Below are 144,179 nucleotides of genomic sequence, written 5' to 3' on the forward strand. Positions count from 1 at the left end.
CCAATTGCAGTCTCTACAGAAACAGTGTTTCAGAAAGGCTCAATCAAAAGTAAGGTTCAACTCTGTTAGTTGAATGCACAGAACAGAAAGTAGTTTCATACAATGCTTCTGTGTAGTTTATATTTGAACATATTCTTTTTTCACTATTACCCACTTAGCGCTACGAATGTCCAGTTGCATTTTCTACAGACAGAGTGTTTCAAAACTGCTCAATCAAAATATGGTTTAACTCTGTTAGCTGAATGCTCAGATCAGAAAGAAGTTTCACAGAATGCTTCTGTGTAGTTTATATTTGAATATATTCCTTTTTCCACTATTACTTTCTTAGCGCTCCAAATGTCCAGTTGCATTTTCTACAGAAAGAGTGTTCAGATCTGCTCAATCAAAAGTATGGTTTAACTCTGTTAGCTGAATGCACAGATCAGAAAGAAGTTTCACAGAATGATTCTGTGTAGTTTATATTTGGAGACATTCCTTTTTCCACTATTACCCTCTTAGCGCTCCGAATCTCCACTTGCATTTTCTACAGAAAAAGTGTTTCAGAACGGCTCAATCAAAACTAAGGTTCAACTCTTTTAGTTGAACAAACAGAACAGAAAGAAGTTTCACACAATTCTTCCGTGTAGTTTTTATTTGTAGACATTCTTTTTCCCAATATAGGCCTCTTAGCGCTCAGAATGTCCAATTGCAGTTTCTACAGAAAGAGTGTTTCAGAACGGCTCAATCAAAAGTAAGGTTCAACTGTGTTAGTTGAATTCACAGAACAGAAAGTAGTTTCATACAATGCTTCTGTGTAGTTTATATTTGAACATATTCTTTTTTCCACTATTACCCACTTAGCGCTACGAATGTCCAGTTGCATTTTCTACAGACAGAGTGTTTCAAAACTGCTCAATCAAAAGTATGGTTTAACTCTGTTAGCTGAATGCTCAGATCAGAAAGAAGTTTCACAGAATGCTTCTTTGTAGTTTATATTTGAATATATTCCTTTTTCCACTACTACGCTCTTAGCGCTCCAAATGTCCAGTTGCATTTTCTACAGAAAGAGTGTTCAGATCTGCTCAATCAAAAGTATGGTTTAACTCTGTTAGCTGAATGCACAGATCAGAAAGAAGTTTCACCGAATGATTCTGTGTAGTTGATATTTGAAGACATTCCTTTTTCCATTATTACCCTCTTAGCGCTCCGAATCTCCACTTGCATTTTCTACAAAAAGAGTGTTTCATAACTGCTCAATCAAAAATATGTTTTATCTCTGTTAACTGAATTTACAGATCAGAAATAAGTTTCACAGAATGCATCTGTGTAGTTTTTATTTGAAGATATTCTTTTTCCCAATGTAGGCCTCTTAGCGCTTAGCATGTCCAATTGCAGTTTCTACAGAAAGAGTGTTTCAGAACGGCTCAATCAAAAGTAAGGTTCAACTCTGTTAGTTGAATGCACAGAACAGAAAGAATTTTCACAGAATGCTACTGTGTAGTTTATATTTGAATATATTCCTTTCTCCACTATTACCCTCTTAGCGCTCCGAATGTCCGCTTGCATTTTCTACAGAAAGAGTGTTCAGAACTGCGCAATCAAAAGTATGGTTTAACTCTGTTAGCTTAATGAACATATCAGAAATAAGTTTCACACAATGCTTCTGTGTAGTTTTTATTTGAAGATATTATTTTTCCCAATATAGGCCTCTTAGCGCTCAGAATGTCCAATTGCAGTTTCTACAGAAAGAGTGTTTCAGAAAGGCTCAATCAAATGTAAGGTTCAACTCTGTTAGTTGAATGCACAGAACAGAAAGAAGTTTCATACAATGCTTCTGTGTAGTTTATATTTGAACATATTCTTTTTTCCACTATTACTCACTTAGTTTTACGAATGTCCAGTTGCATTTTCTACAGACAGAGTGTTTCAAAACTGCTCAATCAAAAGTATGGTTTAACTCGGTTAGCTGAATGCTCAGATTAGAAAGAAGTTTCACAGAATGCTTCTGTGTAGTTTATATTTGAATATATTCCTTTTTCGACTACTATGCTCTTAGCGCTCCAAATGTCCAGTTGCATTTTCTACAGAAAGAGTGTTCAGATCTGCTCAATCAAAAGTATGGTTTAACTCTTTTAGCTGAATGCACAGATCAGAAAGAACATTCACCGAATGATTCTGTGTAGTTTATATTTGAAGCCATTCCTTTTTCCACTATTACCTTCTTAGCGCTCCGAATCTCCACTTGCATTTTCTACAAAAAGAGTGTTTCATAACTGCTCAATCAAAAATATGTTTTATCTCTGTTAACTGAATTTGCAGATCAGAAATAAGTTTCACAGAATGCATCCGTGTAGTTTTTATTTGAAGATATTCTTTTTCCCAATGTAGGCCTCTTAGCGCTTAGCATGTCCAATTGCAGTTTCTACAGAAAGAGTGTTCAGAACGGCTCAATCAAAAGTAAGGTTCAACTCTGTTAGTTGAATGCACAGAACAGAAAGAATTTTCACAGAATTCTACTATGTAGTTTATATTTGAATATATTCCTTTTTCCACTATTACCCTCTTAGCGCTCCGAATGTCCACTTGCATTTTCTACAGAAAGAGTGTTCAGAACTGCGCAATCAAAAGTATGGTTTAACTCTGTTAGCTTAATGAAGATATCAGAAATAAGTTTCACACAATGCTTCTGTGTAGTTTATATTTGAACATATTCTTTTTTCCACTATTACCCACTTAGCGCTACGAATGTCCAGTTGCATTTTCTACAGACAGAGTGTTTCAAAACTGCTCAATCAAATTATGGTTTAAATCTGTTAGCTGAATGCTCAGATCAGAAAGAAGTTTCACAGAATGCTTCTGTGTAGTTTATATTTGAATATATTCCTTTTTCCACTACTACTCTCTTAGCGCTCCAAATGTCCAGTTGCATTTTCTACAGAAAGAGTGTTCAGATCTGCTCAATCAAAAGTATGGTTTAACTCTGTTAGCTGAATGCACAGATCAGAAAGAAGTTTCACAGAAAGATTCTGTGTAGTTTATATTTGGAGACATTCCTTTTTCCACTATTACCCTCTTAGCGCTCCGAATCTCCACTTGCATTTTCTACAGAAAGAGTGTTTCAGAACGGCTCAATCAAAACTAAGGTTCAACTCTTTTAGTTGAACAAACAGAACAGAAAGAAGTTTCACACAATTCTTCCGTGTAGTTTTTATTTGTAGACATTTTTTTCCCAATATAGGCCTCTTAGCGGTCAGAATGTCCAATTGCAGTTTCTACAGAAAGAGTGTTTCAGAACGGCTCAATCAAAAGTAAGGTTCAACTCTGTTAGTTGAATGCACAGAACAGAAAGAAGTTTCATACAATGCTTCTGTGTAGTTTATATTTGAACATATTCTTTTTTCCACTATTACCCACTTAGCGCTACGAATGTCCAGTTGCATTTTCTACAGACAGAGTGTTTCAAAACTGCTCAATCAAAAGTAAGGTTTAACTCTGTTAGCTGAATGCTCAGATCAGAAAGAAGTTTCACAGAATGCTTCTTTGTAGTTTATATTTGAATATATTCCTTTTTCCACTACTACTCTCTTAGCGCTCCAAATGTCCAGTTGCATTTTCCACAGAAATAGTGTTCAGATCTGCTCAATCAAAAGTATGGTTTAACTCTGTTAGCTGAATGCACAGATCAGAAAGAAGTTTCACCGAATGATTCTGTGTAGTTTATATTTGAAGACATTCCTTTTTCCACTATTACCCTCTTAGCGCTCCGAATCTCCACTTGCATTTTCTACAAAAAGAGTGTTTCATAACTGCTCAATCAAAAATATGTTTTATCTCTGTTAACTGAATTTACAGATCAGAAATAAGTTTCACAGAATGCATCTGTGTAGTTTTTATTTGAAGATATTCTTTTTCCCAATGTAGGCCTCTTAGCGCTTAGCATGTCCAATTGCAGATTCTACAGAAAGAGTGTTTCAGAACGGCTCAATCAAAAGTAAGGTACAACTCTGTTAGTTGAATGCACAGAACAGAAAGAATTTTCCCAGAATGCTACTGTGTAGTTTATATTTGAATATATTCGTTTCTCCACTATTACCCTCTTAGCGCTCCGAATGTCCACTTGCATTTTCTACAGAAAGAGTGTTCAGAACTGCGCAATCAAAAGTATGGTTTAACTCTGTTAGCTTAATGAACATATCAGAAATAAGTTTCACACAATGCTTCTGTGTAGTTTTTATTTGAAGATATTATTTTTCCCAATAGAGGCCTCTTAGCGCTCAGAATGTCCAATTGCAGTTTCTACAGAAAGAGTGTTTCAGAAAGGCTCAATCAAAAGTAAGGTTCAACTCTGTTAGTTGAATGCACAGAACAGAAAGTAGTTTCATACAATGCTTCTGTGTAGTTTATATTTGAACATATTCTTTTTTCCACTATTACCCACTTAGCGCTACGAATGTCCAGTTGCATTTTCTACAGACAGAGTGTTTCAAAACTGCTCAATCAAAAGTATGCTTTAAATCTGTTAGCTGTATGCTCAGATCAGAAAGAAGTTTCACAGAATGCTTCTGTGTAGTTTATATTTGAATATATTCCTTTTTCCACTATTACTTACTTAGCGCTCCAAATGTCCAGTTGCATTTTCTACAGAAAGAGTGTTCAGATCTGCTCAATCAAAAGTATGGTTTAACTCTGTTAGCTGAATGCACAGATCAGAAAGAAGTTTAACAGAATGATTCTGTGTGGTTTATATTTGGAGACATTCCTTTTTCCACTATTACCCTCTTAGCGCTCCGAATCTCCACTTGCATTTTCTACAGAAAGAGTGTTTCAGAACGGCTCAATCAAAACTAAGGTTCAACTCTTTTAGTTGAACAAACAGAACAGAAAGAAGTTTCACACAATTCTTCCGTGTAGTTTTTATTTGTAGACATTCTTTTTCCCAATATAGGCCTCTTAGCGCTCAGAATGTCCAATTGCAGTTTCTACAGAAAGAGTGTTTCAGAACGGCTCAATCAATAGTAAGGTTCAACTCTGTTAGTTGAATTCACAGAACAGAAAGTAGTTTCATACAATGCTTCTGTGTAGTTTATATTTGAACATATTCTTTTTTCCACTATTTCCCACTTAGCGCTACGAATGTCCAGTTGCATTTTCTACAGACAGAGTGTTTCAAAACTGTTCAATCAAAAGTATGGTTTAACTCTGTTAGCTGAATGCTCAGATCAGAAAGAAGTTTCACAGAATGCTTCTGTGTAGTTTATATTTGAATATATTCCTTTTTCCACTACTACGCTCTTAGCGCTCAAATGTCCAGTTGCATTTTCTACAGAAAGAGTGTTCAGATCTGCTCAATCAAAAGTATGGTTTAACTCTGTTAGCTGAATGCACAGATCAGAAAGATGTTTCACCGAATGATTCTTTGTAGTTTATATTTGAAGACATTCCTTTTTCCACTATTACCCTCTTAGCGCTCCGAATCTCCACTTGCATTTTCTACAAAAAGAGTGTTTCATAACTGCTCAATCAAAAATATGTTTTATCTCTGTTAACTGAATTTACAGATCAGAAATAAGTTTCACAGAATGCATCTGTGTAGTTTTTATTTGAAGATATTCTTTTTCCCAATGTAGGCCTCTTAGCGCTTAGCATGTCCAATTGCAGTTTCTACAGAAAGAGTGTTTCAGAACGGCTCAATCAAAAGTAAGGTTCAACTCTGTTAGTTGAATGCACAGAACAGAAAGAATTTTCCCAGAATGCTACTGTGTAGTTTATATTTGAATATATTCGTTTCTCCACTATTACCCTCTTAGCGCTCCGAATGTCCACTTGCATTTTCTACAGAAAGAGTGTTCAGAACTGCGCAATCAAAAGTATGGTTTAACTCTGTTAGCTTAATGAAGATATCAGAAATAAGTTTCACACAATGCTTCTGTGTAGTTTATATTTGAACATATTCTTTTTTCCACTATTACCCACTTAGCGCTACGAATGTCCAGTTGCATTTTCTACAGACAGAGTGTTTCAAAACTGCTCAATCAAATTATGGTTTAAATCTGTTAGCTGAATGCTCAGATCAGAAAGAAGTTTCACAGAATGCTTCTGTGTAGTTTATATTTGAATATATTCCTTTTTCCACTACTACTCTCTTAGCGCTCCAAATGTCCAGTTGCATTTTCTACAGAAAGAGTGTTCAGATCTGCTCAATCAAAAGTATGGTTTAACTCTGTTAGCTGAATGCACAGATCAGAAAGAAGTTTCACAGAAAGATTCTGTGTAGTTTATATTTGGAGACATTCCTTTTTCCACTATTACCCTCTTAGCGCTCCGAATCTCCACTTGCATTTTCTACAGAAAGAGTGTTTCAGAACGGCTCAATCAAAACTAAGGTTCAACTCTTTTAGTTGAACAAACAGAACAGAAAGAAGTTTCACACAATTCTTCCGTGTAGTTTTTATTTGTAGACATTTTTTTCCCAATATAGGCCTCTTAGCGGTCAGAATGTCCAATTGCAGTTTCTACAGAAAGAGTGTTTCAGAACGGCTCAATCAAAAGTAAGGTTCAACTCTGTTAGTTGAATGCACAGAACAGAAAGAAGTTTCATACAATGCTTCTGTGTAGTTTATATTTGAACATATTCTTTTTTCCACTATTACCCACTTAGCGCTACGAATGTCCAGTTGCATTTTCTACAGACAGAGTGTTTCAAAACTGCTCAATCAAAAGTAAGGTTTAACTCTGTTAGCTGAATGCTCAGATCAGAAAGAAGTTTCACAGAATGCTTCTTTGTAGTTTATATTTGAATATATTCCTTTTTCCACTACTACTCTCTTAGCGCTCCAAATGTCCAGTTGCATTTTCCACAGAAATAGTGTTCAGATCTGCTCAATCAAAAGTATGGTTTAACTCTGTTAGCTGAATGCACAGATCAGAAAGAAGTTTCACCGAATGATTCTGTGTAGTTTATATTTGAAGACATTCCTTTTTCCACTATTACCCTCTTAGCGCTCCGAATCTCCACTTGCATTTTCTACAAAAAGAGTGTTTCATAACTGCTCAATCAAAAATATGTTTTATCTCTGTTAACTGAATTTACAGATCAGAAATAAGTTTCACAGAATGCATCTGTGTAGTTTTTATTTGAAGATATTCTTTTTCCCAATGTAGGCCTCTTAGCGCTTAGCATGTCCAATTGCAGATTCTACAGAAAGAGTGTTTCAGAACGGCTCAATCAAAAGTAAGGTACAACTCTGTTAGTTGAATGCACAGAACAGAAAGAATTTTCCCAGAATGCTACTGTGTAGTTTATATTTGAATATATTCGTTTCTCCACTATTACCCTCTTAGCGCTCCGAATGTCCACTTGCATTTTCTACAGAAAGAGTGTTCAGAACTGCGCAATCAAAAGTATGGTTTAACTCTGTTAGCTTAATGAACATATCAGAAATAAGTTTCACACAATGCTTCTGTGTAGTTTTTATTTGAAGATATTATTTTTCCCAATAGAGGCCTCTTAGCGCTCAGAATGTCCAATTGCAGTTTCTACAGAAAGAGTGTTTCAGAAAGGCTCAATCAAAAGTAAGGTTCAACTCTGTTAGTTGAATGCACAGAACAGAAAGTAGTTTCATACAATGCTTCTGTGTAGTTTATATTTGAACATATTCTTTTTTCCACTATTACCCACTTAGCGCTACGAATGTCCAGTTGCATTTTCTACAGACAGAGTGTTTCAAAACTGCTCAATCAAAAGTATGGTTTAAATCTGTTAGCTGTATGCTCAGATCAGAAAGAAGTTTCACAGAATGCTTCTGTGTAGTTTATATTTGAATATATTCCTTTTTCCACTATTACTTACTTAGCGCTCCAAATGTCCAGTTGCATTTTCTACAGAAAGAGTGTTCAGATCTGCTCAATCAAAAGTATGGTTTAACTCTGTTAGCTGAATGCACAGATCAGAAAGAAGTTTAACAGAATGATTCTGTGTGGTTTATATTTGGAGACATTCCTTTTTCCACTATTACCCTCTTAGCGCTCCGAATCTCCACTTGCATTTTCTACAGAAAGAGTGTTTCAGAACGGCTCAATCAAAACTAAGGTTCAACTCTTTTAGTTGAACAAACAGAACAGAAAGAAGTTTCACACAATTCTTCCGTGTAGTTTTTATTTGTAGACATTCTTTTTCCCAATATAGGCCTCTTAGCGCTCAGAATGTCCAATTGCAGTTTCTACAGAAAGAGTGTTTCAGAACGGCTCAATCAATAGTAAGGTTCAACTCTGTTAGTTGAATTCACAGAACAGAAAGTAGTTTCATACAATGCTTCTGTGTAGTTTATATTTGAACATATTCTTTTTTCCACTATTTCCCACTTAGCGCTACGAATGTCCAGTTGCATTTTCTACAGACAGAGTGTTTCAAAACTGTTCAATCAAAAGTATGGTTTAACTCTGTTAGCTGAATGCTCAGATCAGAAAGAAGTTTCACAGAATGCTTCTGTGTAGTTTATATTTGAATATATTCCTTTTTCCACTACTACGCTCTTAGCGCTCAAATGTCCAGTTGCATTTTCTACAGAAAGAGTGTTCAGATCTGCTCAATCAAAAGTATGGTTTAACTCTGTTAGCTGAATGCACAGATCAGAAAGATGTTTCACCGAATGATTCTGTGTAGTTTATATTTGAAGACATTCCTTTTTCCACTATTACCCTCTTAGCGCTCCGAATCTCCACTTGCATTTTCTACAAAAAGAGTGTTTCATAACTGCTCAATCAAAAATATGTTTTATCTCTGTTAACTGAATTTACAGATCAGAAATAAGTTTCTCAGAATGCATCTGTGTAGTTTTTATTTGAAGATATTCTTTTTCCCAAAGTAGGCCTCTTAGCGCTTAGCATGTCCAATTGCAGTTTCTACAGAAAGAGTGTTTCAGAACGGCTCAATCAAAAGTAAGGTTCAACTCTGTTAGTTGAATGCACAGAACAGAAAGAATTTTCCCAGAATGCTACTGTGTAGTTTATATTTGAATATATTCGTTTCTCCACTATTACCCACTTAGCGCTCCGAATGTCCACTTGCATTTTCTACAGAAAGAGTGTTCAGAACTGCGCAATCAAAAGTATGGTTTAACTCTGTTAGCTTAATGAAGATATCAGAAATAAGTTTCACACAATGCTTCTGTGTAGTTTATATTTGAACATACTCCTTTTTCCACTATTAACCACTTAGCGCTACGAATGTCCAGTTGCATTTTCTACAGACAGAGTGTTTCAAAACTGCTCAATCAAATTATGGTTTAAATCTGTTAGCTGAATGCTCAGATCAGAAAGAAGTTTCACAGAATGCTTCTGTGTAGTTTATATTTGAATATATTCCTTTTTCCACTACTACTCTCTTAGCGCTCCAAATGTCCAGTTGCATTTTCTACAGAAAGAGTGTTCAGATCTGATCAATCAAAAGTATGGTTTAACTCTGTTAGCTGAATGCACAGATCAGAAAGAAGTTTCACAGAATGATTCTGTGTAGTTTATATTTGGAGACATTCCTTTTTCCACTATTACCCTCTTAGCGCTCCGAATCTCCACTTGCATTTTCTACAGAAAGAGTGTTTCAGAACGGCTCAATCAAAACTAAGGTTCAACTCTTTTAGTTGAACAAACAGAACAGAAAGAAGTTTCACACAATTCTTCCGTGTAGTTTTTATTTGTAGACATTTTTTTCCCAATATAGGCCTCTTAGCGGTCAGAATGTCCAATTGCAGTTTCTACAGAAAGAGTGTTTCAGAACGGCTCAATCAAAAGTAAGGTTCAACTCTGTTAGTTGAATGCACAGAACAGAAAGAAGTTTCATACAATGCTTCTGTGTAGTTTATATTTGAACATATTCTTTTTTCCACTATTACCCACTTAGCGCTACGAATGTCCAGTTGCATTTTCTACAGACAGAGTGTTTCAAAACTGCTCAATCAAAAGTAAGGTTTAACTCTGTTAGCTGAATGCTCAGATCAGAAAAAGTTTCACAGAATGCTTCTTTGTAGTTTATATTTGAATATATTCCTTTTTCCACTACTACTCTCTTAGCGCTCCAAATGTCCAGTTGCATTTTCCACAGAAATAGTGTTCAGATCTGCTCAATCAAAAGTATGGTTTAACTCTGTTAGCTGAATGCACAGATCAGAAAGAAGTTTCACCGAATGATTCTGTGTAGTTTATATTTGAAGACATTCCTTTTTCCACTATTACACTCTTAGCGCTCAGAATCTCCACTAGCATTTTCTACAAAAAGAGTGTTTCATAACTGCTCAATCAAAAATATGTTTTATCTCTGTTAACTGAATTTACAGATCAGAAATAAGTTTCACAGAATGCATCTGTGTAGTTTTTATTTGAAGATATTCTTTTTCCCAATATAGGCCTCTTAGCGCTTAGCATGTCCAATTGCAGATTCTACAGAAAGAGTGTTTCAGAACGGCTCAATCAAAAGTAAGGTTCAACTCTGTTAGTTGAATGCACAGAACAGAAAGAATTTTCCCAGAATGCTACTGTGTAGTTTATATTTGAATATATTCGTTTCTCCACTATTACCCTCTTAGCACTCCGAATGTCCACTTGCATTTTCTACAGAAAGAGTGTTCAGAACTGCGCAATCAAAAGTATGGTTTAACTCTGTTAGCTTAATGAACATATCAGAAATAAGTTTCACACAATGCTTCTGTGTAGTTTTTATTTGAAGATATTATTTTTCCCAATAGAGGCCTCTTAGCGCTCAGAATGTCCAATTGCAGTTTCTACAGAAAGAGTGTTTCAGAAAGGCTCAATCAAAAGTAAGGTTCAACTCTGTTAGTTGAATGCACAGAACAGAAAGTAGTTTCATACAATGCTTCTGTGTAGTTTATATTTGAACATATTCTTTTTTCCACTATTACCCACTTAGCGCTACGAATGTCCAGTTGCATTTTCTACAGACAGAGTGTTTCAAAACTGCTCAATCAAAAGTATGGTTTAAATCTGTTAGCTGTATGCTCAGATCAGAAAGAAGTTTCACAGAATGCTTCTGTGTAGTTTATATTTGAATATATTCCTTTTTCCACTATTACTTTCTTAGCGCTCCAAATGTCCAGTTGCATTTTCTACAGAAAGAGTGTTCAGATCTGCTCAATCAAAAGTATGGTTTAACTCTGTTAGCTGAATGCACAGATCAGAAAGAAGTTTAACAGAATGATTCTGTGTGGTTTATATTTGGAGACATTCCTTTTTCCACTATTACCCTCTTAGCGCTCCGAATCTCCACTTGCATTTTCTACAGAAAGAGTGTTTCAGAACGGCTCAATCAAAACTAAGGTTCAACTCTTTTAGTTGAACAAACAGAACAGAAAGAAGTTTCACAAAATTCTTCCGTGTAGTTTTTATTTGTAGACATTCTTTTTCCCAATATAGGCCTCTTAGCGCTCAGAATGTCCAATTGCAGTTTCTACAGAAAGAGTGTTTCAGAACGGCTCAATCAATAGTAAGGTTCAACTCTGTTAGTTGAATTCACAGAACAGAAAGTAGTTTCATACAATGCTTCTGTGTAGTTTATATTTGAACATATTCTTTTTTCCACTATTTCCCACTTAGCGCTACGAATGTCCAGTTGCATTTTCTACAGACAGAGTGTTTCAAAACTGCTCAATCAAAAGTAAGGTTTATCTCTGTTAGCTGAATGCTCAGATCAGAAAGAAGTTTCACAGAATGCTTCTTTGTAGTTTATATTTGAATATATTCCTTTTTCCACTACTACTCTCTTAGCGCTCCAAATGTCCAGTTGCATTTTCCACAGAAATAGTGTTCAGATCTGCTCAATCAAAAGTATGGTTTAACTCTGTTAGCTGTATGCACAGATCAGAAAGAAGTTTCACCGAATGATTCTGTGTAGTTTATATTTGAAGACATTCCTTTTTCCACTATTACCCTCTTAGCGCTCCGAATCTCCACTTGCATTTTCTACAAAAAGAGTGTTTCATAACTGCTCAATCAAAAATATGTTTTATCTCTGTTAACTGAATTTACAGATCAGAAATAAGTTTCACAGAATGCATCTGTGTAGTTTTTATTTGAAGATATTCTTTTTCCCAATGTAGGCCTCTTAGCGCTTAGCATGTCCAATTGCAGATTCTACAGAAAGAGTGTTTCAGAACGGCTCAATCAAAAGTAAGGTTCAACTCTGTTAGTTGAATGCACAGAACAGAAAGAATTTTCCCAGAATGCTACTGTGTAGTTTATATTTGAATATATTCGTTTCTTCACTATTACCCTCTTAGCGCTCCGAATGTCCACTTGCATTTTCTACAGAAAGAGTGTTCAGAACTGCGCAATCAAAAGTATGGTTTAACTCTGTTAGCTTAATGAACATATCAGAAATAAGTTTCACACAATGCTTCTGTGTAGTTTTTATTTGAAGATATTATTTTTCCCAATAGAGGCCTCTTAGCGCTCAGAATGTCCAATTGCAGTTTCTACAGAAAGAGTGTTTCAGAAAGGCTCAATCAAAAGTAAGGTTCAACTCTGTTAGTTGAATGCACAGAACAGAAAGTAGTTTCATACAATGCTTCTGTGTAGTTTATATTTGAACATATTCTTTTTTCCACTATTACCCACTTAGCGCTACGAATGTCCAGTTGCATTTTCTACAGACAGAGTGTTTCAAAACTGCTCAATCAAAAGTATGCTTTAAATCTGTTAGCTGTATGCTCAGATCAGAAAGAAGTTTCACAGAATGCTTCTGTGTAGTTTATATTTGAATATATTCCTTTTTCCACTATTACTTTCTTAGCGCTCCAAATGTCCAGTTGCATTTTCTACAGAAAGAGTGTTCAGATCTGCTCAATCAAAAGTATGGTTTAACTCTGTTAGCTGAATGCACAGATCAGAAAGAAGTTTAACAGAATGATTCTGTGTGGTTTATATTTGGAGACATTCCTTTTTCCACTATTACCCTCTTAGCGCTCCGAATGTCCACTTGCATTTTCTACAGAAAGAGTGTTTCAGAACGGCTCAATCAAAACTAAGGTTCAACTCTTTTAGTTGAACAAACAGAACAGAAAGAAGTTTCACACAATTCTTCCGTGTAGTTTTTATTTGTAGACATTCTTTTTCCCAATATAGGCCTCTTAGCGCTCAGAATGTCCAATTGCAGTTTCTACAGAAAGAGTGTTTCAGAACGGCTCAATCAATAGTAAGGTTCAACTCTGTTAGTTGAATTCACAGAACAGAAAGTAGTTTCATACAATGCTTCTGTGTAGTTTATATTTGAACATATTCTTTTTTCCACTATTTCCCACTTAGCGCTACGAATGTCCAGTTGCATTTTCTACAGACAGAGTGTTTCAAAACTGCTCAATCAAAAGTATGGTTTAACTCTGTTAGCTGAATGCTCAGATCAGAAAGAAGTTTCACAGAATGCTTCTGTGTAGTTTATATTTGAATATATTCCTTTTTCCACTACTATGCTCTTAGCGCTCAAATGTCCAGTTGCATTTTCTACAGAAAGAGTGTTCAGATCTGCTCAATCAAAAGTATGGTTTAACTCTGTTAGCTGAATGCACAGATCAGAAAGATGTTTCACCGAATGATTCTGTGTAGTTTATATTTGAAGACATTCCTTTTTCCACTATTACCCTCTTAGCGCTCCGAATCTCCACTTGCATTTTCTACAAAAAGAGTGTTTCATAACTGCTCAATCAAAAATATGTTTTATCTCTGTTAACTGAATTTACAGATCACAAATAAGTTTCACAGAATGCATCTGTGTAGTTTTTATTTGAAGATATTCTTTTTCCCAATGTAGGCCTCTTAGCGCTTAGCATGTCCAATTGCAGTTTCTACAGAAAGAGTGTTTCAGAACGGCTCAATCAAAAGTAAGGTTCAACTCTGTTAGTTGAATGCAAAGAACAGAAAGAATTTTCCCAGAATGCTACTGTGTAGTTTATATTTGAATATATTCGTTTCTCCACTATTACCCTCTTAGCGCTCCGAATGTCCACTTGCATTTTCTACAGAAAGAGTGTTCAGAACTGCGCAATCAAAAGTATGGTTTAACTCTGTTAGCTTAATGAACATATCAGAAATAAGTTTCACACAATGCTTCTGTGTAGTTTTTATTTGAAGATATTATTTTTCCCAATAGAGGCCTCTTAGCGCTCAGAATGTCCAATTGCAGTTTCTACAGAAAGAGTGTTTCAGAAAGGCTCAATCAAAAGTAAGGTTCAACTCTGTTAGTTGAATGCACAGAACAGAAAGTAGTTTCATACAATGCTTCTGTGTAGTTTATATTTGAACATATTCTTTTTTCCACTATTACCCACTTAGCGCTACGAATGTCCAGTTGCATTTTCTACAGACAGAGTGTTTCAAAACTGCTCAATCAAAAGTATGGTTTAAATCTGTTAGCTGAATGCCCAGATCAGAAAGAAGTTTCACAGAATGCTTCTGTGTAGTTTATATTTGAATATATTCCTTTTTCCACTACTACTCTCTTAGCGCTCCAAATGTCCAGTTGCATTTTCTACAGAAAGAGTGTTCAGATCTGCTCAATCAAAAGTATGGTTTAACACTGTTAGCTGAATGCACAGATCAGAAAGAAGTTTCACAGAATTATTCTGTGTAGTTTATATTTGGAGACATTCCTTTTTCCACTATTACCCTCTTAGCGCTCCGAATCTCCACTTGCATTTTCTACAGAAAGAGTGTTTCAGAACGGCTCCATCAAAACTAAGGTTCAACTCTTTTAGTTGAAAAAACAGAACAGAAAGAAGTTTCACACAATTCTTCCGTGTAGTTTTTATTTGTAGACATTCTTTTTCCCAATATAGGCCTCCTAGCGCTCAGAATGTCCAATTGCAGTTTCTACAGAAAGAGTGTTTCAGAACGGCTCAATCAAAAGTAAGGTTCAACTCTGTTAGTTGAATGCACAGAACAGAAAGAAGTTTCATACAATGCTTCTGTGTAGTTTATATTTGAACATATTCTTTTTTCCACTATTACCCACTTAGCGCTACGAATGTCCAGTTGCATTTTCTACAGACAGAGTGTTTCAAAACTGCTCAATCAAAAGTATGGTTTAACTCTGTTAGCTGAATGCTCAGATCAGAAAGAAGTTTCACAGAATGCTTCTGTGTAGTTTATATTTGAATATATTCCTTTTTCCACTACTACTCTCTTAGCGCTCCAAATGTCCAGTTGCATTTTCTACAGAAATAGTGTTCAGATCTGCTCAATCAAAAGTATGGTTTAACTCTGTTAGCTGAATGCACAGATCAGAAAGAAGTTTCACCGAATGATTCTGTATAGTTTATATTTGAAGACATTCCTTTTTCCACTATTACCCTCTTAGCGCTCCGAATCTCCACTTGCATTTTCTACAAAAAGAGTGTTTCATAACTGCTCAATCAAAAATATGTTTTATCTCTGTTAACTGAATTTACAGATCAGAAATAAGTTTCTCAGAATGCATCTGTGTAGTTTTTATTTGAAGATATTTTTTTTCCCTATGTAGGCGTCTTAGCGCTTAGCATGTCCAATTGCAGTTTCTACAGAAAGAGTGTTTCAGAACGGCTCAATCAAAAGTAAGGTTCAACTCTGTTAGTTGAATGCACAGAACAGAAAGAATTTTCCCAGAATGCTACTGTGTAGTTTATATTTGAATATATTCGTTTCTCCACTATTACCCTCTTAGCGCTCCGAATGTCCACTTGCATTTTCTACAGAAAGAGTGTTCAGAACTGCGCAATCAAAAGTATGGTTTAACTCTGTTAGCTTAATGAACATATCAGAAATAAGTTTCACACAATGCTTCTGTGTAGTTTTTATTTGAAGATATTATTTTTCTGAATAGAGGCCTCTTAGCGCTCAGAATGTCCAATTGCAGTTTCTACAGAAAGAGTGTTTCAGAACGGCTCAATCAAAAGTAAGGTTCAACTCTGTTAGTTGAATGCACAGAACAGAAAGAATTTTCCCAGAATGCTACTGTTTAGTTTATATTTGAATATATTCGTTTCTCCACTATTACCCTCTTAGCGCTCCGAATGTCCACTTGCATTTTCTACAGAAAGAGTGTTCAGAACTGCACAATCAAAAGTATGGTTTAACTCTGTTAGCTTAATGAACATATCAGAAATAAGTTTCACACAATGCTTCTGTGTAGTTTATATTTGAACATATTCTTTTTTCCACTATTACCCACTTAGCGCTACGAATGTCCAGTTGCATTTTCTACAGACAGAGTGTTTCAAAACTGCTCAATCAAAAGTATGGTTTAACTCTGTTAGCTGAATGCTCAGATCAGAAAGAAGTTTCACAGAATGCTTCTGTGTAGTTTATATTTGAATATATTCCTTTTTCCACTACTACTCTCTTAGCGCTCCAAATGTCCAGTTGCATTTTCTACAGAAAGAGTGTACAGATCTGCTCAATCAAAAGTATGGTTTAACTCTGTTAGCTGAATGCACAGATCAGAAAGAAGTTTCACAGAATGATTCTGTGTAGTTTATATTTGGAGACATTCCTTTTTCCACTATTACCCTCTTAGCGCTCCGAATCTCCACTTGCATTTTCTACAGAAAGAGTGTTTCAGAATGGCTCAATCAAAACTAAGGTTCAACTCTTTTAGTTGAACAAACAGAACAGAAAGAAGTTTCACACAATTCTTCTGTGTAGTTTTTATTTGTAGACATTTTTTTCCCAATATAGGCCTCTTAGCGGTCAGAATGTCCAATTGCAGTTTCTACAGAAAGAGTGTTTCAGAACGGCTCAATCAAAACTAAGGTTCAACTCTGTTAGTTGAATGCACAGAACAGAAAGAAGTTTCATACAATGCTTCTGTGTAGTTTATATTTGAACATATTCTTTTTTCCACTATTACCCACTTAGCGCTACGAATGTCCAGTTTCATTTTCTACAGACAGAGTGTTTCAAAACTGCTCAATCAAAAGTATGGTTTAACTCTGTTAGCTGAATGCTCAGATCAGAAAGAAGTTTCACAGAATGCTTCTTTGTAGTTTATATTTGAAAATATTCCTTTTTCCACTACTACTCTCTTAGCGCTCCAAATGTCCAGTTGCATTTTCTACAGAAATTGTGTTCAGATCTGCTCAATCAAAAGTATGGTTTAACTCTGTTAGCTGAATGCACAGATCAGAAAGAAGTTTCACCGAATGATTCTGTGTAGTTTATATTTGAAGACATTCCTTTTTCCACTATTACCCTCTTAGCGCTCCGAATCTCCACTTGCATTTTCTACAAAAAGAGTGTTTCATAAATGCTCAATCAAAAATATGTTTTATCTCTGTTAACTGAATTTACAGATCAGAAATAAGTTTCACAGAATGCATCTGTGTAGTTTTTATTTGAAGATATTCTTTTTCCCAATGTAGGCCTCTTAGCGCTCAGCATGTCCAATTGCAGATTCTACAGAAAGAGTGTTTCAGAACGGCTCAATCAAAAGTAAGGTTCAACTCTGTTAGTTGAATGCACAGAACAGAAAGAATTTTCCCAGAATGCTACTGTGTAGTTTATATTTGAATATATTCGTTTCTCCACTATTACCCTCTTAGCGCTCCGAATGTCAACTTGCATTTTCTACAGAAAGAGTGTTCAGAACTGCGCAATCAAAAGTATGGTTTAACTCTGTTAGCTTAACGAACATATCAGAAATAAGTTTCACACAATGCTTCTGTGTAGTTTTTATTTGAAGATATTATTTTTCCCAATAGAGGCCTCTTAGCGCTCAGAATGTCCAATTGCAGTTTCTACACAAAGAGTGTTTCAGAAAGGCTCAATCAAAAGTAAGGTTCAACTCTGTTAGTTGAATGCACAGAACAGAAAGTAGTTTCATACAATGCTTCTGTGTAGTTTATATTTGAACATATTCTTTTTTCCACTATTACCCACTTAGCGCTACGAATGTCCAGTTGCATTTTCTACAGACAGAGTGTTTCAAAACTGCTCAATCAAAAGTATGGTTTAAATCTGTTAGCTGAATGCTCAGATCAGAAAGAAGTTTCACAGAATGCTTCTGTGTAGTTTATATTTTTATATATTCCTTTTTCCACTATTACTTTCTTAGCGCTCCAAATGTCCAGTTGCATTTTCTACAGAAAGAGTGTTCAGATCTGCTCAATCAAAAGTATGGTTTAACTCTGTTAGCTGAATGCACAGATCAGAAAGAAGTTTCACAGAATGATTCTGTGTAGTTTATATATGGAGACATTCCTTTTTCCACTATTACCCTCTTAGCGCTCCGAATCTCCACTTGCATTTCCTACAGAAAAAGTGTTTCAGAACGGCTCAATCAAAACTAAGGTTCAACACTTTTAGTTGAACAAACAGAACAGAAAGAAGTTTCACAAAATTCTTCCGTGTAGTTTTTATTTGTAGACATTCTTTTTCCCAATATAGGCCTCTTAGCGCTCAGAATGTCCAATTGCAGTTTCTACAGAAAGAGTGTTTCAGAACGGCTCAATCAAAAGTAAGGTTCAACTCTGTTAGTTGAATTCACAGAACAGAAAGTAGTTTCATACAGTGCTTCTGTGTAGTTTATATTTGAACATATTCTTTTTTCCACTATTACCCACTTAGCGCTACGAATGTCCAGTTGCATTTTCTACAGACAGAGTGTTTCAAAACTGCTCATCAAAAGTATGGTTTAACTCTGTTAGCTGAATGCTCAGATCAGAAAGAAATTTCACAGAATGCTTCTGTGTAGTTTATATTTGAATATATTCCTTTTTCCACTACTACGCTCTTAACGCTCAAATGTCCAGTTGCATTTTCTACAGAAAGAGTGTTCAGATCTGCTCAATCAAAAGTATGGTTTAACTCTGTTAGCTGAATGCACAGATCAGAAATATGTTTCACCGAATGATTCTGTGTAGTTTATATTTGAAGACATTCCTTTTTCCACTATTACCCTCTTAGCGCTCCGAATCTCCACTTGCATTTTCTACAAAAAGAGTGTTTCATAACTGCTCAATCAAAAATATGTTTTATCTCTGTTAACTGAATTTACAGATCAGAAATAAGTTTCACAGAATGCATCTGTGTAGTTTTTATTTGAAGATATTCTTTTTCCCAATGTAGGCCTCTTAGCGCTTAGCATGTCCAATTGCAGTTTCTACAGAAAGAGTGTTTCAGAACGGCTCAATCAAAAGTAAGGTTCAACTCTGTTAGTTGAATGCACAGAACAGAAAGAATTTTCCCAGAATGCTACTGTGTAGTTTATATTTGAATATATTCGTTTCTCCACTATTACCCTCTTAGCGCTCCGAATGTCCACTTGCATTTTCTACAGAAAGAGTGTTCAGAACTGCGCAATCAAAAGTATGGTTTAACTCTGTTAGCTTAATGAACATATCAGAAATAAGTTTCACACAATGCTTCTGTGTAGTTTTTATTTGAAGATATTATTTTTCCCAATAGAGGCCTCTTAGCGCTCAGAATGTCCAATTGCAGTTTCTACAGAAAGAGTGTTTCAGAAAGGCTCAATCAAAAGTAAGGTTCAACTCTGTTAGTTGAATGCACAGAACAGAAAGTAGTTTCATACAATGCTTCTGTGTAGTTTATATTTGAACATATTCTTTTTTCCACTATTACCCACTTAGCGCTACGAATGTCCAGTTGCATTTTCTACAGAAAGAGTGTTCAGATCTGCTCAATCAAAAGTATGGTTTAACTCTGTTAGCTGAATGCACAGATCAGAAAGAAGTTTCACAGAATGATTCTGTGTAGTTTATATTTGGAGACATTCCTTTTTCCACTATTACCCTCTTAGCGCTCCGAATCTCCACTTGCATTTTCTACAGAAAGAGTGTTTCAGAACGGCTCAATCAAAACTAAGGTTCAACTCTTTTTGTTGAACAAACAGAACAGGAAGAAGTTTCACACAATTCTTCCGTGTAGTTTTTATTTGTAGACATTCTTTTTCCCAATATAGGCCTCTTAGCGCTCAGAATGTCGAATTGCACTTTCTACAGAAAGAGTGTTTCAGAAAGGCTCAATCAAAAGTAAGGTTCAACTCTGTTAGTTGAATGCACAGAACAGAAAGAAATTTCATACAATGCTTCTGTGTAGTTTATATTTGAACATATTCTTTTTTCCACTGTTACCCACTTGGCGCTACGAATGTCCAGTTGCATTTCCTACAGACAGAGTGTTTCAAAGCTGCTCAATCAAAAGTATGGTTTAATTCTGTTAGCTGAATGCTCAGATCAGAAAGAAGTTTCACAGAATGCTTCTGTGTAGTTTATATTTGAATATATTCCTTTTTCCACTACTACGCTCTTAGTGCTCCAAATGTCCAGTTGCATTTTCTACAGAAAGAGTGTTCAGATCGGCTCAATCAAAAGTATGGTTTAACTCTGTTAGCTGAATGCACAGATCAGAAAGATGTTTCACCGAATGATTCTGTGTAGTTTATATTTGAAGACATTCCTTTTTCCACTATTACCCTCTTAGCGCTCCGAATCTCCACTTGCATTTTCTACAAAAAGAGTGTTTCATAACTGCTCAATCAAAAATATGTTTTATCTCTGTTAACTGAATTTACAGATCAGAAATAAGTTTCACAGAATGCACCTGTGTAGTTTTTATTTGAAGATATTCTTTTTCCCTATGTAGGCCTCTTAGCGCTTAGCATGTCCAATTGCAGTTTCTACAGAAAGAGTGTTTCAGAACGGCTCAATCAAAAGTAAGGTTCAACTCTGTTAGTTGAATGCACAGAACAGAAAGAATTTTCACAGAATGCTACTGTGTAGTTTATATTTGAATATATTCGTTTCTCCACTATTACCCTCTTAGCGCTCCGAACGTCCACTTGCATTTTCTACAGAAAGAGTGTTCAGAACTTCGCAATCAAAAGTATGGTTTAACTCTGTTAGCTTAATGAACATATCAGAAATAAGTTTCACACAATGCTTCTGTGTAGTTTTTATTTGAAGATATTATTTTTCCCAATAGAGGCCTCTTAGCGCTCAGAATGTCCAATTGCAGTTTCTACAGAAAGAGTGTTTCAGAAAGGCTCAATCAAAAGTAAGGTTCAACTCTGTTAGTTGAATGCACAGAACAGAAAGAAGTTTCATACAATGCTTCTGTGTAGTTTATATTTGAACATATTCTTTTTTCCACTATTACCCACTTAGCGCTACGAATGTCCAGTTGCATTTTCTACAGACAGAGTGTTTCAAAACTGCTCAATCAAAAGTATGGTTTAACTCTGTTAGCTGAATGCACAGATCAGAAAGGAGTTTCACAGAATGCTTCTGTGTAGTTTATATTTGAATATATTCCTTTTTCCACTACTACTCTCTTAGCGCTCCAAATGTCCAGTTGCATTTTCTACAGAAAGAGTGTTCAGATCTGCTCAATCAAAAGTATGGTTTAACTCTGTTAGCTGAATGCACAGATCAGAAAGATGTTTCACAGAATGATTCTGTGTAGTTTATATTTGGAGACATTCCTTTTTCCACTATTACCCTCTTAGCGCTCCGAATCTCCACTTGCATTTTCTACAGAAAGAGTGTTTCAGAACGGCTCAATCAAAACTAAGGTTCAACTCTTTTAGTTGAACAAGCAGAACAGAAAGAAGTTTCACACAATTCTTCTGTGTAGTTTTTATTGGTAGACATTCATTTTCCCAATATAGGCCTCTTAGCGCTCAGAATGTCCAATTGCAATTTCTACAGAAAGAGTGTTTCAGAACGGCTCAATCAAAAGTAAGGTTCAACTCTGTTAGTTGAATGCACAGAACAGAAAGAAGTTTCATACAATGCTTCTGTGTAGTTTATATTTGAACATATTCTTTTTTCCACTATTACCCACTTAGCGCTACGAATGTCCAGTTGCATTTTCTACAGACAGAGTGTTTCAAAACTGCTCAATCAAAAGTATGGTTTAACTCTGTTAGCTGAATGCTCAGATCAGAAAGAAGTTTCACAGAATGCTTCTGTGTAGTTTATATTTGAATATATTCCTTTTTCCACTACTACGCTCTTAGCGCTCCAAATGTCCAGTTGCATTTTCTACAGAAAGAGTGTTCAGATCTGCTCAATCAAAAGTATGGTTTAACTCTGTTAGCTGAATGCACAGATCAGAAAGAAGTTTCACCGAATGATTCTGTGTAGTTTATATTTGAAGACATTCCTTTTTCCACTATTACCCTCTTAGCGCTCCGAATCTCCACTTGCATTTTCTACAAAAAGAGTGTTTCATAACTGCTCAATCAAAAATATGTTTTATCTCTGTTAACTGAATTTACAGATCAGAAATAAGTTTCACAGAATGCATCTGTGTAGTTTTTATTTGAAGATATTCTTTTTCCCAATGTAGGCCTCTTAGCGCTTAGCATGTCCAATTGCAGTTTCTACAGAAAGAGTGTTTCAGAACGGCTCAATCTAAAGTAAGGTTCAACTCTGTTAGTTGAATGCACAGAACAGAAAGTATTTTCACAGAATGCTACTGTGTAGTTTATATTTGAATATATTCCTTTCTCCACTATTACCCTCTTAGCGCTCCGAATGTCCACTTGCATTTTCTACAGAAAGTGTGTTCAGAACTGCGCAATCAAAAGTATGGTTTAACTCTGTTAGCTTAATGAACATATCAGAAATAAGTTTCACACAATGCTTCTGTGTAGTTTTTATTTGAAGATATTATTTTTCCCAATATAGGCATCTTAGCGCTCAGAATGTCCTATTGCAGTTTCTACAGAAAGAGTGTTTCAGAAAGGCTCAATCAAAAGTAAGGTTCAACTCTGTTAGTTGAATGCACAGAACAGAAAGAAATTTCATACAATGCTTCTGTGTAGTTTATATTTGAACATATTCTTTTTTCCACTATTACCCACTTGGCGCTACGAATGTCCAGTTGCATTTCCTACAGACAGAGTGTTTCAAAACTGCTCAATCAAAAGTATGGTTTAACTCTGTTAGCTGAATGCTCAGATCAGAAAGAAGTTTCACAGAATGCTTCCGTGTAGTTTATATTTGAATATATTCCTTTTTCCACTACTACTCTCTTAGCGCTCCAAATGTCCAGTTGCATTTTCTACAGAAAGAGTGTTCAGATCTGCTCAATCAAAAGTATGGTTTAACTCTGTTAGCTGAATGCACAGATCAGAAAGAAGTTTCACAGAATGATTCTGTGTAGTTTATATTTGGAGACATTCCTTTTTCCACTATTACCCTCTTAGCCCTCCGAATCTCCACTTGCATTTTCTACAGAAAAAGTGTTTCAGAACGGCTCAATCAAAACTAAGGTTCAACTCTTTTAGTTGAACAAACAGAACAGAAAGAAGTTTCACACAATTCTTCCGTGTAGTTTTTATTTGTAGACATTCTTTTTCCCAATATAGGCCTCTTAGCGCTCAGAATGTCCAATTGCAGTTTCTACAGAGAGAGTGTTTCAGAACGGCTCAATCAAAAGTAAGGTTCAACTCTGTTAGTTGAATTCACAGAACAGAAAGAAGTTTCATACAATGCTTCTGTGTAGTTTATATTTGAACATATTCTTTTTTCCACTATTACCCACTTAGCGCTACGAATGTCCAGTTGCATTTTCTACAGATAGAGTGTTTCAAAACTGCTCAATCAAAAGTATGGTTTAACTCTGTTAGCTGAATGCTCAGATCAGAAAGAAGTTTCACAGAATGCTTCTGTGTAGTTTATATTTGAATATATTCCTTTTTCCACTACTACGCTCTTAGCGCTCCAAATGTCCAGTTGCATTTTCTACAGAAAGAGTGTTCAGATCGGCTCAATCGAAAGTATGGTTTAACTCTGTTAGCTGAATGCACAGATCAGAAAGATGTTTCACCGAATGATTCTGTGTAGTTTATATTTGAAGACATTCCTTTTTCCACTATTACCCTCTTAGCGCTCCGAATCTCCACTTGCATTTTCTACAAAAAGAGTGTTTCATAACTGCTCAATCAAAAATATGTTTTATCTCTGTTAACTGAATTTACAGATCAGAAATAAGTTTCACAGAATGCATCTGTGTAGTTTTTATTTGAAGATATTCTTTTTCCCAATGTAGGCCTCTTAGCGCTTAGCATGTCCAATTGCAGTTTCTACAGAAAGAGTGTTTCAGAACGGCTCAATCAAAAGTAAGGTTCAACTCTGTTAGTTGAATGCACAGAACAGAAAGAATTTTCACAGAATGCTACTGTGTAGTTTATATTTGAATATATTCGTTTCTCCACTATTACCCTCTTAGCGCTCCGAACGTCCACTTGCATTTTCTACAGAAAGAGTGTTCAGAACTGCGCAATCAAAAGTATGGTTTAACTCTGTTAGCTTAATGAACATATCAGAAATAAGTTTCACACAATGCTTCTGTGTAGTTTTTATTTGAAGATATTATTTTTCCCAATAGAGGCCTCTTAGCGCTCAGAATGTCCAATTGCAGTTTCTACAGAAAGAGTGTTTCAGAAAGGCTCAATCAAAAGTAAGGTTCAACTCTGTTAGTTGAATGCACAGAACAGAAAGTAGTTTCATACAATGCTTCTGTGTAGTTTATATTTGAACATATTCTTTTTTCCACTATTACCCACTTAGCGCTACGAATGTCCAGTTGCATTTTCTTCAGACAGAGTGTTTCAAAACTGCTCAATCAAAAGTATGGTTTAAATCTGTTAGCTGAATGCTCAGATCAGAAAGAAGTTTCACAGAATGCTTCTGTGTAGTTTATATTTGAATATATTCCTTTTTCCACTACTACTCTCTTAGCGCTCCAAATGTCCAGTTGCATTTTCTACAGAAAGAGTGTTCAGATCGGCTCAATCAAAAGTATGGTTTAACTCTGTTAGCTGAATGCACAGATCAGAAAGATGTTTCACCGAATGATTCTGTGTAGTTTATATTTGAAGACATTCCTATTTCCACTATTACCCTCTTAGCGCTCCGAATCTCCACTTGCATTTTCTACAAAAAGAGTGTTTCATAACTGCTCAATCAAAAATATGTTTTATCTCTGTTAACTGAATTTACAGATCAGAAATAAGTTTCACAGAATGCATCTGTGTAGTTTTTATTTGAAGATATTCTTTTTCCCAATGTAGGCCTCTTAGCGCTTAGCATGTCCAATTGCAGTTTCTACAGAAAGAGTGTTTCAGAACGGCTCAATCAAAAGTAAGGTTCAACTCTGTTAGTTGAATGCACAGAACAGAAAGAATTTTCCCAGAATGCTACTGTGTAGTTTATATTTGAATATATTCGTTTCTCCACTATTACCCTCTTAGCGCTCCGAACGTCCACTTGCATTTTCTACAGAAAGAGTGTTCAGAACTGCGCAATCAAAAGTATGGTTTAACTCTCTTAGCTTAATGAACATATCAGAAATAAGTTTCACACAATGCTTCTGTGTAGTTTTTATTTGAAGATATTATTTTTCCCAATAGAGGCCTCTTAGCGCTCAGAATGTCCAATTGCAGTTTCTACAGAAAGAGTGTTTCAGAAAGGCTCAATCAAAAGTAAGGTTCAACTCTGTTAGTTGAATGCACAGAACAGAAAGTAGTTTCATACAATGCTTCTGTGTAGTTTATATTTGAACATATTCTTTTTTCCACTATTACCCACTTAGCGCTACGAATGTCCAGTTGCATTTTCTTCAGACAGAGTGTTTCAAAACTGCTCAATCAAAAGTATGGTTTAAATCTGTTAGCTGAATGCTCAGATCAGAAAGAAGTTTCACAGAATGCTTCTGTGTAGTTTATATTTGAATATATTCCTTTTTCCACTACTTCTCTCTTAGCGCTCCAAATGTCCAGTTGCATTTTCTACAGAAAGAGTGTTCAGATCTGCTCAATCAAAAGTATGGTTTAACTCTGTTAGCTGAATGCACAGATCAGAAAGAAGTTTCACCGAATGATTCTGTGTAGTTTATATTGGGAGACATTCCTTTTTCCACTATTACCCTCTTAGCGCTCCGAATCTCCACTTGCATTTTCTACAGAAAGGGTGTTTCAGAACGGCTCAATCAAAACTAAGGTTCAACTCTTTTAGTTGAACAAACAGAACAGAAAGAAGTTTCACACAATTCTTCTGTGTAGTTTTTATTTGTAGACATTCTTTTTCCCAATATAGGCCTCTTAGCGCTCAGAATGTCCAATTGCAGTTTCTACAGAAAGAGTGTTTCAGAACGGCTCAATCAAAAGTAAGGTTCAACTCTGTTAGTTGAATGCACAGAACAGAAAGAAGTTTCATACAATGCTTCTGTGTAGTTTATATTTGAACATATTCTTTTTTCCACTATTACCCACTTAGCGCTACGAATGTCCAGTTGCATTTTCTACAGACAGAGTGTTTCAAAACTGCTCAATAAAAAGTATGGTTTAACTCTGTTAGCTGAATGCTCAGATCAGAAAGAAGTTTCACAGAATGCTTCTGTGTAGTTTATATTTGAATATATTCCTTTTTCCACTACTACACTCTTAGCGCTCCAAATGTCCAGTTGCATTTTCTACAGAAAGAGTGTTCAGATCTGCTCAATCAAAAGTATGGTTTAACTCTGTTAGCTGAATGCACAGATCAGAAAGATGTTTCACCGAATGATTCTGTGTAGTTTATATTTGAAGACATTCCTTTTTCCACTATTACCCCCTTAGCGCTCCGAATCTCCACTTGCATTTTCTACAAAAAGAGTGTTTCATAACTGCTCAATCAAAAATATGTTTTATCTCTGTTAACTGAATTTACAGATCAGAAATAAGTTTCACAGAATGCATCTGTGTAGTTTTTATTTGAAGATATTCTTTTTCCCAATGTAGGCCTCTTAGCGCTTAGCATGTCCAATTGCAGTTTCAACAGAAAGAGTGTTTCAGAACGGCTCAATCAAAAGTAAGGTTCAACTCTGTTAGTTGAATGCACAGAACAGAAAGAATTTTCCCAGAATGCTACTGTGTAGTTTATATTTGAATATATTCGTTTCTCCACTATTACCCTCTTAGCGCTCCGAACGTCCACTTGCATTTTCTACAGAAAGAGTGTTCAGAACTGCGCAATCAAAAGTATGGTTTAACTCTGTTAGATTAATGAACATATCAGAAATAAGTTTCACACAATGCTTCTGTGTAGTTTTTATTTGAAGATATTATTTTTCCCAATAGAGGCCTCTTAGCGCTCAGAATGTCCAATTGCAGTTTCTACAGAAAGAGTGTTTCAGAAAGGCTCAATCAAAAGTAAGGTTCAACTCTGTTAGTTGAATGCACAGAACAGAAAGTAGTTTCATACAATGCTTCTGTGTAGTTTATATTTGAACATATTCTTTTTTCCACTATTACCCACTTAGCGCTACGAATGTCCAGTTGCATTTTCTACAGACAGAGTGTTTCAAAACTGCTCAATCAAAAGTATGGTTTAAATCTGTTAGCTGAATGCTCAGATCAGAAAGAAGTTTCACAGAATGCTTCTGTGTAGTTTATATTTGAATATATTCCTTTTTCCACTACTACTCTCTTAGCGCTCCAAATGTCCAGTTGCATTTTCTACAGAAAGAGTGTTCAGATCTGCTCAATCAAAAGTATGGTTTAACTCTGTTAGCTGAATGCACAGATCAGAAAGAAGTTTCACAGAATGATTCTGTGTAGTTTATATTTGGAGACATTCCTTTTTCCACTATTACCCTCTTAGCGCTCCGAATCTCCACTTGCATTTTCTACAGAAAGAGTGTTTCAGAACGGCTCAATCAAAACTAAGGTTCAACTCTTTTAGTTGAACAAACAGAACAGAAAGAAGTTTCACACAATTCTTCTGTGTAGTTTTTATTTGTAGACATTCTTTTTCCCAATATAGGCCTCTTAGCGCTCAGAATGTCCAATTGCAGTTTCTACAGAAAGAGTGTTTCAGAACGGCTCAATCAAAAGTAAGGTTCAACTCTGTTAGTTGAATGCACAGAACAGAAAGAAGTTTCATACAATGCTTCTGTGTAGTTTATATTTGAACATATTCTTTTTTCCACTATTACCCACTTAGCGCTACGAATGTCCAGTTGCATTTTCTACAGACAGAGTGTTTCAAAACTGCTCAATCAAAAGTATGGTTTAACTCTGTTAGCTGAATGCTCAGATCAGAAAGAAGTTTCACAGAATGCTTCTGTGTAGTTTATATTTGAATATATTCCTTTTTCCACTACTACTCTCTTAGCACTCCAAATGTCCAGTTGCATTTTCTACAGAAAGAGTGTTCAGATCTGCTCAATCAAAAGTATGGTTTAACTCTGTTAGCTGAATGCACAGATCAGAAAGAAGTTTCACATAATGATTCTGTGTAGTTTATATTTGGAGACATTCCTTTTTCCACTATTACTCTCTTAGCCCTCCGAATCTCCACTTGCATTTTCTACAGAAAAAGTGTTTCAGAACGGCTCAATCAAAACTAAGGTTCAACTCTTTTAGTTGAACAAACAGAACAGAAAGAAGTTTCACACAATTCTTCTGTGTAGTTTTTATTTGTAGACATTCTTTTTCCCAATATAGGCCTCTTAGCGCTCAGAATGTCCAATTGCAGTTTCTACAGAAAGAGTCTTTCAGAACGGCTCAATCAAAAGTAAGGTTCAACTCTGTTAGTTGAATGCACAGAACAGAAAGAAGTTTCATACAATGCTTCTGTGTAGTTTATATTTGAACATATTCTTTTTTCCACTATTACCCACTTAGCGCTACGAATGTCCAGTTGCATTTTCTACAGACAGAGTGTTTCAAAACTGCTCAATAAAAAGTATGGTTTAACTCTGTTAGCTGAATGCTCAGATCAGAAAGGAGTTTCACAGAATGCTTCTGTGTAGTTTATATTTTAATATATTCCTTTTTCCACTACTACTCTCTTAGCGCTCCAAATGTCCAGTTGCATTTTCTTCAGAAAGAGTGTTCAGATCTGCTCAATCAAAAGTATGGTTTAACTCTGTTAGCTGAATGCACAGATCAGAAAGAAGTTTCACAGAATGATTCTGTGTAGTTTATATTTGGAGACATTCCTTTTTCCACTATTACCCTCTTAGCCCTCCGAATCTCCACTTGCATTTTCTACAGAAAAAGTGTTTCAGAACGGCTCAATCAAAACTAAGGTTCAACTCTTTTAGTTGAACAAACAGAACAGAAAGAAGTTTCACACAATTCTTCCGTGTAGTTTTTATTTGTAGACATTCTTTTTCCCAATATAGGCCTCTTAGCGCTCAGAATGTCCAATTGCAGTTTCTACAGAGAGAGTGTTTCAGAACGGCTCAATCAAAAGTAAGGTTCAACTCTGTTAGTTGAATGCACAGAACAGAAAGAAGTTTCATACAATGCTTCTGTGTAGTTTATATTTGAACATATTCTTTTTTCCACTATTACCCACTTAGCGCTACGAATGTCCAGTTGCATTTTCTACAGACAGAGTGTTTCAAAACTGCTCAATCAAAAGTATGGTTTAACTCTGTTAGCTGAATGCTCAGATCAGAAAGAAGTTTCACAGAATGCTTCTGTGTAGTTTATATTTGAATATATTCCTTTTTCCACTACTACGCTCTTAGCGCTCCAAATGTCCAGTTGCATTTTCTACAGAAAGAGTGTTCAGATCGGCTCAATCAAAAGTATGGTTTAACTCTGTTAGCTGAATGCACAGATCAGAAAGATGTTTCACCGAATGATTCTGTGTAGTTTATATTTGAAGACATTCCTTTTTCCACTATTACCCTCTTAGCGCTCCGAATCTCCACTTGCATTTTCTACAAAAAGAGTGTTTCATAACTGCTCAATCAAAAATATGTTTTATCTCTGTTAACTGAATTTACAGATCAGAAATAAGTTTCACAGAATGCATCTGTGTAGTTTTTATTTGAAGATATTCTTTTTCCCAATGTAGGCCTCTTAGCGCTTAGCATGTCCAATTGCAGTTTCTACAGAAAGAGTGTTTCAGAACGGCTCAATCAAAAGTAAGGTTCAACTCTGTTAGTTGAATGCACAGAACAGAAAGAATTTTCCCAGAATGCTACTGTGTAGTTTATATTTGAATATATTCGTTTCTCCACTATTACCCTCTTAGCGCTCCGAACGTCCACTTGCATTTTCTACAGAAAGAGTGTTCAGAACTGCGCAATCAAAAGTATGGTTTAACTCTGTTAGCTTAATGAACATATCAGAAATAAGTTTCACACAATGCTTCTGTGTAGTTTTTATTTGAAGATATTATTTTTCCCAATAGAGGCCTCTTAGCGCTCAGAATGTCCAATTGCAGTTTCTACAGAAAGAGTGTTTCAGAAAGGCTCAATCGAAAGTAAGGTTCAACTCTGTTAGTTGAATGCACAGAACAGAAAGTAGTTTCATACAATGCTTCTGTGTAGTTTATATTTGAACATATTCTTTTTTCCACTATTACCCACTTAGCGCTACGAATGTCCAGTTGCATTTTCTTCAGACAGAGTGTTTCAAAACTGCTCAATCAAAAGTATGGTTTAAATCTGTTAGCTGAATGCTCAGATCAGAAAGAAGTTTCACAGAATGCTTCTGTGTAGTTTATATTTGAATATATTCCTTTTTCCACTACTACTCTCTTAGCGCTCCAAATGTCCAGTTGCATTTTCTACAGAAAGAGTGTTCAGATCTGCTCAATCAAAAGTATGGTTTAACTCTGTTAGCTGAATGCACAGATCAGAAAGAAGTTTCACAGAATGATTCTGTGTAGTTTATATTTGGAGACATTCCTTTTTCCACTATTACCCTCTTAGCGCTCCGAATCTCCACTTGCATTTTCTACAGAAAGAGTGTTTCAGAACGGCTCAATCAAAACTAAGGTTCAACTCTTTTAGTTGAACAAACAGAACAGAAAGAAGTTTCACACAATTCTTCTGTGTAGTTTTTATTTGTAGACATTCTTTTTCCCAATATAGGCCTCTTAGCGCTCAGAATGTCCAATTGCAGTTTCTACAGAAAGAGTGTTTCAGAACGGCTCAATCAAAAGTAAGGTTCAACTCTGTTAGTTGAATGCACAGAACAGAAAGAAGTTTCATACAATGCTTCTGTGTAGTTTATATTTGAACATATTCTTTTTTCCACTATTACCCACTTAGCGCTACGAATGTCCAGTTGCATTTTCTACAGACAGAGTGTTTCAAAACTGCTCAATAAAAAGTATGGTTTAACTCTGTTAGCTGAATGCTCAGATCAGAAAGAAGTTTCACAGAATGCTTCTGTGTAGTTTATATTTGAATATATTCCTTTTTCCACTACTACTCTCTTAGCGCTCCAAATGTCCAGTTGCATTTTCTACAGAAATAGTGTTCAGATCTGCTCAATCAAAAGTATGGTTTAACTCTGTTAGCTGAATGCACAGATCAGAAAGAAGTTTCACAGAATGCTTCCGTGTAGTTTATATTTGAATATATTCCTTTTTCCACTACTACTCTCTTAGCGCTCCAAATGTCCAGTTGCATTTTCTACAGAAAAAGTGTTCAGATCTGCTCAATCAAAAGTATGGTTTAACTCTGTTAGCTGAATGCACAGATCAGAAAGAAGTTTCACAGAATGATTCTGTGTAGTTTATATTTGGAGACATTCCTTTTTCCACTATTACCCTCTTAGCCCTCCGAATCTCCACTTGCATTTTCTACAGAAAAAGTGTTTCAGAACGGCTCAATCAAAACTAAGGTTCAACTCTTTTAGTTGAACAAACAGAACAGAAAGAAGTTTCACACAATTCTTCCGTGTAGTTTTTATTTGTGGACATTCTTTTTCCCAATATAGGCCTCTTAGCGCTCAGAATGTCCAATTGCAGTTTCTACAGAGAGAGTGTTTCAGAACGGCTCAATCAAAAGTAAGGTTCAACTCTGTTAGTTGAATTCACAGAACAGAAAGTAGTTTCATACAATGCATCTGTGTAGTTTATATTTGAACATATTCTTTTTTCCACTATTACCCACTTAGCGCTACGAATGTCCAGTTGCATTTTCTACAGACAGAGTGTTTCAAAACTGCTCAATCAAAAGTATGGTTTAACTCTGTTAGCTGAATGCTCAGATCAGAAAGAAGTTTCACAGAATGCTTCTGTGTAGTTTATATTTGAATATATTCCTTTTTCCACTACTACGCTCTTAGCGCTCCAAATGTCCAGTTGCATTTTCTACAGAAAGAGTGTTCAGATCTGCTCAATCAAAAGTATGGTTTAACTCTGTTAGCTGAATGCACAGATCAGAAAGATGTTTCACCGAATGATTCTGTGTAGTTTATATTTGAAGACATTCCTTTTTCCACTATTACCCTCTTAGCGCTCCGAATCTCCACTTGCATTTTCTACAAAAAGAGTGTTTCATAACTGCTCAATCAAAAATATGTTTTATCTCTGTTAACTGAATTTACAGATCAGAAATAAGTTTCACAGAATGCATCTGTGTAGTTTTTATTTGAAGATATTCTTTTTCCCAATGTAGGCCTCTTAGCGCTTAGCATGTCCAATTGCAGTTTCTACAGAAAGAGTGTTTCAGAACGGCTCAATCAAAAGTAAGGTTCAACTCTGTTAGTTGAATGCACAGAACAGAAAGAATTTTCCCAGAATGCTACTGTGTAGTTTATATTTGAATATATTCGTTTCTCCACTATTACCCTCTTAGCGCTCCGAACGTCCACTTGCATTTTCTACAGAAAGAGTGTTCAGAACTGCGCAATCAAAAGTATGGTTTAACTCTGTTAGCTTAATGAACATATCAGAAATAAGTTTCACACAATGCTTCTGTGTAGTTTTTATTTGAAGATATTATTTTTCCCAATAGAGGCCTCTTAGCGCTCAGAATGTCCAATTGCAGTTTCTACAGAAAGAGTGTTTCAGAAAGGCTCAATCAAAAGTAAGGTTCAACTCTGTTAGTTGAATGCACAGAACAGAAAGAAGTTTCATACAATGCTTCTGTGTAGTTTATATTTGAACATATTCTTTTTTCCACTATTACCCACTTGACGCTACGAATGTCCAGTTGCATTTCCTACAGACAGAGTGTTTCAAAACTGCTCAATCAAAAGTATGGTTTAACTCTCTTAGCTGAATGCTCAGATCAGAAAGAAGTTTCACAGAATGCTTCCGTGTAGTTTATATTTGAATATATTCCTTTTTCCACTACTACTCTCTTAGCGCTCCAAATGTCCAGTTGCATTTTCTACAGAAAGAGTGTTCAGATCTGCTCAATCAAAAGTATGGTTTAACTCTGTTAGCTGAATGCACAGATCAGAAAGAAGTTTCACATAATGATTCTGTGTAGTTTATATTTGGAGACATTCCTTTTTCCACTATTACCCTCTTAGCCCTCCGAATCTCCACTTGCATTTTCTACAGAAAAAGTGTTTCAGAACGGCTCAATCAAAACTAAGGTTCAACTCTTTTAGTTGAACAAACAGAACAGAAAGAAGTTTCACACAATTCTTCTGTGTAGTTTTTATTTGTAGACATTCTTTTTCCCAATATAGGCCTCTTAGCGCTCAGAATGTCCAATTGCAGTTTCTACAGAAAGAGTGTTTCAGAACGGCTCAATCAAAAGTAAGGTTCAACTCTGTTAGTTGAATGCACAGAACAGAAAGAAGTTTCATACAATGCTTCTGTGTAGTTTATATTTGAACATATTCTTTTTTCCACTATTACCCACTTAGCGCTACGAATGTCCAGTTGCATTTTCTACAGACAGAGTGTTTCAAAACTGCTCAATGAAAAGTATGGTTTAACTCTGTTAGCTGAATGCTCAGATCAGAAAGGAGTTTCACAGAATGCTTCTGTGTAGTTTATATTTGAATATATTCCTTTTTCCACTACTACTCTCTTAGCGCTCCAAATGTCCAGTTGCATTTTCTACAGAAATAGTGTTCAGATCTGCTCAATCAAAAGTATGGTTTAACTCTGTTAGCTGAATGCACAGATCAGAAAGAAGTTTCACAGAATGCTTCCGTGTAGTTTATATTTGAATATATTCCTTTTTCCACTACTACTCTCTTAGCGCTCCAAATGTCCAGTTGCATTTTCTTCAGAAAGAGTGTTCAGATCTGCTCAATCAAAAGTATGGTTTAACTCTGTTAGCTGAATGCACAGATCAGAAAGAAGTTTCACAGAATGATTCTGTGTAGTTTATATTTGGAGACATTCCTTTTTCCACTATTACCCTCTTAGCCCTCCGAATCTCCACTTGCATTTTCTACAGAAAAAGTGTTTCAGAACGGCTCAATCAAAACTAAGGTTCAACTCTTTTAGTTGAACAAACAGAACAGAAAGAAGTTTCACACAATTCTTCCGTGTAGTTTTTATTTGTAGACATTCTTTTTCCCAATATAGGCCTCTTAGCGCTCAGAATGTCCAATTGCAGTTTCTACAGAGAGAGTGTTTCAGAACGGCTCAATCAAAAGTAAGGTTCAACTCTGTTAGTTGAATTCACAGAACAGAAAGAAGTTTCATACAATGCTTCTGTGTAGTTTATATTTGAACATATTCTTTTTTCCACTATTACCCACTTAGCGGTACGAATGTCCAGTTGCATTTTCTACAGACAGAGTGTTTCAAAACTGCTCAATCAAAAGTATGGTTTAACTCTGTTAGCTGAATGCTCAGATCAGAAAGAAGTTTCACAGAATGCTTCTGTGTAGTTTATATTTGAATATATTCCTTTTTCCACTACTACGCTCTTAGCGCTCCAAATGTCCAGTTGCATTTTCTACAGAAAGAGTGTTCAGATCGGCTCAATCAAAAGTATGGTTTAACTCTGTTAGCTGAATGCACAGATCAGAAAGATGTTTCACCGAATGATTCTGTGTAGTTTATATTTGAAGACATTCCTTTTTCCACTATTACCCTCTTAGCGCTCCGAATCTCCACTTGCATTTTCTACAAAAAGAGTGTTTCATAACTGCTCAATCAAAAATATGTTTTATCTCTGTTAACTGAATTTACAGATCAGAAATAAGTTTCACAGAATGCATCTGTGTAGTTTTTATTTGAAGATATTCTTTTTCCCAATGTAGGCCTCTTAGCGCTTAGCATGTCCAATTGCAGTTTCTACAGAAAGAGTGTTTCAGAACGGCTCAATCAAAAGTAAGGTTCAACTCTGTTAGTTGAATGCACAGAACAGAAAGAATTTTCCCAGAATGCTACTGTGTAGTTTATATTTGAATATATTCGTTTCTCCACTATTACCGTCTTAGCGCTCCGAACGTCCACTTGCATTTTCTACAGAAAGAGTGTTCAGAACTGCGCAATCAAAAGTATGGTTTAACTCTGTTAGCTTAATGAACATATCAGAAATAAGTTTCACACAATGCTTCTGTGTAGTTTTTATTTGAAGATATTATTTTTCCCAATAGAGGCCTCTTAGCGCTCAGAATGTCCAATTGCAGTTTCTACAGAAAGAGTGTTTCAGAAAGGCTCAATCGAAAGTAAGGTTCAACTCTGTTAGTTGAATGCACAGAACAGAAAGTAGTTTCATACAATGCTTCTGTGTAGTTTATATTTGAACATATTCTTTTTTCCACTATTACCCACTTAGCGCTACGAATGTCCAGTTGCATTTTCTTCAGACAGAGTGTTTCAAAACTGCTCAATCAAAAGTATGGTTTAAATCTGTTAGCTGAATGCTCAGATCAGAAAGAAGTTTCACAGAATGCTTCTGTGTAGTTTATATTTGAATATATTCCTTTTTCCACTACTACTCTCTTAGCGCTCCAAATGTCCAGTTGCATTTTCTACAGAAAGAGTGTTCAGATCTGCTCAATCAAAAGTATGGTTTAACTCTGTTAGCTGAATGCACAGATCAGAAAGAAGTTTCACAGAATGATTCTGTGTAGTTTATATTTGGAGACATTCCTTTTTCCACTATTACCCTCTTAGCGCTCCGAATCTCCACTTGCATTTTCTACAGAAAGAGTGTTTCAGAACGGCTCAATCAAAACTAAGGTTCAACTCTTTTAGTTGAACAAACAGAACAGAAAGAAGTTTCACACAATTCTTCTGTGTAGTTTTTATTTGTAGACATTCTTTTTCCCAATATAGGCCTCTTAGCGCTCAGAATGTCCAATTGCAGTTTCTACAGAAAGAGTGTTTCAGAACGGCTCAATCAAAAGTAAGGTTCAACTCTGTTAGTTGAATGCACAGAACAGAAAGAAGTTTCATACAATGCTTCTGTGTAGTTTATATTTGAACATATTCTTTTTTCCACTATTACCCACTTAGCGCTACGAATGTCCAGTTGCATTTTCTACAGACAGAGTGTTTCAAAACTGCTCAATAAAAAGTATGGTTTAACTCTGTTAGCTGAATGCTCAGATCAGAAAGAAGTTTCACAGAATGCTTCTGTGTAGTTTATATTTGAATATATTCCTTTTTCCACTACTACTCTCTTAGCGCTCCAAATGTCCAGTTGCATTTTCTACAGAAATAGTGTTCAGATCTGCTCAATCAAAAGTATGGTTTAACTCTGTTAGCTGAATGCACAGATCAGAAAGAAGTTTCACAGAATGCTTCCGTGTAGTTTATATTTGAATATATTCCTTTTTCCACTACTACTCTCTTAGCGCTCCAAATGTCCAGTTGCATTTTCTACAGAAAAAGTGTTCAGATCTGCTCAATCAAAAGTATGGTTTAACTCTGTTAGCTGAATGCACAGATCAGAAAGAAGTTTCACAGAATGATTCTGTGTAGTTTATATTTGGAGACATTCCTTTTTCCACTATTACCCTCTTAGCCCTCCGAATCTCCACTTGCATTTTCTACAGAAAAAGTGTTTCAGAACGGCTCAATCAAAACTAAGGTTCAACTCTTTTAGTTGAACAAACAGAACAGAAAGAAGTTTCACACAATTCTTCCGTGTAGTTTTTATTTGTAGACATTCTTTTTCCCAATATAGGCCTCTTAGCGCTCAGAATGTCCAATTGCAGTTTCTACAGAGAGAGTGTTTCAGAACGGCTCAATCAAAAGTAAGGTTCAACTCTGTTAGTTGAATTCACAGAACAGAAAGTAGTTTCATACAATGCATCTGTGTAGTTTATATTTGAACATATTCTTTTTTCCACTATTACCCACTTAGCGCTACGAATGTCCAGTTGCATTTTCTACAGACAGAGTGTTTCAAAACTGCTCAATCAAAAGTATGGTTTAACTCTGTTAGCTGAATGCTCAGATCAGAAAGAAGTTTCACAGAATGCTTCTGTGTAGTTTATATTTGAATATATTCCTTTTTCCACTACTACGCTCTTAGCGCTCCAAATGTCCAGTTGCATTTTCTACAGAAAGAGTGTTCAGATCTGCTCAATCAAAAGTATGGTTTAACTCTGTTAGCTGAATGCACAGATCAGAAAGATGTTTCACCGAATGATTCTGTGTAGTTTATATTTGAAGACATTCCTTTTTCCACTATTACCCTCTTAGCGCTCCGAATCTCCACTTGCATTTTCTACAAAAAGAGTGTTTCATAACTGCTCAATCAAAAATATGTTTTATCTCTGTTAACTGAATTTACAGATCAGAAATAAGTTTCACAGAATGCATCTGTGTAGTTTTTATTTGAAGATATTCTTTTTCCCAATGTAGGCCTCTTAGCGCTTAGCATGTCCAATTGCAGTTTCTACAGAAAGAGTGTTTCAGAACGGCTCAATCAAAAGTAAGGTTCAACTCTGTTAGTTGAATGCACAGAACAGAAAGAATTTTCCCAGAATGCTACTGTGTAGTTTATATTTGAATATATTCGTTTCTCCACTATTACCCTCTTAGCGCTCCGAACGTCCACTTGCATTTTCTACAGAAAGAGTGTTCAGAACTGCGCAATCAAAAGTATGGTTTAACTCTGTTAGCTTAATGAACATATCAGAAATAAGTTTCACACAATGCTTCTGTGTAGTTTTTATTTGAAGATATTATTTTTCCCAATAGAGGCCTCTTAGCGCTCAGAATGTCCAATTGCAGTTTCTACAGAAAGAGTGTTTCAGAAAGGCTCAATCAAAAGTAAGGTTCAACTCTGTTAGTTGAATGCACAGAACAGAAAGAAGTTTCATACAATGCTTCTGTGTAGTTTATATTTGAACATATTCTTTTTTCCACTATTACCCACTTGACGCTACGAATGTCCAGTTGCATTTCCTACAGACAGAGTGTTTCAAAACTGCTCAATCAAAAGTATGGTTTAACTCTGTTAGCTGAATGCTCAGATCAGAAAGAAGTTTCACAGAATGCTTCCGTGTAGTTTATATTTGAATATATTCCTTTTTCCACTACTACTCTCTTAGCGCTCCAAATGTCCAGTTGCATTTTCTACAGAAAGAGTGTTCAGATCTGCTCAATCAAAAGTATGGTTTAACTCTGTTAGCTGAATGCACAGATCAGAAAGAAGTTTCACATAATGATTCTGTGTAGTTTATATTTGGAGACATTCCTTTTTCCACTATTACCCTCTTAGCCCTCCGAATCTCCACTTGCATTTTCTACAGAAAAAGTGTTTCAGAACGGCTCAATCAAAACTAAGGTTCAACTCTTTTAGTTGAACAAACAGAACAGAAAGAAGTTTCACACAATTCTTCTGTGTAGTTTTTATTTGTAGACATTCTTTTTCCCAATATAGGCCTCTTAGCGCTCAGAATGTCCAATTGCAGTTTCTACAGAAAGAGTGTTTCAGAACGGCTCAATCAAAAGTAAGGTTCAACTCTGTTAGTTGAATGCACAGAACAGAAAGAAGTTTCATACAATGCTTCTGTGTAGTTTATATTTGAACATATTCTTTTTTCCACTATTACCCACTTAGCGCTACGAATGTCCAGTTGCATTTTCTACAGACAGAGTGTTTCAAAACTGCTCAATGAAAAGTATGGTTTAACTCTGTTAGCTGAATGCTCAGATCAGAAAGGAGTTTCACAGAATGCTTCTGTGTAGTTTATATTTGAATATATTCCTTTTTCCACTACTACTCTCTTAGCGCTCCAAATGTCCAGTTGCATTTTCTACAGAAATAGTGTTCAGATCTGCTCAATCAAAAGTATGGTTTAACTCTGTTAGCTGAATGCACAGATCAGAAAGAAGTTTCACAGAATGCTTCCGTGTAGTTTATATTTGAATATATTCCTTTTTCCACTACTACTCTCTTAGCGCTCCAAATGTCCAGTTGCATTTTCTTCAGAAAGAGTGTTCAGATCTGCTCAATCAAAAGTATGGTTTAACTCTGTTAGCTGAATGCACAGATCAGAAAGAAGTTTCACAGAATGATTCTGTGTAGTTTATATTTGGAGACATTCCTTTTTCCACTATTACCCTCTTAGCCCTCCGAATCTCCACTTGCATTTTCTACAGAAAAAGTGTTTCAGAACGGCTCAATCAAAACTAAGGTTCAACTCTTTTAGTTGAACAAACAGAACAGAAAGAAGTTTCACACAATTCTTCCGTGTAGTTTTTATTTGTAGACATTCTTTTTCCCAATATAGGCCTCTTAGCGCTCAGAATGTCCAATTGCAGTTTCTACAGAGAGAGTGTTTCAGAACGGCTCAATCAAAAGTAAGGTTCAACTCTGTTAGTTGAATTCACAGAACAGAAAGAAGTTTCATACAATGCTTCTGTGTAGTTTATATTTGAACATATTCTTTTTTCCACTATTACCCACTTAGCGGTACGAATGTCCAGTTGCATTTTCTACAGACAGAGTGTTTCAAAACTGCTCAATCAAAAGTATGGTTTAACTCTGTTAGCTGAATGCTCAGATCAGAAAGAAGTTTCACAGAATGCTTCTGTGTAGTTTATATTTGAATATATTCCTTTTTCCACTACTACGCTCTTAGCGCTCCAAATGTCCAGTTGCATTTTCTACAGAAAGAGTGTTCAGATCGGCTCAATCAAAAGTATGGTTTAACTCTGTTAGCTGAATGCACAGATCAGAAAGATGTTTCACCGAATGATTCTGTGTAGTTTATATTTGAAGACATTCCTTTTTCCACTATTACCCTCTTAGCGCTCCGAATCTCCACTTGCATTTTCTACAAAAAGAGTGTTTCATAACTGCTCAATCAAAAATATGTTTTATCTCTGTTAACTGAATTTACAGATCAGAAATAAGTTTCACAGAATGCATCTGTGTAGTTTTTATTTGAAGATATTGTTTTTCCCAATGTAGGCCTCTTAGCGCTTAGCATGTCCAATTGCAGTTTCTACAGAAAGAGTGTTTCAGAACGGCTCAATCAAAAGTAAGGTTCAACTCTGTTAGTTGAATGCACAGAACAGAAAGAATTTTCCCAGAATGCTACTGTGTAGTTTATATTTGAATATATTCGTTTCTCCACTATTACCCTCTTAGCGCTCCGAACGTCCACTTGCATTTTCTACAGAAAGAGTGTTCAGAACTGCGCAATCAAAAGTATGGTTTAACTCTGTTAGCTTAATGAACATATCAGAAATAAGTTTCACACAATGCTTCTGTGTAGTTTTTATTTGAAGATATTATTTTTCCCAATAGAGGCCTCTTAGCGCTCAGAATGTCCAATTGCAGTTTCTACAGAAAGAGTGTTTCAGAAAGGCTCAATCAAAAGTAAGGTTCAACACTGTTAGTGGAATGCACAGAACAGAAAGTAGTTTCATACAATGCTTCTGTGTAGTTTATATTTGAACATATTCTTTTTTCCACTATTACCCACTTAGCGCTACGAATGTCCAGTTGCATTTTCTACAGACAGAGTGTTTCAAAACTGCTCAATCAAAATATGGTTTAAATCTCTTAGCTGAATGCTCAGATCAGAAAGAAGTTTCACAGAATGCTTCTGTGTAGTTTATATTTGAATATATTCCTTTTTCCACTACTACTCTCTTAGCGCTCCAAATGTCCAGTTGCATTTTCTACAGAAAGAGTGTTCAGATCTGCTCAATCAAAAGTATGGTTTAACTCTGTTAGCTGAATGCACAGATCAGAAAGAATTTTCACAGAATGATTCTGTGTAGTTTATATTTGGAGACATTCCTTTTTCCACTATTACCCTCTTAGCGCTCCGAATCTCCACTTGCATTTTCTACAGAAAGAGTGTTTCAGAACGGCTCAATCAAAACTAAGGTTCAACTCTTTTAGTTGAACAAACAGAACAGAAAGAAGTTTCACACAATTCTTCTGTGTAGTTTTTATTTGTAGACATTCTTTTTCCCAATATAGGCCTCTTAGCGCTCAGAATGTCCAATTGCAGTTTCTACAGAAAGAGTGTTTCAGAACGGCTCAATCAAAAGTAAGGTTCAACTCTGTTAGTTGAATGCACAGAACAGAAAGAAGTTTCATACAATGCTTCTGTGTAGTTTATATTTGAACATATTCTTTTTTCCACTATTACCCACTTAGCGCTACGAATGTCCAGTTGCATTTTCTACAGACAGAGTGTTTCAAAACTGCTCAATCAAAAGTATGGTTTAACTCTGTTAGCTGAATGCTCAGATCAGAAAGAAGTTTCACAGAATGCTTCTGTGTAGTTTATATTTGAATATATTCCTTTTTCCACTACTACTCTCTTAGCGCTCCAAATGTCCAGTTGCATTTTCTACAGAAATAGTGTTCAGATCTCCTCAATCAAAAGTATGGTTTAACTCTGTTAGCTGAATGCACAGATCAGAAAGAAGTTTCACCGAATGATTCTGTGTAGTTTATATTTGAAGACATTCCTTTTTCCACTATTACCCTCTTAGCGCTCCGAATCTCCACTTGCATTTTCTACAAAAAGAGTGTTTCATAATTGCTCAATCAAAAATATGTTTTATCTCTGTTAACTGAATTTACAGATCAGAAATAAGTTTCACAGAATGCATCTGTGTAGTTTTTATTTGAAGATATTCTTTTTCCCAATGTAGGCCTCTTAGCGCTTAGCATGTCCAATTGCAGTTTCTACAGAAAGAGTGTTTCAGAACGGCTCAATCAAAAGTAAGGTTCAACTCTGTTAGTTGAATGCACAGAACAGAAAGAATTTTCACAGAATGCTACTGTGTAGTTAATATTTGAATATATTCGTTTCTCCACTATTACCCTCTTAGCGCTCCGAATGTCCACTTGCATTTTCTACAGAAAGAGTGTTCAGAACTGCGCAATCAAAAGTATGGTTTAACTCTGTTAGCTTAATGAACATATCAGAAATAAGTTTCACACAATGCTTCTGTGTAGTTTTTATTTGAAGATATTATTTTTCCCAATAGAGGCCTCTTAGCGCTCAGAATGTCCAATTGCAGTTTCTACAGAAAGAGTGTTTCAGAAAGGCTCAATCAAAAGTAAGGTTCAGCTGTGTTAGTTGAATGCACAGAACAGAAAGAAGTTTCATACAATGCTTCTGTGTAGTTTATATTTGAACATATTCTTTTTTCCACTATTACCCACTTGGCGCTACGAATGTCCAGTTGCATTTCCTACAGACAGAGTGTTTCAAAACTGCTCAATCAAAAGTATGGTTTAACTCTGTTAGCTGAATCCTAAGATCAGAAAGAAGTTTCACAGAATGCTTCTGTGTAGTTTATATTTGAATATATTCCTTTTTCCACTACTACTCTCTTAGCACTCCAAATGTCCAGTTGCATTTTCTACAGAAAGAGTGTTCAGATCTGCTCAATCAAAAGTATGGTTTAACTCTGTTAGCTGAATGCACAGATCAGAAAGAAGTTTCACATAATGATTCTTTGTAGTTTATATTTGGAGACATTCCTTTTTCCACTATTACCCTCTTAGCCCTCCGAATCTCCACTTGCATTTTCTACAGAAAAAGTGTTTCAGAACGGCTCAATCAAAACTAAGGTTCAACTCTTTTAGTTGAACAAACAGAACAGAAAGAAGTTTCACACAATTCTTCTGTGTAGTTTTTATTTGTAGACATTCTTTTTCCCAATATAGGCCTCTTAGTGCTCAGAATGTCCAATTGCAGTTTCTACAGAGAGAGTGTTTCAGAACGGTTCAATCAAAAGTAAGGTTCAACTCTGTTAGTTGAATGCACAGAACAGAAAGAGATTTCATACAATGCTTCTGTGTAGTTTATATTTGAACATATTCTTTTTTCCACTATTACCCACTTGGCACTACGAATGTCCAGTTGCATTTTCTACAGACAGAGTGTTTCAAAACTGCTCAATCAAAAGTATGGTTTAACTCTGTTAGCTGAATGCTCAGATCAGAAAGAAGTTTCACAGAATGCTTCTGTGTAGTTTATATTTGAATATATTCCTTTTTCCACTACTACGCTCTTAGCGCTCCAAATGTCCAGTTGCATTTTCTACACAAAGAGTGTTCAGATCTGCTCAATCAAAAGTATGGTTTAACTCTGTTAGCTGAATGCACAGATCAGAAAGAAGTTTCACCGAATGATTCTGTGTAGTTTATATTTGAAGACATTCCTTTTTCCACTATTACCCTCTTAGCGCTCCGAATCTCCACTTGCATTTTCTACAAAAAGAGTGTTTCATAACTGCTCAATCAAAAATATGTTTTATCTCTGTGAACTGAATTTACAGATCAGAAATAAGTTTCACAGAATGCATCTGTGTAGTTTTTATTTGAAGATATTCTTTTTCCCAATGTAGGCCTCTTAGCGCTTAGCATGTCCAATTGCAGTTTCTACAGAAAGAGTGTTTCAGAACGGCTCAATTAAAAGTAAGGTTCAACTCTGTTAGTTGAATGCACAGAACAGAAAGAATTTTCACAGAATGCTACTGTGTAGTTTATATTTGAATATATTCCTTTTTCCACTATTACCCTCTTAGCGCTCCGAATGTCCACTTGCATTTTCTACAGAAAGAGTGTTCAGAACTGCGCAATCAAAAGTATGGTTTAACTCTGTTAGCTTAATGAACATATCAGAAATAAGTTTCACACAATGCTTCTGTGTAGTTTTTATTTGAAGATATTCTTTTTCCCAATAGAGGCCTCTTAGCGCTCAGAATGTCCAATTGCAGTTTCTACAGAAAGAGTGTTTCAGAAAGGCTCAATCAAAAGTAAGGTTCAACTCTGTTAGTTGAATGCACAGAACAGAAAGTAGTTTCATACAATGCTTCTGTGTAGTTTATATTTGAACATATTCTTTTTTCCACTATTACCCACTTAGCGCTACGAATGTCCAGTTGCATTTTCTACAGACAGAGTGTTTCAAAACTGCTCAATCAAAAGTATGGTTTAACTCTGTTAGCTGAATGCTCAGATCAGAAAGAAGTTTCACAGAATGCTTCTGTGTAGTTTATATTTGAATATATTCCTTTTTCCACTACTACTCTCTTAGCGCTCCAAATGTCCAGTTGCATTTTCTACAGAAAGAGTGTTCAGATCTGCTCAATAAAAAGTAAGGTTTAACTCTGTTAGCTGAATGCACAGATCAGAAAGAAGTTTCACAGAATGATTCTGTGTAGTTTATATTTGGAGACATTCCTTTTTCCACTATTACCCTCTTAGCGCTCCGAATCTCCACTTGCATTTTCTACAGAAAGAGTGTTTCAGAACGGCTCAATCAAAACTAAGGTTCAACTCTTTTAGTTGAACAAACAGAACAGAAAGAAGTTTCACACAATTCTTCTGTGTAGTTTTTATTTGTAGACATTCTTTTTCCCAATATAGGCCTCTTAGCGCTCAGAATGTCCAATTGCAGTTTCTACAGAAAGAGTGTTTCAGAACGGCTCAATCAAAAGTAAGGTTCAACTCTGTTAGTTGAATGTACAGAACAGAAAGAAATTTCATACAATGCTTCTGTGTAGTTTATATTTGAATATATTCTTTTTTCCACTATTACCCACTTAGCGCTACGAATGTCCAGTTGCATTTTCTACAGACAGAGTGTTTCAAAACTGCTCAATCAAAAGTATGGTTTAACTCTGTTAGCTGAATGCTCAGATCAGAAAGAAGTTTCACAGAATGCTTCTGTGTAGTTTATATTTGAATATATTCCTTTTTCCACTACTACGCTCTTAGCGCTCCAAATGTCCAGTTGCATTTTCTACAGAAAGAGTGTTCAGATCTGCTCATTCAAAAGTATGGTTTAACTCTGTTAGCTGAATGCACAGATCAGAAAGAAGTTTCACCGAATGATTCTGTGTAGTTTATATTTGAAGACATTCCTTTTTCCATTATTACCCCCTTAGCGCTCCGAATCTCCACTTGCATTTTCTACAAAAAGAGTGTTTCATAACTGCTCAATCAAAAATATGTTTTATCTCTGTTAACTGAATTTACAGATCAGAAATAAGTTTCACAGAATGCATCTGTGTAGTTTTTATTTGAAGATATTCTTTTTCCCAATGTAGGCCTCTTAGCGCTTAGCATGTCCAATTGCAGTTTCTACAGAAAGAGTGTTTCAGAACGGCTCAATTAAAAGTAAGGTTCAACTCTGTTAGTTGAATGCACAGAACAGAAAGAATTTTCACAGAATGCTACTTTGTAGTTTATATTTGAATATATTCCTTTTTCCACTATTACCCTCTTAGCGCTCCGAATGTCCACTTGCATTTTCTACAGAAAGAGTGTTCAGAACTGCTCAATCAAAAGTATGGTTTAACTCTGTTAGCTTAATGAACATATCAGAAATAAGTTTCACACAATGCTTCTGTGTAGTTTTTATTTGAAGATATTCTTTTTCCCAATAGAGGCCTCTTAGCGCTCAGAATGTCCAATTGCAGTTTCTACAGAAAGAGTGTTTCAGAAAGGCTCAATCAAAAGTAATGTTCAACTCTGTTAGTTGAATGCACAGAACAGAAAGAAGTTTCTACAATGCTTCTGTGTAGTTTATATTTGAACATATTCTTTTTTCCACTATTACCCACTTAGCGCTACGAATGTCCAGTTGCATTTTCTACAGACAGAGTGTTTCAAAACTGCTCAATCAAAAGTATGGTTTAACTCTGTTAGCTGAATGCTCAGATCAGAAAGAAGTTTCACAGAATGCTTCTGTGTAGTTTATATTTGAATATATTCCTTTTTCCACTACTACTCTCTTAGCGCTCCAAATGTCCAGTTGCATTTTCTGCAGAAAGAGTGTTCAGATCTGCTCAATCAAAAGTATGTTTTAACTCTGTTAGCTGAATGCACAGATCAGAAAGAAGTTTCACAGAATGATTCTGTGTAGTTTATATTTGGAGACATTACTTTTTCCACTATTACCCTCTTAGCGCTCCGAATCTCCACTTGCATTTTCTACAGAAAGAGTGTTTCAGAACGGCTCAATCAAAACTAAGGTTCGACTCTTTTAGTTGAACAAACAGAACAGAAAGAAGTTTAACACAATTCTTCTGTGTAGTTTTTATTTGTAGACATTCTTTTTCCCAATATAGGCCTCTTAGCGCTCAGAATGTCCAATTGCAGTTTCTACAGAAAGAGTGTTTCAGAACGGCTCAATCAAAAGTAAGGTTCAACTCTGTTAGTTGAATGTACAGAACAGAAAGTAATTTCATACAATGCTTCTGTGTAGTTTATATTTGAACATATTCTTTTTTCCACTATTACCCACTTAGCGCTACGAATGTCCAGTTGCATTTTCTACAGACAGAGTGTTTCAAAACTGCTCAATCAAAAGTATGGTTTAACACTGTTAGCTGAATGCTCAGATCAGAAAGAAGTTTCACAGAATGCTTCTGTGTAGTTTATATCTGAATATATTCCTTTTTCCACTACTACGCTCTTAGCGCTCCAAATGTCCAGTTGCATTTTCTACAGAAAGAGTGTTCAGATCTGCTCAATCAAAAGTATGGTTTAACTCTGTTAGCTGAATGCACAGATCAGAAAGAAGTTTCACCGAATGATTCTGTGTAGTTTATATTTGAAGACATTCCTTTTTCCATTATTACGCCCTTAGCGCTCCGAATCTCCACTTGCATTTTCTACAAAAAGAGTGTTTCATAACTGCTCAATCAAAAATATGTTTTATCTCTGTTAACTGAATTTACAGATCAGAAATAAGTTTCACAGAATGCATCTGTGTAGTTTTTATTTGAAGATATTCTTTTTTCCAATGTAGGCCTCTTAGCGCTTAGCATGTCCAATTGCAGTTTCTACAGAAAGAGTGTTTCAGAACGGCTCAATCAAAAGTAAGGTTCAACTCTGTTAGTTGAATGCACAGAACAGAAAGAATTTTCACAGAACGCTACTGTGTAGTTTATATTTGAATATATTCCTTTTTCCACTATTACCCTCTTAGCGCTCCGAATGTCCACTTGAATTTTCTACAGAAAGAGTGTTCAGAACTGCGCAATCAAGAGTATGGTTTAACTCTGTTAGCTTAATGAACATATCAGAAATAAGTTTCACACAATGCTTCTGTGTAGTTTTTATTTGTAGACATTCTTTTTCCCAATATAGGCCTCTTAGCGCTCAGAATGTCCAATTGCAGTTTCTACAGAAAGAGTGTTTCAGAACGGCTCAATCAAAAGTAAGGTTCAACTCTGTTAGTTGAATGCACAGAACAGAAAGAAGTTTCATACAATGCTTCTGTGTAGTTTATATTTGAACATATTCTTTTTTCCACTATTACCCACTTAGCGCTACGAATGTCCAGTTGCATTTTCTACAGACAGAGTGTTTCAAAACTGCTCAATCAAAAGTATGGTTTAACTCTGTTAGCTGAATGCTCAGATCAGAAAGAAGTTTCACAGAATGCTTCTGTGTAGTTTATATTTGAATATATTCCTTTTTCCACTACTACGCTCTTAGCGCTCCAAATGTCCAGTTGCATTTTCTACAGAAAGAGTGTTCAGATCTGCTCAATCAAAAGTATGGTTTAACTCTGTTAGCTGAATACACAGATCAGAAAGAAGTTTCACCGAATGATTCTGTGTAGTTTATATTTGAAGACATTCCTTTTTCCACTATTACCCTCTTAGCGCTCCGAATCTCCACTTGCATTTTCTACAAAAAGAGTGTTTCATAACTGCTCAATCAAAAATATGTTTTATCTCTGTTAACTGAATTTACAGATCAGAAATAAGTTTCACAGAATGCATCTGTGTAGTTTTTATTTGAAGATATTCTTTTTCCCAATGAAGGCCTCTTAGCGCTTAGCATGTCCAATTGCAGTTTCTAGAGAAAGAGTGTTTCAGAACGGCTCAATCAAAAGTAAGGTTCAACTCTGTTAGTTGAATGCACAGAACAGAAAGTATTTTCACAGAATGCTACTGTGTAGTTTATATTTGAATATATTCCTTTCTCCACTATTACCCTCTTAGCGCTCCGAATGTCCACTTGCATTTTCTACAGAATGTGTGTTCAGAACTGCGCAATCAAAAGTATGGTTTAACTCTGTTAGCTTAATGAACATATCAGAAATAAGTTTCACACAATGCTTCTGTGTAGTTTTTATTTGAAGATATTATTTTTCCCAATATAGGCCTCTTAGCGCTCAGAATGTCCTATTGCAGTTTCTACAGAAAGAGTGTTTCAGAAAGGCTCAATCAAAAGTAAGGTTCAACTCTGTTAGTTGAATGCACAGAACAGAAAGAAATTTCATACAATGCTTCTGTGTAGTTTATATTTGAACATATTCTTTTTTCCACTATTACCCACTTGGCGCTACGAATGTCCAGTTGCATTTTCTACAGACAGAGTGTTTCAAAACTGCTCAATCAAAAGTGTGGTTTAACTCTGTTAGCTGAATGCTCAGATCAGAAAGAAGTTTCACAGAATGCTTCTGTGTAGTTTATATTTGAATATATTCCTTTTTCCACTACTACTCTCTTAGCGCTCCAAATGTCCAGTTGCATTTTCTACAGAAAGAGTGTTCAGATCTGCTCAATCAAAAGTATGGTTTAACTCTGTTAGCTGAATGCACAGATCAGAAAAAAGTTTCACAGAATGATTCTGTGTAGTTTATATTTGGAGACATTCCTTTTTCCACTATTACCCTCTTAGCCCTCCGAATCTCCACTTGCATTTTCTACAGAAAATGTGTTGCAGAACGGCTCAATCAAAACTAAGGTTCAACTCTTTTAGTTGAACAAACAGAACAGAAAGAAGTTTCACCCAATTCTTCCATGTAGTTTTTATTTGTAGACATTCTTTTTCCCAATATAGGCCTCTTAGCGCTCAGAATGTCCAATTGCAGTTTCTACAGAAAGAGTGTTTCAGAACGGCTCAATCAAAAGTAAGGTTCAACTCTGTTAGTTGAATGCACAGAACAGAAAGAAGTTTCATACAATGCTTCTGTGTAGTTTATATTTGAACATATTCTTTTTTCCACTATTACCCACTTAGCGCTACGAATGTCCAGTTGCATTTTCTACAGACAGAGTGTTTCAAAACTGCTCAATCAAAAGTATGGTTTAACTCTGTTAGCTGAATGCTCAGATCAGAAAGAAGTTTCACAGAATGCTTCTGTGTAGTTTATATTTGAATATATTCCTTTTTCCACTACTACGCTCTTAGCGCTCCAAATGTCCAGTTGCATTTTCTACAGAAAGAGTGTTCAGATCGGCTCAATCAAAAGTATGGTTTAACTCTGTTAGCTGAATGCACAGATCAGAAAGAAGTTTCACCGAATGATTCTGTGTAGTTTATATTTGAAGACATTCCTTTTTCCACTATTACCCTCTTAGCGCTCCGAATCTCCACTTGCATTTTCTACAAAAAGAGTGTTTCATAACTGCTCAATCAAAAATATGTTTTATCTCTGTTAACTGAATTTACAGATCAGAAATAAGTTTCACAGAATGCATCTGTGTAGTTTTTATTTGAAGATATTCTTTTTCCCAATGTAGGCCTCTTAGCGCTTAGCATGTCCAATTGCAGTTTCTACAGAAAGAGTGTTTCAGAACGGCTCAATTAAAAGTAAGGTTCAACTCTGTTAGTTGAATGCACAGAACAGAAAGAATTTTCACAGAATGCTACTGTGTAGTTTATATTTGAATATATTCCTTTTTCCACTATTACCCTCTTATCGCTCCGAATGTCCACTTGCATTTTCTACAGAAAGAGTGTTCAGAACTGCGCAATCAAAAGTATGGTTAACTCTGTTAGCTTAATGAACATATCAGAAATAAGTTTCACACAATGCTTCTGTGTAGTTTTTATTTGAAGATATTCTTTTTCCCAATAGATGCCTCTTAGCGCTCAGAATGTCCAATTGAAGTTTCTACAGAAAGAGTGTTTCAGAAAGGCTCAATCAAAAGTAAGGTTCAACTCTGTTAGTTGAATGCACAGAACAGAAAGAAGTTTCATACAATGCTTCTGTGTAGTTTTTATTTGAACATATTTTTTTTCCACTATAACCCACTTAGCGCTACGAATGTCCAGTTGCATTTTCTACAGACAGAGTGTTTCAAAACTGCTCAATCAAAAGTATGGTTTATCTCTGTTAGCTGAATGCTCATATCAGAAAGAAGTTTCACAGAATGCTTCTGTGTAGTTTATATTTGAATATATTCCTTTTTCCACTACTACACTCTTAGCGCTCCAAATGTCCAGTTGCATTTTCTACAGAAAGAGTGTTCAGATCTGCTCAATCAAAAGTATGGTTTAACTCTGTTAGCTGAATGCACAGATCAGAAAGAAGTTTCACAGAATGATTCTGTGTAGTTTATATTTGGAGACATTCCTTTTTCCACTATTACCCTCTTAGCGCTCCGAATCTCCACTTGCATTCTCTACAGAAAGAGTGTTTCAGAACGGCTCAATCAAAACTAAGGTTCAACTCTTTTAGTTGAATGCACAGAACAGAAAGAAGTTTCATACAATGCTTCTGTGTAGTTTATATTTGAACATATTCTTTTTTCCACTATTACCCACTTAGCGCTACGAATGTCCAGTTGCATTTTCTACAGACAGATTGTTTCAAAACTGCTCAATCGAAAGTATGGTTTAACTCTGTTAGCTGAATGCTCAGATCAGAAAGAAGTTTCACAGAATGCTTCTGTGTAGTTTATATTTGAATATATTCCTTTTTCCACTACTACGCTCTTAGCGCTCCAAATGTCCAGTTGCATTTTCTACAGAAAGAGTGTTCAGATCTGCTCAATCAAAAGTATGGTTTAACTCTGTTAGCTGAATACACAGATCAGAAAGAAGTTTCACCGAATGATTCTGTGTAGTTTATATTTGAAGACATTCCTTTTTCCACTATTACCCTCTTAGCGCTCCGAATCTCCACTTGCATTTTCTACAAAAAGAGTGTTTCATAACTGCTCAATCAAAAATATGTTTTATCTCTGTTAACTGAATTTACAGATCAGAAATAAGTTTCACAGAATGCATCTGTGTAGTTTTTATTTGAAGATATTCTTTTTCCCAATGAAGGCCTCTTAGCGCTTAGCATGTCCAATTGCAGTTTCTACAGAAAGAGTGTTTCAGAACGGCTCAATCAAAAGTAAGGTTCAACTCTGTTAGTTGAATGCACAGAACAGAAAGTATTTTCACAGAATGCTACTGTGTAGTTTATATTTGAATATATTCCTTTCTCCACTATTACCCTCTTAGCGCTCCGAATGTCCACTTGCATTTTCTACAGAAAGTGTGTTCAGAACTGCGCAATCAAAAGTATGGTTTAACTCTGTTAGCTTAATGAACATATCAGAAATAAGTTTCACACAATGCTTCTGTGTAGTTTTTATTTGAAGATATTATTTTTCCCAATATAGGCCTCTTAGCGCTCAGAATGTCCAATTGCAGTTTCTACAGAAAGAGTGTTTCAGAACGGCTCAATCAAAAGTAAGGTTCAACTCTGTTAGTTGAATGCACAGAACAGAAAGAAGTTTCATACAATGCTTCTGTGTAGTTTATATATGAACATATTCTTTTTTCCACTATTACCCACTTAGCGCTACGAAAGTCCAGTTGCATTTTCTACAGACAGAGTGTTTCAAAACTGCTCAATCAAAAGTATGGTTTAACTCTGTTAGCTGAATGCTCAGATCAGAAAGAAGTTTCACAGAATGCTTCTGTGTAGTTTATATTTGAATATATTCCTTTTTCCACTACTACGCTCTTAGCGCTCCAAATGTCCAGTTGCATTTTCTACAGAAAGAGTGTTCAGATCGGCTCAATCAAAAGTATGGTTTAACTCTGTTAGCTGAATGCACAGATCAGAAAGAAGTTTCACCGAATGATTCTGTGTAGTTTATATTTGAAGTCATTCCTTTTTCCACTATTACCCTCTTAGCGCTCCGAATCTCCACTTGCATTTTCTACAAAAAGAGTGTTTCATAACTGCTCAGTCAAAAATATGTTTTATCTCTGTTAACTGAATTTACAGATCAGAAATAAGTTTCACAGAATGCATCTGCGTAGTTTTTATTTGAAGATATTCTTTTTCCCAATGTGGGCCTCTTAGCGATTAGCATGTCCAATTGCAGTTTCTACAGAAAGAGTGTTTCAGAACGGCTCAATCAAAAGTAAGGTTCAACTCTGTTAGTTGAATGCACAGAACAGAATGTATTTTCACAGAATGCTACTGTGTAGTTTATATTTGAATACATTCCTTTCTCCACTATTACCCTCTTAGCGCTCCGAATGTCCACTTGCATTTTCTACAGAAAGAGTGTTCAGAACTGCGCAATCAAAAGTATGGTTAACTCTGTTAGCTTAATGAACATATCAGAAATAAGTTTCACACCATGCTTCTGTGTAGTTTTTATTTGAAGATATTCTTTTTCCCAATAGATGCCTCTTAGCGCTCAGAATGTCCAATTGAAGTTTCTACAGAAAGAGTGTTTCAGAAAGGCTCAATCAAAAGTAAGGTTCAACTCTGTTAGTTGAATGCACAGAACAGAAAGAAGTTTCATACAATGCTTCTGTGTAGTTTTTATTTGAACATATTTTTTTTCCACTATTACCCACTTAGCGCTACGAATGTCCAGTTGCATTTTCTACAGACAGAGTGTTTCAAAACTGCTCAATCAAAAGTATGGTTTATCTCTGTTAGCTGAATGCTCAGATCAGAAAGAAGTTTCACAGAATGCTTCTGTGTAGTTTATATTTGAATATATTCCTTTTTCCACTACTACTCTCTTAGCGCTCCAAATGTCCAGTTGCATTTTCTACAGAAAGAGTGTTCAGATCTGCTCAATCAAAAGTATGGTTTAACTCTGTTAGCTGAATGCACAGATCAGAAAGAAGTTTCACAGAATGATTCTGTGTAGTTTATATTTGGAGACATTCCTTTTTCCACTATTACCCTCTTAGCGCTCCGAATCTCCACTTGCATTCTCTACAGAAAGAGTGTTTCAGAACGGCTCAATCAAAACTAAGGTTCAACTCTTTTAGTTGAACAAACAGAACAGAAAGAAGTTTCACAGAATTCTTCTGTGTAGTTTTTATTTGTAGACATTCTTTTTCCCAATATAGGCCTCTTAGCGCTCAGAATGTCCAATTGCAGTTTCTACAGAAAGAGTGTTTCAGAACGGCTCAATCAAAAGTAAGGTTCAACTCTGTTAGTTGAATGCACAGAACAGAAAGAAGTTTCATACAATGCTTCTGTGTAGTTTATATTTGAACATATTCTTTTTTCCACTATTACCCACTTAGCGCTACGAATGTCCAGTTGAATTTTCTACAGACAGAGTGTTTCAAAACTGCTCAATCAAAAGTATGGTTTAACTCTCTTAGCTGAATGCTCAGATCAGAAAGAATTTTCACAGAATGCTTCTGTGTAGTTTATATTTGAATATATTCCTTTTTCCACTACTACGCTGTTAGCGCTCCTAATGTCCAGTTGCATTTTCTACAGAAAGAGTGTTCAGATCTGCTCAATCAAAAGTATGTTTTAACTCTGTTAGCTGAATGCACAGATCAGAAAGAAGTTTCACCGAATGATTCTGTGTAGTTTATATATGAAGACATTCCTTTTTCCACTATTACCCTCTTAGCGCTCCGAATCTCCACTTGCATTTTCTACAAAAAGAGTGTTTCATAACTGCTCAATCAATCAAAAATATGTTTTATCTCTGTTAACTGAATTTACAGATCAGAAATAAGTTTCACAGAATGCATCTGTGTAGTTTTTATTTGAAGATATTCTTTTTCCCAATGTAGGCCTCTTAGCGCTTAGCATGTCCAATTGCAGTTTCTACAGAAAGAGTGTTTCAGAACGGCTCAATCAAAAGTAAGGTTCAACTCTGTTAGTTGAATGCACAGAACAGAAAGAATTTTCACAGAATGCTACTGTGTAGTTTATATTTGAATATATTCCTTTTTCCACTATTACCCTCTTAGCGCTCCGAATGTCCACTTGCATTTTCTACAGAAAGAGTGTTCAGAACTGCGCAATCAAAAGTATGGTTTAACACTGTTAGCTTAATGAACATATCAGAAATAAGTTTCACACAATGATTCTGTGTAGTTTTTATTTGAAGATATTATTTTTCCCAATAGAGGCCTCTTAGCGCTCAGAATGTCCAATTGCAGTTTCTACAGAAAGAGTGTTTCAGAAAGGCTCAATCAAAAGTAAGGTTCAACTCTGTTAGTTGAATGCACAGAACAGAAAGAAGTTTCATACAATGCTTCTGTGTAGTTTATATTTGAACATACTCTTTTTTCCACTATTACCCACTTAGCGCTACGAATGTCCAGTTGCATTTTCTACAGACAGAGTGTTTCAAAACTGCTCAATCAAAAGTATGGTTTAACTCTGTTAGCTGAATGCTCAGATCAGAAAGAAGTTTCACAGAATGCTTCTGTGTAGTTTATATTTGAATATATTCCTTTTTCCACTACTACTCTCTTAGCGCTCCAAATGTCCAGTTGCATTTTCTACAGAAAGAGTGTTCAGATCTGCTCAATCAAAAGTATGGTTTAACTCTGTTAGCTGAAAGCACACATCAGAAAGAAGTTTCACAGAATGATTCTGTGTAGTTTATATTTGGAGACATTCCTTTTTCCACTATTACCCTCTTAGCGCTCCGAATCTCCACTTGCATTTTCTACAGAAAGAGTGTTTCAGAACGGCTCAATCAAAACTAAGGTTCAACTCTTTTAGTTGAACAAACAGAACAGAAAGAAGTTTCACACAATTCTTCTGTGTAGTTTTTATTTGTAGACATTCATTTTCCCAATATAGGCCTCTTAGCGCTCAGAATGTCCAATTGCAGTTTCTACAGAAAGAGTGTTTCAGAACGGCTCAATCAAAAGTAAGGTTCAACTCTGTTAGTTGAATGCACAGAACAGAAAGAAGTTTCATACAATGCTTCTGTGTAGTTTATATTTGAACATATTCTTTTTTCCACTATTACCCACTTAGCGCTACGAATGTCCAGTTGCATTTTCTACAGACAGAGTGTTTCAAAACTGCTCAATCAAAAGTATGGTTTAACTCTGTTAGCTGAATGCTCAGATCAGAAAGAAGTTTCACAGAATGCTTCTGTGTAGTTTATATTTGAATATATTCCTTTTTCCACTACTACTCTCTTAGCGCTCCAAATGTCCAGTTGCATTTTCTACAGAAAGAGTGTTCAGATCTGCTCAATCAAAAGTATGGTTTAACTCTGTTAGCTGAATGCACAGATCAGAAAGAAGTTTCACCGAATGATTCTGTGTAGTTTTTATTTGAAGACATTCCTTTTTCCACTATTACCCTCTTAGCGCTCAGAATCTCCACTTGCATTTTCTACAAGAAGAGTGTTTCATAACTGCTCAATCAAAAATATGTTTTATCTCTGTTAACTGAATTTACAGATCAGAAATAAGTTTCACAGAATGCATCTGTGTAGTTTTTATTTGAAGATATTCTTTTTCCCAATGTAGGCCTCTTAGCGCTTAGCATGTCCAATTGCAGTTTCTACAGAAAGAGTGTTTCAGAACGGCTCAATCAAAAATAAGGTTCAAATCTGTTAGTTGAATGCACAGAACAGAAAGAATTTTCCCAGAATGCTACTGTGTAATTTATATTTGAATATATTCCTTTTTCCACTATTACCCTCCTAGCGCTCCGAATGTCCACTTGCATTTTCTACAGAAAGAGTGTTCAGAACTGCGCATTCAAAAGTACGGTTTAACTCTGTTAGCTTAATGAACATATCAGAAATAAGTTTCACAAAATGCTTCTGTGTAGTTTTTATTTGAAGATATTATTTTTCCCAATAGAGGCCTCTTAGCGCTCAGAATGTCCAATTGCAGTTTCTACAGAAAGAGTGTTTCAGAAAGGCTCAATCAAAAGTAAGGTTCAACTCTGTTAGTTGAATGCACAGAACAGAAAGAAGTTTCATACAATGCTTCTGTGTAGTTTATATTTGAACATATTCTTTTTTCCACTATTACCCACTTAGCGCTACGAATGTCCAGTTGCATTTTCTACAGACAGAGTGTTTCAAAACTGCTCAATCAAAAGTATGGTTTAACTCTGTTAGCTGAATGCTCAGATCAGAAAGAAGTTTCACAGAATGCTTCTGTGTAGTTTATATTTGAATATATTCCTTTTTCCACTACTACTCTCTTAGCGCTCCAAATGTCCAGTTGCATTTTCTACAGAAAGAGTGTTCAGATCTGCTCAGTCAAAAGTATGGTTTAACTCTGTTAGCTGAATGCACAGATCAGAAAGAAGTTTCACAGAATGATTCTGTGTAGTTTATATTTGGAGACATTCCTTTTTCCACTATTACCCTCTTAGCGCTCCGAATCTCCACTTGCATTTTCTACAGAAAGAGTGTTTCAGAACGGCTCAATCAAAACTAAGGTTCAACTCATTTAGTTGAACAAACAAAACAGAAAGAAGTTTCACACAATTCTTCTGTGTAGTTTTTATTTGTAGCCATTCTTTTTCCCAATATAGGCCTCTTAGCACTCAGAATGTCCACTTGCATTTTCTACAAAAAGAGTGTTTCATAACTGCTCAATCAAAAATATGTTTTATCTCTGTTAACTGAATTTACAGATCAGAAATAAGTTTCACAGAATGCATCTGTGTAGTTTTTATTTGAAGATATTTTTTTTCCCAATGTAGGCCTCTTAGCGCTTAGCATGTCCAATTGCATTTTCTACAGAAAGAGTGTTTCAGAACGGCTCAATCAAAAGTAAGGTTCAACTCTGTTAGTTGAATGCACAAAACAGAAAGAATTTTCACAGAATGCTACTGTGTAGTTTATATTTGAATATATTCCTTTTTCCACTATTACCCTCTTAGCGCTCCGAATGTCCACTTGCATTTTCTACAGAAAGAGTGTTCAGAACTGCGCAATCAAAAGTATGGTTTAACTCTGTTAGCTTAATGAACATATCAGAAATAAGTTTCACACAATGATTCTGTGTAGTTTTTATTTGAAGATATTATTTTTCCCAATAGAGGCCTCTTAGCGCTCAGAATGTCCAATTGCAGTTTCTACAGAAAGAGTGTTTCAGAAAGGCTCAATCAAAAGTAAGGTTCAACTCTGTTAGTTGAATGCACAGAACAGAAAGAAGTTTCATACAATGCTTCTGTGTAGTTTATATTTGAACATACTCTTTTTTCCACTATTACCCACTTAGCGCTACGAATGTCCAGTTGCATTTTCTACAGACAGAGTGTTTCAAAACTGCTCAATCAAAAGTATGGTTTAACTCTGTTAGCTGAATGCTCAGATCAGAAAGAAGTTTCACAGAATGCTTCTGTGTAGTTTATATTTGAATATATTCCTTTTTCCACTACTACTCTCTTAGCGCTCCAAATGTCCAGTTGCATTTTCTACAGAAAGAGTGTTCAGATCTGCTCAATCAAAAGTATGGTTTAACTCTGTTAGCTGAAAGCACAGATCAGAAAGAAGTTTCACAGAATGATTCTGTGTAGTTTATATTTGGAGACATTCCTTTTTCCACTATTACCCTCTTAGCGCTCCGAATCTCCACTTGCATTTTCTACAGAAAGAGTGTTTCAGAACGGCTCAATCAAAACTAAGGTTCAACTCTTTTAGTTGAACAAACAGAACAGAAAGAAGTTTCACACAATTCTTCTGTGTAGTTTTTATTTGTAGACATTCATTTTCCCAATATAGGCCTCTTAGCGCTCAGAATGTCCAATTGCAGTTTCTACAGAAAGAGTGTTTCAGAACGGCTCAATCAAAAGTAAGGTTCAACTCTGTTAGTTGAATGCACAGAACAGAAAGAAGTTTCATACAATGCTTCTGTGTAGTTTATATTTGAACATATTCTTTTTTCCACTATTACCCACTTAGCGCTACGAATGTCCAGTTGCATTTTCTACAGACAGAGTGTTTCAAAACTGCTCAATCAAAAGTATGGTTTAACTCTGTTAGCTGAATGCTCAGATCAGAAAGAAGTTTCACAGAATGCTTCTGTGTAGTTTATATTTGAATATATTCCTTTTTCCACTACTACGCTCTTAGCGCTCCAAATGTCCAGTTGCATTTTCTACAGAAAGAGTGTTCAGATCTGCTCAATCAAGAGTATGGTTTAACTCTGTTAGCTGAATGCACAGATCAGAAAGAAGTTTCACCGAATGATTCTGTGTAGTTTATATTTGAAGACATTCCTTTTTCCACTATTACCCTCTTAGTGCTCCGAATCTCCACTTGCATTTTCTACAAAAAGAGTGTTTCATAACTGCTCAATCAAAAATATGTTTTATCTCTGTTAACTGAATTTACAGATCAGAAATAAGTTTCACAGAATGCATCTGTGTAGTTTTTATTTGAAGATATTATTTTTCCCAATGTAGGCCTCTTAGCGCTTAGCATGTCCAGTTGCAGTTTCTACAGAAAGAGTGTTTCAGAACGGCTCAATCAAAAGTAAGGTTCAACTCTGTTAGTTGAATGCACAGAACAGAAAGAATTTTCACAGAATGCTACTGTGTAGTTTATATTTGAATATATTCCTTTTTCCACTATTACCCTCTTAGCGCTCCGAATCTCCACTTGCATTTTCTACAGAAAGAGTGTTTCAGAACGGCTCAATCAAAACTAAGGTTCAACTCTTTTAGTTGAACAAACAGAACAGAAAGAAGTTTCACACAATTCTTCTGTGTAGTTTTTATTTGTAGACATTCTTTTTCCCAATATAGGCCTCTTAGCGCTCAGAATGTCCAATTGCAGTTTCTACAGAAAGAGTGTTTCAGAACGGCTCAATCAAAAGTAAGGTTCAACTCTGTTAGTTGAATGCACAGAACAGAAAGAAGTTTCATACAATGCTTCTGTGTAGTTTATATTTGAACATATTCTTTTTTCCACTATTACCCACTTAGCGCTACGAATGTCCAGTTGCATTTTCTACAGACAGAGTGTTTCAAAACTGCTCAATCAAAAGTATGGTTTAACTCTGTTAGCTGAATGCTCAGATCAGAAATAAGTTTCACAGAATGCTTCTGTGTAGTTTATATTTGAATATATTCCTTTTTCCACTACTATGCTCTTAGCGCTCCAAATGTCCAGTTGCATTTTCTACAGAAAGAGTGTTCAGATCTGCTCAATCAAAAGTATGGTTTAACTCTGTTAGCTGAATGCACAGATCAGAATGAAGTTTCACCGAATGATTCTGTGTAGTTTATATTTGAAGACATTCATTTTTCCACTATTACCCTCTTAGCGCTCCGAATCTCCACTTGCATTTTCTACAAAAAGAGTGTTTCATAACTGCTCAATCAAAAATATGTTTTATCTCTGTTAACTGAATTTACAGATCAGAAATAAGTTTCACAGAATGCATCTGTGTAGTTTTTATTTGAAGATATTCTTTTTCCCAATGTAGGCCTCTTAGCGCTTAGCATGTCCAATTGCAGTTTCTACAGAAAGAGTGTTTCAGAACGGCTCAATCAAAAGTAAGGTTCAACTCTGTTAGGTGAATGCACAGAACAGAAAGAATTTTCACAGAATGCTACTGTGTAGTTTATATTTGAATATATTCCTTTTTCCACTATTACCCTCTTAGCGCTCCGAATGTCCACTTGCATTTTCTACAGAAAGAGTGTTCAGAACTGCGCAATCAAAAGTATGGTTTAACTCTGTTAGCTTAATGAACATATCAGAAATAAGTTTCACACAATGCTTCTGTGTAGTTTTTATTTGAAGATATTATTTTTCCCAATAGAGGCCTCTTAGCGCTCAGAATGTCCAATTGCAGTTTCTACAGAAAGAGTGTTTCAGAAAGGCTCAATCAAAAGTAAGGTTCAACTCTGTTAGTTGAATGCACAGAACAGAAAGAAGTTTCATACAATGCTTCTGTGTAGTTTATATTTGAACATATTCTTTTTTCCACTATTACCTACTTAGCGCTACGAATGTCCAGTTGCATTTTCTACAGACAGAGTGTTTCAAAACTGCTCAATCAAAAGTATGGTTTAACTCTGTTAGCTGAATGCTCAGATCAGAAAGAAGTTTCACAGAATGCTTCTGTGTAGTTTATATTTGAATATATTCCTTTTTCCACTACTACGCTCTTAGCGCTCCAAATGTCCAGTTGCATTTTCTACAGAAAGAGTGTTCAGATCTGCTCAATCAAAAGTATGGTTTAACTCTGTTAGCTGAATGCACAGATCAGAAAGAAGTTTCACCAAATGATTCTGTGTAGTTTATATTTGAAGACATTCCTTTTTCCACCATTAACCTCTTAGCGCTCCGAATCTCCACTTGCATTTTCTACAAAAAGAGTGTTTCATAACTGCTCAATCAAAAATATGTTTTATCTCTGTTAACTGAATTTACAGATCAGAATTAAGTTTCACAGAATGCATCTGTGTAGTTTTTATTTGAAGATATTCCTTTTTCCCAATGTAGGCCTCTTAGCGCTTATCATGTCCAATTGCAGTTTCTACAGAAAGAGTGTTTCAGAACGGCTCAATCAAAAGTAAGGTTCAACTCTGTTAGTTGAATGCACAGAACAGAAAGAATTTTCACAGAATGCTACTGTGTAGTTTATATTTGAATATATTCCTTTTTCCACTATTACCCTCTTAGCGCTCCGAATGTCCACTTGCATTTTCTACAGAAAGAGTGTTCAGAACTGCGCAATCAAAAGTATGGTCTAACTCTGTTAGCTTAATGAACATATCAGAAATAAGTTTCACACAATGCTTCTGTGTAGTTTTTATTTGAAGATATTATTTTTCCCAATAGAGGCCTCTTAGCGCTCAGAATGTCCAATTGCAGTTTCTACAGAAAGAGTGTTTCAGAAAGGCTCAATCAAAAGTAAGGTTCAACTCCGTTAGTTGAATGCACAGAACAGAAAGAAGTTTCATACAATGCTTCTGTGTAGTTTATATTTGAACATATTCTTTTTTCCACTATTACCCACTTAGCGCTACGAATGTCCAGTTGCATTTTCTACAGACAGAGTGTTTCAAAACTGCTCAATCAAAAGTATGGTTTAACTGTGTTAGCTGAATGCTCAGATCAGAAAGAAGTTTCACAGAATGCTTCTGTGTAGTTTATATTTGAATATATTCCTTTTTCCACTACTACTCTCTTAGCGCTCCAAATGTCCAGTTGCATTTTCTACAGAAAGAGTGTTCAGATCTGCTCAATCAAAAGTATGGTTTAACTCTGTTAGCTGAATGCACAGATCAGAAAGAAGTTTCACAGAATGATTCTGTGTAGTTTATTTTTGGAGACATTCCTTTTTCCACTATTACCCTCTTAGCGCTCCGAATCTCCACTTGCATTTTCTACAGAAGGAGTGTTTCAGAACGGCTCAATCAAAACTAAGGTTCAACTCTTTTAGTTGAACAAACAGAACAGAAAGAAGTTTCACACAATTCTTCTGTGTAGTTTTTATTTGTAGACATTCTTTTTCCCAATATAGGCCTCTTAGCGCTCAGAATGTCCAATTGCAGTTTCTACAGAAAGAGTGTTTCAGAACGGCTCAATCAAAAGTAAGGTTCAACTCTGTTAGTTGAATGCACAGAACAGAAAGAAGTTTCATACAATGCTTCTGTGTAGTTTATAATTGAACATATTCTTTTTTCCACTATTACCCACTTAGCGCTACGAATGTCCAGTTGCATTTTCTACAGACAGAGTGTTTCAAAACTGCTCAATCAAAAGTATGGTTTAACTCTGTTAGCTGAATGCTCAGATCAGAAAGAAGTTTCACAGAATGCTTCTGTGTAGTTTATATTTGAATATATTCCTTTTTCCACTACTACGCTCTTAGCGCTCCAAATGTCCAGTTGCATTTTCTACAGAAAGAGTGTTCAGATCTGCTCAATCAAAAGTATGGTTTAACTCTGTTAGCTGAATGCACAGATCAGAAAGATGTTTCACCGAATGATTCTGTGTAGTTTATATTTGAAGACATTCCTTTTTCCACTATTAACCTCTTAGCGCTCCGAAACTCCACTTGCATTTTCTACAAAAAGAGTGTTTCATAACTGCTCAATCAAAAATATGTTTTATCTCTGTTAACTGAATTTACAGATCAGAAATAAGTTTCACAGAATGCATCTGAGTAGTTTTTATTTGAAGATATTCTTTTTCCCAATGTAGGCCTCTTAGCGCTTAGCATGTCCAATTGCAGTTTCTACAGAAAGAGTGTTTCAGAACGGCTCAATCAAAAGTAAGGTTCAACTCTGTTAGTTGAATGCACAGAACAGAAAGAATTTTCACAGAATGCTACTGTGTAGTTTATATTTGAATATATTCCTTTTTCCACTATTACCCTCTTAGCGCTCCGAATGTCCACTTGCATTTTCCACAGAAAGAGTGTTCAGAACTGCGCAATCAAAAGTATGGTTTAACTCTGTTAGCTTAATGAACATATCAGAAATAAGTTTCACACAATGCTTCTGTGTAGTTTTTATTTGAAGATATTATTTTTCCCAATAGAGGCCTCTTAGCGCTCAGAATGTCCAATTGCAGTTTCTACAGAAAGAGTGTTTCAGAAAGGCTCAATCAAAAGTAAGGTTCAACTCTGTTAGTTGAATGCACAGAACAGAAAGTAGTTTCATACAATGCTTCTGTGTAGTTTATATTTGAACATATTCTTTTTTCCACTATTACCCACTTAGCGCTACGAATGTCCAGTTGCATTTTCTACAGACAGAGTGTTTCAAAACTGCTCAATCAAAAGTATGGTTTAACTCTGTTAGCTGAATGCTCAGATCAGAAAGAAGTTTCACAGAATGCTTCTGTGTAGTTTATATTTGAATATATTCCTTTTTCCACTACTACTCTCTTAGCGCTCCAAATGTCCAGTTGCATTTTCTACAGAAAGAGTGTTCAGATCTGCTCAATCAAAAGTATGGTTTAACTCTGTTAGCTGAATGCACAGATCAGAAAGAAGTTTCACAGAAAGATTCTGTGTAGTTTATATTTGGAGACATTCCTTTTTCCACTATTACCCTCTTAGCGCTCCGAATCTCCACTTGCATTTTCTACAGAAAGAGTGTTTCAGAACGGCTCAATCAAAACTAAGGTTCAACTCTTTTAGTTGAACAAACAGAACAGAAAGAAGTTTCACACAATTCTTCTGTGTAGTTTTTATTTGTAGACATTCTTTTTCCCAATATAGGCCTCTTAGCGCTCAGAATGTCCACTTGCATTTTCTACAAAAAGAGTGTTTCATAACTGCTCAATCAAAAATATGTTTTATCTCTGTTAACTGAATTTACAGATCAGAAATAAGTTTCACAGAATGCTTCTGTGTAGTTTTTATTTGAAGATATTCTTTTTCCCAATGTAGGCCTTTTAGCGCTTAGCATGTCCAATTGCAGTTTCTATAGAAAGAGTGTTTCAGAACGGCTCAATCAAAAGTAAGGTTCAACTCTGTTAGTTGAATGCACAGAACAGAAAGAATTTTCACAGAATGCTACTGTGTAGTTTATATTTGAATATATTCCTTTTTCCACTATTACCCTCTTAGCGCTCCGAATGTCCACTTGCATTTTCTACAGAAAGAGTGTTCAGAACTGCGCAATCAAAAGTATGGTTTAACTCTGTTAGCTTACTGAACATATCAGAAATAAGTTTCACACAATGCTTCTGTGTAGTTTTTATTTGAAGATATTATTTTTCCCAATATAGGCCTCTTAGCGCTCAGAATGTCCAATTGCAGTTTCTACAGAAAGAGTGTTTCAGAAAGGCTCAATCAAAAGTAAGGTTCAACTCTGTTAGTTGAATGCACAGAACAGAAAGAAGTTTCATACAATGCTTCTGTGTAGTTTATATTTGAACATATTCTTTTTTCCACTATTACCCACTTAGCGCTACGAATGTCCAGTTGCATTTTCTACAGACAGAGTGTTTCAAAACTGCTCAATCAAAAGTATGGTTTAACTGTGTTAGCTGAATGCTCAGATCAGAAAGAAGTTTCACAGAATGCTTCTGTGTAGTTTATATTTGAATATATTCCTTTTTCCACTACTACTCTCTTAGCGCTCCAAATGTCCAGTTGCATTTTCTACAGAAAGAGTGTTCAGATCTGCTCAATCAAAAGTATGGTTTAACTCTGTTAGCTGAATGCACAGATCAGAAAGAAGTTTCACAGAATGATTCTGTGTAGTTTATATTTGGAGACATTACTTTTCCACTATTACCCTCTTAGCGCTCCGAATCTCCACTTGCATTTTCTACAGAAAGAGTGTTTCAGAACGGCTCAATCAAAACTAAGGTTCAACTCTTTTAGTTGAACAAACAGAACAGAAAGAAGTTTCACACAATTCTTCTGTGTAGTTTTTATTTGTAGACATTCTTTTTCCCAATATAGGCCTCTTAGCGCTCAGAATGTCCAATTGCAGTTTCTACAGAAAGAGTGTTTCAGAACGGCTCAATCAAAAGTAAGGTTCAACTCTGTTAGTTGAATGCACAGAACAGAAAGAAGTTTCATACAACGCTTCTGTGTAGTTTATATTTGAACATATTCTTTTTTCCTCTATTACCCACTTAGCGCTAAGAATGTCCAGTTGCATTTTCTACAGACAGAGTGTTTCAAAACTGCTCAATCAAAAGTATGGTTTAACTCTCTTAGCTGAATGCTCAGATCAGAAAGAAGTTTCACCGAATGATTCTGTGTAGTTTATATTTGAATATATTCCTTTTTCCACTACTACGCTCTTAGCGCTCCAAATGTCCAGTTGCATTTGCTACAGAAAGAGTGTTCAGATCTGCTCAATCAAAAGTATGGTTTAACTCTGTTAGCTGAATGCACAGATCAGAAAGAAGTTTCACCGAATGATTCTGTGTAGTTTATATTTGAAGACATTCCTTTTTCCACTATTACCCTCTTAGCGCTCCGAATCTCCACTTGGATTTTCTACAAAAAGAGTGTTTCATAACTGCTCAATCAAAAATATGTTTTATCTCTGTTAACTGAATTTACAGATCAGAAATAAGTTTCACAGAATGCATCTGTGTAGTTTTTATTTGAAGATATTCTTTTTCCCAATGTAGGCCTCTTAGCGCTTAGCATGTCCAATTGCAGTTTCTACAGAAAGAGTGTTTCAGAACGGCTCAATCAAAAGTAAGGTTCAACTCTGTTAGTTGAATGCACAGAACAGAAAGTATTTTCACAGAATGCTACTGTGTAGTTTATATTTGAATATATTCCTTTTTCCACTATTACCCTCTTAGCGCTCCGAATGTCCACTTGCATTTTCTACAGAAAGAGTGTTCAGAACTGCGCAATCAAAAGTATGGTTTAACTCTGTTAGCTTAATGAACATATCAGAAATAAGTTTCACACAATACTTCTGTGTAGTTTTTATTTGAAGATATTATTTTTCCCAATAGAGGCCTCTTAGCGCTCAGAATGTCCAATTGCAGTTTCTACAGAAAGAGTGTTTCAGAAAGGCTCAATCAAAAGTAAGGTTCAACTCTGTTAGTTGAATGCACAGAACAGAAAGAAGTTTCATACAATGCTTCTGTGTAGTTTATATTTGAACATATTCTTTTTTCCACTATTACCCACTTAGCGCTACGAATGTCCAGTTGCATTTTCTACAGACAGAGTGTTTCAAAACTGCTCAATCAAAAGTATGGTTTAACTGTGTTAGCTGAATGCTCAGATCAGAAAGAAGTTTCACAGAATGTTTCTGTGTAGTTTATATTTGAATATATTCCTTTTTCCACTACTACTCTCTTAGCGCTCAAAATGTCCAGTTGCATTTTCTACAGAAAGAGTGTTCAGATCTGCTCAATCAAAAGTATGGTTTAACTCTGTAAGCTGAATGCACAGATCAGAAAGAAGTTTCACAGAAAGATTCTGTGTAGTTTATATTTGGAGACGTTCCTTTTTCCAATATTACCCTCTTAGCGCTCCGAATCTCCACTTGCATTTTCTACAGAAAGAGTGTTTCAGAACGGCTCAATCAAAACTAAGGTTCAACTCTTTTAGTTGAACAAACAGAACAGAAAGAAGTTTCACACAATTCTTCTGTGTAGTTTATATTTGGAGACATTCCTTTTTCCACTATTACCCTCTTAGCGCTCCGAATCTCCACTTGGATTTTCTACAAAAAGAGTGTTTCATAACTGCTCAATCAAAAATATGTTTTATCTCTGTTAACTGAATTTACAGATCAGAAATAAGTTTCACAGAATGCATCTGTGTAGTTTTTATTTGAAGATATTCTTTTTCCCAATGTAGGCCTCTTAGCGCTTAGCATGTCCAATTGCAGTTTCTACAGAAAGAGTGTTTCAGAACGGCTCAATCAAAAGTAAGGTTCAACTCTGTTAGTTGAATGCACAGAACAGAAAGAATTTTCACAGAATGCTACTGTGTAGTTTATATTTGAATATATTCCTTTTTCCACTATTACCCTCTTAGCGCTCCGAAAGTCCACTTGCATTTTCTACAGAAAGAGTGTTCAGAACTGCGCAATCAAAAGTATGGTTTAACTCTCTTAGCTTAATGAACATATCAGAAATAAGTTTCACACAATGCTTCTGTGTAGTTTTTATTTGAAGATATTATTTTTCCCAATAGAGGCCTCTTAGCGCTCAGAATGTCCAATTGCAGTTTCTACAGAAAGAGTGTTTCAGAAAGGCTCAATCAAAGTAAGGTTCAACTCTGTTAGTTGAATGCACAGAACAGAAAGAAGTTTCATACAATGCTTCTGTGTAGTTTATATTTGAACATATTCTTTTTTCCACTATTACCCACTTAGCGCTACGAATGTCCAGTTGCATTTTCTACAGACAGAGTGTTTCAAAACTGCTCAATCAAAAGTAAGGTTTAACTGTGTTAGCTGAATGCTCAGATCAGAAAGAAGTTTCACAGAATGCTTCTGTGTAGTTTATATTTGAATATATTCCTTTTTCCACTACTACTCTCTTAGCGCTCCAAATGTCCAGTTGCATTTTCTACAGAAAGAGTGTTCAGATCTGCTCAATCAAAAGTATGGTTTAACTCTGTTAGCTGAATGCACAGATCAGAAATAAGTTTCACAGAATGATTCTGTGTAGTTTATATTTGGAGACATTCCTTTTTCCACTATTACCCTCTTAGCGCTCCGAATCTCCACTTGCATTTTCTACAGAAAGAGTGTTTCAGAACGGCTCAATCAAAACTAAGGTTCAACTCTTTTAGTTGAACAAACAGAACAGAAAGATGTTTCACACAATTCTTCTGTGTAGTTTTTATTTGTAGACATTCTTTTTCCCAATATAGGCCTCTTAGCGCTCAGAATGTCCAATTGCAGTTTGTACAGAAAGAGTGTTTCAGAACGGCTCAATCAAAAGTAAGGTTCAACTCTGTTAGTTGAATGCACAGAACAGAAAGAAGTTTCATACAATGCTTCTGTGTAGTTTATATTTGAACATATTCTTTTTTCCACTATTACCCACTTATCGCTACGAATGTCCAGTTGCATTTTCTACAGACAGAGTGTTTCAAAACTGCTCAATCAAAAGTATGGTTTAACTGTGTTAGCTGAATGCTCAGATCAGAAAGAAGTTTCACAGAATGCTTCTGTGTAGTTTATATTTGAATATATTCCTTTTTCCACTACTACTCTCTTAGCGCTCCAAATGTCCAGTTGCTTTTTCTACAGAAAGAGTGTTCAGATCTGCTCAATCAAAAGTATGGTTTAACCCTGTTAGCTGAATGCACAGATCAGAAAGATGTTTCACCGAATGATTCTGTGTAGTTTATATTTGAAGACATTCCTTTTTCCACTATTACCCTCTTAGCGCTCCGAATCTCCACTTGCATTTTCTACAAAAAGAGTGTTTCATAACTGCTCAATCAAAAATATGTTTTATCTCTGTTAACTGAATTTACAGATCAGAAATATGTTTCACAGAATGCATCTGTGTAGTTTTTATTTGAAGATATTCTTTTTCCCAATGTAGGCCTCTTAGCGCTTAGCATGTCCAATTGCAGTTTCTACAGAAAGAGTGTTTCAGAACGGCTCAATCAAAAGTAAGGTTCAACTCTGTTAGTTGAATGCACAGAACAGAAAGAATTTTCACAGAATGCTACTGTGTAGTTTATATTTGAATATATTCCTTTTTCCACTATTACCCTCTTAGCGCTCCGAATGTCCACTTGCATTTTCTACAGAAAGAGTGTTCAGAACTGCCCAATCAAAAGTATGGTTTAACTCTGTTGGCTTAATGAACATATCAGAAATAAGTTTCACACAATGCTTCTGTGTAGTTTTTATTTGAAGATATTATTTTTCCCAATAGAAGCCTCTTAGCGCTCAGAATGTCCAATTGCAGTTTCTACAGAAAGAGTGTTTCAGAAAGGCTCAATCAAAAGTAAGGTTCAACTCTGTTAGTTGAATGCACAGAACAGAAAGAAGTTTCATACAATGCTTCTGTGTAGTTTATATTTGAACATATTCTTTTTTCCACTATTACCCACTTAGCGCTACGAATGTCCAGTTGCATTTTCTACAGACAGAGTGTTTCAAAACTGCTCAATCAAAAGTATGGTTTAACTGTGTTAGCTGAATGCTCAGATCAGAAAGAAGTTTCACAGAATGCTTCTGTGTAGTTTATATTTGAATATATTCCTTTTTCCACTACTACTCTCTTAGCGCTCCAAATGTCCAGTTGCATTTTCTACAGAAAGAGTGTTCAGATCTGCTCAATCAAAAGTATGGTTTAACTCTGTTAGCTGAATGCACAGATCAGAAAGAAGTTTCACAGAATGATTCTGTGTAGTTTATATTTGGAGACATTACTTTTCCACTATTACCCTCTTAGCGCTCCGAATCTCCACTTGCATTTTCTACAGAAAGAGTGTTTCAGAACGGCTCAATCAAAACTAAGGTTCAACTCTTTTAGTTGAACAAACAGAACAGAAAGAAGTTTCACACAATTCTTCTGTGTAGTTTTTATTTGTAGACATTCTTTTTCCCAATATAGGCCTCTTAGCGCTCAGAATGTCCAATTGCAGTTTCTACAGAAAGAGTGTTTCAGAACGGCTCAATCAAAAGTAAGGTTCAACTCTGTTAGTTGAATGCACAGAACAGAAAGGAGTTTCATACAACGCTTCTGTGTAGTTTATATTTGAACATATTCTTTTTTCCTCTATTACCCACTTAGCGCTAAGAATGTCCAGTTGCATTTTCTACAGACAGAGTGTTTCAAAACTGCTCAATCAAAAGTATGGTTTAACTCTCTTAGCTGAATGCTCAGATCAGAAAGAAGTTTCACCGAATGATTCTGTGTAGTTTATATTTGAATATATTCCTTTTTCCACTACTACGCTCTTAGCGCTCCAAATGTCCAGTTGCATTTGCTACAGAAAGAGTGTTCAGATCTGCTCAATCAAAAGTATGGTTTAACTCTGTTAGCTGAATGCACAGATCAGAAAGAAGTTTCACCGAATGATTCTGTGTAGTTTATATTTGAAGACATTCCTTTTTCCACTATTACCCTCTTAGCGCTCCGAATCTCCACTTGGATTTTCTACAAAAAGAGTGTTTCATAACTGCTCAATCAAAAATATGTTTTATCTCTGTTAACTGAATTTACAGATCAGAAATAAGTTTCACAGAATGCATCTGTGTAGTTTTTATTTGAAGATATTCTTTTTCCCAATGTAGGCCTCTTAGCGCTTAGCATGTCCAATTGCAGTTTCTACAGAAAGAGTGTTTCAGAACGGCTCAATCAAAAGTAAGGTTCAACTCTGTTAGTTGAATGCACAGAACAGAAAGTATTTTCACAGAATGCTACTGTGTAGTTTATATTTGAATATATTCCTTTTTCCACTATTACCCTCTTAGCGCTCCGAATGTCCACTTGCATTTTCTACAGAAAGAGTGTTCAGAACTGCGCAATCAAAAGTATGGTTTAACTCTGTTAGCTTAATGAACATATCAGAAATAAGTTTCACACAATACTTCTGTGTAGTTTTTATTTGAAGATATTATTTTTCCCAATAGAGGCCTCTTAGCGCTCAGAATGTCCAATTGCAGTTTCTACAGAAAGAGTGTTTCAGAAAGGCTCAATCAAAAGTAAGGTTCAACTCTGTTAGTTGAATGCACAGAACAGAAAGAAGTTTCATACAATGCTTCTGTGTAGTTTATATTTGAACATATTCTTTTTTCCACTATTACCCACTTAGCGCTACGAATGTCCAGTTGCATTTTCTACAGACAGAGTGTTTCAAAACTGCTCAATCAAAAGTATGGTTTAACTGTGTTAGCTGAATGCTCAGATCAGAAAGAAGTTTCACAGAATGTTTCTGTGTAGTTTATATTTGAATATATTCCTTTTTCCACTACTACTCTCTTAGCGCTCAAAATGTCCAGTTGCATTTTCTACAGAAAGAGTGTTCAGATCTGCTCAATCAAAAGTATGGTTTAACTCTGTAAGCTGAATGCACAGATCAGAAAGAAGTTTCACAGAAAGATTCTGTGTAGTTTATATTTGGAGACGTTCCTTTTTCCACTATTACCCTCTTAGCGCTCCGAATCTCCACTTGCATTTTCTACAGAAAGAGTGTTTCAGAACGGCTCAATCAAAACTAAGGTTCAACTCTTTTAGTTGAACAAACAGAACAGAAAGAAGTTTCACACAATTCTTCTGTGTAGTTTATATTTGGAGACATTCCTTTTTCCACTATTACCCTCTTAGCGCTCCGAATCTCCACTTGGATTTTCTACAAAAAGAGTGTTTCATAACTGCTCAATCAAAAATATGTTTTATCTCTGTTAACTGAATTTACAGATCAGAAATAAGTTTCACAGAATGCATCTGTGTAGTTTTTATTTGAAGATATTCTTTTTCCCAATGTAGGCCTCTTAGCGCTTAGCATGTCCAATTGCAGTTTCTACAGAAAGAGTGTTTCAGAACGGCTCAATCAAAAGTAAGGTTCAACTCTGTTAGTTGAATGCACAGAACAGAAAGAATTTTCACAGAATGCTACTGTGTAGTTTATATTTGAATATATTCCTTTTTCCACTATTACCCTCTTAGCGCTCCGAAAGTCCACTTGCATTTTCTACAGAAAGAGTGTTCAGAACTGCGCAATCAAAAGTATGGTTTAACTCTCTTAGCTTAATGAACATATCAGAAATAAGTTTCACACAATGCTTCTGTGTAGTTTTTATTTGAAGATATTATTTTTCCCAATAGAGGCCTCTTAGCGCTCAGAATGTCCAATTGCAGTTTCTACAGAAAGAGTGTTTCAGAAAGGCTCAATCAAAGTAAGGTTCAACTCTGTTAGTTGAATGCACAGAACAGAAAGAAGTTTCATACAATGCTTCTGTGTAGTTTATATTTGAACATATTCTTTTTTCCACTATTACCCACTTAGCGCTACGAATGTCCAGTTGCATTTTCTACAGACAGAGTGTTTCAAAACTGCTCAATCAAAAGTAAGGTTTAACTGTGTTAGCTGAATGCTCAGATCAGAAAGAAGTTTCACAGAATGCTTCTGTGTAGTTTATATTTGAATATATTCCTTTTTCCACTACTACTCTCTTAGCGCTCCAAATGTCCAGTTGCATTTTCTACAGAAAGAGTGTTCAGATCTGCTCAATCAAAAGTATGGTTTAACTCTGTTAGCTGAATGCACAGATCGAAATAAGTTTCACAGAATGATTCTGTGTAGTTTATATTTGGAGACATTCCTTTTTCCACTATTACCCTCTTAGCGCTCCGAATCTCCACTTGCATTTTCTACAGAAAGAGTGTTTCAGAACGGCTCAATCAAAACTAAGGTTCAACTCTTTTAGTTGAACAAACAGAACAGAAAGATGTTTCACACAATTCTTCTGTGTAGTTTTTATTTGTAGACATTCTTTTTCCCAATATAGGCCTCTTAGCGCTCAGAATGTCCAATTGCAGTTTGTACAGAAAGAGTGTTTCAGAACGGCTCAATCAAAAGTAAGGTTCAACTCTGTTAGTTGAATGCACAGAACAGAAAGAAGTTTCATACAATGCTTCTGTGTAGTTTATATTTGAACATATTCTTTTTTCCACTATTACCCACTTATCGCTACGAATGTCCAGTTGCATTTTCTACAGACAGAGTGTTTCAAAACTGCTCAATCAAAAGTATGGTTTAACTGTGTTAGCTGAATGCTCAGATCAGAAAGAAGTTTCACAGAATGCTTCTGTGTAGTTTATATTTGAATATATTCCTTTTTCCACTACTACTCTCTTAGCGCTCCAAATGTCCAGTTGCTTTTTCTACAGAAAGAGTGTTCAGATCTGCTCAATCAAAAGTATGGTTTAACCCTGTTAGCTGAATGCACAGATCAGAAAGATGTTTCACCGAATGATTCTGTGTAGTTTATATTTGAAGACATTCCTTTTTCCACTATTACCCTCTTAGCGCTCCGAATCTCCACTTGCATTTTCTACAAAAAGAGTGTTTCATAACTGCTCAATCAAAAATATGTTTTATCTCTGTTAACTGAATTTACAGATCAGAAATATGTTTCACAGAATGCATCTGTGTAGTTTTTATTTGAAGATATTCTTTTTCCCAATGTAGGCCTCTTAGCGCTTAGCATGTCCAATTGCAGTTTCTACAGAAAGAGTGTTTCAGAACGGCTCAATCAAAAGTAAGGTTCAACTCTGTTAGTTGAATGCACAGAACAGAAAGAATTTTCACAGAATGCTACTGTGTAGTTTATATTTGAATATATTCCTTTTTCCACTATTACCCTCTTAGCGCTCCGAATGTCCACTTGCATTTTCTACAGAAAGAGTGTTCAGAACTGCCCAATCAAAAGTATGGTTTAACTCTGTTGGCTTAATGAACATATCAGAAATAAGTTTCACACAATGCTTCTGTGTAGTTTTTATTTGAAGATATTATTTTTCCCAATAGAAGCCTCTTAGCGCTCAGAATGTCCAATTGCAGTTTCTACAGAAAGAGTGTTTCAGAAAGGCTCAATCAAAAGTAAGGTTCAACTCTGTTAGTTGAATGCACAGAACAGAAAGAAGTTTCATACAATGCTTCTGTGTAGTTTATATTTGAACATATTCTTTTTTCCACTATTACCCACTTAGCGCTACGAATGTCCAGTTGCATTTTCTACAGACAGAGTGTTTCAAAACTGCTCAATCAAAAGTATGGTTTAACTCTGTTAGCTGAATGCTCAGATCAGAAAGAAGTTTCATAGAATGCTTCTGTGTAGTTTATATTTGAATATATTCCTTTTTCCACTACTACTCTCTTAGCGCTCCAAATGTCCAGTTGCATTTTCTACAGAAAGAGTGTTCAGATCTGCTCAATCAAAAGTATGGTTTAACTCTGTTAGCTGAATGCACAGATCAGAAAGAAGTTTCACAGAATGATTCTGTGTAGTTTATATTTGGAGACATTCCTTTTTCCACTATTACCCTCTTAGCGCTCCGAATCTCCACTTGCATTTTCTAAAGAAAGAGTGTTTAAGAACGGCTCAATCAAAACTAAGGTTCAACTCTTTTAGTTGAACAAACAGAACAGAAAGAAGTTTCACACAATTCTTCTGTGTAGTTTTTATTTGTAGACATTCTTTTTCCCAATATAGGCCTCTTAGCGCTCAGAATGTCCAATTGCAGTTTCTACAGAAAGAGTGTTTCAGAACGGCTCAATCAAAAGTAAGGTTCAACTCTGTTAGTTGAATGCACAGAACAGAAAGAAGTTTCATACAATGCTTCTGTGTAGTTTATATTTGAACATATTCTTTTTTCCACTATTACCCACTTAGCGCTACGAATCTCCAGTTGCATTTTCTGCAGACAGAGTGTTTCAAAACTGCTCAATCAAAAGTATGGTTTAACTCTGTTAGCTGAATGCTCAGATCAGAAAGAAGTTTCACAGAATGCTTCTGTGTAGTTTATATTTGAATATATTCCTTTTTCCACTACTACGCTCTTAGCGCTCCAAATGTCCAGTTTCATTTTCTACAGAAAGAGTGTTCAGATCTGCTCAATCAAAAGTATGGTTTAACTCTGTTAGCTGAATGCACAGATCAGAACGAAGTTTCACCGAATGATTCTGTGTAGTTTATATTTGAAGACATTACTTTTTCCACTATTACCCTCTTAGCGCTCCGAATCTCCACTTGCATTTTCTACAAAAAGAGTGTTTCATAACTGCTCAATCAAAAATATGTTTTATCTCTGTTAACTGAATTTACAGATCAGAAATAAGTTTCACAGAATGCATCTGTGTAGTTTTTATTTGAAGATATTATTTTTCCCAATGTAGGCCTCTTAGCGCTTAGCATGTCCAATTGCATTTTCTACAGAAAGAGTGTTTCAGAACGGCTCAATCAAAAGTAAGGTTCAAATCTGTTAGTTGAATGCACAGAACAGAAAGAATTTTCACAGAATGCTACTGTGTAGTTTATATTTGAATATATTCCTTTTTCCACTATTACCCTCTTAGCGCTCCGAATGTCCACTTGCATTTTCTACAGAAAGAGTGTTCAGAACTGCGCAATCAAAAGTATGGTTTAACTCTGTTAGCTTAATGAACATATCAGAAATAAGTTTCACACAATGCTTCTGTGTAGTTTTTATTTGAAGATATTATTTTTCCCAATAGAGGCCTCTTAGCGCTCAGAATGTCCAATTGCAGTTTCTACAGAAAGAGTGTTTCAGAAAGGCTCAATCAAAAGTAACGTTCAACTCTGTTAGTTGAATGCACAGAACAGAAAGAAGTTTCATACAATGCTTCTGTGTAGTTTATATTTGAACATATTCTTTTTTCCACTATTACCTACTTAGCGCTACGAATGTCCAGTTGCATTTCCTACAGACAGAGTGTTTCAAAACTGCTCAATCAAAAGTATGGTTTAACTCTGTTAGCTGAATGCTCAGATCAGAAAGAAGTTTCACAGAATGCTTCTGTGTAGTTTATATTTGAATATATTCCTTTTTCCACTACTACGCTCTTAGCGCTCCAAATGTCCAGTTGCATTTTCTACAGAAAGAGTGTTCAGATCTGCTCAATCAAAAGTATGGTTTAACTCTGTTAGCTGAATGCACAGATCAGAAAGATGTTTCACCGAATGATTCTGTGTAGTTTATATTTGAAGACATTCCTTTTTCCACTATTAACCTCTTAGCGCTCCGAAACTCCACTTGCATTTTCTACAAAAAGAGTGTTTCATAACTGCTCAATCAAAAATATGTTTTATCTCTGTTAACTGAATTTACAGATCAGAAATAAGTTTCACAGAATGCATCTGAGTAGTTTTTATTTGAAGATATTCTTTTTCCCAATGTAGGCCTCTTAGCGCTTATCATGTCCAATTGCAGTTTCTACAGAAAGAGTGTTTCAGAACGGCTCAATCAAAAGTAAGGTTCAACTCTGTTAGTTGAATGCACAGAACAGAAAGAATTTTCACAGAATGCTACTGTGTAGTTTATATTTGAATATATTCCTTTTTCCACTATTACCCTCTTAGCGCTCCGAATGTCCACTTGCATTTTCCACAGAAAGAGTGTTCAGAACTGCGCAATCAAAAGTATGGTTTAACTCTGTTAGCTTAATGAACATATCAGAAATAAGTTTCACAAAATGCTTCTGTGTAGTTTTTATTTGAAGATATTATTTTTCCCAATAGAGGCCTCTTAGCGCTCAGAATGTCCAATTGCAGTTTCTACAGAAAGAGTGTTTCAGAAAGGCTCAATCAAAAGTAAGGTTCAACTCTGTTAGTTGAATGCACAGAACAGAAAGTAGTTTCATACAATGCTTCTGTGTAGTTTATATTTGAACATATTCTTTTTTCCACTATTACCCACTTAGCGCTACGAATGTCCAGTTGCATTTTCTACAGACAGAGTGTTTCAAAACTGCTCAATCAAAAGTATGGTTTAACTCTGTTAGCTGAATGCTCAGATCAGAAAGAAGTTTCACAGAATGCTTCTGTGTAGTTTATATTTGAATATATTCCTTTTTCCACTACTACTCTCTTAGCGCTCCAAATGTCCAGTTGCATTTTCTACAGAAAGAGTGTTCAGATCTGCTCAATCAAAAGTATGGTTTAACTCTGTTAGCTGAATGCACAGATCAGAAAGAAGTTTCACAGAAAGATTCTGTGTAGTTTATATTTGGAGACATTCCTTTTTCCACTATTACCCTCTTAGCGCTCCGAATCTCCACTTGCATTTTCTACAGAAAGAGTGTTTCAGAACGGCTCAATCAAAACTAAGGTTCAACTCTTTTAGTTGAACAAACAGAACAGAAAGAAGTTTCACACAATTCTTCTGTGTAGTTTTTATTTGTAGACATTCTTTTTCCCAATATAGGCCTCTTAGCGCTCAGAATGTCCACTTGCATTTTCTACAAAAAGAGTGTTTCATAACTGCTCAATCAAAAATATGTTTTATCTCTGTTAACTGAATTTACAGATCAGAAATAAGTTTCACAGAATGCTTCTGTGTAGTTTTTATTTGAAGATATTCTTTTTCCCAATGTAGGCCTTTTAGCGCTTAGCATGTCCAATTGCAGTTTCTATAGAAAGAGTGTTTCAGAACGGCTCAATCAAAAGTAAGGTTCAACTCTGTTAGTTGAATGCACAGAACAGAAAGAATTTTCACAGAATGCTACTGTGTAGTTTATATTTGAATATATTCCTTTTTCCACTATTACCCTCTTAGCGCTCCGAATGTCCACTTGCATTTTCTACAGAAAGAGTGTTCAGAACTGCGCAATCAAAAGTATGGTTTAACTCTGTTAGCTTACTGAACATATCAGAAATAAGTTTCACACAATGCTTCTGTGTAGTTTTTATTTGAAGATATTATTTTTCCCAATATAGGCCTCTTAGCGCTCAGAATGTCCAATTGCAGTTTCTACAGAAAGAGTGTTTCAGAAAGGCTCAATCAATAGTAAGGTTCAACTCTGTTAGTTGAATGCACAGAACAGAAAGAAGTTTCATACAATGCTTCTGTGTAGTTTATATTTGAACATATTCTTTTTTCCACTATTACCCACTTAGCGCTACGAATGTCCAGTTGCATTTTCTACAGACAGAGTGTTTCAAAACTGCTCAATCAAAAGTATGGTTTAACTGTGTTAGCTGAATGCTCAGATCAGAAAGAAGTTTCACAGAATGCTTCTGTGTAGTTTATATTTGAATATATTCCTTTTTCCACTACTACTCTCTTAGCGCTCCAAATGTCCAGTTGCATTTTCTACAGAAAGAGTGTTCAGATCTGCTCAATCAAAAGTATGGTTTAACTCTGTTAGCTGAATGCACAGATCAGAAAGAAGTTTCACAGAATGATTCTGTGTAGTTTATATTTGGAGACATTACTTTTCCACTATTACCCTCTTAGCGCTCCGAATCTCCACTTGCATTTTCTACAGAAAGAGTGTTTCAGAACGGCTCAATCAAAACTAAGGTTCAACTCTTTTAGTTGAACAAACAGAACAGAAAGAAGTTTCACACAATTCTTCTGTGTAGTTTTTATTTGTAGACATTCTTTTTCCCAATATAGGCCTCTTAGCGCTCAGAATGTCCAATTGCAGTTTCTACAGAAAGAGTGTTTCAGAACGGCTCAATCAAAAGTAAGGTTCAACTCTGTTAGTTGAATGCACGGAACAGAAAGAAGTTTCATACAACGCTTCTGTGTAGTTTATATTTGAACATATTCTTTTTTCCTCTATTACCCACTTAGCGCTAAGAATGTCCAGTTGCATTTTCTACAGACAGAGTGTTTCAAAACTGCTCAATCAAAAGTATGGTTTAACTCTCTTAGCTGAATGCTCAGATCAGAAAGAAGTTTCACCGAATGATTCTGTGTAGTTTATATTTGAATATATTCCTTTTTCCACTACTACGCTCTTAGCGCTCCAAATGTCCAGTTGCATTTGCTACAGAAAGAGTGTTCAGATCTGCTCAATCAAAAGTATGGTTTAACTCTGTTAGCTGAATGCACAGATCAGAAAGAAGTTTCACCGAATGATTCTGTGTAGTTTATATTTGAAGACATTCCTTTTTCCACTATTACCCTCTTAGCGCTCCGAATCTCCACTTGGATTTTCTACAAAAAGAGTGTTTCATAACTGCTCAATCAAAAATATGTTTTATCTCTGTTAACTGAATTTACAGATCAGAAATAAGTTTCACAGAATGCATCTGTGTAGTTTTTATTTGAAGATATTCTTTTTCCCAATGTAGGCCTCTTAGCGCTTAGCATGTCCAATTGCAGTTTCTACAGAAAGAGTGTTTCAGAACGGCTCAATCAAAAGTAAGGTTCAACTCTGTTAGTTGAATGCACAGAACAGAAAGTATTTTCACAGAATGCTACTGTGTAGTTTATATTTGAATATATTCCTTTTTCCACTATTACCCTCTTAGCGCTCCGAATGTCCACTTGCATTTTCTACAGAAAGAGTGTTCAGAACTGCGCAATCAAAAGTATGGTTTAACTCTGTTAGCTTAATGAACATATCAGAAATAAGTTTCACACAATGCTTCTGTGTAGTTTTTATTTGAAGATATTATTTTTCCCAATAGAGGCCTCTTAGCGCTCAGAAAGTCCAATTGCAGTTTCTACAGAAAGAGTGTTTCAGAAAGGCTCAATCAAAAGTAAGGTTCAACTCTGTTAGTTGAATGCACAGAACAGAAAGAAGTTTCATACAATGCTTCTGTGTAGTTTATATTTGAACATATTCTTTTTTCCACTATTACCCACTTAGCGCTACGAATGTCCAGTTGCATTTTCTACAGACAGAGTGTTTCAAAACTGCTCAATCAAAAGTATGGTTTAACTGTGTTAGCTGAATGCTCAGATCAGAAAGAAGTTTCACAGAATGTTTCTGTGTAGTTTATATTTGAATATATTCCTTTTTCCACTACTACTCTCTTAGCGCTCAAAATGTCCAGTTGCATTTTCTACAGAAAGAGTGTTCAGATCTGCTCAATCAAAAGTATGGTTTAACTCTGTTAGCTGAATGCACAGATCAGAAAGAAGTTTCACAGAAAGATTCTGTGTAGTTTATATTTGGAGACGTTCCTTTTTCCACTATTACCCTCTTAGCGCTCCGAATCTCCACTTGCATTTTCTACAGAAAGAGTGTTTCAGAACGGCTCAATCAAAACTAAGGTTCAACTCTTTTAGTTGAACAAACAGAACAGAAAGAAGTTTCACACAATTCTTCTGTGTAGTTTTTATTTGTAGACATTCTTTTTCCCAATATAGGCCTCTTAGCACTCTGAATGTCCAATTGCAGTTTCTACAGAAAGAGTGTTTCAGAACGGCTCAATCAAAAGTAAGGTTCAACTCTGTTAGTTGAATGCACAGAACAGAAAGAAGTTTCATACAATGCTTCTGTGTAGTTTATATTTGAACATATTCTTTTTTCCAGTATTACCCACTTAGCGCTACGAATGTCCAGTTGCATTTTCTACAGACAGAGTGTTTCAAAACTGCTCAATCAAAAGTATGGTTTAACTCTGTTAGCTGAATGCTCAGATCAGAAAGAAGTTTCACAGAATGCTTCTGTGTAGTTTATATTTGAATATATTCCTTTTTCCACTACTACTCTCTTAGCAATCCAAATGTCCAGTTGCATTTTCTACAGAAAGAGTGTTCTGATCTGCTCAATCAAAAGTATGGTTTAACTCTGTTAGCTGATTGCACAGATCAGAAAGAAGTTTCACAGAATGATTCTGTGTAGTTTATATTTGGAGACATTCCTTTTTCCACTATTACCCACTTAGCGCTCCGAATCTCCACTTGCATTTTCTACAGAAAGAGTGTTTCATAACTGCTCAATCAAAAATATGTTTTAACTCTGTTAACTGAATTTACAGATCAGAAATAAGTTTCACAGAATGCATCTGTGTAGTTTTTATTTGAAGATATTATTTTTCCCAATATAGGCCTCTTAGCGCTTAGCATGTCCAATTGCAGTTTCTACAGAAAGAGTGTTTCAGAACGGCTCAATCAAAAGTAAGGTTCAACTCTGTTAGTTGAATGCACAGAACAGAAAGAATTTTCACAGAATGCTACTGTGTAGTTTATATTTGAATATATTCCTTTTTCCACTATTACCCTCTTAGCGCTCCGAATGTCCACTTGCATTTTCTACAGAAAGAGTGTTCAGAACTGCCCAATCAAAAGTATGGTTTAACTCTGTTAGCTTAATGAACATATCAGAAATAAGTTTCACACAATGCTTCTGTGTAGTTTTTATTTGAAGATATTTTTTTTCCCAATATTGGCCTCTTAGCGCTCAGAATGTCCAATTGCAGTTTCTACAGAAAGAGTGTTTCAGAACGGCTCAATCAAAAGTAAGGTTCAACCCTGTTAGTTGAATGCACAGAACAGAAAGGAGTTTCATACAATGCTTCTGTGTAGTTTATATTTGAACATATTCTTTTTTCCACTATTACCCACTTAGCGCTACGAATGTCCAGTTGCATTTTCTACAGACAGAGTGTTTCAAAACTGCTCAATCAAAAGTATGGTTTAACTCTGTTAGCTGAATGCTCAGATCAGAAAGAAGTTTCACAGAATGCTTCTGTGTAGTTTATATTTGAATATATTCCTTTTTCCACTACTAGTCTCTTAGCGCTCCAAATGTCCAGTTGCATTTTCTACAGAAAGAGTGTTCAGATCTGCTCAATCAAAAGTATGGTTTAACTCTGTTAGCTGAATGCACAGATCAGAAAGAAGTTTCACAGAATGATTCTGTGTAGTTTATATTTGGAGACATTCCTTTTTCCACTATTACCCCCTTAGCGCTCCGAATCTCCACTTGCATTTTCTACAGAAAGGGTGTTTCAGAACGGCTCAATCAAAACTAAGGTTCAAATCTTTTAGTTGAACAAACAGAACAGAAAGAAGTTTCACACAATTCTTCTGTGTAGTTTTTATTTGTAGACATTCTTTTTCCCAATATAGGCCTCTTAGCGCTCAGAATGTCCAATTGCAGTTTCTACAGAAAGAGTGTTTCAGAACGGCTCAATCAAACGTAAGGTTCAACTCTGTTAGTTGAATGCACAGAACAGAAAGAAGTTTCATACAATGCTTCTGTGTAGTTTATATTTGAACATATTCTTTTTTCCACTATTACCCACTTAGCGCTACGAATGTCCAGTTGCATTTCCTACAGACAGAGTGTTTCCAAACTGCTCAATCAAAAGTATGGTTTAACTCTGTTAGCTGAATGCTCAGATCAGAAAGAAGTTTCACAGAATGCTTCTGTGTAGTTTATATTTGAATATATTCCTTTTTCCACTACTACTCTCTTAGGGCTCCAAATGTCCAGTTGCATTTTCTACAGAAAGAGTGTTCAGATCTGCTCAATCAAAAGTATGGTTTAACTCTGTTAGCTGAATGCACAGATCAGAAAGAAGTTTCACAGAATGATTCTGTGTAGTTTATATTTGGAGACATTCCTTTTTCCACTATTACCCACTTAGCGCTCCGAATCTCCACTTGCATTTTCTACAGAAAGAGTGTTTCATAACTGCTCAATCAAAAATATGTTTTATCTCTGTTAACTGAATTTACAGATCAGAAATAAGTTTCACAGAATGCATCTGTGTAGTTTTTATTTGAAGATATTTTTTTTCCCAATATAGGCCTCTTAGCGCTTAGCATGTCCAATTGCAGTTTCTACAGAAAGAGTGTTTCAGAACGGCTCAATCAAAAGTAAGGTTCAACTCTGTTAGTTGAATGCACAGAACAGAAAGAATTTTCACAGAATGCTACTGTGTAGTTTATATTTGAATATATTCCTTTTTCCACTATTACCCTCTTAGCATTCCGAATGTCCACTTGCATTTTCTACAGAAAGAGTGTTCAGAACTGCCCAATCAAAAGTATGGTTTAACTCTGTTAGCTTAATGAACATATCAGAAATAAGTTTCACACAATGCTTCTGTGTAGTTTTTATTTGAAGATATTATTTTTCCCAATATTGGCCTCTTAGCGCTCAGAATGTCCAATTGCAGTTTCTACAGAAAGAGTGTTTCAGAAAGGCTCAATCAAAAGTAAGGTTCAACTCTGTTAGTTGAATGCACAGAACAGAAAGAAGTTTCATACAATGCTTCTGTGTAGTTTATATTTGAACATATTCTTTTTTCCACTATTACCCACTTAGCGCTACGAATGTCCAGTTGCATTTTCTACAGACAGAGTGTTTCAAAACTGCTCAATCAAAAGTATGGTTTAACTCTGTTAGCTGAATGCTCAGATCAGAAAGAAGTTTCACAGAATGCTTCTGTGTAGTTTATATTTGAATATATTCCTTTTTCCACTACTACTCTCTTAGCGCTCCAAATGTCCAGTTGCATTTTCTACAGAAAGAGTGTTCAGATCTGCTCAATCAAAAGTATGGTTTAACTCTGTTAGCTGAATGCACAGATCAGAAAGAAGTTTCACAGAATGATTCTGTGTAGTTTATATTTGGAGACGTTCCTTTTTCCACTATTACCCTCTTAGCGCTCCGAATCTCCACTTGCATTTTCTACAGAAAGAGTGTTTCAGAACGGCTCAATCAAAACTAAGGTTCAACTCTTTTAGTTGAACAAACAGAACAGAAAGAAGTTTCACACAATTCTTCTGTGTAGTTTTTATTTGTAGACATTCTTTTTCCCAATATAGGCCTCTTAGCACTCTGAATGTCCAATTGCAGTTTCTACAGAAAGAGTGTTTCAGAACGGCTCAATCAAAAGTAAGGTTCAACTCTGTTAGTTGAATGCACAGAACAGAAAGAAGTTTCATACAATGCTTCTGTGTAGTTTATATTTGAACATATTCTTTTTTCCAGTATTACCCACTTAGCGCTACGAATGTCCAGTTGCATTTTCTACAGACAGAGTGTTTCAAAACTGCTCAATCAAAAGTATGGTTTAACTCTGTTAGCTGAATGCTCAGATCAGAAAGAAGTTTCACAGAATGCTTCTGTGTAGTTTATATTTGAATATATTCCTTTTTCCACTACTACTCTCTTAGCAATCCAAATGTCCAGTTGCATTTTCTACAGAAAGAGTGTTCTGATCTGCTCAATCAAAAGTATGGTTTAACTCTGTTAGATGATTGCACAGATCAGAAAGAAGTTTCACAGAATGATTCTGTGTAGTTTATATTTGGAGACATTCCTTTTTCCACTATTACCCACTTAGCGCTCCGAATCTCCACTTGCATTTTCTACAGAAAGAGTGTTTCATAACTGCTCAATCAAAAATATGTTTTAACTCTGTTAACTGAATTTACAGATCAGAAATAAGTTTCACAGAATGCATCTGTGTAGTTTTTATTTGAAGATATTATTTTTCCCAATATAGGCCTCTTAGCGCTTAGCATGTCCAATTGCAGTTTCTACAGAAAGAGTGTTTCAGAACGGCTCAATCAAAAGTAAGGTTCAACTCTGTTAGTTGAATGCACAGAACAGAAAGAATTTTCACAGAATGCTACTGTGTAGTTTATATTTGAATATATTCCTTTTTCCACTATTACCCTCTTAGCGCTCCGAATGTCCACTTGCATTTTCTACAGAAAGAGTGTTCAGAACTGCCCAATCAAAAGTATGGTTTAACTCTGTTAGCTTAATGAACATATCAGAAATAAGTTTCACACAATGCTTCTGTGTAGTTTTTATTTGAAGATATTTTTTTTCCCAATATTGGCCTCTTAGCGCTCAGAATGTCCAATTGCAGTTTCTACAGAAAGAGTGTTTCAGAACGGCTCAATCAAAAGTAAGGTTCAACCCTGTTAGTTGAATGCACAGAACAGAAAGGAGTTTCATACAATGCTTCTGTGTAGTTTATATTTGAACATATTCTTTTTTCCACTATTACCCACTTAGCGCTACGAATGTCCAGTTGCATTTTCTACAGACAGAGTGTTTCAAAACTGCTCAATCAAAAGTATGGTTTAAATCTGTTAGCTGAATGCTCAGATCAGAAAGAAGTTTCACAGAATGCTTCTGTGTAGTTTATATTTGAATATATTCCTTTTTCCACTACTACTCTCTTAGCGCTCCAAATGTCCAGTTGCATTTTCTACAGAAAGAGTGTTCAGATCTGCTCAATCAAAAGTATGGTTTAACTCTGTTAGCTGAATGCACAGATCAGAAAGAAGTTTCACAGAATGATTCTGTGTAGTTTATATTTGGAGACATTCCTTTTTCCACTATTACCCTCTTAGCGCTCCGAATCTCCACTTGCATTTTCTACAGAAAGAGTGTTTCAGAACGGCTCAATCAAAACTAAGGTTCAACTCTTTTAGTTGAACAAACAGAACAGAAAGAAGTTTCACACAATTCTTCTGTGTAGTTTTTATTTGTAGACATTCTTTTTCCCAATATAGGCCTCTTAGCGCTCAGAATGTCCAATTGCAGTTTCTACAGAAAGAGTGTTTCAGAACGGCTCAATCAAAAGTAAGGTTCAACTCTGTTAGTTGAATGCACAGAACAGAAAGAAGTTTCATACAATGCTTCTGTGTAGTTTATATTTGAACATATTCTTTTTTCCACTATTACCCACTTAGCGCTACGAATGTCCAGTTGCATTTTCTACAGACAGAGTGTTTCAAAACTGCTCAATCAAAAGTATGGTTTAACTCTGTTAGCTGAATGCTCAGATCAGAAAGAAGTTTCACAGAATGCTTCTGTGTAGTTTATATTTGAATATATTCCTTTTTCCACTACTACTCTCTTAGCACTCCAAATGTCCAGTTGCATTTTCTACAGAAAGAGTGTTCAGATCTGCTCAATCAAAAGTATGGTTTAACTCTGTTAGCTGAATGCACAGATCAGAAAGAAGTTTCACATAATGATTCTGTGTAGTTTATATTTGGAGACATTCCTTTTTCCACTATTACTCTCTTAGCCCTCCGAATCTCCACTTGCATTTTCTACAGAAAAAGTGTTTCAGAACGGCTCAATCAAAACTAAGGTTCAACTCTTTTAGTTGAACAAACAGAACAGAAAGAAGTTTCACACAATTCTTCTGTGTAGTTTTTATTTGTAGACATTCTTTTTCCCAATATAGGCCTCTTAGCGCTCAGAATGTCCAATTGCAGTTTCTACAGAAAGAGTCTTTCAGAACGGCTCAATCAAAAGTAAGGTTCAACTCTGTTAGTTGAATGCACAGAACAGAAAGAAGTTTCATACAATGCTTCTGTGTAGTTTATATTTGAACATATTCTTTTTTCCACTATTACCCACTTAGCGCTACGAATGTCCAGTTGCATTTTCTACAGACAGAGTGTTTCAAAACTGCTCAATAAAAAGTATGGTTTAACTCTGTTAGCTGAATGCTCAGATCAGAAAGGAGTTTCACAGAATGCTTCTGTGTAGTTTATATTTTAATATATTCCTTTTTCCACTACTACTCTCTTAGCGCTCCAAATGTCCAGTTGCATTTTCTTCAGAAAGAGTGTTCAGATCTGCTCAATCAAAAGTATGGTTTAACTCTGTTAGCTGAATGCACAGATCAGAAAGAAGTTTCACAGAATGATTCTGTGTAGTTTATATTTGGAGACATTCCTTTTTCCACTATTACCCTCTTAGCCCTCCGAATCTCCACTTGCATTTTCTACAGAAAAAGTGTTTCAGAACGGCTCAATCAAAACTAAGGTTCAACTCTTTTAGTTGAACAAACAGAACAGAAAGAAGTTTCACACAATTCTTCCGTGTAGTTTTTATTTGTAGACATTCTTTTTCCCAATATAGGCCTCTTAGCGCTCAGAATGTCCAATTGCAGTTTCTACAGAGAGAGTGTTTCAGAACGGCTCAATCAAAAGTAAGGTTCAACTCTGTTAGTTGAATGCACAGAACAGAAAGAAGTTTCATACAATGCTTCTGTGTAGTTTATATTTGAACATATTCTTTTTTCCACTATTACCCACTTAGCGCTACGAATGTCCAGTTGCATTTTCTACAGACAGAGTGTTTCAAAACTGCTCAATCAAAAGTATGGTTTAACTCTGTTAGCTGAATGCTCAGATCAGAAAGAAGTTTCACAGAATGCTTCTGTGTAGTTTATATTTGAATATATTCCTTTTTCCACTACTACGCTCTTAGCGCTCCAAATGTCCAGTTGCATTTTCTACAGAAAGAGTGTTCAGATCGGCTCAATCAAAAGTATGGTTTAACTCTGTTAGCTGAATGCACAGATCAGAAAGATGTTTCACCGAATGATTCTGTGTAGTTTATATTTGAAGACATTCCTTTTTCCACTATTACCCTCTTAGCGCTCCGAATCTCCACTTGCATTTTCTACAAAAAGAGTGTTTCATAACTGCTCAATCAAAAATATGTTTTATCTCTGTTAACTGAATTTACAGATCAGAAATAAGTTTCACAGAATGCATCTGTGTAGTTTTTATTTGAAGATATTCTTTTTCCCAATGTAGGCCTCTTAGCGCTTAGCATGTCCAATTGCAGTTTCTACAGAAAGAGTGTTTCAGAACGGCTCAATCAAAAGTAAGGTTCAACTCTGTTAGTTGAATGCACAGAACAGAAAGAATTTTCCCAGAATGCTACTGTGTAGTTTATATTTGAATATATTCGTTTCTCCACTATTACCCTCTTAGCGCTCCGAACGTCCACTTGCATTTTCTACAGAAAGAGTGTTCAGAACTGCGCAATCAAAAGTATGGTTTAACTCTGTTAGCTTAATGAACATATCAGAAATAAGTTTCACACAATGCTTCTGTGTAGTTTTTATTTGAAGATATTATTTTTCCCAATAGAGGCCTCTTAGCGCTCAGAATGTCCAATTGCAGTTTCTACAGAAAGAGTGTTTCAGAAAGGCTCAATCGAAAGTAAGGTTCAACTCTGTTAGTTGAATGCACAGAACAGAAAGTAGTTTCATACAATGCTTCTGTGTAGTTTATATTTGAACATATTCTTTTTTCCACTATTACCCACTTAGCGCTACGAATGTCCAGTTGCATTTTCTTCAGACAGAGTGTTTCAAAACTGCTCAATCAAAAGTATGGTTTAAATCTGTTAGCTGAATGCTCAGATCAGAAAGAAGTTTCACAGAATGCTTCTGTGTAGTTTATATTTGAATATATTCCTTTTTCCACTACTACTCTCTTAGCGCTCCAAATGTCCAGTTGCATTTTCTACAGAAAGAGTGTTCAGATCTGCTCAATCAAAAGTATGGTTTAACTCTGTTAGCTGAATGCACAGATCAGAAAGAAGTTTCACAGAATGATTCTGTGTAGTTTATATTTGGAGACATTCCTTTTTCCACTATTACCCTCTTAGCGCTCCGAATCTCCACTTGCATTTTCTACAGAAAGAGTGTTTCAGAACGGCTCAATCAAAACTAAGGTTCAACTCTTTTAGTTGAACAAACAGAACAGAAAGAAGTTTCACACAATTCTTCTGTGTAGTTTTTATTTGTAGACATTCTTTTTCCCAATATAGGCCTCTTAGCGCTCAGAATGTCCAATTGCAGTTTCTACAGAAAGAGTGTTTCAGAACGGCTCAATCAAAAGTAAGGTTCAACTCTGTTAGTTGAATGCACAGAACAGAAAGAAGTTTCATACAATGCTTCTGTGTAGTTTATATTTGAACATATTCTTTTTTCCACTATTACCCACTTAGCGCTACGAATGTCCAGTTGCATTTTCTACAGACAGAGTGTTTCAAAACTGCTCAATAAAAAGTATGGTTTAACTCTGTTAGCTGAATGCTCAGATCAGAAAGAAGTTTCACAGAATGCTTCTGTGTAGTTTATATTTGAATATATTCCTTTTTCCACTACTACTCTCTTAGCGCTCCAAATGTCCAGTTGCATTTTCTACAGAAATAGTGTTCAGATCTGCTCAATCAAAAGTATGGTTTAACTCTGTTAGCTGAATGCACAGATCAGAAAGAAGTTTCACAGAATGCTTCCGTGTAGTTTATATTTGAATATATTCCTTTTTCCACTACTACTCTCTTAGCGCTCCAAATGTCCAGTTGCATTTTCTACAGAAAAAGTGTTCAGATCTGCTCAATCAAAAGTATGGTTTAACTCTGTTAGCTGAATGCACAGATCAGAAAGAAGTTTCACAGAATGATTCTGTGTAGTTTATATTTGGAGACATTCCTTTTTCCACTATTACCCTCTTAGCCCTCCGAATCTCCACTTGCATTTTCTACAGAAAAAGTGTTTCAGAACGGCTCAATCAAAACTAAGGTTCAACTCTTTTAGTTGAACAAACAGAACAGAAAGAAGTTTCACACAATTCTTCCGTGTAGTTTTTATTTGTGGACATTCTTTTTCCCAATATAGGCCTCTTAGCGCTCAGAATGTCCAATTGCAGTTTCTACAGAGAGAGTGTTTCAGAACGGCTCAATCAAAAGTAAGGTTCAACTCTGTTAGTTGAATTCACAGAACAGAAAGTAGTTTCATACAATGCATCTGTGTAGTTTATATTTGAACATATTCTTTTTTCCACTATTACCCACTTAGCGCTACGAATGTCCAGTTGCATTTTCTACAGACAGAGTGTTTCAAAACTGCTCAATCAAAAGTATGGTTTAACTCTGTTAGCTGAATGCTCAGATCAGAAAGAAGTTTCACAGAATGCTTCTGTGTAGTTTATATTTGAATATATTCCTTTTTCCACTACTACGCTCTTAGCGCTCCAAATGTCCAGTTGCATTTTCTACAGAAAGAGTGTTCAGATCTGCTCAATCAAAAGTATGGTTTAACTCTGTTAGCTGAATGCACAGATCAGAAAGATGTTTCACCGAATGATTCTGTGTAGTTTATATTTGAAGACATTCCTTTTTCCACTATTACCCTCTTAGCGCTCCGAATCTCCACTTGCATTTTCTACAAAAAGAGTGTTTCATAACTGCTCAATCAAAAATATGTTTTATCTCTGTTAACTGAATTTACAGATCAGAAATAAGTTTCACAGAATGCATCTGTGTAGTTTTTATTTGAAGATATTCTTTTTCCCAATGTAGGCCTCTTAGCGCTTAGCATGTCCAATTGCAGTTTCTACAGAAAGAGTGTTTCAGAACGGCTCAATCAAAAGTAAGGTTCAACTCTGTTAGTTGAATGCACAGAACAGAAAGAATTTTCCCAGAATGCTACTGTGTAGTTTATATTTGAATATATTCGTTTCTCCACTATTACCCTCTTAGCGCTCCGAACGTCCACTTGCATTTTCTACAGAAAGAGTGTTCAGAACTGCGCAATCAAAAGTATGGTTTAACTCTGTTAGCTTAATGAACATATCAGAAATAAGTTTCACACAATGCTTCTGTGTAGTTTTTATTTGAAGATATTATTTTTCCCAATAGAGGCCTCTTAGCGCTCAGAATGTCCAATTGCAGTTTCTACAGAAAGAGTGTTTCAGAAAGGCTCAATCAAAAGTAAGGTTCAACTCTGTTAGTTGAATGCACAGAACAGAAAGAAGTTTCATACAATGCTTCTGTGTAGTTTATATTTGAACATATTCTTTTTTCCACTATTACCCACTTGACGCTACGAATGTCCAGTTGCATTTCCTACAGACAGAGTGTTTCAAAACTGCTCAATCAAAAGTATGGTTTAACTCTCTTAGCTGAATGCTCAGATCAGAAAGAAGTTTCACAGAATGCTTCCGTGTAGTTTATATTTGAATATATTCCTTTTTCCACTACTACTCTCTTAGCGCTCCAAATGTCCAGTTGCATTTTCTACAGAAAGAGTGTTCAGATCTGCTCAATCAAAAGTATGGTTTAACTCTGTTAGCTGAATGCACAGATCAGAAAGAAGTTTCACATAATGATTCTGTGTAGTTTATATTTGGAGACATTCCTTTTTCCACTATTACCCTCTTAGCCCTCCGAATCTCCACTTGCATTTTCTACAGAAAAAGTGTTTCAGAACGGCTCAATCAAAACTAAGGTTCAACTCTTTTAGTTGAACAAACAGAACAGAAAGAAGTTTCACACAATTCTTCTGTGTAGTTTTTATTTGTAGACATTCTTTTTCCCAATATAGGCCTCTTAGCGCTCAGAATGTCCAATTGCAGTTTCTACAGAAAGAGTGTTTCAGAACGGCTCAATCAAAAGTAAGGTTCAACTCTGTTAGTTGAATGCACAGAACAGAAAGAAGTTTCATACAATGCTTCTGTGTAGTTTATATTTGAACATATTCTTTTTTCCACTATTACCCACTTAGCGCTACGAATGTCCAGTTGCATTTTCTACAGACAGAGTGTTTCAAAACTGCTCAATGAAAAGTATGGTTTAACTCTGTTAGCTGAATGCTCAGATCAGAAAGGAGTTTCACAGAATGCTTCTGTGTAGTTTATATTTGAATATATTCCTTTTTCCACTACTACTCTCTTAGCGCTCCAAATGTCCAGTTGCATTTTCTACAGAAATAGTGTTCAGATCTGCTCAATCAAAAGTATGGTTTAACTCTGTTAGCTGAATGCACAGATCAGAAAGAAGTTTCACAGAATGCTTCCGTGTAGTTTATATTTGAATATATTCCTTTTTCCACTACTACTCTCTTAGCGCTCCAAATGTCCAGTTGCATTTTCTTCAGAAAGAGTGTTCAGATCTGCTCAATCAAAAGTATGGTTTAACTCTGTTAGCTGAATGCACAGATCAGAAAGAAGTTTCACAGAATGATTCTGTGTAGTTTATATTTGGAGACATTCCTTTTTCCACTATTACCCTCTTAGCCCTCCGAATCTCCACTTGCATTTTCTACAGAAAAAGTGTTTCAGAACGGCTCAATCAAAACTAAGGTTCAACTCTTTTAGTTGAACAAACAGAACAGAAAGAAGTTTCACACAATTCTTCCGTGTAGTTTTTATTTGTAGACATTCTTTTTCCCAATATAGGCCTCTTAGCGCTCAGAATGTCCAATTGCAGTTTCTACAGAGAGAGTGTTTCAGAACGGCTCAATCAAAAGTAAGGTTCAACTCTGTTAGTTGAATTCACAGAACAGAAAGAAGTTTCATACAATGCTTCTGTGTAGTTTATATTTGAACATATTCTTTTTTCCACTATTACCCACTTAGCGGTACGAATGTCCAGTTGCATTTTCTACAGACAGAGTGTTTCAAAACTGCTCAATCAAAAGTATGGTTTAACTCTGTTAGCTGAATGCTCAGATCAGAAAGAAGTTTCACAGAATGCTTCTGTGTAGTTTATATTTGAATATATTCCTTTTTCCACTACTACGCTCTTAGCGCTCCAAATGTCCAGTTGCATTTTCTACAGAAAGAGTGTTCAGATCGGCTCAATCAAAAGTATGGTTTAACTCTGTTAGCTGAATGCACAGATCAGAAAGATGTTTCACCGAATGATTCTGTGTAGTTTATATTTGAAGACATTCCTTTTTCCACTATTACCCTCTTAGCGCTCCGAATCTCCACTTGCATTTTCTACAAAAAGAGTGTTTCATAACTGCTCAATCAAAAATATGTTTTATCTCTGTTAACTGAATTTACAGATCAGAAATAAGTTTCACAGAATGCATCTGTGTAGTTTTTATTTGAAGATATTCTTTTTCCCAATGTAGGCCTCTTAGCGCTTAGCATGTCCAATTGCAGTTTCTACAGAAAGAGTGTTTCAGAACGGCTCAATCAAAAGTAAGGTTCAACTCTGTTAGTTGAATGCACAGAACAGAAAGAATTTTCCCAGAATGCTACTGTGTAGTTTATATTTGAATATATTCGTTTCTCCACTATTACCCTCTTAGCGCTCCGAACGTCCACTTGCATTTTCTACAGAAAGAGTGTTCAGAACTGCGCAATCAAAAGTATGGTTTAACTCTGTTAGCTTAATGAACATATCAGAAATAAGTTTCACACAATGCTTCTGTGTAGTTTTTATTTGAAGATATTATTTTTCCCAATAGAGGCCTCTTAGCGCTCAGAATGTCCAATTGCAGTTTCTACAGAAAGAGTGTTTCAGAAAGGCTCAATCGAAAGTAAGGTTCAACTCTGTTAGTTGAATGCACAGAACAGAAAGTAGTTTCATACAATGCTTCTGTGTAGTTTATATTTGAACATATTCTTTTTTCCACTATTACCCACTTAGCGCTACGAATGTCCAGTTGCATTTTCTTCAGACAGAGTGTTTCAAAACTGCTCAATCAAAAGTATGGTTTAAATCTGTTAGCTGAATGCTCAGATCAGAAAGAAGTTTCACAGAATGCTTCTGTGTAGTTTATATTTGAATATATTCCTTTTTCCACTACTACTCTCTTAGCGCTCCAAATGTCCAGTTGCATTTTCTACAGAAAGAGTGTTCAGATCTGCTCAATCAAAAGTATGGTTTAACTCTGTTAGCTGAATGCACAGATCAGAAAGAAGTTTCACAGAATGATTCTGTGTAGTTTATATTTGGAGACATTCCTTTTTCCACTATTACCCTCTTAGCGCTCCGAATCTCCACTTGCATTTTCTACAGAAAGAGTGTTTCAGAACGGCTCAATCAAAACTAAGGTTCAACTCTTTTAGTTGAACAAACAGAACAGAAAGAAGTTTCACACAATTCTTCTGTGTAGTTTTTATTTGTAGACATTCTTTTTCCCAATATAGGCCTCTTAGCGCTCAGAATGTCCAATTGCAGTTTCTACAGAAAGAGTGTTTCAGAACGGCTCAATCAAAAGTAAGGTTCAACTCTGTTAGTTGAATGCACAGAACAGAAAGAAGTTTCATACAATGCTTCTGTGTAGTTTATATTTGAACATATTCTTTTTTCCACTATTACCCACTTAGCGCTACGAATGTCCAGTTGCATTTTCTACAGACAGAGTGTTTCAAAACTGCTCAATAAAAAGTATGGTTTAACTCTGTTAGCTGAATGCTCAGATCAGAAAGAAGTTTCACAGAATGCTTCTGTGTAGTTTATATTTGAATATATTCCTTTTTCCACTACTACTCTCTTAGCGCTCCAAATGTCCAGTTGCATTTTCTACAGAAATAGTGTTCAGATCTGCTCAATCAAAAGTATGGTTTAACTCTGTTAGCTGAATGCACAGATCAGAAAGAAGTTTCACAGAATGCTTCCGTGTAGTTTATATTTGAATATATTCCTTTTTCCACTACTACTCTCTTAGCGCTCCAAATGTCCAGTTGCATTTTCTACAGAAAAAGTGTTCAGATCTGCTCAATCAAAAGTATGGTTTAACTCTGTTAGCTGAATGCACAGATCAGAAAGAAGTTTCACAGAATGATTCTGTGTAGTTTATATTTGGAGACATTCCTTTTTCCACTATTACCCTCTTAGCCCTCCGAATCTCCACTTGCATTTTCTACAGAAAAAGTGTTTCAGAACGGCTCAATCAAAACTAAGGTTCAACTCTTTTAGTTGAACAAACAGAACAGAAAGAAGTTTCACACAATTCTTCCGTGTAGTTTTTATTTGTAGACATTCTTTTTCCCAATATAGGCCTCTTAGCGCTCAGAATGTCCAATTGCAGTTTCTACAGAGAGAGTGTTTCAGAACGGCTCAATCAAAAGTAAGGTTCAACTCTGTTAGTTGAATTCACAGAACAGAAAGTAGTTTCATACAATGCATCTGTGTAGTTTATATTTGAACATATTCTTTTTTCCACTATTACCCACTTAGCGCTACGAATGTCCAGTTGCATTTTCTACAGACAGAGTGTTTCAAAACTGCTCAATCAAAAGTATGGTTTAACTCTGTTAGCTGAATGCTCAGATCAGAAAGAAGTTTCACAGAATGCTTCTGTGTAGTTTATATTTGAATATATTCCTTTTTCCACTACTACGCTCTTAGCGCTCCAAATGTCCAGTTGCATTTTCTACAGAAAGAGTGTTCAGATCTGCTCAATCAAAAGTATGGTTTAACTCTGTTAGCTGAATGCACAGATCAGAAAGATGTTTCACCGAATGATTCTGTGTAGTTTATATTTGAAGACATTCCTTTTTCCACTATTACCCTCTTAGCGCTCCGAATCTCCACTTGCATTTTCTACAAAAAGAGTGTTTCATAACTGCTCAATCAAAAATATGTTTTATCTCTGTTAACTGAATTTACAGATCAGAAATAAGTTTCACAGAATGCATCTGTGTAGTTTTTATTTGAAGATATTCTTTTTCCCAATGTAGGCCTCTTAGCGCTTAGCATGTCCAATTGCAGTTTCTACAGAAAGAGTGTTTCAGAACGGCTCAATCAAAAGTAAGGTTCAACTCTGTTAGTTGAATGCACAGAACAGAAAGAATTTTCCCAGAATGCTACTGTGTAGTTTATATTTGAATATATTCGTTTCTCCACTATTACCCTCTTAGCGCTCCGAACGTCCACTTGCATTTTCTACAGAAAGAGTGTTCAGAACTGCGCAATCAAAAGTATGGTTTAACTCTGTTAGCTTAATGAACATATCAGAAATAAGTTTCACACAATGCTTCTGTGTAGTTTTTATTTGAAGATATTATTTTTCCCAATAGAGGCCTCTTAGCGCTCAGAATGTCCAATTGCAGTTTCTACAGAAAGAGTGTTTCAGAAAGGCTCAATCAAAAGTAAGGTTCAACTCTGTTAGTTGAATGCACAGAACAGAAAGAAGTTTCATACAATGCTTCTGTGTAGTTTATATTTGAACATATTCTTTTTTCCACTATTACCCACTTGACGCTACGAATGTCCAGTTGCATTTCCTACAGACAGAGTGTTTCAAAACTGCTCAATCAAAAGTATGGTTTAACTCTGTTAGCTGAATGCTCAGATCAGAAAGAAGTTTCACAGAATGCTTCCGTGTAGTTTATATTTGAATATATTCCTTTTTCCACTACTACTCTCTTAGCGCTCCAAATGTCCAGTTGCATTTTCTACAGAAAGAGTGTTCAGATCTGCTCAATCAAAAGTATGGTTTAACTCTGTTAGCTGAATGCACAGATCAGAAAGAAGTTTCACATAATGATTCTGTGTAGTTTATATTTGGAGACATTCCTTTTTCCACTATTACCCTCTTAGCCCTCCGAATCTCCACTTGCATTTTCTACAGAAAAAGTGTTTCAGAACGGCTCAATCAAAACTAAGGTTCAACTCTTTTAGTTGAACAAACAGAACAGAAAGAAGTTTCACACAATTCTTCTGTGTAGTTTTTATTTGTAGACATTCTTTTTCCCAATATAGGCCTCTTAGCGCTCAGAATGTCCAATTGCAGTTTCTACAGAAAGAGTGTTTCAGAACGGCTCAATCAAAAGTAAGGTTCAACTCTGTTAGTTGAATGCACAGAACAGAAAGAAGTTTCATACAATGCTTCTGTGTAGTTTATATTTGAACATATTCTTTTTTCCACTATTACCCACTTAGCGCTACGAATGTCCAGTTGCATTTTCTACAGACAGAGTGTTTCAAAACTGCTCAATGAAAAGTATGGTTTAACTCTGTTAGCTGAATGCTCAGATCAGAAAGGAGTTTCACAGAATGCTTCTGTGTAGTTTATATTTGAATATATTCCTTTTTCCACTACTACTCTCTTAGCGCTCCAAATGTCCAGTTGCATTTTCTACAGAAATAGTGTTCAGATCTGCTCAATCAAAAGTATGGTTTAACTCTGTTAGCTGAATGCACAGATCAGAAAGAAGTTTCACAGAATGCTTCCGTGTAGTTTATATTTGAATATATTCCTTTTTCCACTACTACTCTCTTAGCGCTCCAAATGTCCAGTTGCATTTTCTTCAGAAAGAGTGTTCAGATCTGCTCAATCAAAAGTATGGTTTAACTCTGTTAGCTGAATGCACAGATCAGAAAGAAGTTTCACAGAATGATTCTGTGTAGTTTATATTTGGAGACATTCCTTTTTCCACTATTACCCTCTTAGCCCTCCGAATCTCCACTTGCATTTTCTACAGAAAAAGTGTTTCAGAACGGCTCAATCAAAACTAAGGTTCAACTCTTTTAGTTGAACAAACAGAACAGAAAGAAGTTTCACACAATTCTTCCGTGTAGTTTTTATTTGTAGACATTCTTTTTCCCAATATAGGCCTCTTAGCGCTCAGAATGTCCAATTGCAGTTTCTACAGAGAGAGTGTTTCAGAACGGCTCAATCAAAAGTAAGGTTCAACTCTGTTAGTTGAATTCACAGAACAGAAAGAAGTTTCATACAATGCTTCTGTGTAGTTTATATTTGAACATATTCTTTTTTCCACTATTACCCACTTAGCGGTACGAATGTCCAGTTGCATTTTCTACAGACAGAGTGTTTCAAAACTGCTCAATCAAAAGTATGGTTTAACTCTGTTAGCTGAATGCTCAGATCAGAAAGAAGTTTCACAGAATGCTTCTGTGTAGTTTATATTTGAATATATTCCTTTTTCCACTACTACGCTCTTAGCGCTCCAAATGTCCAGTTGCATTTTCTACAGAAAGAGTGTTCAGATCGGCTCAATCAAAAGTATGGTTTAACTCTGTTAGCTGAATGCACAGATCAGAAAGATGTTTCACCGAATGATTCTGTGTAGTTTATATTTGAAGACATTCCTTTTTCCACTATTACCCTCTTAGCGCTCCGAATCTCCACTTGCATTTTCTACAAAAAGAGTGTTTCATAACTGCTCAATCAAAAATATGTTTTATCTCTGTTAACTGAATTTACAGATCAGAAATAAGTTTCACAGAATGCATCTGTGTAGTTTTTATTTGAAGATATTGTTTTTCCCAATGTAGGCCTCTTAGCGCTTAGCATGTCCAATTGCAGTTTCTACAGAAAGAGTGTTTCAGAACGGCTCAATCAAAAGTAAGGTTCAACTCTGTTAGTTGAATGCACAGAACAGAAAGAATTTTCCCAGAATGCTACTGTGTAGTTTATATTTGAATATATTCGTTTCTCCACTATTACCCTCTTAGCGCTCCGAACGTCCACTTGCATTTTCTACAGAAAGAGTGTTCAGAACTGCGCAATCAAAAGTATGGTTTAACTCTGTTAGCTTAATGAACATATCAGAAATAAGTTTCACACAATGCTTCTGTGTAGTTTTTATTTGAAGATATTATTTTTCCCAATAGAGGCCTCTTAGCGCTCAGAATGTCCAATTGCAGTTTCTACAGAAAGAGTGTTTCAGAAAGGCTCAATCAAAAGTAAGGTTCAACACTGTTAGTGGAATGCACAGAACAGAAAGTAGTTTCATACAATGCTTCTGTGTAGTTTATATTTGAACATATTCTTTTTTCCACTATTACCCACTTAGCGCTACGAATGTCCAGTTGCATTTTCTACAGACAGAGTGTTTCAAAACTGCTCAATCAAAATATGGTTTAAATCTCTTAGCTGAATGCTCAGATCAGAAAGAAGTTTCACAGAATGCTTCTGTGTAGTTTATATTTGAATATATTCCTTTTTCCACTACTACTCTCTTAGCGCTCCAAATGTCCAGTTGCATTTTCTACAGAAAGAGTGTTCAGATCTGCTCAATCAAAAGTATGGTTTAACTCTGTTAGCTGAATGCACAGATCAGAAAGAATTTTCACAGAATGATTCTGTGTAGTTTATATTTGGAGACATTCCTTTTTCCACTATTACCCTCTTAGCGCTCCGAATCTCCACTTGCATTTTCTACAGAAAGAGTGTTTCAGAACGGCTCAATCAAAACTAAGGTTCAACTCTTTTAGTTGAACAAACAGAACAGAAAGAAGTTTCACACAATTCTTCTGTGTAGTTTTTATTTGTAGACATTCTTTTTCCCAATATAGGCCTCTTAGCGCTCAGAATGTCCAATTGCAGTTTCTACAGAAAGAGTGTTTCAGAACGGCTCAATCAAAAGTAAGGTTCAACTCTGTTAGTTGAATGCACAGAACAGAAAGAAGTTTCATACAATGCTTCTGTGTAGTTTATATTTGAACATATTCTTTTTTCCACTATTACCCACTTAGCGCTACGAATGTCCAGTTGCATTTTCTACAGACAGAGTGTTTCAAAACTGCTCAATCAAAAGTATGGTTTAACTCTGTTAGCTGAATGCTCAGATCAGAAAGAAGTTTCACAGAATGCTTCTGTGTAGTTTATATTTGAATATATTCCTTTTTCCACTACTACTCTCTTAGCGCTCCAAATGTCCAGTTGCATTTTCTACAGAAATAGTGTTCAGATCTCCTCAATCAAAAGTATGGTTTAACTCTGTTAGCTGAATGCACAGATCAGAAAGAAGTTTCACCGAATGATTCTGTGTAGTTTATATTTGAAGACATTCCTTTTTCCACTATTACCCTCTTAGCGCTCCGAATCTCCACTTGCATTTTCTACAAAAAGAGTGTTTCATAATTGCTCAATCAAAAATATGTTTTATCTCTGTTAACTGAATTTACAGATCAGAAATAAGTTTCACAGAATGCATCTGTGTAGTTTTTATTTGAAGATATTCTTTTTCCCAATGTAGGCCTCTTAGCGCTTAGCATGTCCAATTGCAGTTTCTACAGAAAGAGTGTTTCAGAACGGCTCAATCAAAAGTAAGGTTCAACTCTGTTAGTTGAATGCACAGAACAGAAAGAATTTTCACAGAATGCTACTGTGTAGTTAATATTTGAATATATTCGTTTCTCCACTATTACCCTCTTAGCGCTCCGAATGTCCACTTGCATTTTCTACAGAAAGAGTGTTCAGAACTGCGCAATCAAAAGTATGGTTTAACTCTGTTAGCTTAATGAACATATCAGAAATAAGTTTCACACAATGCTTCTGTGTAGTTTTTATTTGAAGATATTATTTTTCCCAATAGAGGCCTCTTAGCGCTCAGAATGTCCAATTGCAGTTTCTACAGAAAGAGTGTTTCAGAAAGGCTCAATCAAAAGTAAGGTTCAGCTGTGTTAGTTGAATGCACAGAACAGAAAGAAGTTTCATACAATGCTTCTGTGTAGTTTATATTTGAACATATTCTTTTTTCCACTATTACCCACTTGGCGCTACGAATGTCCAGTTGCATTTCCTACAGACAGAGTGTTTCAAAACTGCTCAATCAAAAGTATGGTTTAACTCTGTTAGCTGAATCCTAAGATCAGAAAGAAGTTTCACAGAATGCTTCTGTGTAGTTTATATTTGAATATATTCCTTTTTCCACTACTACTCTCTTAGCACTCCAAATGTCCAGTTGCATTTTCTACAGAAAGAGTGTTCAGATCTGCTCAATCAAAAGTATGGTTTAACTCTGTTAGCTGAATGCACAGATCAGAAAGAAGTTTCACATAATGATTCTTTGTAGTTTATATTTGGAGACATTCCTTTTTCCACTATTACCCTCTTAGCCCTCCGAATCTCCACTTGCATTTTCTACAGAAAAAGTGTTTCAGAACGGCTCAATCAAAACTAAGGTTCAACTCTTTTAGTTGAACAAACAGAACAGAAAGAAGTTTCACACAATTCTTCTGTGTAGTTTTTATTTGTAGACATTCTTTTTCCCAATATAGGCCTCTTAGTGCTCAGAATGTCCAATTGCAGTTTCTACAGAGAGAGTGTTTCAGAACGGTTCAATCAAAAGTAAGGTTCAACTCTGTTAGTTGAATGCACAGAACAGAAAGAGATTTCATACAATGCTTCTGTGTAGTTTATATTTGAACATATTCTTTTTTCCACTATTACCCACTTGGCACTACGAATGTCCAGTTGCATTTTCTACAGACAGAGTGTTTCAAAACTGCTCAATCAAAAGTATGGTTTAACTCTGTTAGCTGAATGCTCAGATCAGAAAGAAGTTTCACAGAATGCTTCTGTGTAGTTTATATTTGAATATATTCCTTTTTCCACTACTACGCTCTTAGCGCTCCAAATGTCCAGTTGCATTTTCTACACAAAGAGTGTTCAGATCTGCTCAATCAAAAGTATGGTTTAACTCTGTTAGCTGAATGCACAGATCAGAAAGAAGTTTCACCGAATGATTCTGTGTAGTTTATATTTGAAGACATTCCTTTTTCCACTATTACCCTCTTAGCGCTCCGAATCTCCACTTGCATTTTCTACAAAAAGAGTGTTTCATAACTGCTCAATCAAAAATATGTTTTATCTCTGTGAACTGAATTTACAGATCAGAAATAAGTTTCACAGAATGCATCTGTGTAGTTTTTATTTGAAGATATTCTTTTTCCCAATGTAGGCCTCTTAGCGCTTAGCATGTCCAATTGCAGTTTCTACAGAAAGAGTGTTTCAGAACGGCTCAATTAAAAGTAAGGTTCAACTCTGTTAGTTGAATGCACAGAACAGAAAGAATTTTCACAGAATGCTACTGTGTAGTTTATATTTGAATATATTCCTTTTTCCACTATTACCCTCTTAGCGCTCCGAATGTCCACTTGCATTTTCTACAGAAAGAGTGTTCAGAACTGCGCAATCAAAAGTATGGTTTAACTCTGTTAGCTTAATGAACATATCAGAAATAAGTTTCACACAATGCTTCTGTGTAGTTTTTATTTGAAGATATTCTTTTTCCCAATAGAGGCCTCTTAGCGCTCAGAATGTCCAATTGCAGTTTCTACAGAAAGAGTGTTTCAGAAAGGCTCAATCAAAAGTAAGGTTCAACTCTGTTAGTTGAATGCACAGAACAGAAAGTAGTTTCATACAATGCTTCTGTGTAGTTTATATTTGAACATATTCTTTTTTCCACTATTACCCACTTAGCGCTACGAATGTCCAGTTGCATTTTCTACAGACAGAGTGTTTCAAAACTGCTCAATCAAAAGTATGGTTTAACTCTGTTAGCTGAATGCTCAGATCAGAAAGAAGTTTCACAGAATGCTTCTGTGTAGTTTATATTTGAATATATTCCTTTTTCCACTACTACTCTCTTAGCGCTCCAAATGTCCAGTTGCATTTTCTACAGAAAGAGTGTTCAGATCTGCTCAATAAAAAGTAAGGTTTAACTCTGTTAGCTGAATGCACAGATCAGAAAGAAGTTTCACAGAATGATTCTGTGTAGTTTATATTTGGAGACATTCCTTTTTCCACTATTACCCTCTTAGCGCTCCGAATCTCCACTTGCATTTTCTACAGAAAGAGTGTTTCAGAACGGCTCAATCAAAACTAAGGTTCAACTCTTTTAGTTGAACAAACAGAACAGAAAGAAGTTTCACACAATTCTTCTGTGTAGTTTTTATTTGTAGACATTCTTTTTCCCAATATAGGCCTCTTAGCGCTCAGAATGTCCAATTGCAGTTTCTACAGAAAGAGTGTTTCAGAACGGCTCAATCAAAAGTAAGGTTCAACTCTGTTAGTTGAATGTACAGAACAGAAAGAAATTTCATACAATGCTTCTGTGTAGTTTATATTTGAATATATTCTTTTTTCCACTATTACCCACTTAGCGCTACGAATGTCCAGTTGCATTTTCTACAGACAGAGTGTTTCAAAACTGCTCAATCAAAAGTATGGTTTAACTCTGTTAGCTGAATGCTCAGATCAGAAAGAAGTTTCACAGAATGCTTCTGTGTAGTTTATATTTGAATATATTCCTTTTTCCACTACTACGCTCTTAGCGCTCCAAATGTCCAGTTGCATTTTCTACAGAAAGAGTGTTCAGATCTGCTCATTCAAAAGTATGGTTTAACTCTGTTAGCTGAATGCACAGATCAGAAAGAAGTTTCACCGAATGATTCTGTGTAGTTTATATTTGAAGACATTCCTTTTTCCATTATTACCCCCTTAGCGCTCCGAATCTCCACTTGCATTTTCTACAAAAAGAGTGTTTCATAACTGCTCAATCAAAAATATGTTTTATCTCTGTTAACTGAATTTACAGATCAGAAATAAGTTTCACAGAATGCATCTGTGTAGTTTTTATTTGAAGATATTCTTTTTCCCAATGTAGGCCTCTTAGCGCTTAGCATGTCCAATTGCAGTTTCTACAGAAAGAGTGTTTCAGAACGGCTCAATTAAAAGTAAGGTTCAACTCTGTTAGTTGAATGCACAGAACAGAAAGAATTTTCACAGAATGCTACTTTGTAGTTTATATTTGAATATATTCCTTTTTCCACTATTACCCTCTTAGCGCTCCGAATGTCCACTTGCATTTTCTACAGAAAGAGTGTTCAGAACTGCTCAATCAAAAGTATGGTTTAACTCTGTTAGCTTAATGAACATATCAGAAATAAGTTTCACACAATGCTTCTGTGTAGTTTTTATTTGAAGATATTCTTTTTCCCAATAGAGGCCTCTTAGCGCTCAGAATGTCCAATTGCAGTTTCTACAGAAAGAGTGTTTCAGAAAGGCTCAATCAAAAGTAATGTTCAACTCTGTTAGTTGAATGCACAGAACAGAAAGAAGTTTCTACAATGCTTCTGTGTAGTTTATATTTGAACATATTCTTTTTTCCACTATTACCCACTTAGCGCTACGAATGTCCAGTTGCATTTTCTACAGACAGAGTGTTTCAAAACTGCTCAATCAAAAGTATGGTTTAACTCTGTTAGCTGAATGCTCAGATCAGAAAGAAGTTTCACAGAATGCTTCTGTGTAGTTTATATTTGAATATATTCCTTTTTCCACTACTACTCTCTTAGCGCTCCAAATGTCCAGTTGCATTTTCTGCAGAAAGAGTGTTCAGATCTGCTCAATCAAAAGTATGTTTTAACTCTGTTAGCTGAATGCACAGATCAGAAAGAAGTTTCACAGAATGATTCTGTGTAGTTTATATTTGGAGACATTACTTTTTCCACTATTACCCTCTTAGCGCTCCGAATCTCCACTTGCATTTTCTACAGAAAGAGTGTTTCAGAACGGCTCAATCAAAACTAAGGTTCGACTCTTTTAGTTGAACAAACAGAACAGAAAGAAGTTTAACACAATTCTTCTGTGTAGTTTTTATTTGTAGACATTCTTTTTCCCAATATAGGCCTCTTAGCGCTCAGAATGTCCAATTGCAGTTTCTACAGAAAGAGTGTTTCAGAACGGCTCAATCAAAAGTAAGGTTCAACTCTGTTAGTTGAATGTACAGAACAGAAAGTAATTTCATACAATGCTTCTGTGTAGTTTATATTTGAACATATTCTTTTTTCCACTATTACCCACTTAGCGCTACGAATGTCCAGTTGCATTTTCTACAGACAGAGTGTTTCAAAACTGCTCAATCAAAAGTATGGTTTAACACTGTTAGCTGAATGCTCAGATCAGAAAGAAGTTTCACAGAATGCTTCTGTGTAGTTTATATTTGAATATATTCCTTTTTCCACTACTACGCTCTTAGCGCTCCAAATGTCCAGTTGCATTTTCTACAGAAAGAGTGTTCAGATCTGCTCAATCAAAAGTATGGTTTAACTCTGTTAGCTGAATGCACAGATCAGAAAGAAGTTTCACCGAATGATTCTGTGTAGTTTATATTTGAAGACATTCCTTTTTCCATTATTACGCCCTTAGCGCTCCGAATCTCCACTTGCATTTTCTACAAAAAGAGTGTTTCATAACTGCTCAATCAAAAATATGTTTTATCTCTGTTAACTGAATTTACAGATCAGAAATAAGTTTCACAGAATGCATCTGTGTAGTTTTTATTTGAAGATATTCTTTTTTCCAATGTAGGCCTCTTAGCGCTTAGCATGTCCAATTGCAGTTTCTACAGAAAGAGTGTTTCAGAACGGCTCAATCAAAAGTAAGGTTCAACTCTGTTAGTTGAATGCACAGAACAGAAAGAATTTTCACAGAACGCTACTGTGTAGTTTATATTTGAATATATTCCTTTTTCCACTATTACCCTCTTAGCGCTCCGAATGTCCACTTGAATTTTCTACAGAAAGAGTGTTCAGAACTGCGCAATCAAGAGTATGGTTTAACTCTGTTAGCTTAATGAACATATCAGAAATAAGTTTCACACAATGCTTCTGTGTAGTTTTTATTTGTAGACATTCTTTTTCCCAATATAGGCCTCTTAGCGCTCAGAATGTCCAATTGCAGTTTCTACAGAAAGAGTGTTTCAGAACGGCTCAATCAAAAGTAAGGTTCAACTCTGTTAGTTGAATGCACAGAACAGAAAGAAGTTTCATACAATGCTTCTGTGTAGTTTATATTTGAACATATTCTTTTTTCCACTATTACCCACTTAGCGCTACGAATGTCCAGTTGCATTTTCTACAGACAGAGTGTTTCAAAACTGCTCAATCAAAAGTATGGTTTAACTCTGTTAGCTGAATGCTCAGATCAGAAAGAAGTTTCACAGAATGCTTCTGTGTAGTTTATATTTGAATATATTCCTTTTTCCACTACTACGCTCTTAGCGCTCCAAATGTCCAGTTGCATTTTCTACAGAAAGAGTGTTCAGATCTGCTCAATCAAAAGTATGGTTTAACTCTGTTAGCTGAATACACAGATCAGAAAGAAGTTTCACCGAATGATTCTGTGTAGTTTATATTTGAAGACATTCCTTTTTCCACTATTACCCTCTTAACGCTCCGAATCTCCACTTGCATTTTCTACAAAAAGAGTGTTTCATAACTGCTCAATCAAAAATATGTTTTATCTCTGTTAACTGAATTTACAGATCAGAAATAAGTTTCACAGAATGCATCTGTGTAGTTTTTATTTGAAGATATTCTTTTTCCCAATGAAGGCCTCTTAGCGCTTAGCATGTCCAATTGCAGTTTCTAGAGAAAGAGTGTTTCAGAACGGCTCAATCAAAAGTAAGGTTCAACTCTGTTAGTTGAATGCACAGAACAGAAAGTATTTTCACAGAATGCTACTGTGTAGTTTATATTTGAATATATTCCTTTCTCCACTATTACCCTCTTAGCGCTCCGAATGTCCACTTGCATTTTCTACAGAATGTGTGTTCAGAACTGCGCAATCAAAAGTATGGTTTAACTCTGTTAGCTTAATGAACATATCAGAAATAAGTTTCACACAATGCTTCTGTGTAGTTTTTATTTGAAGATATTATTTTTCCCAATATAGGCCTCTTAGCGCTCAGAATGTCCTATTGCAGTTTCTACAGAAAGAGTGTTTCAGAAAGGCTCAATCAAAAGTAAGGTTCAACTCTGTTAGTTGAATGCACAGAACAGAAAGAAATTTCATACAATGCTTCTGTGTAGTTTATATTTGAACATATTCTTTTTTCCACTATTACCCACTTGGCGCTACGAATGTCCAGTTGCATTTTCTACAGACAGAGTGTTTCAAAACTGCTCAATCAAAAGTGTGGTTTAACTCTGTTAGCTGAATGCTCAGATCAGAAAGAAGTTTCACAGAATGCTTCTGTGTAGTTTATATTTGAATATATTCCTTTTTCCACTACTACTCTCTTAGCGCTCCAAATGTCCAGTTGCATTTTCTACAGAAAGAGTGTTCAGATCTGCTCAATCAAAAGTATGGTTTAACTCTGTTAGCTGAATGCACAGATCAGAAAAAAGTTTCACAGAATGATTCTGTGTAGTTTATATTTGGAGACATTCCTTTTTCCACTATTACCCTCTTAGCCCTCCGAATCTCCACTTGCATTTTCTACAGAAAATGTGTTGCAGAACGGCTCAATCAAAACTAAGGTTCAACTCTTTTAGTTGAACAAACAGAACAGAAAGAAGTTTCACCCAATTCTTCCATGTAGTTTTTATTTGTAGACATTCTTTTTCCCAATATAGGCCTCTTAGCGCTCAGAATGTCCAATTGCAGTTTCTACAGAAAGAGTGTTTCAGAACGGCTCAATCAAAAGTAAGGTTCAACTCTGTTAGTTGAATGCACAGAACAGAAAGAAGTTTCATACAATGCTTCTGTGTAGTTTATATTTGAACATATTCTTTTTTCCACTATTACCCACTTAGCGCTACGAATGTCCAGTTGCATTTTCTACAGACAGAGTGTTTCAAAACTGCTCAATCAAAAGTATGGTTTAACTCTGTTAGCTGAATGCTCAGATCAGAAAGAAGTTTCACAGAATGCTTCTGTGTAGTTTATATTTGAATATATTCCTTTTTCCACTACTACGCTCTTAGCGCTCCAAATGTCCAGTTGCATTTTCTACAGAAAGAGTGTTCAGATCGGCTCAATCAAAAGTATGGTTTAACTCTGTTAGCTGAATGCACAGATCAGAAAGAAGTTTCACCGAATGATTCTGTGTAGTTTATATTTGAAGACATTCCTTTTTCCACTATTACCCTCTTAGCGCTCCGAATCTCCACTTGCATTTTCTACAAAAAGAGTGTTTCATAACTGCTCAATCAAAAATATGTTTTATCTCTGTTAACTGAATTTACAGATCAGAAATAAGTTTCACAGAATGCATCTGTGTAGTTTTTATTTGAAGATATTCTTTTTCCCAATGTAGGCCTCTTAGCGCTTAGCATGTCCAATTGCAGTTTCTACAGAAAGAGTGTTTCAGAACGGCTCAATTAAAAGTAAGGTTCAACTCTGTTAGTTGAATGCACAGAACAGAAAGAATTTTCACAGAATGCTACTGTGTAGTTTATATTTGAATATATTCCTTTTTCCACTATTACCCTCTTATCGCTCCGAATGTCCACTTGCATTTTCTACAGAAAGAGTGTTCAGAACTGCGCAATCAAAAGTATGGTTAACTCTGTTAGCTTAATGAACATATCAGAAATAAGTTTCACACAATGCTTCTGTGTAGTTTTTATTTGAAGATATTCTTTTTCCCAATAGATGCCTCTTAGCGCTCAGAATGTCCAATTGAAGTTTCTACAGAAAGAGTGTTTCAGAAAGGCTCAATCAAAAGTAAGGTTCAACTCTGTTAGTTGAATGCACAGAACAGAAAGAAGTTTCATACAATGCTTCTGTGTAGTTTTTATTTGAACATATTTTTTTTCCACTATAACCCACTTAGCGCTACGAATGTCCAGTTGCATTTTCTACAGACAGAGTGTTTCAAAACTGCTCAATCAAAAGTATGGTTTATCTCTGTTAGCTGAATGCTCATATCAGAAAGAAGTTTCACAGAATGCTTCTGTGTAGTTTATATTTGAATATATTCCTTTTTCCACTACTACACTCTTAGCGCTCCAAATGTCCAGTTGCATTTTCTACAGAAAGAGTGTTCAGATCTGCTCAATCAAAAGTATGGTTTAACTCTGTTAGCTGAATGCACAGATCAGAAAGAAGTTTCACAGAATGATTCTGTGTAGTTTATATTTGGAGACATTCCTTTTTCCACTATTACCCTCTTAGCGCTCCGAATCTCCACTTGCATTCTCTACAGAAAGAGTGTTTCAGAACGGCTCAATCAAAACTAAGGTTCAACTCTTTTAGTTGAATGCACAGAACAGAAAGAAGTTTCATACAATGCTTCTGTGTAGTTTATATTTGAACATATTCTTTTTTCCACTATTACCCACTTAGCGCTACGAATGTCCAGTTGCATTTTCTACAGACAGATTGTTTCAAAACTGCTCAATCGAAAGTATGGTTTAACTCTGTTAGCTGAATGCTCAGATCAGAAAGAAGTTTCACAGAATGCTTCTGTGTAGTTTATATTTGAATATATTCCTTTTTCCACTACTACGCTCTTAGCGCTCCAAATGTCCAGTTGCATTTTCTACAGAAAGAGTGTTCAGATCTGCTCAATCAAAAGTATGGTTTAACTCTGTTAGCTGAATACACAGATCAGAAAGAAGTTTCACCGAATGATTCTGTGTAGTTTATATTTGAAGACATTCCTTTTTCCACTATTACCCTCTTAGCGCTCCGAATCTCCACTTGCATTTTCTACAAAAAGAGTGTTTCATAACTGCTCAATCAAAAATATGTTTTATCTCTGTTAACTGAATTTACAGATCAGAAATAAGTTTCACAGAATGCATCTGTGTAGTTTTTATTTGAAGATATTCTTTTTCCCAATGAAGGCCTCTTAGCGCTTAGCATGTCCAATTGCAGTTTCTACAGAAAGAGTGTTTCAGAACGGCTCAATCAAAAGTAAGGTTCAACTCTGTTAGTTGAATGCACAGAACAGAAAGTATTTTCACAGAATGCTACTGTGTAGTTTATATTTGAATATATTCCTTTCTCCACTATTACCCTCTTAGCGCTCCGAATGTCCACTTGCATTTTCTACAGAAAGTGTGTTCAGAACTGCGCAATCAAAAGTATGGTTTAACTCTGTTAGCTTAATGAACATATCAGAAATAAGTTTCACACAATGCTTCTGTGTAGTTTTTATTTGAAGATATTATTTTTCCCAATATAGGCCTCTTAGCGCTCAGAATGTCCAATTGCAGTTTCTACAGAAAGAGTGTTTCAGAACGGCTCAATCAAAAGTAAGGTTCAACTCTGTTAGTTGAATGCACAGAACAGAAAGAAGTTTCATACAATGCTTCTGTGTAGTTTATATATGAACATATTCTTTTTTCCACTATTACCCACTTAGCGCTACGAAAGTCCAGTTGCATTTTCTACAGACAGAGTGTTTCAAAACTGCTCAATCAAAAGTATGGTTTAACTCTGTTAGCTGAATGCTCAGATCAGAAAGAAGTTTCACAGAATGCTTCTGTGTAGTTTATATTTGAATATATTCCTTTTTCCACTACTACGCTCTTAGCGCTCCAAATGTCCAGTTGCATTTTCTACAGAAAGAGTGTTCAGATCGGCTCAATCAAAAGTATGGTTTAACTCTGTTAGCTGAATGCACAGATCAGAAAGAAGTTTCACCGAATGATTCTGTGTAGTTTATATTTGAAGTCATTCCTTTTTCCACTATTACCCTCTTAGCGCTCCGAATCTCCACTTGCATTTTCTACAAAAAGAGTGTTTCATAACTGCTCAGTCAAAAATATGTTTTATCTCTGTTAACTGAATTTACAGATCAGAAATAAGTTTCACAGAATGCATCTGCGTAGTTTTTATTTGAAGATATTCTTTTTCCCAATGTGGGCCTCTTAGCGATTAGCATGTCCAATTGCAGTTTCTACAGAAAGAGTGTTTCAGAACGGCTCAATCAAAAGTAAGGTTCAACTCTGTTAGTTGAATGCACAGAACAGAATGTATTTTCACAGAATGCTACTGTGTAGTTTATATTTGAATACATTCCTTTCTCCACTATTACCCTCTTAGCGCTCCGAATGTCCACTTGCATTTTCTACAGAAAGAGTGTTCAGAACTGCGCAATCAAAAGTATGGTTAACTCTGTTAGCTTAATGAACATATCAGAAATAAGTTTCACACCATGCTTCTGTGTAGTTTTTATTTGAAGATATTCTTTTTCCCAATAGATGCCTCTTAGCGCTCAGAATGTCCAATTGAAGTTTCTACAGAAAGAGTGTTTCAGAAAGGCTCAATCAAAAGTAAGGTTCAACTCTGTTAGTTGAATGCACAGAACAGAAAGAAGTTTCATACAATGCTTCTGTGTAGTTTTTATTTGAACATATTTTTTTTCCACTATTACCCACTTAGCGCTACGAATGTCCAGTTGCATTTTCTACAGACAGAGTGTTTCAAAACTGCTCAATCAAAAGTATGGTTTATCTCTGTTAGCTGAATGCTCAGATCAGAAAGAAGTTTCACAGAATGCTTCTGTGTAGTTTATATTTGAATATATTCCTTTTTCCACTACTACTCTCTTAGCGCTCCAAATGTCCAGTTGCATTTTCTACAGAAAGAGTGTTCAGATCTGCTCAATCAAAAGTATGGTTTAACTCTGTTAGCTGAATGCACAGATCAGAAAGAAGTTTCACAGAATGATTCTGTGTAGTTTATATTTGGAGACATTCCTTTTTCCACTATTACCCTCTTAGCGCTCCGAATCTCCACTTGCATTCTCTACAGAAAGAGTGTTTCAGAACGGCTCAATCAAAACTAAGGTTCAACTCTATTAGTTGAACAAACAGAACAGAAAGAAGTTTCACAGAATTCTTCTGTGTAGTTTTTATTTGTAGACATTCTTTTTCCCAATATAGGCCTCTTAGCGCTCAGAATGTCCAATTGCAGTTTCTACAGAAAGAGTGTTTCAGAACGGCTCAATCAAAAGTAAGGTTCAACTCTGTTAGTTGAATGCACAGAACAGAAAGAAGTTTCATACAATGCTTCTGTGTAGTTTATATTTGAACATATTCTTTTTTCCACTATTACCCACTTAGCGCTACGAATGTCCAGTTGAATTTTCTACAGACAGAGTGTTTCAAAACTGCTCAATCAAAAGTATGGTTTAACTCTCTTAGCTGAATGCTCAGATCAGAAAGAATTTTCACAGAATGCTTCTGTGTAGTTTATATTTGAATATATTCCTTTTTCCACTACTACGCTGTTAGCGCTCCTAATGTCCAGTTGCATTTTCTACAGAAAGAGTGTTCAGATCTGCTCAATCAAAAGTATGTTTTAACTCTGTTAGCTGAATGCACAGATCAGAAAGAAGTTTCACCGAATGATTCTGTGTAGTTTATATATGAAGACATTCCTTTTTCCACTATTACCCTCTTAGCGCTCCGAATCTCCACTTGCATTTTCTACAAAAAGAGTGTTTCATAACTGCTCAATCAATCAAAAATATGTTTTATCTCTGTTAACTGAATTTACAGATCAGAAATAAGTTTCACAGAATGCATCTGTGTAGTTTTTATTTGAAGATATTCTTTTTCCCAATGTAGGCCTCTTAGCGCTTAGCATGTCCAATTGCAGTTTCTACAGAAAGAGTGTTTCAGAACGGCTCAATCAAAAGTAAGGTTCAACTCTGTTAGTTGAATGCACAGAACAGAAAGAATTTTCACAGAATGCTACTGTGTAGTTTATATTTGAATATATTCCTTTTTCCACTATTACCCTCTTAGCGCTCCGAATGTCCACTTGCATTTTCTACAGAAAGAGTGTTCAGAACTGCGCAATCAAAAGTATGGTTTAACACTGTTAGCTTAATGAACATATCAGAAATAAGTTTCACACAATGATTCTGTGTAGTTTTTATTTGAAGATATTATTTTTCCCAATAGAGGCCTCTTAGCGCTCAGAATGTCCAATTGCAGTTTCTACAGAAAGAGTGTTTCAGAAAGGCTCAATCAAAAGTAAGGTTCAACTCTGTTAGTTGAATGCACAGAACAGAAAGAAGTTTCATACAATGCTTCTGTGTAGTTTATATTTGAACATACTCTTTTTTCCACTATTACCCACTTAGCGCTACGAATGTCCAGTTGCATTTTCTACAGACAGAGTGTTTCAAAACTGCTCAATCAAAAGTATGGTTTAACTCTGTTAGCTGAATGCTCAGATCAGAAAGAAGTTTCACAGAATGCTTCTGTGTAGTTTATATTTGAATATATTCCTTTTTCCACTACTACTCTCTTAGCGCTCCAAATGTCCAGTTGCATTTTCTACAGAAAGAGTGTTCAGATCTGCTCAATCAAAAGTATGGTTTAACTCTGTTAGCTGAAAGCACACATCAGAAAGAAGTTTCACAGAATGATTCTGTGTAGTTTATATTTGGAGACATTCCTTTTTCCACTATTACCCTCTTAGCGCTCCGAATCTCCACTTGCATTTTCTACAGAAAGAGTGTTTCAGAACGGCTCAATCAAAACTAAGGTTCAACTCTTTTAGTTGAACAAACAGAACAGAAAGAAGTTTCACACAATTCTTCTGTGTAGTTTTTATTTGTAGACATTCATTTTCCCAATATAGGCCTCTTAGCGCTCAGAATGTCCAATTGCAGTTTCTACAGAAAGAGTGTTTCAGAACGGCTCAATCAAAAGTAAGGTTCAACTCTGTTAGTTGAATGCACAGAACAGAAAGAAGTTTCATACAATGCTTCTGTGTAGTTTATATTTGAACATATTCTTTTTTCCACTATTACCCACTTAGCGCTACGAATGTCCAGTTGCATTTTCTACAGACAGAGTGTTTCAAAACTGCTCAATCAAAAGTATGGTTTAACTCTGTTAGCTGAATGCTCAGATCAGAAAGAAGTTTCACAGAATGCTTCTGTGTAGTTTATATTTGAATATATTCCTTTTTCCACTACTACTCTCTTAGCGCTCCAAATGTCCAGTTGCATTTTCTACAGAAAGAGTGTTCAGATCTGCTCAATCAAAAGTATGGTTTAACTCTGTTAGCTGAATGCACAGATCAGAAAGAAGTTTCACCGAATGATTCTGTGTAGTTTTTATTTGAAGACATTCCTTTTTCCACTATTACCCTCTTAGCGCTCAGAATCTCCACTTGCATTTTCTACAAGAAGAGTGTTTCATAACTGCTCAATCAAAAATATGTTTTATCTCTGTTAACTGAATTTACAGATCAGAAATAAGTTTCACAGAATGCATCTGTGTAGTTTTTATTTGAAGATATTCTTTTTCCCAATGTAGGCCTCTTAGCGCTTAGCATGTCCAATTGCAGTTTCTACAGAAAGAGTGTTTCAGAACGGCTCAATCAAAAATAAGGTTCAAATCTGTTAGTTGAATGCACAGAACAGAAAGAATTTTCCCAGAATGCTACTGTGTAATTTATATTTGAATATATTCCTTTTTCCACTATTACCCTCCTAGCGCTCCGAATGTCCACTTGCATTTTCTACAGAAAGAGTGTTCAGAACTGCGCATTCAAAAGTACGGTTTAACTCTGTTAGCTTAATGAACATATCAGAAATAAGTTTCACAAAATGCTTCTGTGTAGTTTTTATTTGAAGATATTATTTTTCCCAATAGAGGCCTCTTAGCGCTCAGAATGTCCAATTGCAGTTTCTACAGAAAGAGTGTTTCAGAAAGGCTCAATCAAAAGTAAGGTTCAACTCTGTTAGTTGAATGCACAGAACAGAAAGAAGTTTCATACAATGCTTCTGTGTAGTTTATATTTGAACATATTCTTTTTTCCACTATTACCCACTTAGCGCTACGAATGTCCAGTTGCATTTTCTACAGACAGAGTGTTTCAAAACTGCTCAATCAAAAGTATGGTTTAACTCTGTTAGCTGAATGCTCAGATCAGAAAGAAGTTTCACAGAATGCTTCTGTGTAGTTTATATTTGAATATATTCCTTTTTCCACTACTACTCTCTTAGCGCTCCAAATGTCCAGTTGCATTTTCTACAGAAAGAGTGTTCAGATCTGCTCAGTCAAAAGTATGGTTTAACTCTGTTAGCTGAATGCACAGATCAGAAAGAAGTTTCACAGAATGATTCTGTGTAGTTTATATTTGGAGACATTCCTTTTTCCACTATTACCCTCTTAGCGCTCCGAATCTCCACTTGCATTTTCTACAGAAAGAGTGTTTCAGAACGGCTCAATCAAAACTAAGGTTCAACTCATTTAGTTGAACAAACAAAACAGAAAGAAGTTTCACACAATTCTTCTGTGTAGTTTTTATTTGTAGCCATTCTTTTTCCCAATATAGGCCTCTTAGCACTCAGAATGTCCACTTGCATTTTCTACAAAAAGAGTGTTTCATAACTGCTCAATCAAAAATATGTTTTATCTCTGTTAACTGAATTTACAGATCAGAAATAAGTTTCACAGAATGCATCTGTGTAGTTTTTATTTGAAGATATTTTTTTTCCCAATGTAGGCCTCTTAGCGCTTAGCATGTCCAATTGCATTTTCTACAGAAAGAGTGTTTCAGAACGGCTCAATCAAAAGTAAGGTTCAACTCTGTTAGTTGAATGCACAAAACAGAAAGAATTTTCACAGAATGCTACTGTGTAGTTTATATTTGAATATATTCCTTTTTCCACTATTACCCTCTTAGCGCTCCGAATGTCCACTTGCATTTTCTACAGAAAGAGTGTTCAGAACTGCGCAATCAAAAGTATGGTTTAACTCTGTTAGCTTAATGAACATATCAGAAATAAGTTTCACACAATGATTCTGTGTAGTTTTTATTTGAAGATATTATTTTTCCCAATAGAGGCCTCTTAGCGCTCAGAATGTCCAATTGCAGTTTCTACAGAAAGAGTGTTTCAGAAAGGCTCAATCAAAAGTAAGGTTCAACTCTGTTAGTTGAATGCACAGAACAGAAAGAAGTTTCATACAATGCTTCTGTGTAGTTTATATTTGAACATACTCTTTTTTCCACTATTACCCACTTAGCGCTACGAATGTCCAGTTGCATTTTCTACAGACAGAGTGTTTCAAAACTGCTCAATCAAAAGTATGGTTTAACTCTGTTAGCTGAATGCTCAGATCAGAAAGAAGTTTCACAGAATGCTTCTGTGTAGTTTATATTTGAATATATTCCTTTTTCCACTACTACTCTCTTAGCGCTCCAAATGTCCAGTTGCATTTTCTACAGAAAGAGTGTTCAGATCTGCTCAATCAAAAGTATGGTTTAACTCTGTTAGCTGAAAGCACAGATCAGAAAGAAGTTTCACAGAATGATTCTGTGTAGTTTATATTTGGAGACATTCCTTTTTCCACTATTACCCTCTTAGCGCTCCGAATCTCCACTTGCATTTTCTACAGAAAGAGTGTTTCAGAACGGCTCAATCAAAACTAAGGTTCAACTCTTTTAGTTGAACAAACAGAACAGAAAGAAGTTTCACACAATTCTTCTGTGTAGTTTTTATTTGTAGACATTCATTTTCCCAATATAGGCCTCTTAGCGCTCAGAATGTCCAATTGCAGTTTCTACAGAAAGAGTGTTTCAGAACGGCTCAATCAAAAGTAAGGTTCAACTCTGTTAGTTGAATGCACAGAACAGAAAGAAGTTTCATACAATGCTTCTGTGTAGTTTATATTTGAACATATTCTTTTTTCCACTATTACCCACTTAGCGCTACGAATGTCCAGTTGCATTTTCTACAGACAGAGTGTTTCAAAACTGCTCAATCAAAAGTATGGTTTAACTCTGTTAGCTGAATGCTCAGATCAGAAAGAAGTTTCACAGAATGCTTCTGTGTAGTTTATATTTGAATATATTCCTTTTTCCACTACTACGCTCTTAGCGCTCCAAATGTCCAGTTGCATTTTCTACAGAAAGAGTGTTCAGATCTGCTCAATCAAGAGTATGGTTTAACTCTGTTAGCTGAATGCACAGATCAGAAAGAAGTTTCACCGAATGATTCTGTGTAGTTTATATTTGAAGACATTCCTTTTTCCACTATTACCCTCTTAGTGCTCCGAATCTCCACTTGCATTTTCTACAAAAAGAGTGTTTCATAACTGCTCAATCAAAAATATGTTTTATCTCTGTTAACTGAATTTACAGATCAGAAATAAGTTTCACAGAATGCATCTGTGTAGTTTTTATTTGAAGATATTATTTTTCCCAATGTAGGCCTCTTAGCGCTTAGCATGTCCAGTTGCAGTTTCTACAGAAAGAGTGTTTCAGAACGGCTCAATCAAAAGTAAGGTTCAACTCTGTTAGTTGAATGCACAGAACAGAAAGAATTTTCACAGAATGCTACTGTGTAGTTTATATTTGAATATATTCCTTTTTCCACTATTACCCTCTTAGCGCTCCGAATCTCCACTTGCATTTTCTACAGAAAGAGTGTTTCAGAACGGCTCAATCAAAACTAAGGTTCAACTCTTTTAGTTGAACAAACAGAACAGAAAGAAGTTTCACACAATTCTTCTGTGTAGTTTTTATTTGTAGACATTCTTTTTCCCAATATAGGCCTCTTAGCGCTCAGAATGTCCAATTGCAGTTTCTACAGAAAGAGTGTTTCAGAACGGCTCAATCAAAAGTAAGGTTCAACTCTGTTAGTTGAATGCACAGAACAGAAAGAAGTTTCATACAATGCTTCTGTGTAGTTTATATTTGAACATATTCTTTTTTCCACTATTACCCACTTAGCGCTACGAATGTCCAGTTGCATTTTCTACAGACAGAGTGTTTCAAAACTGCTCAATCAAAAGTATGGTTTAACTCTGTTAGCTGAATGCTCAGATCAGAAATAAGTTTCACAGAATGCTTCTGTGTAGTTTATATTTGAATATATTCCTTTTTCCACTACTATGCTCTTAGCGCTCCAAATGTCCAGTTGCATTTTCTACAGAAAGAGTGTTCAGATCTGCTCAATCAAAAGTATGGTTTAACTCTGTTAGCTGAATGCACAGATCAGAATGAAGTTTCACCGAATGATTCTGTGTAGTTTATATTTGAAGACATTCATTTTTCCACTATTACCCTCTTAGCGCTCCGAATCTCCACTTGCATTTTCTACAAAAAGAGTGTTTCATAACTGCTCAATCAAAAATATGTTTTATCTCTGTTAACTGAATTTACAGATCAGAAATAAGTTTCACAGAATGCATCTGTGTAGTTTTTATTTGAAGATATTCTTTTTCCCAATGTAGGCCTCTTAGCGCTTAGCATGTCCAATTGCAGTTTCTACAGAAAGAGTGTTTCAGAACGGCTCAATCAAAAGTAAGGTTCAACTCTGTTAGGTGAATGCACAGAACAGAAAGAATTTTCACAGAATGCTACTGTGTAGTTTATATTTGAATATATTCCTTTTTCCACTATTACCCTCTTAGCGCTCCGAATGTCCACTTGCATTTTCTACAGAAAGAGTGTTCAGAACTGCGCAATCAAAAGTATGGTTTAACTCTGTTAGCTTAATGAACATATCAGAAATAAGTTTCACACAATGCTTCTGTGTAGTTTTTATTTGAAGATATTATTTTTCCCAATAGAGGCCTCTTAGCGCTCAGAATGTCCAATTGCAGTTTCTACAGAAAGAGTGTTTCAGAAAGGCTCAATCAAAAGTAAGGTTCAACTCTGTTAGTTGAATGCACAGAACAGAAAGAAGTTTCATACAATGCTTCTGTGTAGTTTATATTTGAACATATTCTTTTTTCCACTATTACCTACTTAGCGCTACGAATGTCCAGTTGCATTTTCTACAGACAGAGTGTTTCAAAACTGCTCAATCAAAAGTATGGTTTAACTCTGTTAGCTGAATGCTCAGATCAGAAAGAAGTTTCACAGAATGCTTCTGTGTAGTTTATATTTGAATATATTCCTTTTTCCACTACTACGCTCTTAGCGCTCCAAATGTCCAGTTGCATTTTCTACAGAAAGAGTGTTCAGATCTGCTCAATCAAAAGTATGGTTTAACTCTGTTAGCTGAATGCACAGATCAGAAAGAAGTTTCACCAAATGATTCTGTGTAGTTTATATTTGAAGACATTCCTTTTTCCACCATTAACCTCTTAGCGCTCCGAATCTCCACTTGCATTTTCTACAAAAAGAGTGTTTCATAACTGCTCAATCAAAAATATGTTTTATCTCTGTTAACTGAATTTACAGATCAGAATTAAGTTTCACAGAATGCATCTGTGTAGTTTTTATTTGAAGATATTCCTTTTTCCCAATGTAGGCCTCTTAGCGCTTATCATGTCCAATTGCAGTTTCTACAGAAAGAGTGTTTCAGAACGGCTCAATCAAAAGTAAGGTTCAACTCTGTTAGTTGAATGCACAGAACAGAAAGAATTTTCACAGAATGCTACTGTGTAGTTTATATTTGAATATATTCCTTTTTCCACTATTACCCTCTTAGCGCTCCGAATGTCCACTTGCATTTTCTACAGAAAGAGTGTTCAGAACTGCGCAATCAAAAGTATGGTCTAACTCTGTTAGCTTAATGAACATATCAGAAATAAGTTTCACACAATGCTTCTGTGTAGTTTTTATTTGAAGATATTATTTTTCCCAATAGAGGCCTCTTAGCGCTCAGAATGTCCAATTGCAGTTTCTACAGAAAGAGTGTTTCAGAAAGGCTCAATCAAAAGTAAGGTTCAACTCCGTTAGTTGAATGCACAGAACAGAAAGAAGTTTCATACAATGCTTCTGTGTAGTTTATATTTGAACATATTCTTTTTTCCACTATTACCCACTTAGCGCTACGAATGTCCAGTTGCATTTTCTACAGACAGAGTGTTTCAAAACTGCTCAATCAAAAGTATGGTTTAACTGTGTTAGCTGAATGCTCAGATCAGAAAGAAGTTTCACAGAATGCTTCTGTGTAGTTTATATTTGAATATATTCCTTTTTCCACTACTACTCTCTTAGCGCTCCAAATGTCCAGTTGCATTTTCTACAGAAAGAGTGTTCAGATCTGCTCAATCAAAAGTATGGTTTAACTCTGTTAGCTGAATGCACAGATCAGAAAGAAGTTTCACAGAATGATTCTGTGTAGTTTATTTTTGGAGACATTCCTTTTTCCACTATTACCCTCTTAGCGCTCCGAATCTCCACTTGCATTTTCTACAGAAGGAGTGTTTCAGAACGGCTCAATCAAAACTAAGGTTCAACTCTTTTAGTTGAACAAACAGAACAGAAAGAAGTTTCACACAATTCTTCTGTGTAGTTTTTATTTGTAGACATTCTTTTTCCCAATATAGGCCTCTTAGCGCTCAGAATGTCCAATTGCAGTTTCTACAGAAAGAGTGTTTCAGAACGGCTCAATCAAAAGTAAGGTTCAACTCTGTTAGTTGAATGCACAGAACAGAAAGAAGTTTCATACAATGCTTCTGTGTAGTTTATAATTGAACATATTCTTTTTTCCACTATTACCCACTTAGCGCTACGAATGTCCAGTTGCATTTTCTACAGACAGAGTGTTTCAAAACTGCTCAATCAAAAGTATGGTTTAACTCTGTTAGCTGAATGCTCAGATCAGAAAGAAGTTTCACAGAATGCTTCTGTGTAGTTTATATTTGAATATATTCCTTTTTCCACTACTACGCTCTTAGCGCTCCAAATGTCCAGTTGCATTTTCTACAGAAAGAGTGTTCAGATCTGCTCAATCAAAAGTATGGTTTAACTCTGTTAGCTGAATGCACAGATCAGAAAGATGTTTCACCGAATGATTCTGTGTAGTTTATATTTGAAGACATTCCTTTTTCCACTATTAACCTCTTAGCGCTCCGAAACTCCACTTGCATTTTCTACAAAAAGAGTGTTTCATAACTGCTCAATCAAAAATATGTTTTATCTCTGTTAACTGAATTTACAGATCAGAAATAAGTTTCACAGAATGCATCTGAGTAGTTTTTATTTGAAGATATTCTTTTTCCCAATGTAGGCCTCTTAGCGCTTAGCATGTCCAATTGCAGTTTCTACAGAAAGAGTGTTTCAGAACGGCTCAATCAAAAGTAAGGTTCAACTCTGTTAGTTGAATGCACAGAACAGAAAGAATTTTCACAGAATGCTACTGTGTAGTTTATATTTGAATATATTCCTTTTTCCACTATTACCCTCTTAGCGCTCCGAATGTCCACTTGCATTTTCCACAGAAAGAGTGTTCAGAACTGCGCAATCAAAAGTATGGTTTAACTCTGTTAGCTTAATGAACATATCAGAAATAAGTTTCACACAATGCTTCTGTGTAGTTTTTATTTGAAGATATTATTTTTCCCAATAGAGGCCTCTTAGCGCTCAGAATGTCCAATTGCAGTTTCTACAGAAAGAGTGTTTCAGAAAGGCTCAATCAAAAGTAAGGTTCAACTCTGTTAGTTGAATGCACAGAACAGAAAGTAGTTTCATACAATGCTTCTGTGTAGTTTATATTTGAACATATTCTTTTTTCCACTATTACCCACTTAGCGCTACGAATGTCCAGTTGCATTTTCTACAGACAGAGTGTTTCAAAACTGCTCAATCAAAAGTATGGTTTAACTCTGTTAGCTGAATGCTCAGATCAGAAAGAAGTTTCACAGAATGCTTCTGTGTAGTTTATATTTGAATATATTCCTTTTTCCACTACTACTCTCTTAGCGCTCCAAATGTCCAGTTGCATTTTCTACAGAAAGAGTGTTCAGATCTGCTCAATCAAAAGTATGGTTTAACTCTGTTAGCTGAATGCACAGATCAGAAAGAAGTTTCACAGAAAGATTCTGTGTAGTTTATATTTGGAGACATTCCTTTTTCCACTATTACCCTCTTAGCGCTCCGAATCTCCACTTGCATTTTCTACAGAAAGAGTGTTTCAGAACGGCTCAATCAAAACTAAGGTTCAACTCTTTTAGTTGAACAAACAGAACAGAAAGAAGTTTCACACAATTCTTCTGTGTAGTTTTTATTTGTAGACATTCTTTTTCCCAATATAGGCCTCTTAGCGCTCAGAATGTCCACTTGCATTTTCTACAAAAAGAGTGTTTCATAACTGCTCAATCAAAAATATGTTTTATCTCTGTTAACTGAATTTACAGATCAGAAATAAGTTTCACAGAATGCTTCTGTGTAGTTTTTATTTGAAGATATTCTTTTTCCCAATGTAGGCCTTTTAGCGCTTAGCATGTCCAATTGCAGTTTCTATAGAAAGAGTGTTTCAGAACGGCTCAATCAAAAGTAAGGTTCAACTCTGTTAGTTGAATGCACAGAACAGAAAGAATTTTCACAGAATGCTACTGTGTAGTTTATATTTGAATATATTCCTTTTTCCACTATTACCCTCTTAGCGCTCCGAATGTCCACTTGCATTTTCTACAGAAAGAGTGTTCAGAACTGCGCAATCAAAAGTATGGTTTAACTCTGTTAGCTTACTGAACATATCAGAAATAAGTTTCACACAATGCTTCTGTGTAGTTTTTATTTGAAGATATTATTTTTCCCAATATAGGCCTCTTAGCGCTCAGAATGTCCAATTGCAGTTTCTACAGAAAGAGTGTTTCAGAAAGGCTCAATCAAAAGTAAGGTTCAACTCTGTTAGTTGAATGCACAGAACAGAAAGAAGTTTCATACAATGCTTCTGTGTAGTTTATATTTGAACATATTCTTTTTTCCACTATTACCCACTTAGCGCTACGAATGTCCAGTTGCATTTTCTACAGACAGAGTGTTTCAAAACTGCTCAATCAAAAGTATGGTTTAACTGTGTTAGCTGAATGCTCAGATCAGAAAGAAGTTTCACAGAATGCTTCTGTGTAGTTTATATTTGAATATATTCCTTTTTCCACTACTACTCTCTTAGCGCTCCAAATGTCCAGTTGCATTTTCTACAGAAAGAGTGTTCAGATCTGCTCAATCAAAAGTATGGTTTAACTCTGTTAGCTGAATGCACAGATCAGAAAGAAGTTTCACAGAATGATTCTGTGTAGTTTATATTTGGAGACATTACTTTTCCACTATTACCCTCTTAGCGCTCCGAATCTCCACTTGCATTTTCTACAGAAAGAGTGTTTCAGAACGGCTCAATCAAAACTAAGGTTCAACTCTTTTAGTTGAACAAACAGAACAGAAAGAAGTTTCACACAATTCTTCTGTGTAGTTTTTATTTGTAGACATTCTTTTTCCCAATATAGGCCTCTTAGCGCTCAGAATGTCCAATTGCAGTTTCTACAGAAAGAGTGTTTCAGAACGGCTCAATCAAAAGTAAGGTTCAACTCTGTTAGTTGAATGCACAGAACAGAAAGAAGTTTCATACAACGCTTCTGTGTAGTTTATATTTGAACATATTCTTTTTTCCTCTATTACCCACTTAGCGCTAAGAATGTCCAGTTGCATTTTCTACAGACAGAGTGTTTCAAAACTGCTCAATCAAAAGTATGGTTTAACTCTCTTAGCTGAATGCTCAGATCAGAAAGAAGTTTCACCGAATGATTCTGTGTAGTTTATATTTGAATATATTCCTTTTTCCACTACTACGCTCTTAGCGCTCCAAATGTCCAGTTGCATTTGCTACAGAAAGAGTGTTCAGATCTGCTCAATCAAAAGTATGGTTTAACTCTGTTAGCTGAATGCACAGATCAGAAAGAAGTTTCACCGAATGATTCTGTGTAGTTTATATTTGAAGACATTCCTTTTTCCACTATTACCCTCTTAGCGCTCCGAATCTCCACTTGGATTTTCTACAAAAAGAGTGTTTCATAACTGCTCAATCAAAAATATGTTTTATCTCTGTTAACTGAATTTACAGATCAGAAATAAGTTTCACAGAATGCATCTGTGTAGTTTTTATTTGAAGATATTCTTTTTCCCAATGTAGGCCTCTTAGCGCTTAGCATGTCCAATTGCAGTTTCTACAGAAAGAGTGTTTCAGAACGGCTCAATCAAAAGTAAGGTTCAACTCTGTTAGTTGAATGCACAGAACAGAAAGTATTTTCACAGAATGCTACTGTGTAGTTTATATTTGAATATATTCCTTTTTCCACTATTACCCTCTTAGCGCTCCGAATGTCCACTTGCATTTTCTACAGAAAGAGTGTTCAGAACTGCGCAATCAAAAGTATGGTTTAACTCTGTTAGCTTAATGAACATATCAGAAATAAGTTTCACACAATACTTCTGTGTAGTTTTTATTTGAAGATATTATTTTTCCCAATAGAGGCCTCTTAGCGCTCAGAATGTCCAATTGCAGTTTCTACAGAAAGAGTGTTTCAGAAAGGCTCAATCAAAAGTAAGGTTCAACTCTGTTAGTTGAATGCACAGAACAGAAAGAAGTTTCATACAATGCTTCTGTGTAGTTTATATTTGAACATATTCTTTTTTCCACTATTACCCACTTAGCGCTACGAATGTCCAGTTGCATTTTCTACAGACAGAGTGTTTCAAAACTGCTCAATCAAAAGTATGGTTTAACTGTGTTAGCTGAATGCTCAGATCAGAAAGAAGTTTCACAGAATGTTTCTGTGTAGTTTATATTTGAATATATTCCTTTTTCCACTACTACTCTCTTAGCGCTCAAAATGTCCAGTTGCATTTTCTACAGAAAGAGTGTTCAGATCTGCTCAATCAAAAGTATGGTTTAACTCTGTAAGCTGAATGCACAGATCAGAAAGAAGTTTCACAGAAAGATTCTGTGTAGTTTATATTTGGAGACGTTCCTTTTTCCAATATTACCCTCTTAGCGCTCCGAATCTCCACTTGCATTTTCTACAGAAAGAGTGTTTCAGAACGGCTCAATCAAAACTAAGGTTCAACTCTTTTAGTTGAACAAACAGAACAGAAAGAAGTTTCACACAATTCTTCTGTGTAGTTTATATTTGGAGACATTCCTTTTTCCACTATTACCCTCTTAGCGCTCCGAATCTCCACTTGGATTTTCTACAAAAAGAGTGTTTCATAACTGCTCAATCAAAAATATGTTTTATCTCTGTTAACTGAATTTACAGATCAGAAATAAGTTTCACAGAATGCATCTGTGTAGTTTTTATTTGAAGATATTCTTTTTCCCAATGTAGGCCTCTTAGCGCTTAGCATGTCCAATTGCAGTTTCTACAGAAAGAGTGTTTCAGAACGGCTCAATCAAAAGTAAGGTTCAACTCTGTTAGTTGAATGCACAGAACAGAAAGAATTTTCACAGAATGCTACTGTGTAGTTTATATTTGAATATATTCCTTTTTCCACTATTACCCTCTTAGCGCTCCGAAAGTCCACTTGCATTTTCTACAGAAAGAGTGTTCAGAACTGCGCAATCAAAAGTATGGTTTAACTCTCTTAGCTTAATGAACATATCAGAAATAAGTTTCACACAATGCTTCTGTGTAGTTTTTATTTGAAGATATTATTTTTCCCAATAGAGGCCTCTTAGCGCTCAGAATGTCCAATTGCAGTTTCTACAGAAAGAGTGTTTCAGAAAGGCTCAATCAAAGTAAGGTTCAACTCTGTTAGTTGAATGCACAGAACAGAAAGAAGTTTCATACAATGCTTCTGTGTAGTTTATATTTGAACATATTCTTTTTTCCACTATTACCCACTTAGCGCTACGAATGTCCAGTTGCATTTTCTACAGACAGAGTGTTTCAAAACTGCTCAATCAAAAGTAAGGTTTAACTGTGTTAGCTGAATGCTCAGATCAGAAAGAAGTTTCACAGAATGCTTCTGTGTAGTTTATATTTGAATATATTCCTTTTTCCACTACTACTCTCTTAGCGCTCCAAATGTCCAGTTGCATTTTCTACAGAAAGAGTGTTCAGATCTGCTCAATCAAAAGTATGGTTTAACTCTGTTAGCTGAATGCACAGATCAGAAATAAGTTTCACAGAATGATTCTGTGTAGTTTATATTTGGAGACATTCCTTTTTCCACTATTACCCTCTTAGCGCTCCGAATCTCCACTTGCATTTTCTACAGAAAGAGTGTTTCAGAACGGCTCAATCAAAACTAAGGTTCAACTCTTTTAGTTGAACAAACAGAACAGAAAGATGTTTCACACAATTCTTCTGTGTAGTTTTTATTTGTAGACATTCTTTTTCCCAATATAGGCCTCTTAGCGCTCAGAATGTCCAATTGCAGTTTGTACAGAAAGAGTGTTTCAGAACGGCTCAATCAAAAGTAAGGTTCAACTCTGTTAGTTGAATGCACAGAACAGAAAGAAGTTTCATACAATGCTTCTGTGTAGTTTATATTTGAACATATTCTTTTTTCCACTATTACCCACTTATCGCTACGAATGTCCAGTTGCATTTTCTACAGACAGAGTGTTTCAAAACTGCTCAATCAAAAGTATGGTTTAACTGTGTTAGCTGAATGCTCAGATCAGAAAGAAGTTTCACAGAATGCTTCTGTGTAGTTTATATTTGAATATATTCCTTTTTCCACTACTACTCTCTTAGCGCTCCAAATGTCCAGTTGCTTTTTCTACAGAAAGAGTGTTCAGATCTGCTCAATCAAAAGTATGGTTTAACCCTGTTAGCTGAATGCACAGATCAGAAAGATGTTTCACCGAATGATTCTGTGTAGTTTATATTTGAAGACATTCCTTTTTCCACTATTACCCTCTTAGCGCTCCGAATCTCCACTTGCATTTTCTACAAAAAGAGTGTTTCATAACTGCTCAATCAAAAATATGTTTTATCTCTGTTAACTGAATTTACAGATCAGAAATATGTTTCACAGAATGCATCTGTGTAGTTTTTATTTGAAGATATTCTTTTTCCCAATGTAGGCCTCTTAGCGCTTAGCATGTCCAATTGCAGTTTCTACAGAAAGAGTGTTTCAGAACGGCTCAATCAAAAGTAAGGTTCAACTCTGTTAGTTGAATGCACAGAACAGAAAGAATTTTCACAGAATGCTACTGTGTAGTTTATATTTGAATATATTCCTTTTTCCACTATTACCCTCTTAGCGCTCCGAATGTCCACTTGCATTTTCTACAGAAAGAGTGTTCAGAACTGCCCAATCAAAAGTATGGTTTAAGTCTGTTAGCTTAATGAACATATCAGAAATAAGTTTCACACAATGCTTCTGTGTAGTTTTTATTTGAAGATATTATTTTTCCCAATAGAAGCCTCTTAGCGCTCAGAATGTCCAATTGCAGTTTCTACAGAAAGAGTGTTTCAGAAAGGCTCAATCAAAAGTAAGGTTCAACTCTGTTAGTTGAATGCACAGAACAGAAAGAAGTTTCATACAATGCTTCTGTGTAGTTTATATTTGAACATATTCTTTTTTCCACTATTACCCACTTAGCGCTACGAATGTCCAGTTGCATTTTCTACAGACAGAGTGTTTCAAAACTGCTCAATCAAAAGTATGGTTTAACTGTGTTAGCTGAATGCTCAGATCAGAAAGAAGTTTCACAGAATGCTTCTGTGTAGTTTATATTTGAATATATTCCTTTTTCCACTACTACTCTCTTAGCGCTCCAAATGTCCAGTTGCATTTTCTACAGAAAGAGTGTTCAGATCTGCTCAATCAAAAGTATGGTTTAACTCTGTTAGCTGAATGCACAGATCAGAAAGAAGTTTCACAGAATGATTCTGTGTAGTTTATATTTGGAGACATTACTTTTCCACTATTACCCTCTTAGCGCTCCGAATCTCCACTTGCATTTTCTACAGAAAGAGTGTTTCAGAACGGCTCAATCAAAACTAAGGTTCAACTCTTTTAGTTGAACAAACAGAACAGAAAGAAGTTTCACACAATTCTTCTGTGTAGTTTTTATTTGTAGACATTCTTTTTCCCAATATAGGCCTCTTAGCGCTCAGAATGTCCAATTGCAGTTTCTACAGAAAGAGTGTTTCAGAACGGCTCAATCAAAAGTAAGGTTCAACTCTGTTAGTTGAATGCACAGAACAGAAAGGAGTTTCATACAACGCTTCTGTGTAGTTTATATTTGAACATATTCTTTTTTCCTCTATTACCCACTTAGCGCTAAGAATGTCCAGTTGCATTTTCTACAGACAGAGTGTTTCAAAACTGCTCAATCAAAAGTATGGTTTAACTCTCTTAGCTGAATGCTCAGATCAGAAAGAAGTTTCACCGAATGATTCTGTGTAGTTTATATTTGAATATATTCCTTTTTCCACTACTACGCTCTTAGCGCTCCAAATGTCCAGTTGCATTTGCTACAGAAAGAGTGTTCAGATCTGCTCAATCAAAAGTATGGTTTAACTCTGTTAGCTGAATGCACAGATCAGAAAGAAGTTTCACCGAATGATTCTGTGTAGTTTATATTTGAAGACATTCCTTTTTCCACTATTACCCTCTTAGCGCTCCGAATCTCCACTTGGATTTTCTACAAAAAGAGTGTTTCATAACTGCTCAATCAAAAATATGTTTTATCTCTGTTAACTGAATTTACAGATCAGAAATAAGTTTCACAGAATGCATCTGTGTAGTTTTTATTTGAAGATATTCTTTTTCCCAATGTAGGCCTCTTAGCGCTTAGCATGTCCAATTGCAGTTTCTACAGAAAGAGTGTTTCAGAACGGCTCAATCAAAAGTAAGGTTCAACTCTGTTAGTTGAATGCACAGAACAGAAAGTATTTTCACAGAATGCTACTGTGTAGTTTATATTTGAATATATTCCTTTTTCCACTATTACCCTCTTAGCGCTCCGAATGTCCACTTGCATTTTCTACAGAAAGAGTGTTCAGAACTGCGCAATCAAAAGTATGGTTTAACTCTGTTAGCTTAATGAACATATCAGAAATAAGTTTCACACAATACTTCTGTGTAGTTTTTATTTGAAGATATTATTTTTCCCAATAGAGGCCTCTTAGCGCTCAGAATGTCCAATTGCAGTTTCTACAGAAAGAGTGTTTCAGAAAGGCTCAATCAAAAGTAAGGTTCAACTCTGTTAGTTGAATGCACAGAACAGAAAGAAGTTTCATACAATGCTTCTGTGTAGTTTATATTTGAACATATTCTTTTTTCCACTATTACCCACTTAGCGCTACGAATGTCCAGTTGCATTTTCTACAGACAGAGTGTTTCAAAACTGCTCAATCAAAAGTATGGTTTAACTGTGTTAGCTGAATGCTCAGATCAGAAAGAAGTTTCACAGAATGTTTCTGTGTAGTTTATATTTGAATATATTCCTTTTTCCACTACTACTCTCTTAGCGCTCAAAATGTCCAGTTGCATTTTCTACAGAAAGAGTGTTCAGATCTGCTCAATCAAAAGTATGGTTTAACTCTGTAAGCTGAATGCACAGATCAGAAAGAAGTTTCACAGAAAGATTCTGTGTAGTTTATATTTGGAGACGTTCCTTTTTCCACTATTACCCTCTTAGCGCTCCGAATCTCCACTTGCATTTTCTACAGAAAGAGTGTTTCAGAACGGCTCAATCAAAACTAAGGTTCAACTCTTTTAGTTGAACAAACAGAACAGAAAGAAGTTTCACACAATTCTTCTGTGTAGTTTATATTTGGAGACATTCCTTTTTCCACTATTACCCTCTTAGCGCTCCGAATCTCCACTTGGATTTTCTACAAAAAGAGTGTTTCATAACTGCTCAATCAAAAATATGTTTTATCTCTGTTAACTGAATTTACAGATCAGAAATAAGTTTCACAGAATGCATCTGTGTAGTTTTTATTTGAAGATATTCTTTTTCCCAATGTAGGCCTCTTAGCGCTTAGCATGTCCAATTGCAGTTTCTACAGAAAGAGTGTTTCAGAACGGCTCAATCAAAAGTAAGGTTCAACTCTGTTAGTTGAATGCACAGAACAGAAAGAATTTTCACAGAATGCTACTGTGTAGTTTATATTTGAATATATTCCTTTTTCCACTATTACCCTCTTAGCGCTCCGAAAGTCCACTTGCATTTTCTACAGAAAGAGTGTTCAGAACTGCGCAATCAAAAGTATGGTTTAACTCTCTTAGCTTAATGAACATATCAGAAATAAGTTTCACACAATGCTTCTGTGTAGTTTTTATTTGAAGATATTATTTTTCCCAATAGAGGCCTCTTAGCGCTCAGAATGTCCAATTGCAGTTTCTACAGAAAGAGTGTTTCAGAAAGGCTCAATCAAAGTAAGGTTCAACTCTGTTAGTTGAATGCACAGAACAGAAAGAAGTTTCATACAATGCTTCTGTGTAGTTTATATTTGAACATATTCTTTTTTCCACTATTACCCACTTAGCGCTACGAATGTCCAGTTGCATTTTCTACAGACAGAGTGTTTCAAAACTGCTCAATCAAAAGTAAGGTTTAACTGTGTTAGCTGAATGCTCAGATCAGAAAGAAGTTTCACAGAATGCTTCTGTGTAGTTTATATTTGAATATATTCCTTTTTCCACTACTACTCTCTTAGCGCTCCAAATGTCCAGTTGCATTTTCTACAGAAAGAGTGTTCAGATCTGCTCAATCAAAAGTATGGTTTAACTCTGTTAGCTGAATGCACAGATCGAAATAAGTTTCACAGAATGATTCTGTGTAGTTTATATTTGGAGACATTCCTTTTTCCACTATTACCCTCTTAGCGCTCCGAATCTCCACTTGCATTTTCTACAGAAAGAGTGTTTCAGAACGGCTCAATCAAAACTAAGGTTCAACTCTTTTAGTTGAACAAACAGAACAGAAAGATGTTTCACACAATTCTTCTGTGTAGTTTTTATTTGTAGACATTCTTTTTCCCAATATAGGCCTCTTAGCGCTCAGAATGTCCAATTGCAGTTTGTACAGAAAGAGTGTTTCAGAACGGCTCAATCAAAAGTAAGGTTCAACTCTGTTAGTTGAATGCACAGAACAGAAAGAAGTTTCATACAATGCTTCTGTGTAGTTTATATTTGAACATATTCTTTTTTCCACTATTACCCACTTATCGCTACGAATGTCCAGTTGCATTTTCTACAGACAGAGTGTTTCAAAACTGCTCAATCAAAAGTATGGTTTAACTGTGTTAGCTGAATGCTCAGATCAGAAAGAAGTTTCACAGAATGCTTCTGTGTAGTTTATATTTGAATATATTCCTTTTTCCACTACTACTCTCTTAGCGCTCCAAATGTCCAGTTGCTTTTTCTACAGAAAGAGTGTTCAGATCTGCTCAATCAAAAGTATGGTTTAACCCTGTTAGCTGAATGCACAGATCAGAAAGATGTTTCACCGAATGATTCTGTGTAGTTTATATTTGAAGACATTCCTTTTTCCACTATTACCCTCTTAGCGCTCCGAATCTCCACTTGCATTTTCTACAAAAAGAGTGTTTCATAACTGCTCAATCAAAAATATGTTTTATCTCTGTTAACTGAATTTACAGATCAGAAATATGTTTCACAGAATGCATCTGTGTAGTTTTTATTTGAAGATATTCTTTTTCCCAATGTAGGCCTCTTAGCGCTTAGCATGTCCAATTGCAGTTTCTACAGAAAGAGTGTTTCAGAACGGCTCAATCAAAAGTAAGGTTCAACTCTGTTAGTTGAATGCACAGAACAGAAAGAATTTTCACAGAATGCTACTGTGTAGTTTATATTTGAATATATTCCTTTTTCCACTATTACCCTCTTAGCGCTCCGAATGTCCACTTGCATTTTCTACAGAAAGAGTGTTCAGAACTGCCCAATCAAAAGTATGGTTTAACTCTGTTGGCTTAATGAACATATCAGAAATAAGTTTCACACAATGCTTCTGTGTAGTTTTTATTTGAAGATATTATTTTTCCCAATAGAAGCCTCTTAGCGCTCAGAATGTCCAATTGCAGTTTCTACAGAAAGAGTGTTTCAGAAAGGCTCAATCAAAAGTAAGGTTCAACTCTGTTAGTTGAATGCACAGAACAGAAAGAAGTTTCATACAATGCTTCTGTGTAGTTTATATTTGAACATATTCTTTTTTCCACTATTACCCACTTAGCGCTACGAATGTCCAGTTGCATTTTCTACAGACAGAGTGTTTCAAAACTGCTCAATCAAAAGTATGGTTTAACTCTGTTAGCTGAATGCTCAGATCAGAAAGAAGTTTCATAGAATGCTTCTGTGTAGTTTATATTTGAATATATTCCTTTTTCCACTACTACTCTCTTAGCGCTCCAAATGTCCAGTTGCATTTTCTACAGAAAGAGTGTTCAGATCTGCTCAATCAAAAGTATGGTTTAACTCTGTTAGCTGAATGCACAGATCAGAAAGAAGTTTCACAGAATGATTCTGTGTAGTTTATATTTGGAGACATTCCTTTTTCCACTATTACCCTCTTAGCGCTCCGAATCTCCACTTGCATTTTCTAAAGAAAGAGTGTTTAAGAACGGCTCAATCAAAACTAAGGTTCAACTCTTTTAGTTGAACAAACAGAACAGAAAGAAGTTTCACACAATTCTTCTGTGTAGTTTTTATTTGTAGACATTCTTTTTCCCAATATAGGCCTCTTAGCGCTCAGAATGTCCAATTGCAGTTTCTACAGAAAGAGTGTTTCAGAACGGCTCAATCAAAAGTAAGGTTCAACTCTGTTAGTTGAATGCACAGAACAGAAAGAAGTTTCATACAATGCTTCTGTGTAGTTTATATTTGAACATATTCTTTTTTCCACTATTACCCACTTAGCGCTACGAATCTCCAGTTGCATTTTCTGCAGACAGAGTGTTTCAAAACTGCTCAATCAAAAGTATGGTTTAACTCTGTTAGCTGAATGCTCAGATCAGAAAGAAGTTTCACAGAATGCTTCTGTGTAGTTTATATTTGAATATATTCCTTTTTCCACTACTACGCTCTTAGCGCTCCAAATGTCCAGTTTCATTTTCTACAGAAAGAGTGTTCAGATCTGCTCAATCAAAAGTATGGTTTAACTCTGTTAGCTGAATGCACAGATCAGAACGAAGTTTCACCGAATGATTCTGTGTAGTTTATATTTGAAGACATTACTTTTTCCACTATTACCCTCTTAGCGCTCCGAATCTCCACTTGCATTTTCTACAAAAAGAGTGTTTCATAACTGCTCAATCAAAAATATGTTTTATCTCTGTTAACTGAATTTACAGATCAGAAATAAGTTTCACAGAATGCATCTGTGTAGTTTTTATTTGAAGATATTATTTTTCCCAATGTAGGCCTCTTAGCGCTTAGCATGTCCAATTGCATTTTCTACAGAAAGAGTGTTTCAGAACGGCTCAATCAAAAGTAAGGTTCAAATCTGTTAGTTGAATGCACAGAACAGAAAGAATTTTCACAGAATGCTACTGTGTAGTTTATATTTGAATATATTCCTTTTTCCACTATTACCCTCTTAGCGCTCCGAATGTCCACTTGCATTTTCTACAGAAAGAGTGTTCAGAACTGCGCAATCAAAAGTATGGTTTAACTCTGTTAGCTTAATGAACATATCAGAAATAAGTTTCACACAATGCTTCTGTGTAGTTTTTATTTGAAGATATTATTTTTCCCAATAGAGGCCTCTTAGCGCTCAGAATGTCCAATTGCAGTTTCTACAGAAAGAGTGTTTCAGAAAGGCTCAATCAAAAGTAACGTTCAACTCTGTTAGTTGAATGCACAGAACAGAAAGAAGTTTCATACAATGCTTCTGTGTAGTTTATATTTGAACATATTCTTTTTTCCACTATTACCTACTTAGCGCTACGAATGTCCAGTTGCATTTCCTACAGACAGAGTGTTTCAAAACTGCTCAATCAAAAGTATGGTTTAACTCTGTTAGCTGAATGCTCAGATCAGAAAGAAGTTTCACAGAATGCTTCTGTGTAGTTTATATTTGAATATATTCCTTTTTCCACTACTACGCTCTTAGCGCTCCAAATGTCCAGTTGCATTTTCTACAGAAAGAGTGTTCAGATCTGCTCAATCAAAAGTATGGTTTAACTCTGTTAGCTGAATGCACAGATCAGAAAGATGTTTCACCGAATGATTCTGTGTAGTTTATATTTGAAGACATTCCTTTTTCCACTATTAACCTCTTAGCGCTCCGAAACTCCACTTGCATTTTCTACAAAAAGAGTGTTTCATAACTGCTCAATCAAAAATATGTTTTATCTCTGTTAACTGAATTTACAGATCAGAAATAAGTTTCACAGAATGCATCTGAGTAGTTTTTATTTGAAGATATTCTTTTTCCCAATGTAGGCCTCTTAGCGCTTATCATGTCCAATTGCAGTTTCTACAGAAAGAGTGTTTCAGAACGGCTCAATCAAAAGTAAGGTTCAACTCTGTTAGTTGAATGCACAGAACAGAAAGAATTTTCACAGAATGCTACTGTGTAGTTTATATTTGAATATATTCCTTTTTCCACTATTACCCTCTTAGCGCTCCGAATGTCCACTTGCATTTTCCACAGAAAGAGTGTTCAGAACTGCGCAATCAAAAGTATGGTTTAACTCTGTTAGCTTAATGAACATATCAGAAATAAGTTTCACAAAATGCTTCTGTGTAGTTTTTATTTGAAGATATTATTTTTCCCAATAGAGGCCTCTTAGCGCTCAGAATGTCCAATTGCAGTTTCTACAGAAAGAGTGTTTCAGAAAGGCTCAATCAAAAGTAAGGTTCAACTCTGTTAGTTGAATGCACAGAACAGAAAGTAGTTTCATACAATGCTTCTGTGTAGTTTATATTTGAACATATTCTTTTTTCCACTATTACCCACTTAGCGCTACGAATGTCCAGTTGCATTTTCTACAGACAGAGTGTTTCAAAACTGCTCAATCAAAAGTATGGTTTAACTCTGTTAGCTGAATGCTCAGATCAGAAAGAAGTTTCACAGAATGCTTCTGTGTAGTTTATATTTGAATATATTCCTTTTTCCACTACTACTCTCTTAGCGCTCCAAATGTCCAGTTGCATTTTCTACAGAAAGAGTGTTCAGATCTGCTCAATCAAAAGTATGGTTTAACTCTGTTAGCTGAATGCACAGATCAGAAAGAAGTTTCACAGAAAGATTCTGTGTAGTTTATATTTGGAGACATTCCTTTTTCCACTATTACCCTCTTAGCGCTCCGAATCTCCACTTGCATTTTCTACAGAAAGAGTGTTTCAGAACGGCTCAATCAAAACTAAGGTTCAACTCTTTTAGTTGAACAAACAGAACAGAAAGAAGTTTCACACAATTCTTCTGTGTAGTTTTTATTTGTAGACATTCTTTTTCCCAATATAGGCCTCTTAGCGCTCAGAATGTCCACTTGCATTTTCTACAAAAAGAGTGTTTCATAACTGCTCAATCAAAAATATGTTTTATCTCTGTTAACTGAATTTACAGATCAGAAATAAGTTTCACAGAATGCTTCTGTGTAGTTTTTATTTGAAGATATTCTTTTTCCCAATGTAGGCCTTTTAGCGCTTAGCATGTCCAATTGCAGTTTCTATAGAAAGAGTGTTTCAGAACGGCTCAATCAAAAGTAAGGTTCAACTCTGTTAGTTGAATGCACAGAACAGAAAGAATTTTCACAGAATGCTACTGTGTAGTTTATATTTGAATATATTCCTTTTTCCACTATTACCCTCTTAGCGCTCCGAATGTCCACTTGCATTTTCTACAGAAAGAGTGTTCAGAACTGCGCAATCAAAAGTATGGTTTAACTCTGTTAGCTTACTGAACATATCAGAAATAAGTTTCACACAATGCTTCTGTGTAGTTTTTATTTGAAGATATTATTTTTCCCAATATAGGCCTCTTAGCGCTCAGAATGTCCAATTGCAGTTTCTACAGAAAGAGTGTTTCAGAAAGGCTCAATCAATAGTAAGGTTCAACTCTGTTAGTTGAATGCACAGAACAGAAAGAAGTTTCATACAATGCTTCTGTGTAGTTTATATTTGAACATATTCTTTTTTCCACTATTACCCACTTAGCGCTACGAATGTCCAGTTGCATTTTCTACAGACAGAGTGTTTCAAAACTGCTCAATCAAAAGTATGGTTTAACTGTGTTAGCTGAATGCTCAGATCAGAAAGAAGTTTCACAGAATGCTTCTGTGTAGTTTATATTTGAATATATTCCTTTTTCCACTACTACTCTCTTAGCGCTCCAAATGTCCAGTTGCATTTTCTACAGAAAGAGTGTTCAGATCTGCTCAATCAAAAGTATGGTTTAACTCTGTTAGCTGAATGCACAGATCAGAAAGAAGTTTCACAGAATGATTCTGTGTAGTTTATATTTGGAGACATTACTTTTCCACTATTACCCTCTTAGCGCTCCGAATCTCCACTTGCATTTTCTACAGAAAGAGTGTTTCAGAACGGCTCAATCAAAACTAAGGTTCAACTCTTTTAGTTGAACAAACAGAACAGAAAGAAGTTTCACACAATTCTTCTGTGTAGTTTTTATTTGTAGACATTCTTTTTCCCAATATAGGCCTCTTAGCGCTCAGAATGTCCAATTGCAGTTTCTACAGAAAGAGTGTTTCAGAACGGCTCAATCAAAAGTAAGGTTCAACTCTGTTAGTTGAATGCACGGAACAGAAAGAAGTTTCATACAACGCTTCTGTGTAGTTTATATTTGAACATATTCTTTTTTCCTCTATTACCCACTTAGCGCTAAGAATGTCCAGTTGCATTTTCTACAGACAGAGTGTTTCAAAACTGCTCAATCAAAAGTATGGTTTAACTCTCTTAGCTGAATGCTCAGATCAGAAAGAAGTTTCACCGAATGATTCTGTGTAGTTTATATTTGAATATATTCCTTTTTCCACTACTACGCTCTTAGCGCTCCAAATGTCCAGTTGCATTTGCTACAGAAAGAGTGTTCAGATCTGCTCAATCAAAAGTATGGTTTAACTCTGTTAGCTGAATGCACAGATCAGAAAGAAGTTTCACCGAATGATTCTGTGTAGTTTATATTTGAAGACATTCCTTTTTCCACTATTACCCTCTTAGCGCTCCGAATCTCCACTTGGATTTTCTACAAAAAGAGTGTTTCATAACTGCTCAATCAAAAATATGTTTTATCTCTGTTAACTGAATTTACAGATCAGAAATAAGTTTCACAGAATGCATCTGTGTAGTTTTTATTTGAAGATATTCTTTTTCCCAATGTAGGCCTCTTAGCGCTTAGCATGTCCAATTGCAGTTTCTACAGAAAGAGTGTTTCAGAACGGCTCAATCAAAAGTAAGGTTCAACTCTGTTAGTTGAATGCACAGAACAGAAAGTATTTTCACAGAATGCTACTGTGTAGTTTATATTTGAATATATTCCTTTTTCCACTATTACCCTCTTAGCGCTCCGAATGTCCACTTGCATTTTCTACAGAAAGAGTGTTCAGAACTGCGCAATCAAAAGTATGGTTTAACTCTGTTAGCTTAATGAACATATCAGAAATAAGTTTCACACAATGCTTCTGTGTAGTTTTTATTTGAAGATATTATTTTTCCCAATAGAGGCCTCTTAGCGCTCAGAAAGTCCAATTGCAGTTTCTACAGAAAGAGTGTTTCAGAAAGGCTCAATCAAAAGTAAGGTTCAACTCTGTTAGTTGAATGCACAGAACAGAAAGAAGTTTCATACAATGCTTCTGTGTAGTTTATATTTGAACATATTCTTTTTTCCACTATTACCCACTTAGCGCTACGAATGTCCAGTTGCATTTTCTACAGACAGAGTGTTTCAAAACTGCTCAATCAAAAGTATGGTTTAACTGTGTTAGCTGAATGCTCAGATCAGAAAGAAGTTTCACAGAATGTTTCTGTGTAGTTTATATTTGAATATATTCCTTTTTCCACTACTACTCTCTTAGCGCTCAAAATGTCCAGTTGCATTTTCTACAGAAAGAGTGTTCAGATCTGCTCAATCAAAAGTATGGTTTAACTCTGTTAGCTGAATGCACAGATCAGAAAGAAGTTTCACAGAAAGATTCTGTGTAGTTTATATTTGGAGACGTTCCTTTTTCCACTATTACCCTCTTAGCGCTCCGAATCTCCACTTGCATTTTCTACAGAAAGAGTGTTTCAGAACGGCTCAATCAAAACTAAGGTTCAACTCTTTTAGTTGAACAAACAGAACAGAAAGAAGTTTCACACAATTCTTCTGTGTAGTTTTTATTTGTAGACATTCTTTTTCCCAATATAGGCCTCTTAGCACTCTGAATGTCCAATTGCAGTTTCTACAGAAAGAGTGTTTCAGAACGGCTCAATCAAAAGTAAGGTTCAACTCTGTTAGTTGAATGCACAGAACAGAAAGAAGTTTCATACAATGCTTCTGTGTAGTTTATATTTGAACATATTCTTTTTTCCAGTATTACCCACTTAGCGCTACGAATGTCCAGTTGCATTTTCTACAGACAGAGTGTTTCAAAACTGCTCAATCAAAAGTATGGTTTAACTCTGTTAGCTGAATGCTCAGATCAGAAAGAAGTTTCACAGAATGCTTCTGTGTAGTTTATATTTGAATATATTCCTTTTTCCACTACTACTCTCTTAGCAATCCAAATGTCCAGTTGCATTTTCTACAGAAAGAGTGTTCTGATCTGCTCAATCAAAAGTATGGTTTAACTCTGTTAGCTGATTGCACAGATCAGAAAGAAGTTTCACAGAATGATTCTGTGTAGTTTATATTTGGAGACATTCCTTTTTCCACTATTACCCACTTAGCGCTCCGAATCTCCACTTGCATTTTCTACAGAAAGAGTGTTTCATAACTGCTCAATCAAAAATATGTTTTAACTCTGTTAACTGAATTTACAGATCAGAAATAAGTTTCACAGAATGCATCTGTGTAGTTTTTATTTGAAGATATTATTTTTCCCAATATAGGCCTCTTAGCGCTTAGCATGTCCAATTGCAGTTTCTACAGAAAGAGTGTTTCAGAACGGCTCAATCAAAAGTAAGGTTCAACTCTGTTAGTTGAATGCACAGAACAGAAAGAATTTTCACAGAATGCTACTGTGTAGTTTATATTTGAATATATTCCTTTTTCCACTATTACCCTCTTAGCGCTCCGAATGTCCACTTGCATTTTCTACAGAAAGAGTGTTCAGAACTGCCCAATCAAAAGTATGGTTTAACTCTGTTAGCTTAATGAACATATCAGAAATAAGTTTCACACAATGCTTCTGTGTAGTTTTTATTTGAAGATATTTTTTTTCCCAATATTGGCCTCTTAGCGCTCAGAATGTCCAATTGCAGTTTCTACAGAAAGAGTGTTTCAGAACGGCTCAATCAAAAGTAAGGTTCAACCCTGTTAGTTGAATGCACAGAACAGAAAGGAGTTTCATACAATGCTTCTGTGTAGTTTATATTTGAACATATTCTTTTTTCCACTATTACCCACTTAGCGCTACGAATGTCCAGTTGCATTTTCTACAGACAGAGTGTTTCAAAACTGCTCAATCAAAAGTATGGTTTAACTCTGTTAGCTGAATGCTCAGATCAGAAAGAAGTTTCACAGAATGCTTCTGTGTAGTTTATATTTGAATATATTCCTTTTTCCACTACTAGTCTCTTAGCGCTCCAAATGTCCAGTTGCATTTTCTACAGAAAGAGTGTTCAGATCTGCTCAATCAAAAGTATGGTTTAACTCTGTTAGCTGAATGCACAGATCAGAAAGAAGTTTCACAGAATGATTCTGTGTAGTTTATATTTGGAGACATTCCTTTTTCCACTATTACCCCCTTAGCGCTCCGAATCTCCACTTGCATTTTCTACAGAAAGGGTGTTTCAGAACGGCTCAATCAAAACTAAGGTTCAAATCTTTTAGTTGAACAAACAGAACAGAAAGAAGTTTCACACAATTCTTCTGTGTAGTTTTTATTTGTAGACATTCTTTTTCCCAATATAGGCCTCTTAGCGCTCAGAATGTCCAATTGCAGTTTCTACAGAAAGAGTGTTTCAGAACGGCTCAATCAAACGTAAGGTTCAACTCTGTTAGTTGAATGCACAGAACAGAAAGAAGTTTCATACAATGCTTCTGTGTAGTTTATATTTGAACATATTCTTTTTTCCACTATTACCCACTTAGCGCTACGAATGTCCAGTTGCATTTCCTACAGACAGAGTGTTTCCAAACTGCTCAATCAAAAGTATGGTTTAACTCTGTTAGCTGAATGCTCAGATCAGAAAGAAGTTTCACAGAATGCTTCTGTGTAGTTTATATTTGAATATATTCCTTTTTCCACTACTACTCTCTTAGGGCTCCAAATGTCCAGTTGCATTTTCTACAGAAAGAGTGTTCAGATCTGCTCAATCAAAAGTATGGTTTAACTCTGTTAGCTGAATGCACAGATCAGAAAGAAGTTTCACAGAATGATTCTGTGTAGTTTATATTTGGAGACATTCCTTTTTCCACTATTACCCACTTAGCGCTCCGAATCTCCACTTGCATTTTCTACAGAAAGAGTGTTTCATAACTGCTCAATCAAAAATATGTTTTATCTCTGTTAACTGAATTTACAGATCAGAAATAAGTTTCACAGAATGCATCTGTGTAGTTTTTATTTGAAGATATTTTTTTTCCCAATATAGGCCTCTTAGCGCTTAGCATGTCCAATTGCAGTTTCTACAGAAAGAGTGTTTCAGAACGGCTCAATCAAAAGTAAGGTTCAACTCTGTTAGTTGAATGCACAGAACAGAAAGAATTTTCACAGAATGCTACTGTGTAGTTTATATTTGAATATATTCCTTTTTCCACTATTACCCTCTTAGCATTCCGAATGTCCACTTGCATTTTCTACAGAAAGAGTGTTCAGAACTGCCCAATCAAAAGTATGGTTTAACTCTGTTAGCTTAATGAACATATCAGAAATAAGTTTCACACAATGCTTCTGTGTAGTTTTTATTTGAAGATATTATTTTTCCCAATATTGGCCTCTTAGCGCTCAGAATGTCCAATTGCAGTTTCTACAGAAAGAGTGTTTCAGAAAGGCTCAATCAAAAGTAAGGTTCAACTCTGTTAGTTGAATGCACAGAACAGAAAGAAGTTTCATACAATGCTTCTGTGTAGTTTATATTTGAACATATTCTTTTTTCCACTATTACCCACTTAGCGCTACGAATGTCCAGTTGCATTTTCTACAGACAGAGTGTTTCAAAACTGCTCAATCAAAAGTATGGTTTAACTCTGTTAGCTGAATGCTCAGATCAGAAAGAAGTTTCACAGAATGCTTCTGTGTAGTTTATATTTGAATATATTCCTTTTTCCACTACTACTCTCTTAGCGCTCCAAATGTCCAGTTGCATTTTCTACAGAAAGAGTGTTCAGATCTGCTCAATCAAAAGTATGGTTTAACTCTGTTAGCTGAATGCACAGATCAGAAAGAAGTTTCACAGAATGATTCTGTGTAGTTTATATTTGGAGACGTTCCTTTTTCCACTATTACCCTCTTAGCGCTCCGAATCTCCACTTGCATTTTCTACAGAAAGAGTGTTTCAGAACGGCTCAATCAAAACTAAGGTTCAACTCTTTTAGTTGAACAAACAGAACAGAAAGAAGTTTCACACAATTCTTCTGTGTAGTTTTTATTTGTAGACATTCTTTTTCCCAATATAGGCCTCTTAGCACTCTGAATGTCCAATTGCAGTTTCTACAGAAAGAGTGTTTCAGAACGGCTCAATCAAAAGTAAGGTTCAACTCTGTTAGTTGAATGCACAGAACAGAAAGAAGTTTCATACAATGCTTCTGTGTAGTTTATATTTGAACATATTCTTTTTTCCAGTATTACCCACTTAGCGCTACGAATGTCCAGTTGCATTTTCTACAGACAGAGTGTTTCAAAACTGCTCAATCAAAAGTATGGTTTAACTCTGTTAGCTGAATGCTCAGATCAGAAAGAAGTTTCACAGAATGCTTCTGTGTAGTTTATATTTGAATATATTCCTTTTTCCACTACTACTCTCTTAGCAATCCAAATGTCCAGTTGCATTTTCTACAGAAAGAGTGTTCTGATCTGCTCAATCAAAAGTATGGTTTAACTCTGTTAGATGATTGCACAGATCAGAAAGAAGTTTCACAGAATGATTCTGTGTAGTTTATATTTGGAGACATTCCTTTTTCCACTATTACCCACTTAGCGCTCCGAATCTCCACTTGCATTTTCTACAGAAAGAGTGTTTCATAACTGCTCAATCAAAAATATGTTTTAACTCTGTTAACTGAATTTACAGATCAGAAATAAGTTTCACAGAATGCATCTGTGTAGTTTTTATTTGAAGATATTATTTTTCCCAATATAGGCCTCTTAGCGCTTAGCATGTCCAATTGCAGTTTCTACAGAAAGAGTGTTTCAGAACGGCTCAATCAAAAGTAAGGTTCAACTCTGTTAGTTGAATGCACAGAACAGAAAGAATTTTCACAGAATGCTACTGTGTAGTTTATATTTGAATATATTCCTTTTTCCACTATTACCCTCTTAGCGCTCCGAATGTCCACTTGCATTTTCTACAGAAAGAGTGTTCAGAACTGCCCAATCAAAAGTATGGTTTAACTCTGTTAGCTTAATGAACATATCAGAAATAAGTTTCACACAATGCTTCTGTGTAGTTTTTATTTGAAGATATTTTTTTTCCCAATATTGGCCTCTTAGCGCTCAGAATGTCCAATTGCAGTTTCTACAGAAAGAGTGTTTCAGAACGGCTCAATCAAAAGTAAGGTTCAACCCTGTTAGTTGAATGCACAGAACAGAAAGGAGTTTCATACAATGCTTCTGTGTAGTTTATATTTGAACATATTCTTTTTTCCACTATTACCCACTTAGCGCTACGAATGTCCAGTTGCATTTTCTACAGACAGAGTGTTTCAAAACTGCTCAATCAAAAGTATGGTTTAACTCTGTTAGCTGAATGCTCAGATCAGAAAGAAGTTTCACAGAATGCTTCTGTGTAGTTTATATTTGAATATATTCCTTTTTCCACTACTAGTCTCTTAGCGCTCCAAATGTCCAGTTGCATTTTCTACAGAAAGAGTGTTCAGATCTGCTCAATCAAAAGTATGGTTTAACTCTGTTAGCTGAATGCACAGATCAGAAAGAAGTTTCACAGAATGATTCTGTGTAGTTTATATTTGGAGACATTCCTTTTTCCACTATTACCCCCTTAGCGCTCCGAATCTCCACTTGCATTTTCTACAGAAAGGGTGTTTCAGAACGGCTCAATCAAAACTAAGGTTCAAATCTTTTAGTTGAACAAACAGAACAGAAAGAAGTTTCACACAATTCTTCTGTGTAGTTTTTATTTGTAGACATTCTTTTTCCCAATATAGGCCTCTTAGCGCTCAGAATGTCCAATTGCAGTTTCTACAGAAAGAGTGTTTCAGAACGGCTCAATCAAACGTAAGGTTCAACTCTGTTAGTTGAATGCACAGAACAGAAAGAAGTTTCATACAATGCTTCTGTGTAGTTTATATTTGAACATATTCTTTTTTCCACTATTACCCACTTAGCGCTACGAATGTCCAGTTGCATTTCCTACAGACAGAGTGTTTCCAAACTGCTCAATCAAAAGTATGGTTTAACTCTGTTAGCTGAATGCTCAGATCAGAAAGAAGTTTCACAGAATGCTTCTGTGTAGTTTATATTTGAATATATTCCTTTTTCCACTACTACTCTCTTAGGGCTCCAAATGTCCAGTTGCATTTTCTACAGAAAGAGTGTTCAGATCTGCTCAATCAAAAGTATGGTTTAACTCTGTTAGCTGAATGCACAGATCAGAAAGAAGTTTCACAGAATGATTCTGTGTAGTTTATATTTGGAGACATTCCTTTTTCCACTATTACCCACTTAGCGCTCCGAATCTCCACTTGCATTTTCTACAGAAAGAGTGTTTCATAACTGCTCAATCAAAAATATGTTTTATCTCTGTTAACTGAATTTACAGATCAGAAATAAGTTTCACAGAATGCATCTGTGTAGTTTTTATTTGAAGATATTTTTTTTCCCAATATAGGCCTCTTAGCGCTTAGCATGTCCAATTGCAGTTTCTACAGAAAGAGTGTTTCAGAACGGCTCAATCAAAAGTAAGGTTCAACTCTGTTAGTTGAATGCACAGAACAGAAAGAATTTTCACAGAATGCTACTGTGTAGTTTATATTTGAATATATTCCTTTTTCCACTATTACCCTCTTAGCATTCCGAATGTCCACTTGCATTTTCTACAGAAAGAGTGTTCAGAACTGCCCAATCAAAAGTATGGTTTAACTCTGTTAGCTTAATGAACATATCAGAAATAAGTTTCACACAATGCTTCTGTGTAGTTTTTATTTGAAGATATTATTTTTCCCAATATTGGCCTCTTAGCGCTCAGAATGTCCAATTGCAGTTTCTACAGAAAGAGTGTTTCAGAAAGGCTCAATCAAAAGTAAGGTTCAACTCTGTTAGTTGAATGCACAGAACAGAAAGAAGTTTCATACAATGCTTCTGTGTAGTTTATATTTGAACATATTCTTTTTTCCACTATTACCCACTTAGCGCTACGAATGTCCAGTTGCATTTTCTACAGACAGAGTGTTTCAAAACTGCTCAATCAAAAGTATGGTTTAACTCTGTTAGCTGAATGCTCAGATCAGAAAGAAGTTTCACAGAATGCTTCTGTGTAGTTTATATTTGAATATATTCCTTTTTCCACTACTACTCTCTTAGCGCTCCAAATGTCCAGTTGCATTTTCTACAGAAAGAGTGTTCAGATCTGCTCAATCAAAAGTATGGTTTAACTCTGTTAGCTGAATGCACAGATCAGAAAGAAGTTTCACAGAATGATTCTGTGTAGTTTATATTTGGAGACATTCCTTTTTCCACTATTACCCTCTTAGCGCTCCGAATCTCCACTTGCATTTTCTACAGAAAGAGTGTTTCAGAACGGCTCAATCAAAACTAAGGTTCAACTCTTTTAGTTGAACAAACAGAACAGAAAGAAGTTTCACACAATTCTTCTGTGTAGTTTTTATTTGTAGACATTCTTTTTCCCAATATAGTCCTCTTAGCGCTGAGAATGTCCAATGGCAGTTACTACAGAAAGAGTGTTTCAGAACGGCTCAATCAAAAGTAAGGTTCAACTCTGTTAGTTGAATGCACAGAACAGAAAGAAGTTTCATACAATGCTTCTGTGTAGTTTATATTTGAACATATTCTTTTTTCCAATATTACCCACTTCGCGCTACGAATGTCCAGTTGCATTTTCTACAGACAGAGTGTTTCAAAACTGCTCAATCAAAAGTATGGTTTAACTCTGTTAGCTGAATGCTCAGATCAGAAAGAAGTTACACAGAATGCTTCTGTGTAGTTTACATTTGAATATATACCTTTTTCCACTACTACGCTCTTAGCGCTCCAAATGTCCAGTTGCATTTTCTAGAGAAAGAGTGTTCAGATCTGCTCAATCAAAAGTATGTTTTAACTCGGGTAGCTGAATGCACAGATCAGAAAGAAGTTTCACCGAATTATTCTGTGTAGTTTATATTTGAAGACATTCCTTTTTCCACTATTACCCTCTTAACGCTCCGAATCTCCACTTGCATTTTCTACAAAAAGATTGTTTCATAACTGCACAATCAAAAATATGTTTTATCTGTTAACTGAATTTACAGATCAGAAATAAGTTTCACAGAATGCATCTGTGTAGTTTTTATTTGAAGATATTCTTTTTCCCAACGTAGTCCTCTTAGCGCTTAGCATGTCCAATTGCAGTTTCTACAGAAAGAGTGTTTCAGAACGGCTCAATCAAAAGTAAGGTTCAACTCTGTTAGTTGAATGCACAGAACAGAAAGAATTTTCACAGAATGCTACTGTGTAGTTTATATTTGAATATATTCCTTTTTCCACTATTACCCTCTTAGCGCTCCGAATGTCCACTTGCATTTTCTACAGAAAGAGTGTTCAGAACTGCGCAATCAAAAGTATGGTTTAACTCTGTTAGCTTAATGAACATATCAGAAATAAGTTTCACACAATGCTTCTGTGTAGTTTTTATTTGAAGATATTATTTTTCCCAATATTGGCCTCTTAGCGCTCAGAATGTCCAATTGCAGTTTCTACAGAAAGAGTGTTTCAGAAAGGCTCAATCAAAAGTAAGGTTCAACTCTGTTAGTTGAATGCACAGAACAGAAAGAAGTTTCATACAATGCTTCTGTGTAGTTTATATTTGAACATATTCTTTTCTCCACTATTACCCACGTAGCGCTACGAATGTCCAGTTGCATTTTCTACAGACAGAGTGTTTCAAAACTGCTCAATCAAAAGTATGGTTTAACTCTGTTAGCTGAATGCTCAGATCAGAAAGAAGTTTCACAGAATGCTTCTGTGTAGTTTATATTTGAATATATTCCTTTTTCCAC

This window comes from Symphalangus syndactylus, chromosome 7 (assembly GCF_028878055.3).
Source record: "Symphalangus syndactylus isolate Jambi chromosome 7, NHGRI_mSymSyn1-v2.1_pri, whole genome shotgun sequence".
In the NCBI taxonomy this organism is placed as follows: Eukaryota; Metazoa; Chordata; class Mammalia; order Primates; family Hylobatidae; genus Symphalangus; species Symphalangus syndactylus.